This window comes from Salmo salar, chromosome ssa21, assembly GCF_905237065.1.
Source record: "Salmo salar chromosome ssa21, Ssal_v3.1, whole genome shotgun sequence".
NCBI lineage: Eukaryota > Metazoa > Chordata > Actinopteri > Salmoniformes > Salmonidae > Salmo > Salmo salar.
In genome coordinates this window covers 34745949-34890127 of record NC_059462.1, presented here as the reverse complement: position 1 = coordinate 34890127, position 144179 = coordinate 34745949, and the positions used below count along the sequence as shown (strand labels likewise).

Below are 144179 nucleotides of genomic sequence, written 5' to 3'. Positions count from 1 at the left end.
GCTGTTGAACAGTCTGATGGCCTTGAGATAAAAGCTGTTTTTCAGTCTCTCGGTCCCAGCTTTGATGCACCTGTACTGACCTCGCCTTCTGGATGATAGCGTGGTGAACAGGCAGTGGCTCAGGTGGTTGTTGCCCTTGATGATCGTTTTGGCCTTCCTGTGACATCGGGTGGTGTAGGTGTCCTGGTGGGCAGATAGTTTGCCCCTGGTGATGCGTTGTGCAGATCTCACAACCCTCTGGAGAGCCTTACGGTTGTGGGTGAAGCAGTTGCCGTACCAGGCGGTGATACAGCCCGACAGGATGCTCTCGATTGTGCATCTGTAAAAGTTTGTGAGTGTTTTTGGTAACAAGGTTGAAGAGGCGCTGTTGTGCCTTCTTCACCACACTGTCTGTGTGGGTGGACCATTTCAGTTTGTCAGTGATGTGTACGCCGAGGAACTTAAAACTTTCCACCTTCATCACTACTGTCCCGTCGATGTGGATAGGGGGGTGCTCCCTCTGCTATTTCCTGAAGTCCACGATCATCTCCTTTGTTTTGTTGACGTTGAGTGTGAGGTTATTTTCCTGACACCACACTCCGAGGGCCCTCACCTCCTCCCTGTGGGCCGTCAGGTCGTTGTTGGTAATCAATACTACCACTGTAGTGTCGTCTGCAAACTTGATGATTGAGTTGAAGGTGTGCATGGTCACGCAGTCATGGGTGAACAGGGAGTACAGGAGAGGGCTGAGAACGCACCCATGTGGGGCCCCAGTGTTGAGGATCAGCGGGGTGGAGATGTTGTTTCCTACCCTCACCACCTGGGGGCGGCCCGTCAGAAAGTCCAGGACCCAGTTGCACAGGGCGGGGTCGAGACCAAGGGTCTCGAGCTTAATGACGAGTTTGGAGTGTACTATGGTGTTGAATGCTGAGCTGTAATCGATGAACAGCATTCTTACATAGGTATTCCTCTTGTCCAGATGGGTTAGGGCAGTGTGCAGTGTGATTGTGATTGCGTCGTCTGTGGACCTATTGGGTCGGTAAGCAAATTGGAGTGGGTCTAGGGGTCAGGTAGGGTGGAGATGATATGATATGATCTCTCAAAGCACTTCATGATGACGGAAGTGAGTGCTACAGGGCGATAGTCATTTAGCTCAGTTACCTTAGCTTTCTTGGGAACAAGAACAATGGTGGCCCTCTTGAAGCATGTGGGAACAGCAGACTGGGATAGGGATTGATTGAATATGTCCATAAACACACCAGCCAGCTGGTCTTCGCATGCTCCGAGGATACGGCTAGGGATGCCGTCTGGGCCGGCAGCCTTGCGAGGGTTAGCACGTTTAATGTTTTATGTTGGCTGCGGTGAAGGAGAGCCCGCAGGTTTTGGTAGCAGGCCGTGTCAGTGGCACTCAAAGCAAGCAAAGAAGTTGTTTAATTGGTCTGGGAGCAAGACATGGGTGTCTGCAACGGGGCTGGTTTTCTTTTTGTAGCCCGTCATTAACTGTAGACCCTGCCACATACGTCTCGTGTCTGAGCCATTGAATTGCGACTCTACTTTGTCTCTATACTGACGCTTAGCTTGTTTGATTGCCTTGTGGAGGGAATAGCTTCACTGTTTGCATTCGGTTATGTTTCCGGTTGCCTTGCCATGATTAAAAGCAGTGGTTTGTGCTTTCAGTTTTGCGCAAATGCTGCCATCAATCCACGGTTTCTGGTTGGGGAAGGTTTTAATATTCACCGTGGGTACCACATCACCAATGCACTTGCTAATAAACTCGCTCACCGAATCAGCGTATACATCAATGTTATTGTCCGATGCTATCCGAAACATATCCCAGTCCACGTGATCGAAGAAATCTTGAAGGGTGGAATCAGACTGGTCGGTCGGACCAGCTTTGAACAGACCTGATCACGGGCGTTTCCTGTTTTAGTTTCTGTCTATAGGCTGGGAGCAACAAAATGGAGTCGTGGTCAGATTTGCCGAAAGGAGGGCGAGGGAGGGCTTTGTATGCGTCGCGGAAGTTAGAGTCCAAAGTGTCCAGAAAAGTTATCTAGATCTTCAATTAGACATTGCAGGGATCTAGCTTGCGGACTTAATATAAAACTTGTGTCATCTGCATGGACACCTTTGATTTTAAGCCTTGGATATCTAATCCTCTAATGTTGTTATTTGATCAGATTTTAATAGCTAGCATTTCAATGGCCATAACGAATAGATATGGTGACAGCGGACACCCTTGTTTAACACCTATTAACAATTCAAAACTCTCTGAGAAGTAGCCGTTATTTACGATTTTATACCTGGGGTTGCTATACATTACTTTTACCCATTTTATAAGAGAATAAGCTAAATTGAAAAAATCTAGGCATTTATAAATGAAATCCAGTCTTACTTTATCAAAGGCCTTTTAAATATCCCCTATAGATTCCAGGCCTGGCTTCTTAGATGTTTCATGTTGTTCTATTATTTCTATTAGTTGTCAAATATGATCTCCAATGTATCGTCCATGTAAAAAACCTGTCTGATAGACTGGGTCTTTATATTTGCCATCTGGGCCTTGTTTTAATAATAGTGAAATCAAATCAAATCTAATTTTATTAGTCACATGCGCCAAACACAACAGGTGTAGACCTTACAGTGAAATGCTTACTTACGAGCCCCTAACCAACAATGCATTTTCCAAAAAAAACTGATAGGAATAAGAGATAAAAGTAACAAGGAATTAAAGAGCAGACCTTCCTGCTGAGTACCTGACAGACTACCATTTCTATAGGAGTAGTTAAAACAAGCTAACAATGGAGCTTTTAGTATATCAGAATAGGCTTGATATACAGTGGGGCAAAAAAGTATTTAGTCAGCCACCAATTGTGCAAGTTCTCCCACTTAAAAAAATGGGAGAGGCCTGTAATTTTCATCATAGGTACACTTCAACTATGACAGACAAAATGACAAAAAAAATCCAGAAAATCACATTGTAGGATTTTTAATGAATTTATTTGCAAATTATGGTGGAAAATAAGTATTTGGTCACCTACAAACAAGCAAGATTTCTGGCTCTCACAGACCTGTAACTTCTTCTTTAAGAGGCTCCTCTGTCCTCCACTTGTTACCTGTATTAATGGCACCTGTTTGAACTTGTTATCAGTATAAAAGACACCTGTCCACAACCTCAAACAGTCACACTCCAAACTCCACTATGGCCAAGACCAAAGAGCTGTCAAAGGACACCAGAAACAAAATTGTAGACCTGCACCAGGCTGGGAAGACTGAATCTGCAATAGGTAAGCAGCTTGGTTTGAAGAAATCAACTGTGGGAGCAATTATTAGGAAATGGAAGACATACAAGACCACTGATAATCTCCCTTGATCCCTCGATCTGGGAGATCTCGAACGCAAGATCTCACCCCGTGGGATCAAAATGATCACAAGAACGGTGTGCAAAAATCCCAGAACCACATGGGGGGACCTAGTGAATGACCTGCAGAGAGCTGGGACCAAAGTAACAAAGCCTACCATCAGTAACACACTACGCCGCCAGGGACTCAAATCCTGCAGTGCCAGACGTGTCCCCCTGCTTAAGCCAGTACATGTCCAGGCCTGTCTGAGGTTTGCTAGAGAGCATTTGGATGATCCAGAAGAGGATTGGGAGAATGTCATATGGTCAGATGAAACCAAAATATAACTTTTTGGTAAAAACTCAACTCATCGTGTTTGGAGAACAAAGAATGCTGAGTTGCATCCAAAGAACACCATACCTACTGTGAAGCATGGGGGTGGAAACATCATGCTTTGGGGCTGTTTTTCTGCAAAGGGACCAGGACGACTGATCCGTGTAAAGGAAAGAATGAATGGGGCCATGTATCGTGAGATTTTGAGTGAAAACCTCCTTCCATCAGCAAGGGCACTGAAGATGAAACGTGGCTGGGTCTTTCAGCATGACAATGATCCCAAACACACCGCCCAGGCAACGAAGGAGTGGCTTCGTAAGAAGCATTTCAAGGTCCTGGAGTGGCCTAGCCAGTCTCCAGATCTCAACCCCATAGAAAATCTTTGGAGGGAGTTGAAAGTACGTGTTGCCCAGCGACAGCCCCAAAACATCACTGCTCTAGAGGAGATCTGCATGGAGGAATGGGCCAAAATACCAGCAACAGTGTGTGAAAACCTTGTGAAGACTTGCAGAAAACATTTGACCTGTGTCATTGCCAACAAAGGGTGTATAACAAAGTATTGAGATAAACTTTTGTTATTGACCAAATACTTATTTTCCACCATAATTTGCAAATAAATTCATAAAAAATCCTACAATGTGATTTTCTGGATTTTTTTTCTCATTTTGTCTGTCATAGTTGAAGTGTACCTATGATGAAAATTACAGGCCTCTCTCATCTTTTTAAGTGGGGAGAACTTGCACAATTGGTGGCTGACTAAATACTTTTTTGCCCCACTGTACCTCTACCGGTATGCCACAAGCTCTGGGGTTTTTACTGAAAGGATTTAAAAGCCTCAAAAAGTTATTCCTCTGTAATTTGGCCTTCGCACTGTTCTTTCTGTACATTTCTTAATTTTAAAAATGTTTATTATTTGGAAAGAATTCCTTACAGTAATTGTCATTCAGAGGAAAAGAGAACATAAGATTAAAATATTTAGCTTCCTCTTTTAAAATATAATTCGGAGAATCATAGGTGACTCCGTCTTTTGTAACAAGTTCCTGCAATTTGTCAATTTGACTGAATTTGTTAGTGACAGACGTGCTTGTTGCATACATCCATGGTCAATCCTGTGGATTTCACAGAGACATCCTAAGTGAATATGTTATCATTCAAATGTAATTATTTAACACAATACAATATGTATTTCATAAAGCCTTATTTTGAGGACTTACACAAATAAATGATGGGTTGTTTGGATGACCCAACTGCTGGGTTGCAGGCATTGGGTCACTTACAGTGCCTTCGGAAACTATATAAAAGATCCCACAGTTGACAGTGCATGTCAGAGCAAAAACCAAGCCATGACATTGAAGGAATTGTACGTAGAGCTCTGAGACAGGATTGTGTTGAGGCACAGATCTGGGGAAGGGTACCAAAAAATGTCTGCAGCATTGAAGGTCCCCAAGAACACAGTGGCCTCCATCATTCTTAAATGGAAGAAGTTTGGAACCACCAAGACTCTTCCTAGAGCTGGCCGCCCAGCCAAACTGAGCATTCAGGGGAGAAGGGCCTTGGTCAGGGAGGTGACCAAGAACCCGATGGTCACTCTGACAGAGCTCTAGAGTTCCTCTGTGGAGATGGGAGAACCTTCAAGAAGGACAAACATCTCTGCAGCACTCCACCAATCAGGCCTTTATGGTAGAGTGGCCAGACGGAAGCCACTCCTCAGAAAAAGGCACATGACAGCCCTCTTGGAGTGTGCCAAATGGCACCTAAAGACTCTCAGACCACGAGAAACAAGATTCTCTGGTCTGATTAAACCAAGAATGAACTCTTTGGCCTGAATGCCAAGCGCCACGGCTGGAGGAAACCTGGCACCATTCCTACGGTGAAGCACGGTGGTGGCAGCATCATGCTGTGGGGATGTTTTTCAGTGGCAAGGACTGGGAGACTAGTCAGAATTGAGGGAAAGATGAAGTGATCAAATTAGCAAATTACAGAGAGATCCTTGATGATAACCTGCTCCAGAGCACTCAGGTCCTCAGACTTGGGCGAAGGTTTACCTTCCAACAGGACAATGACCCTAAGCACACAGCCAAGACAATGCAGGAGTGGCTGTGGGACAAGTCTCTGAATGTCCTTGAGTGGCCTAGCCAGAGCCCGGACTTGAACCCGATCAAATATCTCTGGAGAGACCTGAAAATAGCTATGCAGCAATGCTCCCCATCCAACCTGACAGAGCTTGAGAGTATCTGCAGAGAAGAATTGGAGAAACTCCCCAAATACAGGTGTGCCAAGATTGTAGCGTCATACCCAAGAAGACTTGAGACTGTAGTCGCTGCTTCAACAAAGTACTGAGTAAAGGGTCTGAATACTTATGTAAATGTGATTGTTCCTGGTTTCTTTGCAAAAATGTCTAAAAATATGTTTTTGCTTTGTCATTATGGGGAACTGTGTGCAGATTGAAGAGGGGGAAAACGATTTAATAAATGTTAGAATAAGGCTGTAACGTAACAAAATGTAGAAAAAGTCAAGGGGTCTGAATACTTTCCGAAGGCACTGTAGTTGGGTTGTTTTTAAAAAGAGCCAGGCAAGTTTGTTGATGCTGGGTTAGATTAGAAGACTGGAGGCTTGGCTTAGTAGGGGCGTAACTTTCAGCCAGTAATTTTTGGCCACCTGTGAGGCTAAACGTCATTCCAGTTAGTCTGTTCTGTTGAATTGTTATCGCATGTTGCGGTCGAACACTGACACGTTTGTAGCTGTATTGAAGTGTACAGCAGTGTATGCTAATCCCAATGTGATAGTAACCGCTTTGTTGCAATGTGTAATGCGCAATCATTTTCAAGGAATGCTATTTCCTTTCACAGGTGGCCAAAAATAACTAGCTAAAAGCCATGCCGCTAATTAACCACTCCTCCTGAAGAAATCTAAGGATTACATTTAAAAACAAGAACCAGCTGCTTGGTCAACCCAGCATGAAAGTGAATGAAAACCCAATTGATGCTTAAATTAAGTCACGTTCGGATAAGGCGAACAACCCAACATGTCGGGTTATTCACGCAACCTGTCACATTATGCTGGCTTGCAAAGTGATATGTAACTCCTATTGAAATCTAACCAGAGAGGAGATATCCAACCTTTTACATTTTCATCACCCAAAAGCTGCATTCAGAATGACTGCCAGAGTTGAGAAGACTGAAATATGACACTACCTAAAGCATCTAAACTAGAACAATGTCACGTCCTGGCCAGTATAAGGTTAATTGTTTTTGTAGTTTGGTCAGGACGTGGCAGAGGGTATTTGTTTTATGTGGTTCGGGGTGGTGTGTTTGTGTAAAGGGTGTTTGATTTAGTATTTCCGGGTTTTTGGTTGATGGTCTGTGTTTGTATTCTATGGTTAGTCTGGTGTGTGTGTTTCTATGTTTGGTTAATTGGGGTTGGGACTCTCAGTTGAAGGCAGGTGTTGTCTATCTGCCTTTGATTGAGAGTCCCATATATTAGGGTGTGTTTGTGTATGTGATTTGTGGGTGATTGTTCTGTGTTTTGCCTTGTGCCTTACCAGACTGTTTTGGTTGATCGTTCGTGTTTTGTTATTTTGTACGTTCATTTTGAAGATAATTAAAAATCAAGATGAGCATTCACGTACCTGCTGCGTTTTGGTCCTCATTCACCGACAACAACTGTGACAGAATCACCCACCACCAAAGGACCAAGCAGCAGAGGAAGGAGCAGACGGAGTTCGAGTTGGACTGGCGGGAGAAGTGGACTTGGGAGGAAGTTCTGGACGGGGCCGGACCCTGGCATCAGGCTGGGGATTATCGACGCCCGCAGTGGGAAATTGAGGCAGCCAAGGCAGAGAGGCGGTGGTACGAGGCCAAGTACGCGCTGAAGGAGAAGCACGAGAGGCACCCCCAAGAAAATTTTGGGGGGGGGCACACGGGTAGTTTGGCTAGGCGTAAGAAGAGCCGGAAGCCAGCTACTCGTGGTTATATGGAGGAGCGTATGGGGTGGAGAGCGCTATGTTTCGCTGAGGAGCGCACTATCTCACCCATACGCACGCACAGTCCGGTGCGCGTTATTCCAGCCCCTCGCAGGTGCCGTGCTAGAGCGGGCATCCAGCCTGGTAGGAGGATGCCTGCGCAGCGCATCTGGTCGCCGGTACGCCTCCGAGGACCAGGCTACCCAACTCCCGCTCTACGCACGGCTACCATCAGGCCCCTGCACAGCCCAGTCTGCCCTGTACGAGCACCCCGCTCGTACAGGGCTACTAGTTCCATCCAGCCAAGGCGGGTTGTGCAGGAGGTAAGATTTAGACCGGCTGTGCGCCTCCATAGCCCTGGGGTTCCAGCTCCTGTCTCTCGTGCGGACCCGGAAGTGCGTCAACCCAGTCCGACTCGTCCTGTTCCCGCTCCCCGCACTAGCCTGGAGGTGCGTGTACATAATCTGGTAAGCCCAGTACCAGCACCACGCACCAGGCTACAAGTGCGTCAACCCAGCCTCGCCAGTCAACAGTCTTCATCAGAGCTGCCCGCCAGTCAACAGTCATCATCAGAGCTGCCCGCCAGTCAACAGTCATCATCAGAGCTGCCCGCCAGTCAACAGTCATCGTCAGAGCTGCCCGCCAGTCAACAGTCATCATCAGAGCTGCCCGCCAGTCAACAGTCATCGTCAGAGCTGCCCGCCAGTCAACAGTCATCGTCAGAGCTGCCCGCCAGTCAACAGTCATCGTCAGAGCTGCCCGCCAGTCAACAGTCATCGTCAGAGCTGCCCGCCAGTCAACAGTCGTCAGAGCTGCCCGCCAGTCAACAGTCGTCAGAGCTGCCCGCCAGTCAACAGTCGTCAGAGCTGCCCGCCAGTCAACAGTCGCCAGAGAGGTCAGACTGCGCTGAACTGCCGGAGTGGTCAGACTGCGCTGAACTGCCGGAGTGGCCAGACTGCGCTGAACTGCCGGAGTGGCCAGACTGCGCTGAACTGCCGGAGTGGCCAGACTGCGCTGAACTGCCGGAGTGGCCAGACTGCGCTGAACTGCCGGAGTGGCCAGACTGCGCTGAACTGCCGGAGTGGCCAGACTGCGCTGAACTGCCGGAGTGGCCAGACTGCGCTGAACTGCCGGAGTGGCCAGACTGCGCTGAACTGCCGGAGTGGCCAGACTGCCCTGAACTGCCGGAGTGGCCAGACTGCCCTGAACTGCCGGAGTGGCCAGACTGCCCTGAACTGCCGGAGTGGCCAGACTGCCCTGAACTGCCGGAGTGGCCAGACTGCCCTGAACTGCCGGAGTGGCCAGACTGCCCAGACTGTCCCGAATTGCCAGACTGCCCAGACTGTCCCGAATTGCCAGACTGCCCAGACTGTCCCGAATTGCCAGACTGCCCAGACTGTCCCGAATTGCCAGACTGCCCAGACTGTCCCGAATTGCCAGACTGCCCAGACTGTCCCGAATTGCCAGACTGCCCAGACTGTCCCGAATTGCCAGACTGCCCCGACTCTCCCGAATTGCCAGACTGGTCCGACTGCCCCCCGGCGATGCCAGACTGGCCCGACTGCCCCTCGGCGATGCCAGAGTGGCCCGACAGCCTGGAACGGCCGGAACCAGAGCCACCTCCAGAAATAGGTGGGTTGGGGAGGGGGGGGTGTCGCACAGTGCCGTCGTTGACGGCAGCCACCCTCCCTTCCCTCCCTTTAGAAAAGGGGAATTTTTTTTTGGTGTTGCTTGGGGTTATTTTTTAAGGTGCTTCTGGGGTAGCACCTTTGGGGGTACTGTCACGTCCTGGCCAGTATAAGGTTAATTGTTTTTGTAGTTTGGTCAGGACGTGGCAGAGGGTATTTGTTTTATGTGGTTCGGGGTGGTGTGTTTGTGTAAAGGGTGTTTGATTTAGTATTTCCGGGTTTTTGGTTGATGGTCTGTGTTTGTATTCTATGGTTAGTCTGGTGTGTGTGTTTCTATGTTTGGTTAATTGGGGTTGGGACTCTCAGTTGAAGGCAGGTGTTGTCTATCTGCCTTTGATTGAGAGTCCCATATATTAGGGTGTGTTTGTGTGTGTGATTTGTGGGTGATTGTTCTGTGTTTTGCCTTGTGCCTTACCAGATTGTTTTGGTTGATCGTTCGTGTTTTGTTATTTTGTACGTTCATTTTGAAGATAATTAAAAATCAAGATGAGCATTCACGTACCTGCTGCGTTTTGGTCCTCATTCACCGACAACAACTGTGACAAACAACCATTTCAGTAATATAACATATTGGAGAAGGTTTAGAAAATGTATGTAATTTATATTTGAGAAGCATAAGATTAATTAATCAATCAATGTACATGCAAAAAAGATAGATATTGAAATAATATATTGAAATAAACAATTCTTAAAATTAACTTGCAATAGTGCATGCCGGGAAATGATAATGATAATGATAATGATGGGCATGGTTTTGGTTAAACACTGGTTATTAGCACTAACACTGGAGGGTTATTTTACACCAATAAGTGCTAATTCAAAACTTATAGAGTTAATTGTTATGTTTAGAGTGTAGTTCCTCTAAATAAGACCTTATGAAATACGTATTGTGTTAGATATTGAAACTTTAACAATAACATATTCCATAGGACGATAACATAACATATCCCATAGAATTGAAAATGGATGAATGCAACAACCATGTCTCTGTCACTAACAAATACAGCCATGGGTGGTAACTCTATGATTTACTCAAAAGGCAAGGCACTTGAAATAAGGCTTTACACCAATCAGTGTGCTCATTTAACACTGTTCCAGTGTCTATACGGGTCCACACATTCAGTGTTAATTTAACACTCTCAGTGTTGATTTAACACTGGAGAACTTGCTATGTAACAATAATATAGTCTTAGAGCAAATACATGTTTTCTGTCTCTAGTGAGTAGGAACGTTGGGGAATTCTAGAGCCCTGAGAGTAGAATAGCGGAGAGAGTGGAGACATTCTATTTCTATAAGTGGAGGATCCATTTCAGAATAGTGATGCAGTATTGAATCACAATACATACAGTATAGAATCGTGAGAATCGCAATACGTATCGGCACCTAAGTATCATGATAATATCGTATATTGAGGCCCCTGGCAATTCCTAGCCCTAGCTGAAAACAGAGGAGGGAGGAGCTATAGGAGGACGGGATCATTGTAATGGCTGGAATGGAATCAATGGAATGATACCAAACACATCAAACACATGGAAACAACACGTTTGACTCCGTTCCATTAATTCATTTCCAGCCATTACGATGAGCCCATCCTCCTATAGCTCCTTCCACCAGCCTCCTTTGGTGGAGAATGTTCAAATCCTTCTATAGAACATCTATTACAAACTATGAAGATTCAGTTAGGCTGTTGTGTTGTAATACTGTTTCCCCAGTGATATAAAACCGATAATGATATCAGGACATATTTCTTGTTAACTTTGAACGATTAGCCTATTCCAGACATGCTGCTGTGATGTCTTATGAAGAGAAGAGCAGAAGACAAAAGATTGAATCTGACAATGGAGTGTCAGTGGAATGTCTGTCTCTCATGTATTTGAACTGATCTGACTTGCATGAAGCTCAGACCAAACAGACTGACACACACACACACACACACACACACACACACACACACACACACACACACACACACACACACACACACACACACACACACACAGACACACACGTGCACACAAGTGCACACACACCATCAGTCACTTTCATGGAGATCAAGGATTCATTTCAATCTTTATGAGTTATTGAGGAAGAGCAATGACTTAATTTGTGTACATACTGAGTGAACCACCAACAATGAACTAAATGTAAACATGCAAATGGAACTCGATAGTTCAATGACACATCAGATGTAGTGCAATTCCTAATCAAATCATCCCCATGCTGTGTGTGAGTGTCCTGCCATTGCAGCCCATTAGCAGGCGATCTGATTCTGATTGGATCATGGCACGTTAACTGCTTTGTTCTCTGGTTGCCATGGTAAAAGATAAGAACCAGATACACGTGTCCAATCACATCCCACCAGGAAACATAATGAATACATGAAATAAATAATGAGTTCTGAAACAGAAACCACAGCCACAGGTTACACTGATGTTAACCATTTCACGTCAGGCTGACAGTTATAGGCCTACCCACTATCAATGTGAAGATGTTGAATCAACGTGGAAAACTGATTGGATTTGAAAAAAGTCATAAATGCAAGCGAATTTTGTCTTTTTTTCACCCAACTTTTTACATAAATCGAATGACATGGTGAATTTCTTTGTTGATTTAAAGTTGAATTCACGCTAGTTGACAACACAACCAAATCAAAATGAGATGTTGAACTGACATCTGTGCCCAGTAGGTAGATGGTATGTGGCTACATCCACCCCTCCCCCTCTCTCTCTCTCTAAATGTTATCTGTGCAGGCGGTTTGACTAGTTGTCTATGACAACATAGATATGTGCTCTGCCACAGAATGCCACATTGTGTGATTTCCACACTGTTGCAATTGTAAAAACGCTAAAATTCTCCATCTGCTTCAGAAGACTGATTAAATTAGACACTTGATGAGGGTCACTGATAACCAGACTGCACTGTGCTCTGATCTTCTTACAACATGTCTGACATTAGGCCTAGCAAATCCAAGTAATGTTTAGTTGAAATTGCCATGCATGCTTTGCTCAGAGCATACCAAATAGGTACAATTTATTGGAAAAACATTTTCATGCTCCTTTATGAATTAAACATTTATTTCACCAGGAAAAGACCATTGAGGTTAGAAACCTATTTTGCGAGGGGGACCTGGATACCTTCTAGGGTGGCAGGTAGCCTAGCGGTTAGAGTGTTGGGCCAGTATATCTGAGCTGACAAGCTGAAAAATCTATGGATGTACCTTTGAGCAAGGCACTTAACTCTAATTAGTTCCATGGGTGCTGTGCTACTTTGACTGGCCCTGTAAAACAACACATTTCACTGCACCTATCTGGTGTATGTGACAACACAACAACTTTTTTTAAGAGGTCAGCTGGAAGTAGGATATATCCTGAATGTAACATGACCTATTAAAACAAAAACAAGGTCTACTTCCCTGAAAATAACTCTGGCTTTTCTGTCAGTCAGTCAGCACAGCACCTAACTCTGTACTGTTCACCTTCTAACGAAGCAGCTAAATATCTGCAGTATGATTCTCTGTATGACCTTTCTAGTACAACCATCTTAATGGGCATGGCACAAACAAGCACATATTATAAGGGAAGGGATTCTCATTGTCCACAGAGGGTTTAGCAAAGGACCTGCTTGTTTTGTTTGTTTGCTTTTAACAGTTCACAATCACATTAAACAACATTTGTCTCATTATTGGGTTTCGGCACGACAGTAAAACACTAGATGTCCAATTAAAACGTCTGATGTCCATTGAAATATACAATGAAATGGAAAGGAAGTTGTAACAGTTGAGACATTACTCTGCGTCCCAAATGGCACAATATTATTTCAACATTAGTGCACTCCTTTTCCACTATATAGGGGACAGAGTGCCATTTGGGACGCAGACTATGGCTTTCTGTTGGAGCTGCTAGCGGTATACAATACTATTTATGGTCCCACTGGAACTGTTACTGGCCAATTTAGTAAAATTGCTTCATTACAGTTTGTGAGTTTGCACTCTGCAACTCCGTAGGTAGCAATGGGTTCCACATCACTTTGTTTGATGCGACAATTCTCCCTCTCCCTCTTTATTTTTAGTAAAAAATGTTCCCATTTATTTCGACAGGGAGAAATGCTGAGACCAAGGTCTCTTTCACAGATGAGCCCTGCATACACATCAATAGACATCAATACACATCAATACACACTATACACATCACTACACACATCAATATACACATCAATATTCACATAAATACACGAAAAGCAAAACACTATCAAAGAAAAAAGCATTCATTTTTCAGTGAAATGGTCCTCAATCATCCTTTTGAATTGCCCTAGAGGCACCAATTCATCACATTTTAGAAAGCCTTGGAGATTATTCCACAAGTAAAGTTCTAAAAAACTAAAAGCAGATTTACCTAACTGGAGATTGAAGGGATCTCCAGATTTAGCCATCCCTGAGACCGGGTCTGGTATCTCGTACGTCTGTGAGTTAACAATGAAGTAAGGTATGCCGGATGCTTATGCAGGAGTGCTTTATAAACAAAGGGAGTGCAATGCATCAATCAACAAGACTTAAGAGAGAGTGTGTGTGTGTGTGTGTGTGTGTGTGTGTGTGTGTGTGTGTGTGTGTGTGTGTGTGTGTGTGTGTGTGTGTGTGTGTGTGTGTGTGTTGGTGCCTGATAAATACTGAAACAATTACCTTGAGTCCATATGCACTGTGCAGTCGGCTGTATTCTGAAATGTTATTGTCAACAGAAGCATTCACGTAATAGCTTCAAAAACAATGGCTTGGAGGCAACAAACATAAAACTGTTATTGCCTCAACTCCAAAACCAAATTTCCTCCACATTTCCCACCTCCATTCAATCACACACACACACACACACACACACACACACACACACACACACACACACACACACACACACACACACACACACACACACACACACACACACACACAGAGATGCCATTGGTTTTATTAACCTGCTCACCCTCATCTGTTAGAAACCTCACAGAGCTATCAACAACCAATCAGAGTAAGGGCCACTCCAGAGGTCTGAGAGTGACTTTGGATGAACCTGTGTTCTTTGGCTTCATTCCAAATGGTACCCTATTCCCTATATAGTGCACTACCTCTGGTCAAAAGTAGTGTACCCTAAAGAGAATATGGTGCCATTTGGGAAGCAGCCTAGGTGATGTTCAGGTGCATCATCATTCTGAAACAATAACAAGGTCAAAGTCATCAGTCCATACAGATAAACTGGCAGTAAATATTGAGGTTGAATGTCACCAATACAACTGCTGTACAGTATTTTTGTAGTGTTTGGACTGGATGTACGCTTAGTAAATGTTTGTCAGGGCAAGCATCAAGTAAAAGCTGCCTGGGGAAAAGATCACTAATGACAGAGTGACTGCCATCAGACAGATTGTTAGTTCATGGTCTCTCTGTCTCGCTTCAACAAACAAAAAAATCCTCCCTGCCCGCTATTGTAATAACATTGTAGTTAATAACACAAGGATATGGCTAATATAGCCTATGTATATAACTAGTGATGGGCACTAGAAAGTCCATATCGATAAAAGCAGAGAGAAGCAGACTGGAAAAGGTCATGTGCTTTTTTGGTTGCTAGCTGATTACACCAATCAACATTTTCTGGTTCGCTGTTTGGCTTAAGGCTAGCTGGCTAACAAATCCATAAACCCCCAATGATAAAATCCACACCCACCAGCAATTATAATGGGAAAGACTATAAGGACACAGCAGACGCTTAAACTGACTAGCAAAAACCTAAAACTGTCCCTTACCTTAACTGTAACATTAACCAAACCTTTAACCCTCACCCTGACCCTAACCCTTACCCTAACCCTTACCCTTACCCTAACTTAATTTGAATCAATTCTGAAATGAAATATCGGTTTGGGCATCAGGAGTGTCCTTATAGCCTTTTCCAATTTTAGATGCTAGCTAGCTACGATAGCTAATGTTAGCATAAATCACTAGCTAGCTAACTAGCTACATCTAAACGGGTATACACGAGATTTGTAAACATACTTAAGTTACAAAACAAATAGCTAGTTAGTTGTAGGTAGTTACCCACACTACCAAACTGCTTGTATCATTTGGAAAACACATATTTGTTTACTAGAAAAATACAATTTGTGGTGTTTTTCATATGGGGGTTTTCACCACAGCTGCCATCTTGGTTTGACAAATATTTGCGCTCCCGCCTCTTTTGAAGATTCTGTCATTTTCATTGAATGCCAGGATGAGTGCCGCTGCTCAGAGCAAAAAGGTAAAGGTAAGGTAACGTCCCGTTGCCACCAATATTGCCCGGCAATATTACCCCCAAAAATTGACAAAAAGCTCATGGCCTTAAAAGGCTGGCAAGGATAAAACCACAGATGAAAGAGAAAAAGTATCTTTGATAAAACAATATGAAACAGATCGCTACAGTACTATTGAATTATCGTGCCCATCACTATTTATAACCACCTACAAAGACATCAACACTGATTTGTTGGACAAGGTGGGAAATTAATATTAGGAGTTAATTTAATATAGCAAAAAATGTCCCAGGTTCATTTACTAGACATTCTAAAATTGTTGCTAAGATAATTATCTGACAAAAATGTATTAATGATGTCTGCACTTATAATGAAGCCAAACCGTGTTAAAAAAGTATGTCTTACTTTGTCCGTTGTCAACGGTGATATATGGCTTGTATTAAATATTATTACATATATCAGAAGGTAATACATCTGCCAGGGATAAAAAATAGTAATCTAATTGAATCGACTCATATATTCTCTGTGTAATCAAGAAACCCATTGGCTCCCTGACATCTCCTTCCTTTTCCACTGAATTAATGTCAGCCCACAAACACCCCACAGCCCTGGAATTAGAACTATTTTTGTGGCATTGAAACAGGCCTAAATGTTCTAAATGTTCTCTGTGTCTACAGGGCGGTCTACAACACCCCCATGTGACCTACTTGTTGTGTGTATGTACTGACATGCATGTGTAACTGATAGATGCACGCACGCACACTACATGTTAATGTTTTTTTAAATGTATTTCAATTGTAAAGTATTTTGTCTGTAATGTCTTTTTCGTTATGTGTCAGACCCCAGTAAAACTAGCTGTCACCATTGGCGTCAGCTAACGCAGATCCTAATAAATCAAATAAATCTCAAAACACCACAAGAAGACTCAGAAAATTTGCCCATAGGAATCCTCCAGCTGCAAAGGTAAAAATAATAATGTTTACTCATTGTACTGCTCTTAAAGCAATCATATGCAATGTTCATGAATAGAATGCTGCATCATTAGGCCTGGTAATCAATAGTATTTATGTGGTTCCTTTTTCCATATCAAAATAGCTATAGCTATTCACAAATACATGTGAAAGCTTGTATGGCAGAAATACTTAAATAATTGACTAATCAGTCAACAAAAACTATCAATGGGAACCATAATCAACTGCTTCTCTTATTCACAGTTAGCAACAGGATCAAACATTAGATTTAATCCTGACTCCTGGCCCATATCAACATTGTTCAAAGGTCTCCGTAATCCTCAGGCACATGGCCCCTATGAATCCATACAAAAAAAAGAGGAAAGGGAAAAGCAATAAGGTAAATGAATTAATGTTTTATCAAGGATCAGCTCTCTGGGTGTGACAAGATAATCCTCTAAGATTAAACAAGCCAAAATGTAAAATAAAGCTTTTGGTTCAATTCAGTCTTGCCTAGTTAAATAAAGGTTAAATAAATAAATAAAAAATCCAGTTTGACAGAGGCGGACTGGGACAAGAATTCGACCCTGGCATTTTATCCACACCAGTCTGTCTGTCTGACGGCCTGTCTGCTTAAAACTTAAACGTTATAAAAGACAAGCTGATTTAGGCAATATTTAGCAAATTAGTGCCATCATATGTGTTCCCCTAAATAAACACCTTAGTTAATGAATTCATTACTATTACAGGGCTCCAGACTTACATTTTCCCCTGGTGTCACTGGTGACACAAATTTTTAAGGCTTACACATCGCACCGAATGTGGATTTAGCGTTTGTCTGCCAATTGTAAAGTTGGTGCGCACTCGGTTCGCAAATGCTATGTACTCTCGGCCAGAAAGAGCTATTGGTGTGTTTGAGTCCTTACAGTTGGTGGCACCAGGCAATTATTTGGTCTGACACAAATCATGAGTAATCATCTTGTAAAGTAATTCATAGTGCTTTATTAAGAAGTATAATACTTAGACTACTGAGGTCTTCAATAAACAAGTTGTTTCATCTAACACGTCCAAGCAAGAATGCATGATTCATGATATTTTGATGTGCAACCTAATCCAGGGATTGTCAAGTATTTTAGGTTGAAAATTAGAATTTACTGTAGTTATATTTTACTGTCAAAAAAGGAATCCAGAATTTCCAGACATTTGTTTTGTTCAAGAGAGATGAATTACATGTTTATGTGCACTAACTAATATTGTAGGCTATTTCATTTGGGGTTCAACACCTGAGGAAGTGGAATCTGAAAACATATTAACTAGATCACTAACTCTAAACATAATACACAGGTTTATTGGCACCCTTTCTGTTTTTTACTATGCAGAATCTTGGATGTCTAACTGACGACAGAGTTGGAGCAGGTCTCATTGCTAATGACCCATTTGACTTTGACGGCGAATTCAGCTCAACTCATCATGAAAACCGGACCGGCCCATCTTCGTAGGGGGGGCAGCCATTGCCCACTGATCAGTCATTATTCATTGGAATTTGATGACATTGCTAAAGTACACAAATAACTAGTACAAAACAACTTTGCCATCGTTATGATGTCGTCAAGTTTAATTTAGAGCATGGTTTCCCAAACTCGGTCCTCGGGACCCCAAGGGGTGCACCTTTAGGTTTTTGCCCCAGCTAATTCAAATAATCAAAGCTTGATGATGAGTTCATTACTTGAATCAGCTGTGTAGTGCTTGGACAAAAAACAAAACGTGCCCCCCTTGGGGTCGGCAGGACTGAGTTTGGGAAACGCTGATTTAGAGAGATGGCAATGTTTTCATGAGCTAGCAAAGTTCGTCAGAAATAGCTAGCAATGCTAACATTAGCTAGCTAAAAATGTTGTGCTCTCCCCTCAATCTTAGCTAGCTAGCTAAAGTTACACTGCATCTAAAGTCAATCTGGAGACATCACAATGGTGACACCAATTGAGACTTCATTGAGTACAATGCTCAGCTGGGCATCAGTCCTAAAACAAACGTTCAAAACAATTGTGACGAAACGTGCAACCAATGAATAGATTAGTATAACAGAGAAATTGAATACACATCTTAACAGGTCCATGGGCCGCCGGCCAGGTCACCTTTTTCATTGTTTTATTTTTATATACAAAAATGTTGTGAGTGTGTGTCAATTTCGACCAGCCCACCCAACTAAAAATGGTCCAACCCATCTGACATTTGCCAGAATTGCCAAATGGCCAATCCACCACTGCAGTCTGAGCACATTGATTCCTAGAGGTCACACTCCCTCAAAGAGATGGCATACTATATTGCACTCCATACACCTGCTCAACACACACACAGTAGAGACACCAGTGTTTCCCCTATATTCCCCTAAAGGAGATGATTGTGGACTACAGGAAAAGGAGGACCGAGCACGCCCCCATTTTCATCGACGGGGCTATAGTGGAGCAGGTTGAGAGCTTCAAGTTCCTTGGCGTCCACATCACCAACAAACTAACATGGTCCAAGCACACCAAGACAGTTGTGAAGAGGGCTCGACAAAACCTATTCCCCCTCAGGAGACTGAAAATATTTGGCATGGGTCCTCAGATCCTCAAAAGGTTTTACAGCTGCACCATCGAGAACATCCTGACGGGTTGCATCACTGCCTGGTATGGCAACTGCTCAGCCTCCAACCGCAAGGCACTACAGAGGGTAGTGCCTACGGCCCAGTACATCACCGGGGCCAAGCTTCCCGCCATTCAGAACCTCTATACCAGGCGGTGTCAGAGGAAGGCCCTAAAAATTGTCAAAGACTCCATCCACCCTAGTCATAGACTGTTCTCTCTGCTATTGCACGGCAAGCGGTACGGAAACGCCAAGTCTAGGTCCAAGAGGCTTCTAAACAGCTACCCCCAAGCCATAAGACTCCTGAACAGCTAATCAAATGGCTACCCAGACTATTTGCATTGCCCACCCCCCGCCCTCTTTTACGCTGCTGCTACTCTTTGTTATTATCTATGCATAGTCACTTTAATCACTCTACCTACATGTAGATGTTACCTCAATTACCTCGACACCGGTGCCCCCACACATTGACTCTGTACCGGCACTCCCTGTATATAGCCCCGTTATTGTTATTTATTGCTGCTCTTCAATTATGTGTTATTCTTATCTCTTAAAATTGGTATTTTCTTATAACTACATTGTTGGTTAAGGGCTTGTAAGCATTGTTGGTTAAGGGCTTGTAAGTAAGCATTTCACTGTAAGGTCTACACCTGTTGTATTCGGCACATGTGACAAATAACATTTGATTCTATTTGAAATCAGCAGACAACTCAGCTCTTGCGTGTTGTGACAATCCTGTACCTTATAGTCATTTTGATAGTCATCCTGTGTCCTGAGGAAAGTTTATTTATTTTATTTTATTTATTCATTTTTCAGCGGTACCCCGCTGCTGCTAAATCGTTGCCGCCACTCCCAAAATGATTTTGTTTTAAAAAAGGTTTCTGCCGAGACACACATTTAAGATCAGAGAAACAAGTTACAATGTGTAGCATTTTTGTTGTTGTTTCAATTAGGTAAATGCAGATGGAAGACGCCATGCTTCAGCCTATTATTTAAACCGCTATGCTGCATCAGTTAGGCTACAGGTTATAATATTTTAAATGGGAAATTATATTTCAACTTAATTATGTGTCAATAAACTTTCATTTTAATTCATTTTGAAATATAATGTCCTATTAAAAAGTCACCAGAAGCAACCTTACGTTTGCCACTGCTGCTGAAAAACAAATCCTAGGGGAAACACCACGCACGCACGCACGCAGGCACACACACACACACACACACACACACACACACACACACACACACACACACACACACACACACACACACACACACACACACACACACACACACACACACACACGGCATGCTATGTTGCACTCAATACACCTGCTCACCCCCTATATTTCTTCATCCTTTGAGCCTCCAGAGAGAAGTGGGAGTTATTTTGTTGCAGGTTTATAGTTACAGGGAGCCATCTAGTGGCCATCCATGTTAGATTCAAATCCTCTTTATAAACCTAACCAGAACCCCAGTGCATTAGCATTTCCCTCCACGTGATTAGCAGTTTGACTGATCTTCTGCTAGGTGGCAACAGAAAGAATACTTAATGTTTGTTTATATTCTTGAGGACTGATTACATTTACATTTTGATAATTTAAGAGAGACGTATTTACAATCAGTGCAAATGGGTCTTTGCAAATACAAAGTGAAAGAAGTGGAAGAGGTGACTTGATTACTGTAAATCATACACTTGTTTTGTTTCAGCTGTGATTGTGTGTGGGGAAGCTAAATTACATAGCGTGCCTTTAAAGGTTTCTGTTGCTCATTGGCCTGACTGCTAACAGGGAATTCTCGTATACTGTGTGGCCTGTGGCTTGACATTGCAAGGGCAGTGAATCTTTCTTAGTATCTAACTGTGTGGTCTAGACTCTAGGTCTCAGAAATACAGGTGGCATACATCAGGCTCAAACTTCTACATTACAAGGTAATGCTGTGGCCTGTGAATGGAAGATGTTACAAGGCAGGACTGCTCATTACCGTGAGAAGTCAAAGACTTAATTATGCACTATTAAATATAGATTACTAGTCTATTAGCTAAATCCTTATAGGAAGTCAAGAGCTATGTATCTCTTTGTATTCAATGAAGGGAACATATGCCTTTCACTATGCAAAAAGCTGTATCACTCATTTTCTAATTTCTCTTCTCACATCTCTCTTCTCTCAGCGGTTGTGAGAAGAAACTATCACATCTATAATATTTCTCCATTCACACAGAGCAGGCTAATACACAGTTCACTGGCACCATTAAGAGCAAATTAACATCTAAAAATAACAATTTTGTTGATTGTAGAGATGATGGGATGTTCCTTCTATTGAGGAACTACCGCTGGAAAAATACAGTGGAGACTGACCCTGGTTTGTATTCATTTTAATTTAACAGCTCTTCACTGTGATTTGGCTGAGTTCATTCCTCTTAATTACGCCTCATGTGGCTGTCTTTAATTGCTAATAAGCTTTGGCAGCACATAGCAACAAACCTGGGTTTAAATAGTATTTGATCTCTTTCATATACTTTGACCGTTTGCTCTAGCCTGCCTAGAGTGCCATGTGAGCGGGGGTTTACAGTTTTGGGAGTGTTCTATTGACCCAGACAAGCTCAATCAAGCCCAGATAAAGTATTTAAATGATTTAAAATAGTATTTGAACCCAGGTCTGGAGAGTGAATTAGAGATTGAACCTGCAGTGCGCTCAATATACTGTCCAAAGAGGAAATGTGTGTGTGTGTGTGTGTGTGTGTGTGTGTGTGTGTGTGTGTGTGTGTGTGTGTGTGTGTGTGTGTGTGTGTGTGTGTGTGTGTGTGTGTGTGTGTGTGTGTGTGTGTGTGTGTGTGTGTGTGTGTGTGTGTGTGCGTGCGTGTTCTCATTCTACTGCCCAGAGAGTAGAGCAGAGGACCCATTATGAATTCCACTGTCTTTGTTCTGCCTACTCAACCCAGTCCAGTGGGCTTAAAATAAAACAGTAAGATTCAGTCATTATCATGGATTTCTAAAGGGTAATGAAGACGAAAACAACAACAATATGCTACACAGCAAATTCTCCAGTATTAAATGAACACTGAATGTGCGGACCTGTATTGTAGTGATGCGCGGGTTGACTCATAACCTGAAGTCCCGGCGGTTATATCTTTATGAAGGTCAGGTGGGTGGTGGGCGGTTGAATAAAGAGAAAACAATTCCTTTAAAAAATCCATCAATGTATCATTCTTATGCAATTTATATCTACAGGGTACATTGAGGTTTTTCTTTCATTGTTTTAGGCTGTCTGGCATTAGGGCATAAGCCTAAGCTTTATGGCCTAACTGTATGCACGCCAAATAGACTATACACGGAAATCACCAAATGATTTTGGGAATGGGCAGAAAAGCTTAACGCCAATCCATGGAGGCAAAAAGGACAATGTCGGAGTTTATTTCAATAAGAGAAAATCTGCAAAAGAAGAGTTGAAAATAAAGAGAAAGGAGGGACAGAAAAGTCATGTTTTGGAAAGATTTTGTGAAGCGGTAGAAAAGGATGATAGCAATGTCGGCTATGTTATGTGTGACGACTGAGGCACTATAGAAATAGTCACAAGACAGGGACTTCAAATAGGCCTATGGCACGTCAAGGGAACTGAAGCCTACTGTCAGATGGGTACAATGGAAAATGTTATCTGGACATTGACTGTAGGTCTCTAACCTCTCACATAGCCTTAATATTAACTCCTGCAGAATTAAGCATTTCTTGCAGTAAAATGCTACACCAAATGTAGGCAAAAATTTTACTGGAACAGGAGGGGAGAAATATGATTTCTTTCTTTCAGCATCTTGACAGAATGCTAATGCTCAGTTACATACCGTCTGTAGAGGTGCTATCTTTATCAGCATCATAAAAGCTGATAGTATTTCAACCACATAAAATATGCATCTAAGCCAAACGGAAATGTTAGCAGAAACATGTTGGGTCATTTTCATAGCTTTCTATTTTCTTACAACCGGTCAAAATTTTGCACAGAAAATCTTTCACCAGTCAGTAAACTTCTTTGCTCCGCAAAAGAAGATGACAGGGCAACATTTAATGAGAGAAGAGAAATTACATGTATCTAATTATAGACAAGTTGACTAAATAGCCTACCAAAATATCGGAAATTATAAGCAGAAACATATCTAAATCAGGAAAAAGAAAATCCTGCACCCCCTGTAAAAAAATCATTCTGCAGTCTTTGACTGTAGCCTATAGCGCATGTTCTATATTTGCAGATTAGGGTTGGGTGTGGGCCTCAGATTTGGACTTTATTACATAGTCAGGCGGTTGATGATAGATTATTAGCAATTGAGGGCGGGTGTGGTTGAGCAAACAGCTGACCCATGCACCACTACGATATAGACACTGAACAGTGTTGAATTAACACACTGCTTAGCGTAAAGTTTTATTTGCATATTTCCCAGATTGCTATAGGCTTCACGAAGTGAGAACCTAAGTGAATATGTTATAATTATTATTTAACACAATAGAATACGTATTTCATAAGGCTTTATTTTGAGGGCTTACACAAAAAAAATATTGGGTTGTTTGGATGACCCAACTGCTGGGTTGCAAGTAGTGATGCTACGTTTGATGCCCGGCACTCCAAGGCATGCGTCGAAATCGCTAAGCAATTTACTTCTAAGCAGTGTACCGATGCCTGTATCACTTTTTCACAAGCATGTGATCAATGATGTCTGAAGCTTGTTTCATCAAAAAAACACCTAATTGGTTTAGTATTGGTTTGGTAATAGACATAAAGGTTGCGCAGATGCTACAGGGTGTGGGACGTCATCTATAATAATTTGGCTGCTCAGGAAGTTATTGTTGGTCACCCGTGAGAGTAAATGTCAGTCCGGTTCATCTCTTCTGTTGAATTGTTATCACGTTACGGTTGAATACTGGCACGTTTGTAGCATTAACGAAGCTTACAGAAGTGTATGAGTTCCTTAAAAACCTATGCAAATCCCAATGTAATATCCCCAATCGGATTGTAGCTAGTGATGGGGAAACGAAGCTTCTTGATGCATTGAGGCTTTCCAGACAATTGTGTCGAAAATAGGTTCTTTACTCGAGGCTTTGAGCAAAACAATGTACACTAGTGGCATCTGCTGGTCAAACTAATTTAGAGCAGCCAAATAATTATATATGATGTCCCGCACGATGTAGTGCGTATGAAGGATATTGTTTTTACCTTCTACCGAAAAAAATACCAAACAAATCAGGTGGTTGTTGCGACAAAACAAAGCTTTGGACGTCATTGATCACTTCACTCTGATAAAGTGATGCACACTGCTTCGAAAGTAAACTTCTTTGCAATTTCTATGCATGCCTCGGAGCTCCAGTATCAAACGTATCAACACTAATAGTAAACACTTTGTTGCAATATGTAAATGATCATGTTAATAGTTTTGTATTAGAATATGTAATGTCCAATAATATTCAAAGAAAATGTAACATTGCAGTATACAAACTTAACCTGACCAACAGGAATTACATTTACTCTCACAGGTGGCCAAAAGTAACTATCTAAAAGCCACGCGCCTCCTGAAAATAACCAAAGACAAAACAATAACAGGATTTTTTAAATGTTTGCAAATGTATGTTTAAAAAAAAACTTTGCTATGAGACTCGAAATTGAGCTCAGGTGCATCCTTTATCCATTGATTATCCTTAAGCTGTTTCTACAACTTGATTGAAGTCCACCTGTGGTAAATTCAATTGATTGGACATGATTTGGAAAGGCACACACCTGTCTATATTAGAGGTCGACCGATTATGATTTTTCGATGCCGATACCGATTATTGGAGCCCAAAAAAGCCGATACCGATTAATCGGCCGATTTTTAATTTTTTTAAATTTGTAATAATGACAATTACAACAATACTGAATAAACACTTATTTTAACTTAATATAATACATCAATTAAATCAATTTAGCCTCAAATAAATAATGAAACATGTTCAATTTGGTTTAAATAATGCAAAAACAAAGTGCTGGAGAAGAAAGTAAAAGTGCAATATGTGCCATGTAAGAAAGCTAACGTTTAAGTTCCTTGCTCAGAACATGAGAACATATGAAAGCTGGTGGTTCCTTTTAACATGAGTCTTCAATATTCCCAGGTAAGATGTTTTAGATTGTAGTTATTATAGGAATTATAGAACTATTTCTCTCTATACGATTTTTATTTCATATACCTTTGACTATTGGATGTTCTTATAGTTCTTTAGTATTGCCAGTGTAACAGTATAGCTTCCGTCCCTCTCCTCGCTCCTACCTGGGTCGAACCAGGAACACATCGACAACAGACACCCTCGAAGCAGCGTTACCTATGTAGAGCAAGGGAAACAACTACTCCAAGTCTCAGAGCGAGTGACGTTTGAAACGCTATTAGCGCGCATCCGGCTAACTAGCTAGCCATTTCACATCGGTTACACCAGCCTCATCTTGGGAGTTGACAGGCTTGAAGTCATAAACAGCGCAATGCATTGCGAAGGGCTGTTTGAATGAATGCTTACGAGCCTGCTGCTGCCTACCATCGCTCAGTCAGACTGCTCTATCAAATCATAGACTTAATTATAACATAATAACACACAGAAATACGAGCCTTAGGTCATTAATATGGTCGAATCCGGAAACTATCATCTCGAAAACAAAACGTTATTCCTGTTACATTGCACAACCTTCAATGTTATGTCATAATTACGTAAAATTCTGGCAAATTAGTTCGCAACGAGCCAGGGGGCCCAAACTGTTGCATATACCCTGACTGCGTGCAATGAACGCAAAATGACACAATTTCACCTGGTTAATATTGCCTGCTAACCTGGATTTCTTTTAGCTAAATATGCAGGTTTAAAAATATATACTTCTGTGTATTGATTTTAAGAAAGGCATTGATGTTTAGGGTTAGGTACAGTCGTGCAACGATTGTGCTTTTTTCGCAAATGCGCTTTTGTTAAATCATCCCCGTTTGGCGAAGTCGGCTGTCTTTGTTAGGAAGAAATAGTCTTCACAGTTCGCAACGAGCCAGGCGGCCCAAACTGCGGCATATACCCTGACTCTGTTTCCAAGAGAAGTGACACATTTTCCATGGTTAAAAGAAATTCATGTTAGCAGGCAATATTAACTAAATATGCAGGTTTAAAAATATATACTTGTGTATTGATTTTAAGAAAGGCATTGATGTTTATGGTTGGAGCAACGTGTACCTAAGCGATTATATGCAACGCTGGACAGGCTAGATAAACTAGTAGTATCATCAACCATGTGTAGTTAACTAGTGATTATGATTGATTGATTGTTTTTTATAAGATAAGTTTAATGTTAGCTAGCAACTTACCTTGGCTTCTTACTGCATTCGCGTAACAGGCAGGCTCCTCGTGGAGTGCAATGTAAAGCAGGTGGTTAGAGCGTTGGACTAGTTAACATAAGGTTGCAAGATTGAATCCCCCTGAGCTGACAAGGTAAAAATCTGTCGTTCTGCCCCTGAACAAGGCAGTTAACCCACCGTTCCTAGGCCGTCATTGAAAATAAGAATGTGTTCTTAACTGACTTTCCTAGTTAAATAAAGGTCTAAAAAAAAAAAAAAAAAAATGGCCAAATCGGCCTCCAAAAATACCGATTTCCGATTGTTATGAAAACTTGAAATCGGCCCTAATTAATCGGCCATTCCGATTAATCGGTCGACCTCTAGTCTATATAAGGTCCTACAGTTGACAGTGCATGTCAGAGCAAAATCCAAGCAATGAGGTTGAAGGATTGTCCGTAGAGCCCTGAGACAGGATTGTGTTGAGGCACAGATCTGGGGAAGGGTACCAAAAACATTTTTGCAGAATTGAAGGTCCCCAAGAATGCAGTGTCCTCCATCATTCTTAAATGGAAGAAGTTTGGAACCACCAAGATTGTTCCTAGAGCTGTCTGCCCGGTCAAACTGAGCAATCAGGGGAGAAGGGCCTTGGTCAGAGAGGTGACAGAGCTCCAGAGTTCCTCTGTGGAGATAGGGAAAACCTTCCAGAAGGACAACGATCTCTGCAGCACTCCATCAATCAGGCCTTTATGGTAGAGTGGCCAGAAGGAAGCCACTCCTTAGTAAAAGGCACATGACAGCCCGCTTGCCAAAAGGCACCTAAAGTACTCTCAGACCATGAGAAACAAGATTCTTTGGTCTCATGAAACCAAGATTGAACTCTTTGGCCTGAATGTCAAGCTTCACGTCTGGAGGAAACCAGGCACCGCTCATCACCTGGCCAATATCATCCCTACGGTTAAGCATGTTGATGGCAGCATCATGCTGTGGGGATGTTTTTCAGTGGCATGGACTGGGAGACTAGTCAGGATTGCGGGAAAGATGAATGGAGCAAAGTACAGAGAGATCATTGATGAAAACCTGCTCCAGAGCGCTCTATACTATAGTGATGCCGAAGGAGATGGCTGCCGTTTTACGATCCCGTAACCAATTGTGCTATTGTGTATGGTTTTTCACGTTATTTGTAACTTCTTTTGTACATAATGTTTCTGCCACCGTGTCTTATGACCGAAAAGAGCTTCTACATATCAGGACAGCGATTACTTACCCCGTACTGGAGGAATACTTTTTCTTTAATGAGTCGGACAGGTAGGATTTGCTTTAGACGCCCGACAATGCCCTCATCCCGTCATTGGCAGGAGAAAGAGATGGAGGTATCGTGGAGGACGGTCTGGGTGCCTTGTAAGGTTCCGTCGCAGAGAGGGTAATTTACCTTTACCATCGGTCCTATTACCCGACGTACAATCAATCAATAATAAAATAGACAAGCTCCGATCACGTATATCCTACCAACGGGACATTAAAAACTGTAATATCTTATATTTCATCGTGTCGTGGCTGAAAGACGACATGAATAACATACAGGTGGCGGGGTTTAAGCTTTTTCGGCAGGATAGAACAGCAGCCTCTGGTAAGACAAGGGGTGGCGGTCTATGTATATTTGTTAACAACAGCTAGAAATCTAAGGAAGTCTCGAGGTTTTGATAGCCTGAGGTAGAGGATCTCATGATAAGCTGTAGAAAACACTATTTACCAAGAGAGTTTTCACCTGCATTTTTCGTAGTCGTCTATATACCACCAAAAACCGATGGTGGCACAAAGACCGCACTCAATGAGCTGTATATGGCCATAAGCAAACAGGAAAACATGCATCCAGAGGTGGCGCTCCTAGTGACCAGGAACATTAATGCAGGGAAACTCCAATCTGTTTTACCTCATTTCTACCAGCATGTTAAATGTGCAACCAGAGGGACAAAAAACTCGAGACCACATTTACTCCACACACAGAGATGCGTACAAAGCTCTCCCTCACTCTCCATTTGGCAAATCTGACCATAATTCTATCCTCCTGATTCCTGCTTACAAGCAAAAACTAAAGCAGGAAGCACCAGTGACTCGGTCAATAAGAAAGTGGTCAGATGAAGCAGATGCTAAGCTACAGGACTGTTTTGCTAGCACAGACTGGAATATGTTCCGGGATTCTTCTGAAACACCACATCAGTCACTGGCTTCATCAATAAGTGCATCGATGACGTCATCCCCACAGTGACCGTACGTACATACCCCAACCAGAAGCCATGGATTACAGGCAACATCCGCACTGCGCTAAAGCGTAGAGCTGCCGCTTTCAAGGAGCGGGTCTCTAACCCGGAAGCTTATAAGAAATCCCGCTATGCCCTCCGACGAACCATCAAATAGTCAAAGCGTCAATACAGGACTAAGATTGAATCGTACTACACCTGCTCCGACGCTCATCAGCTGTGGCAGGGCTTGCAAACTATTACAGAACATAAAGGGAAGCACAGCCGCGAGCTGCCCAGTGACACGAGCCTACCAGACGAGCTAAATTACTTCCATGCTCACTTTGAGGCAAGTAACAGAAGCATGCATAAGAGCATCAGCTGTTCCGGACGATGTGTGATCACGCTATCCGTAGCCGATGTGGGTAAGACCTTTAAACAGGTCAACATTCACAAGGCCGCAGGGCCAGACAGATTACCAGGATGTGTACTCCGAGCATGCGCTGACCAACTGGCAAGTGTCACTGACATTTTCAACCTGTCCCTGACTGAGTCTGTAATACCAACATGTTTCAAGCAGACCACCGTAGTCCCTGTGCCCTAGAACACTAAGGTAACCTGCCTAAATGACTACCGATCCGTAGCACTCAAGTCTGTAGCTATGATGTGCTTTGAAAGTCTGGTCATGGCTCACATCAACACCATTATCCCAGAAACCCTAGACTCACTTCAATTTGCATACCGCCCCAACAGATCCACAGATGATGCACAGATGATGATCTCTATTGCACTCAACACTGCCCTTTCCCACCTGGACAAAAGGAACATGTACAGTTGAAGTCGGAAGTTTACATACAATTAGGTTGGAGTAATTAAAACTAGTTTTTCAACCACTCCACAAATTTCTTGTTAACAAACTATAGTTTTGGCAAGTCGGTTAGGACATCTACTTTGTGCATGACACAAGTAATTAAAAAAAATATGTTTACAGACAGATTATTTCACTTAAAATTCACTGTATCACAATTCCAGTGGGTCAGAAGTTTACATACACTAAGTTAACTGTGCCTTTAAACAGCTTGTAAAATTCCAGAGGATGATGTCATGGCTTTAGAATCTTCTGATAGGCTAATTTACATAATTTGAGTCAATTGGAAGTGTACCTGTGGATGTATTTCAAGGCCTACCTTCAAACTCGATGCCTCTTTGCTTGACATCATGGGAAAATCAAAAGAAATCAGCCAAGACCTCAGAAAAAAATATGTAGACCTCCACAAGTCTGGTTCATCCTTGGGAGTAATTTCCAAATGGCTGAAGGTACCACGTTCATCTGTACAAATAATAGTACGCAAGTATAAACACCATGGGACCACGCAGCCGTCATACCGCTCAGGAAGGAGACGCGTTCTGTCTCCTAGAGATGAACGTACTTTGGTGCAAAAAGTGCAAATCAATCCCAGAACAACAGCAAAGGACCTTGTGAAGATGCTGGAGGAAACAGGTACAAAAGTATCTATATCCACAGTAAAAAGAGTCCTATATCGACATAACCTGAAAGGCCGATCAACAAGGAAGAAGCCACTGCTCCAAAACCGCCATAAAAAAGCCAGACTACAGTTTGCAACTGCACATGGGGACAAAGATTGTACTTTTAGGAGAAATGTCCTCTGGTATGATGAAACAAAATTAGAACTGTTTGGCCATAATGACCATCGTTATGTTTGGAGGAAAAAGGGGGAGGCTTGCAAGCCAAAGAACACGATCCCAACCGTGAGGCACGGGGGTGGCAGCATCATGTTGCGGGGGTGATTTGCTGCAGGAGGGTCTGGTGCACTTCACAAAATAGATGGCATCATGAGGTAAGAAAATTATGTGGATATTTTGAAGAAATATCCCAAAACATCAGTCAGGAAGTTAAAGCTTGGTCGCAAATGGGTCTTCCAAATGGACAATGACCCCAAGCATACTTCCAAAGTTGTGGCAAAATGGCTTAAGGACAACAAGTCAAGGTATTGGAGTGGCCATCACAAAACCCTGACCTCAATCCAATCGAACATTTGTGGGCAGAACTGAAAAAGCGTGTGCAAGCAAGGAAGTCTATAAACCTGACTCAGTTACACCAGCTCTTTCAGGAGGAATGGGCCAAAATTCACCCAACTTATTGTGGTAAGCTTGTGGACGGCTACCCGAAACGTTTGACGCAAGATAAACAATTTAAAGACAATGATACCAAATACCAATTGAGTGTATGTAAACTTCTGACCCACTGGGAATGTGATGAAAGAAATAAAAGCTGAAATAAATCATTCTCTCTACTGTTATTCTGACATTTCACATTCTTAAAATAAAGTGGTGATCCTAACTGACCAAAGACAGAGAATGTTTACTAGGATTAAATGTCAGGAATTGTGAAAAACTGAGTTTAAATGTATTTGGCTAAGGTGTATGTAAACTTCTGACTTCAACTGTATGTGAGAATGCTATTCATTGACTACAGCTCAGCGTTCAATACCATCGTGCCCTCAAAGCTCATCACTAAGCTAAAGACCCTGGGACTAAAAACCTCCCTCTGCAACTGGATCCTGGACTTCCCGATGGGCTGCCCCCAGGTGGTAAGGGTAGGTAACAACACATCCGCCACGCTGATCCTCAACACAGGGGCCCCTCAGGGGTGTGTGCTCAGTCCAGGTCTGAACTCCCTGTTCACTCATGACTGCATGGCCAGGCACGACTCCTAAACCATCATTAAGCTTGCCGATGACACAACAGTGGTAGGCCTGATCACCAACAACGATGAGACAGCCTATAGGGAGGAGGTCAGAGAACTGGCCATGTGGTGACAGGACAACAACCTCTCCCTCAACATGATCAAGACAAAGGAGATGATTGTGGACTACAGGAAAAAGAGGACCGAGCACGCCCCCATTCTCATCGACGGGGCTGCAGTGGAGCAGGTTGAGAGCTTCAAGTTCCTTGGTGTCCACATCACCAACAAACTAACATGGTCCAAACACACTAAGACAGTCATGAAGAGGGTACGACAAAGCCTATTCCCCCTCAGCAGACTGAAAAGATTTGGCATGGGTTCTCAGATCCTCAAAAGGTTCTACAGCTGCACCATCGAGAGCATCCTGACTGGTAGCATCACTGCCTTGTATGGCAACTGCTCGGCCTCCGACCGCAAGGCACTACAGACGGTATTGCGTACGGCCAATTACATCACGGGGTCCAAGCTTCCTGCAATACAGGACCTCTATATCACGAGGTATCAGAGGAAGGCCCTAAAAATTATCAAAGACTCCAGCCACCCTAGTCATAGACTGTTCTCTCTGCTATTGCATGGCAAGCGGTACCGTAGCACCAAGTCTAGGTCCAAATGGCTTCTTAACAGCTTCTTCCTCCAAGCCATAAGATTCCTGAACAGCTAATCAAAGGGCTACCCAGACCCCTCTTTTACGCTGCTGCTACTCTCTGTTTATTATCTATGCATAGTCACTTTAACTCTACCTAGATCTACATATTACCTCAATTACCTCGACTAAATGTGCCCCCGCACATTGACTCTGTACCGGTACCCGCTGTATGTAGCCTCGCTATTGTTATTTTACTGCTGCTGTTTAAATATTTGTTACTTTTATTTTCAGTTTTTTACTTAACACTTTTTTTCTTAAAACTTCTTAAAGCATTGTTGGTTAAGGGCTTGTAAGTAAGTATTTCATTGTAAGGTCTACACCTGATGAATTTGGAGCATGTGACAAATACAATTTGATTTGATTTGATTTTGACCTTAGACTGTGGCAAAGGTTCACCTTCCAACAGGACCACGCCCCTAAGCACACAGCCAAAACAACGCAGGAGTGGCTTCGGGACAAGTCTCTGAATGTCCTTGAGTGGCCCAGCCAGAGCCCGGACTTGAACCCAATCAAACATCTCTTGAGAGATCTGAAAATAGCTGTGCAGCAACGTTCCCCCTCCAGTCTGACAGAGCTTGAGAGGTTCTGCAGAGAAGAATGGAGAAACTCCCCAAATACAGGTGCAACGCTTGTAGCGTCATAGCCAAGAAGACTCGAGGCTGTAATTAAAACAATTTAATCAATTTTAGAATAAGAATGTATCGTAAGAAATTGTGGAGAAAGTGAAGGAATGGTACCAAACACCTTAAACACATGGAAACAACAGTTTGACTCTGTTCCATTGATTACTCCTATAGCTCCCGCCACCAGCCTCCTCTGATGTATATTACAGGCTAATCGTGATTTACAATATCTTTCATAAGTGTGTTTTGATTGTATTCTGAGGGTGATGTAAATGAGTCTCATGTCCAACCCATGCTGTTATCTGACCAGTTTGTTCTTAATAAGGAAGATTTGTAACTTCAATTGATGGTGGTATACTAGGTATAAGGGTGGTGTAATATTATCCCCAAAGAAAAAATATTTCAGTGACCTCAGCTGTAAGGGCTATAACAATGTTCAATTTGGTGGGTATTTGTGTAGGCTACAGAAGAGGCCATACACATTAGAAAAATTACTTCAATATTAGACTCTGATGTGCAAGCTGCATGATGTTGTCAAAGCCTCGGAAGCCATTATGCAGCTTGCAAACTCCAATGTGGGTGTGTTGCAGGGTGCAACAAGGTCCTGTGGGTCTGGGTCCCAATGAGTGTGTATGTGCTTCACTCAATCTACCATGGGCATTGCACAGTAAATGTTGAGATAACCAAAAACTGACATGAAGTGGTCAACATGTTAGCCTAAACCTTTGTAAATACAGTTTTGTTTGACTAGAAGTCACTGGGTTTTTACCCTACAATTTTGAAGATTGTCCATGCAGTTTCAAACACTGGTAATGATAGGTTATATACTGTATCTAAGGAAATCATGAGGTCTATATGGAATAGTGTTTAGGCTACTGCAAACTGTGAGACTCATCTTGCTTACTTCACAGTTTAAAAAGTGCTATCTAATAACCAGCAAGTCGTAGTCTGTCACAGGCAAAATGAGTATTGTAACGGTAAAGACTCGTGCTCTTGCGGCACAGTCGATAGCGCGCTGGACTTCGGGCTAGAAAGTCGAGAGTTCGAGACCTGCTCCCTGCCTGTTTCATTACACTATGTTTAGTTGAAATAGGCCTACTGAATGAGAGAAGTAACTGACTGACATTAATACCTGACTAATTCAAGATTTTAAATATCAACTATTATGTTGTCTTTACAAAATAAAGCAACTTGACACTTTTTTATTCTCTCTATTCAGCCGCACTGACATTCACCCTGACAACAGGGTATATGCTGCGTTGATAAGGGCAACGAAAGTTTAAGCACTTGCCTTCCTCGCTGATGACAGAAACATTCTGCATCTCTGGAGCGACCTTTTGAACCGCATTTTTAATTACGGCGTTCGGTCCAGTTTCGGTCAGGTGGTTCTCGTTCGCTGCTGTCCACACCGGATCATCCCGCTCCGTGACTATGACCGAGACAACTGCCGTCTTCCGTCGCGTGAGCGTCGAAGAGAGCGTGCCCATGTGGAATATAGAAATCCCCGCCGAAGCCTGTCTACATGTGAAAGGTTAAGCTTTCCCGCGAGCGGCTCCTCACAGCGATAGAGAGCCCATGGCCATGGCCACACCTGTTCTATTGGATGCAAAATCCATGCCATGTAGGTAGAGTCTAGTACTGGTCAGTCTGTTTTGTCTTCTCATTTCCCAGCTCGCTGCTATTGATGTTCAGTAGTCTAAATACAGTTAGTTGTCTTGTCTACCACAGCATCCCCTCGATTAGGCGGCAATATTGGAGCCGCTCTCTTGCGATTAAATATGACAAGCAAACGCGCCAACAGCATTTGGCATCATGGTGCCTTATTTACAGATGTGACAGCGTAGGCTAATAAAAATGTATTCATCATCAAATTACACTGCTTTGATGATGTGTGATATTTAGCCCATTAGTCAGGGTGCATCTGTCCAATGGTGTAGCAGAGTTTACATAAGTAGCCCATATACTAAATGTTATATTTCATGATTATAACAGGTTTTTAAGTGGTTATTATGCATGCGGACATAATATTGTAATTGTAATCAGATGTGCTGTGTTAGGGATGTAATTGATATGAAGATCAACAGCCAAAAATAATAGAATATAATAACTTTATAAACTTAATTGAATGGAGATGAACTCTTCAGTAGCAGTATTTTATTCAATATATAGTGTCTTCAGAAAGTATTCACATCCCTCGACCTTTTCCACATTATGTTGTGTTACATCCTGAATTAAAAATGTATTACATTTTGATTTTTTTGTCACTGGCCTAGACACAATACCCCATAATGTCAAAGTGGTATTGTGTTTTTCCAAATTTTCCCAAATGAATAAAACATCTTGAGTCAATAAGTATTCAACCCCTTTGTTATTGCAAGCCTAAATAAGTTCAGGAATACAAATGTGCCAACAAGTCACATATTAAATTGCATGAACTCACTCTGTGTGCAATAATAGAGTATAACCTGATTTTTGAATGACTACCTCATCTCTGTACTCCACACATACAATTATCTGTAAGGTCCCTCAGTCAAGCTGTGAATTTCAAACACAGATTCATCCACAAAGACCAGGGAGGTTGTCCAATGCACCTATTAGTAGATGGGTAAAATTAAAAAAGCATACGTTGAATACTGAGTACCTCTCTCCATATTTTTAAGCATAGTGGTGGCTGCATCATGTTATGGGTATGCTTGTAGTCATTAAGGACTGGGGAGTTTTTCAGGATAGAAAAGAAACGGAATGGAGCTAAGCACAGGCCAAATCCTAGAAGAAAACCTTGTTGAGTCTGCTTTCCACCAGACACTGGAAGATAAATTCACCTTTCAGCAGGACAATAACCTAAAACACATCTACACTGGAGTTGCTTACCAAGAAGACGGTGAATGTTCCTGAATGGCCGAATTACAGTTTTGACTTAAATCTAGTTGTTAATCTATGGCAAGACCTGAAAATAGCTGTCTAGCAATGAGCAACAACCAATTTGACAGAGCTTGAATAATTTTGAAAAGAATAATGGGCAGATGTTACACAATCCAGGTGTAGAAAGCTCTTAGAGACTTACCCAAAAAGACTCACAGTGGTAATCGCTGCCAAAGGTGCTTCTACAAAGTATTGACTCTGGTGTGAATACTTATGTAAATGAGATGTTTCTGTATTTAATTTTCAATAAATGTGGTACATTTTCAAAAATATGTTTTCACTTTGCCATTATGGGGTATTGTGTGTGGATGGGTGAAACAAATCTATTTAATACATTTTGAATACACGCTGTAACCCAACAAAATGTGAAATAAGTCAATGGATATGAAAACTTTGTGACGACACTGTATATTCTGAATACATACACACATTGATCAAAAGGGTGAATTCATGCATTAATCAAAAGATAGGTTCTTGACGAATAATTCACACTACTTGCCAAAACAAATATTATGGAGGAAATGTAAGCAGTACATTATGTATGGAAGCCAAAATAAAGCAAGGCAACAGTAAACATGTCATCCATCATGATTGATGCAGTGCCACCCTTGGCCAATCAGTGTAATTTTGTCAATGACAGACCTCTATGGCATGAAGTTTCATCAAAATTGGGCCAGTGGTGTTTGAGATATCACATGTGACTAATGTACGTACAGTTGATTACTGTAACGTCCCCCTTGGGCCAATCAGTGTAATTTTGTAAAAGGTGGATGGATCTCTATGGCAAGACGCATCATTCACCAAAGTTTAGTCAAAATCGGGCGAGTGCTGTCTGAGATATCACGTGTGATGAACGAACATACAAATGTACTATATGGACAGAGACATATCCACAGTCCCCTTCCCGATTTCATCATGGGGGACAAAAATCCAAGAAACTCAAATAAAATATGTTTACATTCTAGAATAGGGATGGGCAACTGGTGGCCCATGCAGCCCACAGCCCACATTTGTAGTCCCTCAGATCAATTTCCAAAAACGGGCCCCCGACCAACATTTAAAAATATAGACAGTGGAGGAAAAAAGTATTTGATCCCCTGCTGATTTTGTACATTTGCCCACTTACAAAGAAATGATCAGTCTATAATTTTAATAGTAGGTTTATTTGAACAGTGAGAGACAGAATAAAAATTTTTTTTTTTAAACGCATGTCAAAAATGTTATAAATTATTTGCATTTTAATGAGGGAAATAAGTATTTGACCCCTCTGCAAAACATGACTTAGTACTTGGTGGCAAAACCCTTGTTGGCAATCACAGAGGTCAGACGTTTCCTGTAGTTGGCCACCAGGTTTGCACACATCTCAGGAGGGATTTTGTCCCACTCCTCTTTGCAGATCTTCTCCAAGTCATTAAGGTTTCGAGGCTGACGTTTGGCAACTCGAACCTTCAGCTCCCTCCACAAATTTTCTATGGGATTCAGGTCTGGAGACTGGCTAGGCCACTCCAGGACCTTAATGTGCTTCTTCTTGAGCCACTCCTTTGTTGCCTTGGCCGTGTGTTTTGGGTCATTGTCATGCTGGAATACCCATCCACAACCCATTTTCAATGCCCTGGCTGAGGGAAGGAGGTTCTCACCCAAGATTTGACGGTACATGGCCCCGTCCATCGTCCCTTTGATGCGATGAAGTTGTCCTGTCCCCTTAGCAGAAAAACACCCCCAAAGCATAATGTTTCCACCTCCATGTTTGACGGTGGGGATGCATTCCATAGGCAGCATTCCTCCTCCTCCAAACACGGCGAGTTGAGTTGATGTCAAAGAGCTCCATTTTGGTCTCATCTGACCACAACACTTTCACCAGTTGTCCTCTGAGTCATTCAGATGTTCATTGGCAAACTTCAGACGGGCATGTATATGTATTCTTGAGCAGGGGGACCTTGCGGGCGCTGCAGGATTTCAGTCCTTCACGGCGTAGTGTGTTACCAACTGTTTTCTTGGTGAATATGGTCCCAGCTGCCTTGAGATCATTGACAAGATCCTCCCGTGTAGTTCTGGGCTGATTCCAGAACTACACTCATGATCATTGCAACTACACGAGGTGAGATCTTGCATGGAGCCCCAGGCCGAGGGATACTGACAGTTCTTTTGTGTTTCTTCCATTTGCGAATAATCGCACCAAATGTTGTCACCTTCTCACCAAGCTGCTTGGTGATGGTCTTGTAGCCCATTCCAGCCTTGTCTAGGTCTACAATCTTGTCCCTGACATCCTTGGAGAGCTCTTTGGTCTTGGCCATGGTGGAGAGTTTGGAATCTGATTGATTGATTGCTTCTGTGGACAGGTGACCTTTTTACAGGTAACAAGCTGCGGTTAGGAGCACTCCCTTTAAGAGTGTGCTCCTAATCTCAGCTCGTTACCTGTATAAAATACACCTGGGAGCCAGAAATCTTTCTGATTGAGAGGGGGTCAAATACTTATTTCCCTCATTAAAATGCAAATCAATTTATAACATTTCTGACATGCGTTTTTCTGGATATTTTTGTTGTTATTCTGTCTCTCACTGTTCAAATAAACCTACCATTAAAATTATAGACTGATCCTTTCTTTGTCAGTGGGCAAACGTACAAAATCAGCAGGGGATCAAATACTTTTTTCCCCCACTGTATATTTATTTTTTTCTTCATTTTTTTACTTAGTTGGGGTCTCAACTTACTGTTGAGAGTTAGAATAGTAGATTACACAAGGTGCAAATTTGGTTTTGAATCAGCAGTTTTTCTCTTGTTATGTCAGTCACTGACAGTCACTGAATTAGCCATGTCAGCTAACAATTTTTAGATTGGTAAATTAGTCTAGCCAGCTATCTAAACATATGGTTATCATGGCCGAATATCGACCTGGCACGCAGGACACATGCCCAACGTCCTTGACCTACAGGGTTAGTCACTCTCACTCAGATATCATATTAACATGACATAAGTCACGGTAAAATGTGTAGATTTTCAGGAAATTTGCTTTCAAACGGCAACAATTTCTCTCCACCCCATGGTAAAACTACACATTCTTTCGCTCTGCCCCATGACAAAATGAGTAGAATTGCATGAAATGTGTCATAAAATTGCAAAAAGTTCTCTCCACCCCATGGCAAAATGAGTAGAATTGCAGAAAACTTGCTTTAAAACTGCTACATTTTCTCCACACCCCATGGCCAAATGTGTAGAATTGCAGGAAATTAACTTTAAAACAAAACTGTGAACTGTGTAAGTAGATTGATTGCACAAACAGTTTGACTGCATATCTGTATGGATGTGGGTACGCAGACCCGCAAGCCCCCACCCCCATCAAAGTTGCTCATCCCTGTTCTTGAACAAGAGTTCACAACATTTTATTTTGCAGTCAAACATGTTCATATAAAACAAATTAACATTAGTAAACAACTCATTTCATATACCCAGAATCATTATATATCTAAAAGGACTTCTTGAAGGATAGTAATATTTTTTACAATAAAAAACACATTTTAAACTAAAGATAATAAAATCTAAAATAATATGTCTGTTACAAAATCATGGAAGTACATTATAACATTTAAAATCTTGCCTCCAGTAGAATACATCTGTTATTCAACATCCCATAGATTTTTACAATAATACAACTAAGGATGTCCGTAATATTTCTTAAACCATAATTAACGTTAATCAAATTAAAACTCTACATTAAACAATAATATTTTTGTATCAGTTTAGTCAGTTTTCTTTGCCTGTCACCCCACACATTTTTGGTACAAAAAAAGAAAGACTCAAAATGTATTTAAGAATTGTTGTACAGACATGGCATCGTTCATAAAGTTGAGAATTGTATATTTATACCTTTCCTATTCAAATTAGATTATTTTCAATTCCATTGTGGCCTCAAACCACCCTCAGTGGTTTATAGAAATTGATAACGGGAATGTTTAACTATTGGATAACACTGGCCCCACAGTGTAAATTGACAGGGCATTGTAGGACATTTAAAAATGATGGCTAATGAACACCTCAACATGATGGTGGGGTCCCTTGGATTAGGGGATTAGGGGCCATATTAAGATCCATAATGTCACCCAATTCCCTATATAGTGCATTACGTTTGACCAGGGCCCCAGTGTATATTTATACCTTTCCTATTCAGGTATAAGGTAGGGAATACTATATAGGGAATAGAGTGCTATTTCGGACACAGCCAAGGATCTTTATCAGAATGATCTCTTTATGAGAAACAGTGGCTGATGATGAAATGCATTACTCTGGCGCTGCAGGTGTTGCTGTTGTTGCTCATTCATAGTCCCCACCATTGGCTTGTATGCCCCATTTAGGTTTGAAACCTTTCAACTGTTCGACAAAGCCTGGGTTTGGGCATGTGGTTGGTCGGGCTGATTTTACCAAGGCAAATGCGTCATCAAAAGGCTTCCCTTCCCTGGACATCAGGTATCCAATGACAACCGAGGCGGACCTCAAGACTCCGGAATTGCAGTGAACCAACACAACTCCTTTCTGAGGGGGAAGAAGAGGGAAACAAGCCTTATGCCAGTAGAATGAAGGCATACCCAAAAGCACTTCAGCCCAGTTTGAACAAAAAAGGGAATTAATAGCTCAACAGAGGGACTTGATATTCTAAAAAACTTTTTGAAGTGTTCTGGGATTTTTATTTTATTTTTTATAAAGCCTTATGTCAGTTTAGTGATATCTAGTCCAAAAGCATGAGACATGAGGTGCTCGGCTGCTTTAAATATTAATCCCATCCCTTCAATTCACACAGCCCCAGTAACACAAGATCAATTACATCATCCTGTACTTCATGGTAGTCTAATAAAATCATCTTATGCTAATCACACACAATGGCACAATTACAAGCTGTAAGGTGATAGAATTATTCTCCCAGTCAGCTAAGCATCATTGATGGTTTGATTAGCCAAATTGATTAGCCAAACAGGTTACATAGGGAAATAAAATAGTCAGTAGCCACCAACCTCCATTCAACGGAGAGTGGAAAGTTATTTCCAATAGGCCAAGTTATTGTAATCATAAACCTTTGGTGAATTTACAGCATGTGGTAGTGTCAGGTTGTTGGGTAACCAGCACAGCATTTTGCTAAAAGGTTGTATAGCAAACATAGGGCCACTATAAATATATGATATTTTTACAACAGGATAAATGATGCATGATGAAAACTCTGCCGTGTATTATTTAGTACACACTGGGGATACCTAAAGGTAGTGAGGGAGGCTTTGCATTGGCTCACTGCTGTCCAGTATCAGATATAGGCCAGGTAATACACTTGAACAGTCAAGGAAATTACTAAAGTAAAGTTAAACAAAGTAGCTTAACGTAAAGTAAAGTAATTTGGCCTATGTGCTGTACACAGTAGAGTGCTTATTAATAATAAAAGTTAGCAAGTGGAAAGAACTTGTGTCACCATTCATGATGCTTAGGAATGTTTACTGTCAGGTAAGATGAATGCAGTGAAATATAGGGTATTAAAGCATAAAAAGAAAATATGAAAGAAAAAATAAATAATTAACTGGATATTACTGCCCCCAATTAGCCTACATTAGCCTACAAGGTCGTGAGAACATTATCAACTTACCTCTGTATTTGCTTGGTCTATGAATTTTGAGCACTCTTGGAAATAGGATATTATGTCAGTATCAGACACATCCAGAATGCTCAGTGTTTTATAAATGAACAGGTCTGGAAAGGTGTTTTCAACATCATAGGCTATATTCAATATGTGGGACACCTGAAATGGATGAAGAACATTTCTGAAACGCCAAAACAAAACAGAAGTAGACAGAAAATGATATAAAACATGTCTCTATTACATAAAACAATACCTTATATTTTTTCAGAGTGCCAAAGTCATGTGCAGCATCTTGTGAGCCTACAACAATAATTAACAACCATCAAATTGTGAACCTGTGAGGCATTTTGTGATGGAAATATAACTGCGCCTATAGAGATTTGGCAGATATGTTTATAATGACTTACTACAGTAATGATACTGTAAAAGTTGAAACTGTCTGTAGGGAAAAATACATGTGTTTACATGCAATAATCCAGTGGACTCAGAGTCTCAGTGGCAACAAACTTAAAACCCCCATATAATTTATTGATACCTCTGTGTGTCTGTGTAGGCACCTGTCAATTGTATTATGACAGCTAAGTGTCCCCTGTCAATAACACACATCTCATCCACTCACCTAATATTAAATAAGGTTTAATAACTCCAACTTGTAAGTCCCAGCTGTTGTCCTGTACATAGCCACATGCTGTCTCAGGCTGAGTTTTATCCTCTACAACATGAATAGTTTACCCTTTCCATGTCTCAATAATCCTCCTGCCACTCAATGTTGTCACACAGGTGCATTGTTTTCTCAAATTGGTTTTGAAAAATGTCTTTATTTCCTGGGCAAGAGACTGCATCACGTTTGTCTTCTCAAAACAAAGAATAATTGGTATGCTACTCCCTTAGATGTACTGTGAACAGTGCCTAGCTACTGGTTCAAATGGACTCCTGCATGTTTTCTGGACAGGTTTTGTCAAACCCAATTTGAAAATTGAGAACTCCTATCAGTCAATCAGCCCAAATCAGTCAATCAACCCATATGGGTCCCTGGGCTTTTTTTCTGGGCGTCACAGATGTCACTATCACATGATGCCATTCTAAAGCCTGTGAATGTGTGTGTGTGTGTGTGTGTGTGTCCAGTAGGCTGGTGCAGTGGTATATTATTTCGAAGTCTATTTTACATGCTGTTATCATCATTTTCCAACACAACCGAGATACCATTGAATCGAGGATTGACCTAAAGGGCTTGCCCATATGAAGTTTTACACATGAACAGTATTTATGTTTAAGTTACGTATTCTACAACAGGTGGGTCAAAACAAGCATTGTGATTGGTTGAGATGAGTTCTAAGCCAGTTTTAAAAACCAGTTTAGCAAGAGTATGTTCTTGGTACCATGGCAAATGACAAGTATTTAATATTTAAGAAAAGAATATAATAAAATGTCACTGGTCCTCTGTAGCTCAGTTGGTAGAGCATTGCAACGCCAGGATAGTGGATTCGATTCCTGGGACCTCCCATTATTAAACATGTATGCACGCATGACTCGCCCAAACAAACTGAATAATACAAATCTATAATTTAGAACTATTTTGTCGTGGGTGTAGTGTGGGTGCAGCCTACATATAAAATAGTATGTTCCTTCCCTAGCTTGTCACGTGACGTGCCTTTGGATTGCAGGAAACAGCCTCGTTTTCGTCAGATAGGACAACACCTAGTAAAAACCTAGTCTGCGACGGGAGAGAGGAGTGGGGCTTGGCGAAACCGCTCAACCCACAGAATGGGCGATTTATAACATTTTAACACTCGAGTGTCACTATTTTCACGACAAACAAATTCTACAACGATAATTTTACAAGATTCAGTAGCTATGTCGGCAACATTGTCGCGCGGCTCGCTCCAACCGGGCCAGCAAAAGCTGGCCGAGAAATTTACCATTCTGAACGACCGGGGCATCGGGATGCTCACTCGTGTCTATAATATCAAGAAGGTAAGGTACTCAGTGTAATTCTTATGTTCATAGTAAATTGTAACTACATTCAAGAGAAATTAAAGATCAAACCCCAAAATGATCTGTGATGTCTGGCAGACGCCTTCATTTGAAATCCAAAGGATGACGGCTAGGGCTGCAGAATTCCAGTCAAGGCCCTCTTGAAATGTGTTGCAGTATAAGTTAGCTATGTGGCTAGCCAAGATCTGTCATCAATAGCATCAAAATGCCAAATCACTGTTTTCTGAGATTGATCTATTTCAATCTTCGTATAACAATAATTAAAAACTCATAGGATATTGAAAGATGTTGCTCACTGAAATAGCCTACATGCCTAGCTGCATTTTGTTTTGTGATTGCTGGCTAGCTAACGTTAGTTAACGTTAAATAGTTTCTTGTTCACCACATTGCTAATATAATATTCAATCAAATTAAGAATGGAATGCTGTTCTAGATTCTTGAGCTATTGTTGGTGAGATTGAAATCGGAGATCAATCAATTTCATGTGAACACATAATGTGTCAGATTAGTAGATACTAGAGTAATAATATTAACACTATCTGACACACATTAGGCATATATTGTCTGACAGCAGTCAGTTGTTGATGTAGACCATTCTATTCAACCATCACATCACCCAGTAGACCTAAACACTCACCCAGCACAAATCAACACATCATGACTGTAGGATACTAACCATTGGCACAGTATCTACAGACGTTGTACATGTATGGGATATGGTTGTTATTGTAGAGTTGTTATTTAATGCCCGTTGCATAGCAGCACATAGGTCCTGTTTTTAAAATCACACAATAAAACACATTTTCACAGGATAGAAGGGAGAAGTACCTAGAAGAAGGCACCGTTTTAGAGATTATAATGATTTGTTTATTACACTTGTAAAAGTGGTGACATTATGATACAGATTCCACACTAGAACCAGTTTCCCAGACACAAATTAAGCCTAGACCTGGACTAAAGAAACATATTAAATAAAAGTGCTTTTTAGTCCAGCACTAGACTTCATCTGTGTCTGGGAAACTGGCCCATGATGTTTAATTTACTTATTTTAAACCCCTACGGAGAAAAACATTCTTAGTAGTATTACTAGTTTAATACTATTCACTATTCATTATTACTTATTCATAGTGGGGACTGGGGAGGTGTCATAAAATGCAGATTCCATACAAGACTTTCAGTCAGTGTAACAGAAAAGAGCATTCTTAGTGTATCTGTCCATGTTAATGGCCTTGATACAGTCAGTCCTTTAATGAGAAGAGAGTACTGTGACTGTTTCAAATCGCAACCTATTCCTATGCTCTGGTCAAAAGAGGTGCACTGTGTAGGGAATAGGGTGCCATTTGGGACACAGACTGGGTATCGGAGATGCTTGGACGACTTTGGGAAAATGGCAGCAGATAGAAGATAGCTGGAGGCAGTCCAGCGTGTAGCTGAAAGGAGGCTGGTGGAGAATAATGCCTCTGCCTTGCCTGCCTGTCTGTCTGCCAGCCAATCAACCCTTGTGCTGACGGTCTACTCGGGCTATAAGGCTTAGCCCTTAATAGGCACCACAGAATCATCTGTGTCTCTCTCTCTCTCTCTGTCTCTAAACTCTCAATTGAAGTTAGATGGTGATACAGATACATTAGCATAAGAACATTATGCAGCCCAAGTAAGATACAGGATTCAGAAGGGAAAAAAACTTTCCTCAGAACACAGGACGACTATCAAAAAGGAACAAATAATTAAAGAGCAGCAGTTTTGCAGACAATCTATCAGTAATATTAGGCCTTTTACTCATACAGTTCCATTTATAAACCTCCATTTTCATGCTTCCAATAACATTTCTTGTTATTATATAGGCCTAACATTTGTGGTGGCGTTCAATGCTTGTGCATTGAACTAGCAGATCTGTTGCTTGGCAACTGGTAGGCATTGATAGCACTTATGAAGAATTTCAGATGGCTTTTTTGTTTCAGCTGTGATTGTAGCGTGCTGTGATTGTAGGGTGCGGCACAGGCCTACCTCAGTAAATCAAACAGCTGTAGGCTTCTGCACAGGCCTAAGGCACACAGGCCTACCACAGACCTATATCATTGGCCTAATGCACACTCCTACTACTACCACAGGTCTACCCCAGTAAAGCACATTACTGTAGCCTACTGCACAAGTCTACTAGGACTACCTCAGTAAATCAAACTGCTTAGACTAGCAGCTTTATCAAACACAATTAATTGGAGCGTTCATCCAAAATAGAGATATATTTTGTTGATACCCACTCAGCGAGTAACATGTGAATCTGAAGATTCAGTGGCAAACAATATGGGATTATGTACCAAGAACAGCTTATAGCTTAGCATTAGAATTGTTTACAGCAAAACAGTGGGACCCCTGATATGACAGCTGGCTGCAAGTGGGACACCACTGTCTGGGCCAGCAGTATTTCTCATTATATTGATGTAACTTACACCAGGGGTTCTCAAAGTGGGGTCTGCAGAGTTACTGCAGGGGGTCTGTGGCCAGATCTCAATATTTTTTTTAAATATTTTATTTTTTTATTTGACTTTGCATTTTTTTAATGAATATTACTAACAATAACATATTAAACACATTTTTGCCAATGGATCCGGGAATAAGTTTAGAGGGAGTAGTAAAATATTCTTAAATTACAATTCATGTTCTTAACCCTGGGCAACATGGGACTGGGAGGCTCAGCTGGATATTGGTATCCACAGTACTCCACCAATTATACATTCTTCAACTCAATACTTCTTGTATTCCCACCCAATTATTATAAAACATTTTTTACGTAAATGCGCTGTAATTTAAGATGTAAAACTGCACCGTTTTCTCCGTTCCTTATGGTAAAATGTGTAGAATTGCAGGATATTAGCTTTGAAGCTGCAACAACAACACAATCTCTCTGACCCATGACAAAATGTGTAGAATTTTAGGAAATCAGCTTAAAATTATTTTTGTTTTTTTTCTCCGATGCCAAGAGGTGGGCCTATAAAATGTTCCTTCCCAGGGCCTGAGAGTTGTACTGCCGAAATCTTAGTAAAACTCTTTGTATGCTATTTTTATCTAACTCCAGTTGTGTTCTGATTATGAAGTGGTCCCTGATAAATTTGCTATCACATAAGTGTAAGTGGTCCCTGGCCCCAAAGAGTTTGAGAACCCCTGACTTACACAACCGCCTAGCTTTTCATGATAAAATATTTCTGATGATATTTCTGTCATCTCACAATAATGTTTATGTAGTGTATCAGTGTCACAGTGCAATATTTGTTTGAAAAGTGTAAGACTTGTCATAAGCATGTATGACCCCCTTATATTGCGTTGTGGCAATTTATGTGTTCAGAAAAATAGACTACTGGCTGAAAAATGTAGCCTTTCAAATGTAGGTTTTGAAATTGATAAAAAGAACCATGTTTGTGGAGAGGGGAGAGCTTCTTATGATGTCATAAATGAAGGTGTATCGCATAGTGGAAACTCCTGCTGCTCTCAGGGGCAAGCCTGCTGGTTTTCATTAGCAGAAGTCACTTTTTGCAGCAGGTTAGGATAATTACCTGTGGCAGGCTAGGAGAAGTAAGTTAAGAAAAGAGTTAGGGTTAGCTCAAATTGTCCTCGAGTCGAACATACAGTTGCGGCCAAATATATTGGCACCCTTGCACTTTTCTTAAATGTCCTATTTAAATTGAAAATAACTTTTGTTCTTCACACCTTATTGGATTTTCAACATTGCAGAACCAATTTTATTTTTGTAAACTTAAGTTTACAATTTTAATTTAAAATTGGTCAAGATACCTGCCAACAAATGCTTCTAGTAGCCATCAATGAGCTAGCTGCACCTTTCTACTGACGATTTGGCCCACTCTTCAGCAGCAAACTGCCTCCCACCAACTGCTGTTTTCAGATCTCCTCATAGGTTTTGGATGGGATTTAGATTCAGACCACTCCAGAACAGTCCAGCATCTGTTCTTGAAATGTTCCAGGGTGCTTTTTATGTGTGTTTTGGGTTGTTGTCCTGCTGGAAGACTCACAACATTCAACAGAGATTCTGGTCACTGGGTTGAACATTGGATAGCAGTACAACAGAAAAAACAAATCATCCATATGTCAATAACCAGATTAAGACTTTATCAGTACACTGATGTAGTGAGTGCAATAGGAATTCAGTCAGCTCCTTGGTATTGTTTCAGTCCAAGTCCTGATAGACAGAGAGTCCTGATAGACAGAGAGTCCTGATAGACAGAGAGTCCTGATAGACAGAGAGTCCTGATAGACAGAGAGTCCTGATAGACAGAGAGTCCTGATAGACAGAGAGTCCTGATAGAGGGTGGGAAGAGGTCTCCTATAGATGCAGTAAAGAGGTCAATGGAACGCAGACTGAAGAGAATAGAAGAAATCTGATCTAACAAAGTGGATATTTGTCTAATCCGTCATGATTGATGCATTGTAACAGGCCCACAATGTGGTTACTAAAGTCAGATTTGGATATATTTGGCTGTTTTCGCTGCATAACATGTAGAAGTTGTTTCTTTTCAGGTACAGAAGAAGTGACTGATAAATGATAACTCCCTTTTGTATTAGCTGGTACCATAGCTGGCATGCAGAAATCGGTGGTGCTAGTCAAAGTTGTTTTTAACTGCAATGCAGTTGACTGGTGACGATGACATGAACATATGTTGGGGTTGACATCCATACAAGCATTTATATTCAGATTTTTACCTCAACATAGTGTGAAATACACATATAAAGAATAGCCTAAATGCAGGCTAATTTTACTGGGTGGGCAATGAGAAGACTTGGGATATTTCCCCCACGCATTTCCATGGAATTTCCGTTGTTTGGGTCAAGTTCCATTGATGTCTTTACCGCATCTATGAGGTCAGAGGGAGGGTCTCCTATGAGGACATAGCCTTTACCTCAATCTGTTATTCACTCTCCTATGACCATGTTATCACTGGGGAAGTGCTGTTATCACTGGGGAAGTGCTGTTATCACTGGGGAAGTGCTGTTATCACTGGGGAAGTGCTGTTATCACTGGGGAAGTACTGTTATCACTGGGGAAGTGCTGTTATCACTGGGGAAGTACTGTTATCACTGGGGAAGTACTGTTATCACTGGGGAAGTACTGTTATCACTGGGGAAGTGCTGTTATCACTGGGGAAGTGCTGTTATCACTGGGGAAGTGCTGTTATCACTGGGGAAGTGCTGTTATCACTGGGGAAGTGCTGTTATCACTGGGGAAGTGCTGTTATCACTGGGGAAGTGCTGTTATCACTGGGGAAGTGCTGTTATCACTGGGGAAGTGCTGTTATCACTGGGGAAGTGCTGTTATCACTGGGGAAGTGCTGTTATCACTGGGGAAGTGCTGTTATCACTGGGGAAGTGCTGTTATCACTGGGGAAGTACTGTTATCACTGGGGAAGTGCTGTTATCACTGGGGAAGTGCTGTTATCACTGGGGAAGTGCTGTTATCACTGGGGAAGTGCTGTTATCACTGGGGAAGTGCTGTTATCACTGGGGAAGTGCTGTTATCACTGGGGAAGTGCTGTTATCACTGGGGAAGTGCTGTTATCACTGGGGAAGTACTGTTATCACTGGGGAAGTGCTGTTATCATTGGGGAAGTACTGTTATCACTGGGGAAGTGCTGTTATCACTGGGGAAGTGCTGTTATCACTGGGGAAGTGCTGTTATCACTGGGGAAGTGCTGTTATCACTGGGGAAGTGCTGTTATCATTGGGGAAGTGCTGTTATCACTGGGGAAGTGCTGTTATCACTGGGGAGGAGCAGTTGACACTGGGGAAGGGGGAAGCACTGTTAGCATGGGGGAAGCACTGTTAGCATGGGGGAAGCATTGTTAGCATGGGGGAAGCTCTGTTAGAGAAGAAGTGCTTATGGTAGTCAGTGCTGCTCACTAAATTAGACCAAGTTATTTTAACTTAACTGGTCTCAGACCAAGGTTGTGTTGGATGAAGCAGAGAAACATATTTTCTTTTACTCCTTTTGATTTTGCACATTTTTAAACAAAATATTTACAACAAAGCTAATTACTGTATGTCATTGTACTGTTAAGACACGTTCTGTTATTTTTTTTATGTTGTGAATTTATCTTGGAAATGAACAATGAAGTGCCTAACTGCCTATATGAGCTGAGTGAAATGATCAATATGTTGCCTTAATACTTTACGGGTTCTGTGCATGAAATGTTTCAGGCCATATTCTTTTTTGGTTCATTGATATATGCACTGGTTTAGCATTTTCCTTGGTTTTACTTGCATGTTTCTGTTCCTACTTGTACTAATCAAACAATACGTCATGTCCTCTCTTAAACTTAAAGCCTTAATACTCTACGGTGTTGCTACTCTAGGAGGAGTGTCCCCAGCATGGTGTGAGATACTGATTGAACAATGCTTTGACAGGCGACACATTAATTATTGTGCACAGTGTAAAGCCAAACTATCCCTCAACAAATATCCCGGAAGTAAAACCCGAAGCCTTTTTAATGTAGCGATGCATGGTTCTATGTTTTAAATCTGACTTTACCTGTGTTTACCTGTGTGGTTTTCTCTCTTTCTGTCACAATGCTTCCCTCAGCAAGGACAAGTTTGGAAGGTTTGCTCAGCTCTTCCCTAAATCACTCACCCTCGTTCTACCCCTCCCTGCTATCCTTACCAGCATCATGTCCAAGAATTACTTGTATACTACTCAGTACTCACAACGTTCACAATTCAACAAACAGGCCCATCCCAAAGTGCAATTGAATCGCTGGAATAATTTTATTAGTTTAAAATAGATATAATATTTGCCCGTTTATTTCTTACAAGATAACTATCTCTAGCTTGTTATTAAAAAAGGTGAGCACCTATAGTCCAACAACTAGATCATAATACATTAAAGCTTTAACCATGGTCATCTTTTGGTTTGTGAGCATCAAATTCACAGTTCCCGGACATTTGCACCACAAAAACAAAAAGTTTGTATTTTTTTTAGGGATTGAAGATCAGGCAATGGGAAACGATAGGGCCTGGTTGAATTCACTGACACTTCATTATGCAATTCAACACTACCCTGCTCTCCTCTGCAAAATGGAAGTGTTCCCTGCATGGATCCATCACATCGTATCACTAATCTTCAATCCAGTTTTGATGATATGAGGATTTGAACATACTCTTTCTCTATATGTTTGTCGCTCTGCTGTTTTAGTTTCATTGTATTGTGAACCTCAACACTCTTATGTGTTATAGACTGACTGAATACTAAAACATAACTATTCCTGTTTTGTCAGGTAGCTGTGCATGCCCAGTGTCGTATACCATACACCACCCTACCTCAAACATACATCTGCTAACTTTCTGTTGCTTCTAACATCTATATTGTAACACACAGTTCAACTATCTTCTCTCCCAGTAGGAGTATGCCCATCACTGCTTTCTCACTAACTGCTCTCCATCCTCCCATACAGCACTCTGTCAGTGGAAATGTATTCATACTCTATCTCTCTCTCCGTGTCTGTCTCTTGCTCTCTCGCTCTCTCTCATACACTCACTCACTCAAAACGTGACCAAAATACTACCTCATCCTATCAGTTTTCTGCCAATGTTTTGTTGTTAGTATTATTGTTGATGCCTCTTTAGCGTTGGTCTGTGTTTTTGGCCCTCTTCATTATAGGCATGTGGTGACCCCAAAGCCAAACCATCCTATCTAATAGACAAGAACCTGGAGTCTGCCGTCAAGTTCATTGTCAGAAAATTCCCAGCAGTTGAAACACGCAACAACAATGTAAGTCTTGTCTATTGGATGTATTTTCCAGATCTATTCCATGTTATTTCAGCTCATTTGAATTCTGCTTGGTATTTATATGCAGTCCTTTACCTATTGCATTACAAGGTCTGTGCAATAATGTGCATTTATTAATTGCATTAATTGTTGTAATTAGTCATATTTTAATAATAGTATTTTACTCTTTTGAGATAAAATAGGAATTGTAAATGTAAATGAAATTCCATCTGAGATCCATCATCCTACCTCTTCACTATAGATCTATCAATCACATGTACATTTCCATAAATGTTATGTTCTGTATGGCAATTCTATCTTTTTATAGCTAGCCTTTTTCAGTACAACTAATTCATTCTCACCATGTTTGTCTTTTCAAGTGTTTTTCCACCCAATCCTTATCTTTTTATTTATTTTATTTCACCTTTATTTAACCAGGTAGGCTAGTTGAGAACAAGTTCTCATTTGCAACTGCGACCTGGCCAAGATAAAGCATAGCAATTCGACACCTACAACAACACAGAGTTACACATGGAATAAACAAAACATACAGTTAATAATAAAGTAGAACAAAAGATAACAAAAAGTCTATATACAGTGAGTGCAAATGAGGTAAGTTAAGGCAATAAATAGGCCATGGTGGCGAAGTAATTACAATATAGCAATTAAACACTGGAATGGTAGATGTGCAGAAGATGAATGTGCAAGTAGAGATACTGGGGTGCAAAGGAGCAAGATAAATAAATAAATAAATACAGTATGGGGATGAGGTAGGTAGATAGATGGGCTGTTTACAGATGGGCATTGTGCAGTGATCTGTGAGCTGCTCTGACAGCTGGTGCTTAAAGCTAGTGAGGGAGATATGATTCTCCAGCTTCAGAGATTTTTGCAGTTCGTTCCAGTCATTGGCAGCAGAGAACTGGAAGGAAAGATGACCAAAGGAGGAATTGGCTTTGGGGGTGACCAGTGAGATATACCTGCTGGAGCGCATGCTACAAGTGGGTGCTGCTATGGTGACCAGTGAGCTGAGATAAGGCGGGGCTTTACCTAGCAGAGACTTGTAGATAACCTGTAGCCAGTGGGTTTGGCGACGAGTATGAAGCGAGGGCCAACCAACGAGAGCGTATAGGTCGCAATGGTGGGTACTGTATGGGGCTTTGGTGACAAAACGGATGGCACTGTGATAGACTGCATCCAGTTTGTTGAGTAGAGTGTTGGAGGCTATTTTATAGATGACATCACCGAAGTCGAGGATCGGTAGGATGGTCAGTTTTACGAGGGTATGTTTGGCAGCATGAGTGAAGGATGCTTTGTTGCGATATAGGAAGCCGATTCTAGATTTAATTTTGGATTGGAGATGCTTAATGTGAGTCTGGAAGGAGAGTTTACAGTCTAACCAGTCACCCAGGTATTTGTAGTTGTCCACGTCTTCCAAGTCAGAGCCGTCCAGAGTAGTGATGCTGGACGGGCGAGCAGGTGCGGGCAGTGATCGATTGAATAGCATGCATTTAGTTTTACTTGCGTTTAAGAGCAGTTGGAGGCCACGGAAGGAGAGTTGTATGGCATTGAAGCTCGTCTGGAGGTTAGTTAACAGTGTCCAAAGAGGGGCCAGAAGTATACAGAATGGTGTCGTCTGCGTAGAGGTGGATCAGAGAATCACCAGCAGCAAGAGCAACATGATTGATGTATAAAGAGAAGAGAGTCGGCCCGAGAATTGAACCCTGTGGCACCCCCATAGAGACTACCAGAGGTCCGGACAACAGGCCCTCCGATTTGACACACTGAACTCTATCAGAGAAGTAGTTGGTAAACCAGGCGAGGCAATCATTTGAGAAACCAAGGCTGTCGAGTCTGCCAATAAGAATGTGGTGATTGACAGAGTCGAAAGCCTTGGCCAGGTCGCTGAATACGGCTTCACAGTAATGTCTCTTATCGATGGCGGTTATGATGTCGTTTAGGACCTTGTGCGTGGCTGAGGTGCACCCATGACCAGCTCTGAAACCAGATTGCATAGCGGAGAAGGTACGGTGGGATTCGAAATGGTCGGTAATATGTTTGTTAACTTGGCTTTCGAAAACCTTAGAAAGACAGGGTAGGATAGATATAGGTCTGTAGTAGTTTGGGTCTAGAGTGTCACCCCCTTTGAAGAGGGGGATGACCGCGGCAGCTTTCCAATCTTTGGGAATCTCAGACGATACGAAAGAGAGGTTGAACAGGCTAGTAATAGGTGTTGCAACAATTTCGGCAGATAATTTTTGAAAGTGAGGGTCCAGATTGTCTAGCCCGGCTGATTTGTATGGGTCCAGATTTTGCAGCTCTTTCAGAACATCAGCTATCTGGATTTGGGTGAAGGAGAAATGGTGGGGGCATTGGAAGGCACAGCTGGGGGCAGAGGGAGGTCTATAGCAAGCGGCAACAGTGAGAGACTTGTTTCTGGAAAGGTGAATTTTTAGAAATGGAAGCTCAAATTGTTTGGGTACAGACTTGGATAGTAATACAGAACTCTGCAGGCTATCTTTGCAGTAGATTGCAACACTGCCCCCTTTGGCAGTTCTATCTTGGCGGGAAATGTTATAATTAGCAATGGAGATTTCAGGGTTTTTGTTGGTTTTCCTAAACCAAAATTCAGACATGGCTAAGACATCTGGGTTGGCAGAGTGTGCTCTGTGAATAAAACAAACTTAGGGAGTAGGCTTCTAATGTTAACATGCATGAAACCAAGGCTTTTACGGTTACAGAAGTCAACAAATGAGAGCACCTGGGGAGTGGTGAGTGGAGCTAGGCACTGCAGGACCTGGATTAACCTCCACATCACAAGAGGAACAGAGGAGAAGTAGGATACGGGTACGGCTAAAGGCTATACGAACTGGCCGTCTAGCACGTTCGGAACAGAGAGTAAAAGGAGCAGGTTTCTGGGCACGATAGCATAGATTCAAGGCATAGTGTACAGACAAGGGTAAGGTAGGATGTGAGTACATTGGAGGTAAACCTAGGCATTGAGTAGTGATGAGAGAGATATAGTCTCTAGAGATGTTTAAACCAGGTGATGTCATCGCATATGTAGGAGGTGGAACAACATGGTTGGTTAAGGCATATTGAGCAGGGCTAGAGGCTCTACAGTGAAATAAGACCGTAATCACTAACCAGGACAGTAATGGACGAGGCATATTGATATTGGAGAGAGGCATGCATAGCCAAGTGAACATATGGGTTCAGTGAGTGGTTGGGTGACTGGGGACACGGCGATTCAGCCAGTTAGCAGGCCGATGTTAACAAGCTAACAGTTATTAGGCCGATGTTAACAAGCTAACAGTTATTAGGCCGGGGGCTAAACAAGCTAGCAGTTAGCAGACCGGGGCTGGCAAGCTAGCAGTTGGCAGACCGGGGCTAGCAGTTAGCAGACCCGGGCAGGCAAGCTAGCAGTTAGCAGACCGGGGCAAGCAAGCTAGCAGTTAACAGACCGTGGCTAGCAAGTTAACCTTTGGGGGACGTCGCGATGGGGGTAAGTCTGTTTTTGCCTCTTCGTGCGGTGACGTCGATAGACCAGTCGTGGAATTGGTAGGGTTCCAAGTAGCTCTAGGTAGCTAGTAGGCCGCGGTTAGCAGAATGGGCCTTCAGCGGACGTCGCGCCTGAGGGGCCTGTTGGAATCCTCGGGCAGATTATGTCGGTATTCCAATCGTAGAGGATCGGCGGGGTTCCGTGCCCCGTACCGGCAGTAGAAGGGGTCCGGATATTGTAGCCCAGGAGTGGGCTTCGGTGGTAGCACAGGAGCCCTGGCCGGGCTAGCTTCAGGCTAATTGGTGCTTGCTCCAGGATGGAAACGTTAGCCAGGAGTAGTCACCCGGGATTGCGGTTAGCTAGTTGCGAAGATCCAGATGAAAATGTTCAGAGTTTGCGGTAGGAATCTGGGAATATGGGGGAAGAAAATTCAAATAATAATACGTCCGTTATGCTCTGGTTTGAGTCACGTTGTTCGAACTGGCGAGAGCTTTCCGAGCTAAAGGTTAGCTGATGACCGCTAGCAATGGTTTGCTGACTGATAGCTGGTAGGTAGTTAGCTGGCTAGCTTCAGTTGAGGGATTCCAGATCCGAAGTAAATATTGGGTGAGGCGGGTTGCAGGAGAGTATTTAGAAGTTGAGGTTTAGGAAAATATTTTAAAAAGATATGCGAAGAAAAATATGTATAAAGATATATACAAGGGACACGACAGGATAAAGACGTCTGACTGCTTCTATCACCATTGGCCGGCTTTCTATTTAATTTGAAATGTTTAACTGCTTCTATGGTGTAGCTGTCATGTGGTTTGCTATGTTGTACTTTTTGCTGCAGTGGTTCATGTTTTACTTGGTCTGTGTTTTTGTTTTGCATGCTTAACTTGGCTTTTTTCTGGAATATTCTTTTGGTAAGTTGAAGCTCCTCAGAGTTCCTTTTTTTCTATGTTTTGCATGTCTTATTATTCTCTATGTAGCAGATTTTCATTTAATTTGTTGCTAATTATTCATATTTGTATTATCTTTAACACTCAAATTTTTCAATACTGTTAGGTAACTGTTAATAGTTAGAATAAGTAACATTTATGGGCAAGAGACCAAGTGTTTGTCCCAAATAGCACCCTATTCTCATTATAGTGTACTACTTTTAACAATAGCCCTATGAACCTTGGTCAAAAGAAGCACACTACATAGGGAATAGGATGTCATTGGGACGCACCCCAAAGATAACAATCCAGAAAATATGACTTCATTTTTGGCTTGTGAGAGGCTATCATTGGTTAAATAAAGCCCCCATTGTGACAGTGCTAAAAATGCAGTCATGTTATCGAAGGCGACATGAGTATTTTGGAAAGGTGTTTTTGGTTAGAGCTCTACAGTTTAGCATTGTCAAAATGTCACCCTGACCCATTGTGTGATGTCCTTGGTAGTATTTCTCAGGATATCTAGTTATTCTAACAAATTGAGACCACTCACTGTACTACCAAACATGTACTACCAAACACAGATGTCAAAGTCACTATAAAGTATACAATGTTTGAACTCTTCTACCAGATTCCGTCAGCCTATTTGACTGTGCTCATTGTTCCATAGCATCCATACATTGAACCTTTGTGTCTCCTATGTTTAACTTTAGAGCACCTTGTTTTTGTTACAATCATGTCTTTTTTTTCTACAGCAACAGCTTGCACAACTACAAAAAGAGAAGTCTGAAATCCTTAAGAATCTAGCATTGTATTACTTCACATTTGTAGATGTGATGGAGTTTAAGGTATGTGCAACTTAAGCATCATTCATTGTAGTGAAAATAGAGAACAGGTTTTAAGATCCATTGTCAAATAAGCAGTAGCAGGAGCATAATATGACTGTCTTGATACCAATGTACAGTACTTTATATACATGTGTAATGATAATCCATCACAAATCAAAGTTACACTTATTATCAAGGTACTATACTGTGAAATGTATATAAATACTATTTTCTTTCTCTGCTTCCAGGACCATGTCTGTGAGCTGCTGAACACTATCGATGCTTGCCAAGTATTCTTTGATATTGTAAGACACATTTATTTATACAATACATGTAATTACAGGATGCTTTTGGTTATTCCTCCAAGACTATATCTCAAAGATGTTATGTTTTTACTTGGAGGAGATAAGTACGCTGACCCTAAGGGGCGAAGTAGGTCGGTCTTGATGTTGTTCCTGATTTTGTTCCCATATCTTTCTACAGACTGTAAACTTTGACCTGACCAAAAACTACCTTGACTTAGTAGTGACCTACACTAACCTAATGATGCTACTGTCTCGGATTGAAGAGAGGAAAGCTATCATTGGCCTCTACAACTATGCCCATGAAATGACACATGGATCAAGGTAAAACAATATTAATATTCAAATAAGTTAAGCTTAAAGCTTTTATACGTACAGTTCCAGTGGCATTATATTAAAATCGCATAGTATTATAGGGAAAATGTAATGCAGGACTAAAACACTCATTGTATTGTTGATTCGGACTTAGAAATCCCTTAGAAATAGAAATATCAACAACATTGTTGTATGTTTGTTCCCCATCCAGTGATCGAGAGTACCCTAGGCTGGGACAGATGATCGTTGACTACGAGAACCCGCTGAAAAAGATGATGGAGGAGTTTGTTCCACATGGGAAGGTGAATAGTGTCACCTATATGTCAACATGTTATGTTCTTGTCCTGAGCACTGACAGTGATAACACATCTTTTGGTTACACTGTATTATAACTTTTATGCTTAAGCCATGTTTATAAATGCTTATATTGTTTTTAAATGTTTACTAATAATAAAATACATACGTGTTAATAGTTGATTAATGCTTATTCATGAAAGTTAATATAAACTGTCTTAAATCAATCTCTCCCTCCCCTGTAGTCGTTGTCAGACGCCCTGCTCTCCCTCCAGATGGTTTACCCCAGGAGAAACCTGTCTGCTGACCAGTGGAGGAACGCCCAGCTACTCAGTCTCATCAGTGCTCCTAGCACCATGCTCAACCCAGCCCAGTCAGACACAGTGAGTTACCGTGCTCAACCCAGCCCAGTCAGACACAGTGAGTTACCGTGCTCAACCCAACACCCAGTCAGACACAGTGAGTTACCGTGCTCAACCCAGCCCAGCCCAGTCAGACACAGTGAGTTACCGTGCTCAACCCAGCCCAGTCAGACACAGTGAGTTACCGTGCTCAACCCAGCCCAGTCAGACACAGTGAGTTACCGTGCTCAACAACCCAGCCCAGTCAGACACAGTGAGTTACCGTGCTCAACCCAGCCCAGTCAGACACAGTGAGTTACCGTGCTCAACCCAGCCCAGTCAGACACAGTGAGTTACCGTGCTCAACCCAGCCCAGTCAGACACAGTGAGTTACCGTGCTCAACCCAGCCCAGTCAGACACAGTGAGTTACCGTGCTCAACCCAGCCCAGTCAGACACAGTGAGTTACCGTGCTCAACCCAGCCCAGTCAGACACAGACACAGACATTACAGTGCAGTAATGGGATCTCTCCAGGAGTTGAACCCATGACTACGGTGTTGCTAGTGCCGTACTTGAGCCACGCAGTCCCATCAATACACTGCCTCCCTATAGAAAGTCTACAGCCCCTTGGATTACTTCAAATGTTATTGTGTTACATAGAGGGATTAAAATTGTCATTTTTTTTGTCAACGATATACACAAAATACTGTAATGTCAAAGTGGAAGAAAAATGCAATTTTGTATTTTTTTGGCTTAATGAAAAATAAAGCACTAATATCTTCATTAGATAAGTATTCATCCCATTGAGTCAATACATGTGAGAATCACCTTTGGCAGCGATTACAGCTATGAGTCTTCTTGGGAAAGTCTCATAAGAGCTTTGCACACTAGTATTGTGCAATATTTGCCTAGTATTATTTTCAAAATTCTTCAAGGTCTGTCAAGGTATTGGGGATCATGGCTATACTATAATTTTCAAGTCTTGCCATAGATTTTCAAGCAGATTTAAGTCAAAACGGAAATTCTCGCCTCAGGAGGTGAATTCCTCTCCCAGTGTCTGGTGTAAAGCCGGCTGAAGCAGGGTTTCCTCTAGGATTTTTTGGGGCAGTATTACTTTAGTGCCTTGTTGCATACAAGATGCATGATTTGGAATATTTTTATTCTGTATATTTGTATTCTTCTTTTCACTGTCATTTAGGTCATTATTGTGGAATCACTACAATGCAGTTAAAGCATTCTCAGTTCTCTCCCATCACAGCCATTGAACTCTGTAGCTGTTTTAAAATCACCAATGGCCTCATGATAACATCCCTGAGCAGTTTCATTCCTGTCCTGCAGCTCAGTTCAGAAGGATGACTATATTTTATGTGTCTGGGTGGTTTAATACATAATCCACATAATTATTAACTTGACCATTCTTATATTCAATGTCTGATTTGTTATTGTTACCCATCTACCAATCACTTCCCTTTTTTGAGGCTTTTGAAACTCCCTGGTCTTTGTAGTTGAATCTGTGCTTTAAATTCAATACTTAACTGAGGGACCTTAAAGATGTACGGTCCAGAGGAAGGGGTAGTCGTTCAGAAATCATGTGAACCCATATTATTTCACACATTGTGAGTACAAATAACTTATTCATGTGATTTGTTAAGTCACATTTACTTCTGAACTAATGTAGACTTGTCAGAACAAAGGGGGTGAGTACTTGTGTAACAGCTATAGTACCAGTCAAAAGTTTGGACACACCTACTCATTCAAGGGCTTTTCTTTATTTTACTATTTTCTACATTGTAGAATAATAGTGAAGACATCAAAACTATGAAATAACACATATGGAATCATCTAGTAACCAAAAAAGTGTTAAACAAATCAAAATATATTTTAGATTTGAGATTCTTCAAAGTAGCCACCCTTTGCCTTGATGACAGCTTTGCACACTCTTGGCATTCTCTCAACCAGCTTCATGAAGTAGTCACCTGTAATGCATTTCAACTAGCAGGTGTGCCTTGTTAAAAGTTCATGTGTGGAATTTCTTTCCTTCTTAATGTGTTTGAGCCAATCACTTGTGTTGTGACAAGGCAGGGGTGGTATATAGAAGACAGCCCTATTTGGTAAAAGACCATGTCCATATTATGGCAAGAACAGCTCAAATAAGCAAAGGGAAACAACAGTCCATCATTACTTTAAGACATGAAGGTCAGTCAATATGGAACATTTTAAGAACTTTGAAAGTTTCTTCAAGTTCAGTGGCAAAAACCATCAAGCGCTATGTTGAAACTGGCTCTCATGAGGACCCGCCACAGGAAAGGAAGACCAAGAGTTACCTCTGCTGCAGAGGATAAGTTCATTAGAGTTACCAGCCTCAGAAATTGCAGCCCAAATAAATGCTTCACAGAGTTCAAGTAACAGACACATCTCAACATCAACTGTTCAGAGGAGACTGCGTGAATCAGGCCTTCATGGTCGAATTCCTGCAAATAAACCACAGCTAAAGAACACCAACAAGAAGAGACTTGCTTGGGCCAAGAAACACGAGCAGTGGATATCTGATGAGTCCAAATGTTGAGGTTTTTGGTTCCAACCGCCATGTCTTTGTGAGATGCAGAGTAGGTGAACAGATGATCTCTGCATGTGTGGTTCCCACCATGAACCATGGAGGAGGAGGGTGTGGGGGTGCTTTGCTGGTGACACTGTCTGTGAATTATTTAGAATTCAAGGCACACGTAACCAGCATGGCTACCACAGCAATCTGCAGCGATATGCCATCCCATCTGGTTTGCGCTTAGTGGGACTATCATTTTTTTTTTTTTGTCAGCAGGACAATGACCCAACACACCTCCAGGCTGTGTAAGGGCTATTTGACCAAGAAGGAGAGTGATGAAGTGCTGCATCAGATGACCTGGCCTCCACAATCACCCGACCTTAACCCAATTGAGATGGTTTGGGATGAGTTGGACCGCAGAGTGAAGGAAAAGCTGCCAACAAGTGCTCAACATATGTGGGAACTCCTTCAAGACTGTTGGAAAAGCATTCCTCATGAAGCTGGTTGAGAGAATGCCAAGAGTGTGCAAAGCTGTCATCAAGGCAAGGGGTGGCTACTTTTTGAAGAATCTCAAATATAAAATATATTTAGATTTAGTTTCACACCATTTTTGGGGGTTATTACATGATTCCATATGTGTTATTTAGTAGTTTTAACATCTTCACTATTTTTCTACAATGTAGAAAATAGTAAAAATAAGGGGGAAAAAAACTTGAATGAGTAGGTGTGTTCAAACATTTGACTGGTTGTGTATTTTAGTAATTTCATTTGTTGAATTTTCTTTTCACTTTGAAATTATGGAATATTTTGTGTGGAGCAAAAATGAAAATTCAATCTATTTAAATCCCACTTTGTAATGCAACAAAATATGAAAACAGTTCAATGGTGTAGACTTTCTATAGGCACTGTGGATCTCCAATCACACCATTTCCTGCTCACAGCCACATGCATTAACCTATGATTCTGTTTGTTCTAGATGCCCTGTGAATACTTGTCCCTGGATGCCATGGAGAAGTGGATAGTATGTAAGTGTTTATAGAGTACAGTCTGACTTAATTGATTTGATAGGTTTATACCATTGGAGGGAATGGGGATCATTTAAAAAAAAAAAATTCATGGTTCAGGTACAGGTGTATTTAACATCAATGTACATATCTAAAAGCATAACACTTTAAAACACAGGTAAAAATATAAATCAGTCTAAATATTCTTATTCCCCACAAATACCGTATTTGTTTGAATGTTTCACAATCTTATTTCTGTGCATCTAACTCTCACTCTGTCCTTGTGTTTCTGTGTCAGTTGGCTTCATCCTGTGTCATGGGGTCCTGAACAGCGACCAGGCAGCTCTGAGCCTGTGGAAGCTGGCTCTTCAGAGCAGCACCTGCCTCTGTCTCTTCAGAGACGAGGTGTTCCACATCCACAAGGCTGCTGAGGACCTCTTCATCAACATCCGCGGGTGAGGGATCACACATTAACACTGACCTTATGGGCTGTTTTCCTGGACTCAGATTAAGCGTAGTCCTGGACTGAAAGGCATGCTCAATGAGGGACAGTTTAAGAAATGCCCAGGCATTTATATACCTAGGCAAGTGTGTATGAGTAAATTAACTATTCTTCCTTTTCATTTCACAGCTACAATAAGCGTGTGAATGACATCAAAGAGTGCAAAGAACAAGCTCTGTCACATGCGTAAGTGCCTCTCAAATGTATCTAATTGACTGTTTAGGATACAATTCAACACAGAGATTTGAAATGGTATTTGCCACACTATCCTCTCAGAATGTGGTTGTTTGTTTTGTTACAGAGGCTTGATGCACAGAGAAAGACGCAAGTTCTTGAGATCTGCCCTGAAGGAGCTGGCCACAGTCCTATCTGACCAGCCAGGATTACTGGGCCCTAAGGTACTGCACCACTGCTCTTTCATCACGGCTCCATTTAGACAGTTATGAAATCAGAAGGGGATACAGGCAGGTGGGAGAAACAGTGGATTGAACCCCAGTCTCAGTTAGGGAGATTTGTATATGTGGCTTCTGCCGGGAGTGTTGCCACTCAACCACAGCTCAGCACCTGCTCTCTGGTTGGACTAACACTATAGGCATTCTAGTTGTGTTAACATAATACTAGTTGGACTAACACTATAGGCATTCTAGTTGTGTTAACATAATGTTAGTTGGACTAACACTATAGGCATTCTAGTTGTGTTAACATAATGCTAGTTGGACTAACACTATAGGCATTCTAGTTGTGTTAACATAATGCTAGTTGGACTAACACTATAGGCATTCTAGTTGTGTTAACATAATGTTAGTTGGACTAACACTATAGGCATTCTAGTTGTGTTAACATAATGTTAGTTGGACTAACACTATAGGCATTCTAGTTGTGTTAACATAATGTTAGTTGGACTAACACTATAGGCATTCTAGTTGTTTTAACATAATGCTAGTTGGACTAACACTATAGGCATTCTAGTTGTTTTAACATAATGTTAGTTGGACTAACACTATAGGCATTCTAGTTGTTTTAACATAATGTTAGTTGGACTAACACTATAGGCATTCTAGTTGTTTTAACATAATACTAGTTGGACTAACACTATAGGCATTCTAGTTGTTTTAACATAATGTTAGTTGGACTAACACTATAGGCATTCTAGTTGTGTTAACATAATGTTAGTTGGACTAACACTAGGCATTCTAGTTGTTTTAACATAATGCTAGTTGGACTAACACTATAGGCATTCTAGTTGTGTTAACATAATGCTAGTTGGACTAACACTATAGGCATTCTAGTTGTTTTAACATAATACTAGTTGGACTAACACTATAGGCATTCTAGTTGTGTTAACATAATACTAGTTGGACTAACACTATAGGCATTCTAGTTGTGTTAACATAATGTTAGTTGGACTAACACTATAGGCATTCTAGTTGTGTTAACATAATGCTAGTTGGACTAACACTATAGGCATTCTAGTTGTTTTAACATAATGTTAGTTGGATTAACACTATAGGCATTCTAGTTGTGTTAACATAATGTTAGTTGGACTAACACTATAGGCATTCTAGTTGTTTTAACATAATGTTAGTTGGACTAACACTATAGGCATTCTAGTTGTGTTAACATAATACTAGTTGGACTAACACTATAGGCATTCTAGTTGTTTTAACATAATGTTAGTTGGATTAACACTATAGGCATTCTAGTTGTGTTAACATAATGTTAGTTGGACTAACACTATAGGCATTCTAGTTGTTTTAACATAATGTTAGTTGGACTAACACTATAGGCATTCTAGTTGTGTTAACATAATACTAGTTGGACTAACACTATAGGCATTCTAGTTGTGTTAACATAATACTAGTTGGACTAACACTATAGGCATTCTAGTTGTGTTAACATAATACTAGTTGGACTAACACTATAGGCATTCTAGTTGTTTTAACATAATACTAGTTGGACTAACACTATAGGCATTCTAGTTGTTTTAACATAATGTTAGTTGGACTAACACTATAGGCATTCTAGTTGTGTTAACATAATGCTAGTTGGACTAACACTATAGGCATTCTAGTTGTTTTAACATAATGCTAGTTGGACTAACACTATAGGCATTCTAGTTGTGTTAACATAATACTAGTTGGACTAACACTATAGGCATTCTAGTTGTGTTAACATAATGTTAGTTGGACTAACACTATAGGCATTCTAGTTGTTTTAACATAATGTTAGTTGGACTAACACTATAGGCATTCTAGTTGTGTTAACATAATGCTAGTTGGACTAACACTATAGGCATTCTAGTTGTTTTAACATAATACTAGTTGGACTAACACTATAGGCATTCTAGTTGTGTTAACATAATGCTAGTTGGACTAACACTATAGGCATTCTAGTTGTGTTAACATAATGCTAGTTGGACTAACACTATAGGCATTCTAGTTGTTTTAACATAATGCTAGTTGGACTAACACTATAGGCATTCTAGTTGTTTTAACATAATGTTAGTTGGACTAACACTATAGGCATTCTAGTTGTTTTAACATAATGTTAGTTGGACTAACACTATAGGCATTCTAGTTGTTTTAACATAATGTTAGTTGGACTAACACTATAGGCATTCTAGTTGTTTTAACATAATGTTAGTTGGACTAACACTATAGGCATTCTAGTTGTGTTAACATAATGTTAGTTGGACTAACACTATAGGCATTCTAGTTGTGTTAACATAATGCTAGTTGGACTAACACTATAGGCATTCTAGTTGTTTTAACATAATGTTAGTTGGACTAACACTATAGGCATTCTAGTTGTGTTAACATAATGTTAGTTGGACTAACACTATAGGCATTCTAGTTGTTTTAACATAATGTTAGTTGGACTAACACTATAGGCATTCTAGTTGTGAAAACATAATGTTAGTTGGACTAACACTATAGGCATTCTAGTTGTGAAAACATAATGTTAGTTGGACTAACACTATAGGCATTCTAGTTGTTTTAACATAATGCTAGTTGGACTAACACTATAGGCATTCTAGTTGTTTTAACATAATGTTAGTTGGACTAACACTATAGGCATTCTAGTTGTTTTAACATAATGCTAGTTGGACTAACACTATAGGCATTCTAGTTGTGTTAACATAATGCTAGTTGGACTAACACTATAGGCATTCTAGTTGTTTTAACATAATGTTAGTTGGACTAACACTATAGGCATTCTAGTTGTTTTAACATAATGCTAGTTGGACTAACACTATAGGCATTCTAGTTGTGTTAACATAATGCTAGTTGGACTAACACTATAGGCATTCTAGTTGTTTTAACATAATGCTAGTTGGACTAACACTATAGGCATTCTAGTTGTGTTAACATAATGCTAGTTGGACTAACACTATAGGCATTCTAGTTGTTTTAACATAATACTAGTTGGACTAACACTATAGGCATTCTAGTTGTGTTAACATAATGTTAGTTGGACTAACACTATAGGCATTCTAGTTGTGTTAACATAATGTTAGTTGGACTAACACTATAGGCATTCTAGTTGTGTTAACATAATGTTAGTTGGACTAACACTATAGGCATTCTAGTTGTGTTAACATAATGTTAGTTGGACTAACACTATAGGCATTCTAGTTGTTTTAACATAATGTTAGTTGGACTAACACTATAGGCATTCTAGTTGTGTTAACATAATGTTAGTTGGACTAACACTATAGGCATTCTAGTTGTTTTAACATAATGCTAGTTGGACTAACACTATAGGCATTCTAGTTGTGTTAACATAATACTAGTTGGACTAACACTATAGGCATTCTAGTTGTGTTAACATAATGCTAGTTGGACTAACACTATAGGCATTCTAGTTGTTTTAACATAATGTTAGTTGGACTAACACTATAGGCATTCTAGTTGTTTTAACATAATGCTAGTTGGACTAACACTATAGGCATTCTAGTTGTTTTAACATAATGCTAGTTGGACTAACACTATAGGCATTCTAGTTGTGTTAACATAATGCTAGTTGGACTAACACTATAGGCATTCTAGTTGTTTTAACATAATGCTAGTTGGACTAACACTATAGGCATTCTAGTTGTTTTAACATAATGCTAGTTGGACTAACACTATAGGCATTCTAGTTGTGTTAACATAATGTTAGTTGGACTAACACTATAGGCATTCTAGTTGTGTTAACATAATGCTAGTTGGACTAACACTATAGGCATTCTAGTTGTGTTAACATAATGCTAGTTGGACTAACACTATAGGCATTCTAGTTGTTTTAACATAATGCTAGTTGGACTAACACTATAGGCATTCTAGTTGTTTTAACATAATGCTAGTTGGACTAACACTATAGGCATTCTAGTTGTGTTAACATAATGCTAGTTGGACTAACACTATAGGCATTCTAGTTGTGTTAACATAATGTTAGTTGGACTAACACTATAGGCATTCTAGTTGTGTTAACATAATGCTAGTTGGACTAACACTATAGGCATTCTAGTTGTTTTAACATAATGTTAGTTGGACTAACACTATAGGCATTCTAGTTGTGTTAACATAATGCTAGTTGGACTAACACTATAGGCATTCTAGTTGTGTTAACATAATGTTAGTTGGACTAACACTATAGGCATTCTAGTTGTTTTAACATAATGCTAGTTGGACTAACACTATAGGCATTCTAGTTGTGTTAACATAATGCTAGTTGGACTAACACTATAGGCATTCTAGTTGTGTTAACATAATACTAGTTGGACTAACACTATAGGCATTCTAGTTGTGTTAACATAATACTAGTTGGACTAACACTATAGGCATTCTAGTTGTGTTAACATAATGCTAGTTGGACTAACACTATAGGCATTCTAGTTGTGTTAACATAATGCTAGTTGGACTAACACTATAGGCATTCTAGTTGTTTTAACATAATGCTAGTTGGACTAACACTATAGGCATTCTAGTTGTTTTAACATAATGCTAGTTGGACTAACACTATAGGCATTCTAGTTGTGTTAACATAATGTTAGTTGGACTAACACTATAGGCATTCTAGTTGTTTTAACATAATGTTAGTTGGACTAACACTATAGGCATTCTAGTTGTGTTAACATAATGCTAGTTGGACTAACACTATAGGCATTCTAGTTGTTTTAACATAATACTAGTTGGACTAACACTATAGGCATTCTAGTTGTGTTAACATAATGCTAGTTGGACTAACACTATAGGCATTCTAGTTGTGTTAACATAATGCTAGTTGGACTAACACTATAGGCATTCTAGTTGTTTTAACATAATGCTAGTTGGACTAACACTATAGGCATTCTAGTTGTGTTAACATAATGTTAGTTGGACTAACACTATAGGCATTCTAGTTGTTTTAACTATAATGTTAGTTGGACTAACACTATAGGCATTCTAGTTGTTTTAACATAATGTTAGTTGGACTAACACTATAGGCATTCTAGTTGTGTTAACATAATGTTAGTTGGACTAACACTATAGGCATTCTAGTTGTTTTAACATAATGTTAGTTGGACTAACACTATAGGCATTCTAGTTGTTTTAACATAATGTTAGTTGGACTAACACTATAGGCATTCTAGTTGTGTTAACATAATGTTAGTTGGACTAACACTATAGGCATTCTAGTTGTGTTAACATAATGCTAGTTGGACTAACACTATAGGCATTCTAGTTGTGTTAACATAATGCTAGTTGGACTAACACTATAGGCATTCTAGTTGTTTTAACATAATGTTAGTTGGACTAACACTATAGGCATTCTAGTTGTGTTAACATAATGTTAGTTGGACTAACACTATAGGCATTCTAGTTGTGTTAACATAATGTTAGTTGGACTAACACTATAGGCATTCTAGTTGTGAAAACATAATGTTAGTTGGACTAACACTATAGGCATTCTAGTTGTGAAAACATAATGTTAGTTGGACTAACACTATAGGCATTCTAGTTGTTTTAACATAATGCTAGTTGGACTAACACTATAGGCATTCTAGTTGTTTTAACATAATACTAGTTGGACTAACACTATAGGCATTCTAGTTGTGTTAACATAATGCTAGTTGGACTAACACTATAGGCATTCTAGTTGTTTTAACATAATGTTAGTTGGACTAACACTATAGGCATTCTAGTTGTTTTAACATAATACTAGTTGGACTAACACTATAGGCATTCTAGTTGTGTTAACATAATGCTAGTTGGACTAACACTATAGGCATTCTAGTTGTTTTAACATAATGCTAGTTGGACTAACACTATAGGCATTCTAGTTGTGTTAACATAATGCTAGTTGGACTAACACTATAGGCATTCTAGTTGTTTTAACATAATACTAGTTGGACTAACACTATAGGCATTCTAGTTGTGTTAACATAATGTTAGTTGGACTAACACTATAGGCATTCTAGTTGTGTTAACATAATGTTAGTTGGACTAACACTATAGGCATTCTAGTTGTGTTAACATAATGTTAGTTGGACTAACACTATAGGCATTCTAGTTGTGTTAACATAATGTTAGTTGGACTAACACTATAGGCATTCTAGTTGTTTTAACATAATGTTAGTTGGACTAACACTATAGGCATTCTAGTTGTGTTAACATAATGTTAGTTGGACTAACACTATAGGCATTCTAGTTGTTTTAACATAATACTAGTTGGACTAACACTATAGGCATTCTAGTTGTGTTAACATAATGCTAGTTGGACTAACACTATAGGCATTCTAGTTGTTTTAACATAATACTAGTTGGACTAACACTATAGGCATTCTAGTTGTGTTAACATAATGTTAGTTGGACTAACACTATAGGCATTCTAGTTGTTTTAACATAATGTTAGTTGGACTAACACTATAGGCATTCTAGTTGTTTTAACATAATACTAGTTGGACTAACACTATAGGCATTCTAGTTGTGTTAACATAATGCTAGTTGGACTAACACTATAGGCATTCTAGTTGTTTTAACATAATGCTAGTTGGACTAACACTATAGGCATTCTAGTTGTTTTAACATAATGCTTGTTGGACTAACACTATAGGCATTCTAGTTGTGTTAACATAATGTTAGTTGGACTAACACTATAGGCATTCTAGTTGTTTTAACATAATACTAGTTGGACTAACACTATAGGCATTCTAGTTGTGTTAACATAATGTTAGTTGGACTAACACTATAGGCATTCTAGTTGTGTTAACATAATGCTAGTTGGACTAACACTATAGGCATTCTAGTTGTTTTAACATAATGCTAGTTGGACTAACACTATAGGCATTCTAGTTGTTTTAACATAATGTTAGTTGGACTAACACTATAGGCATTCTAGTTGTGTTAACATAATGCTAGTTGGACTAACACTATAGGCATTCTAGTTGTTTTAACATAATGTTAGTTGGACTAACACTATAGGCATTCTAGTTGTTTTAACATAATACTAGTTGGACTAACACTATAGGCATTCTAGTTGTTTTAACATAATGCTAGTTGGACTAACACTATAGGCATTCTAGTTGTTTTAACATAATGCTAGTTGGACTAACACTATAGGCATTCTAGTTGTTTTAACATAATGTTAGTTGGACTAACACTATAGGCATTCTAGTTGTGAAAACATAATGTTAGTTGGACTAACACTATAGGCATTCTAGTTGTGTTAACATAATGCTAGTTGGACTAACACTATAGGCATTCTAGTTGTTTTAACATAATGCTAGTTGGACTAACACTATAGGCATTCTAGTTGTTTTAACATAATACTAGTTGGACTAACACTATAGGCATTCTAGTTGTTTTAACATAATACTAGTTGGACTAACACTATAGGCATTCTAGTTGTTTTAACATAATACTAGTTGGACTAACACTATAGGCATTCTAGTTGTGTTAACATAATGTTAGTTGGACTAACACTATAGGCATTCTAGTTGTTTTAACATAATGTTAGTTGGACTAACACTATAGGCATTCTAGTTGTGTTAACATAATGTTAGTTGGACTAACACTATAGGCATTCTAGTTGTTTTAACATAATACTAGTTGGACTAACACTAGGCATTCTAGTTGTGTTAACATAATGTTAGTTGGACTAACACTATAGGCATTCTAGTTGTGTTAACATAATGCTAGTTGGACTAACACTATAGGCATTCTAGTTGTGTTAACATAATGTTAGTTGGACTAACACTATAGGCATTCTAGTTGTGTTAACATAATGCTAGTTGGACTAACACTATAGGCATTCTAGTTGTTTTAACATAATGTTAGTTGGACTAACACTATAGGCATTCTAGTTGTTTTAACATAATGTTAGTTGGACTAACACTATAGGCATTCTAGTTGTGTTAACATAATGTTAGTTGGACTAACACTATAGGCATTCTAGTTGTTTTAACATAATACTAGTTGGACTAACACTAGGCATTCTAGTTGTGTTAACATAATGTTAGTTGGACTAACACTATAGGCATTCTAGTTGTGTTAACATAATGCTAGTTGGACTAACACTATAGGCATTCTAGTTGTGTTAACATAATGTTAGTTGGACTAACACTATAGGCATTCTAGTTGTGTTAACATAATGCTAGTTGGACTAACACTATAGGCATTCTAGTTGTTTTAACATAATGTTAGTTGGACTAACACTATAGGCATTCTAGTTGTTTTAACATAATACTAGTTGGACTAACACTATAGGCATTCTAGTTGTGTTAACATAATACTAGTTGGACTAACACTATAGGCATTCTAGTTGTTTTAACATAATGTTAGTTGGACTAACACTATAGGCATTCTAGTTGTGTTAACATAATGTTAGTTGGACTAACACTATAGGCATTCTAGTTGTGTTAACATAATGTTAGTTGGACTAACACTATAGGCATTCTAGTTGTGTTAACATAATGTTAGTTGGACTAACACTATAGGCATTCTAGTTGTGTTAACATAATGTTAGTTGGACTAACACTATAGGCATTCTAGTTGTTTTAACATAATGCTAGTTGGACTAACACTATAGGCATTCTAGTTGTGTTAACATAATGCTAGTTGGACTAACACTATAGGCATTCTAGGTGTTTTAACATAATGTTAGTTGGACTAACACTATAGGCATTCTAGTTGTGTTAACATAATGTTAGTTGGACTAACACTATAGGCATTCTAGTTGTGTTAACATAATGTTAGTTGGACTAACACTATAGGCATTCTAGTTGTGTTAACATAATGCTAGTTGGACTAACACTATAGGCATTCTAGTTGTTTTAACATAATACTAGTTGGACTAACACTATAGGCATTCTAGTTGTGTTAACATAATGTTAGTTGGACTAACACTATAGGCATTCTAGTTGTGTTAACATAATGTTAGTTGGACTAACACTATAGGCATTCTAGTTGTGTTAACATAATGTTAGTTGGACTAACACTATAGGCATTCTAGTTGTTTTAACATAATGCTAGTTGGACTAACACTATAGGCATTCTAGTTGTGTTAACATAATACTAGTTGGACTAACACTATAGGCATTCTAGTTGTGTTAACATAATGCTAGTTGGACTAACACTATAGGCATTCTAGTTGTTTTAACATAATGTTAGTTGGACTAACACTATAGGCATTCTAGTTGTGTTAACATAATGTTAGTTGGACTAACACTAGGCATTCTAGTTGTGTTAACATAATGGTAGTTAGACTAACACTATAGGCATTCTAGTTGTTTTAACATAATGCTAGTTGGACTAACACTATAGGCATTCTAGTTGTTTTAACATAATGCTAGTTGGACTAACACTATAGGCATTCTAGTTGTGTTAACATAATGCTAGTTGGACTAACACTATAGGCATTCTAGTTGTTTTAACATAATGCTAGTTGGACTAACACTATAGGCATTCTAGTTGTGTTAACATAATGCTAGTTGGACTAACACTATAGGCATTCTAGTTGTTTTAACATAATGCTAGTTGGACTAACACTATAGGCATTCTAGTTGTGTTAACATAATGTTAGTTGGACTAACACTATAGGCATTCTAGTTGTGTTAACATAATACTAGTTGGACTAACACTATAGGCATTCTAGTTGTTTTAACATAATGCTAGTTGGACTAACACTATAGGCATTCTAGTTGTTTTAACATAATGCTAGTTGGACTAACACTATAGGCATTCTAGTTGTGTTAACATAATGTTAGTTGGACTAACACTATAGGCATTCTAGTTGTTTTAACATAATGCTAGTTGGACTAACACTATAGGCATTCTAGTTGTGTTAACATAATACTAGTTGGACTAACACTATAGGCATTCTAGTTGTGTTAACATAATGTTAGTTGGACTAACACTATAGGCATTCTAGTTGTTTTAACATAATGCTAGTTGGACTAACACTATAGGCATTCTAGTTGTGTTAACATAATGCTAGTTGGACTAACACTATAGGCATTCTAGTTGTGTTAACATAATGCTAGTTGGACTAACACTATAGGCATTCTAGTTGTGAAAACATAATGTTAGTTGGACTAACACTATAGGCATTCTAGTTGTTTTAACATAATGCTAGTTGGACTAACACTATAGGCATTCTAGTTGTTTTAACATAATGTTAGTTGGACTAACACTATAGGCATTCTAGTTGTTTTAACATAATACTAGTTGGACTAACACTATAGGCATTCTAGTTGTGTTAACATAATGCTAGTTGGACTAACACTATAGGCATTCTAGTTGTTTTAACATAATGTTAGTTGGACTAACACTATAGGCATTCTAGTTGTTTTAACATAATACTAGTTGGACTAACACTATAGGCATTCTAGTTGTGTTAACATAATGCTAGTTGGACTAACACTATAGGCATTCTAGTTGTTTTAACATAATGCTAGTTGGACTAACACTATAGGCATTCTAGTTGTGTTAACATAATGCTAGTTGGACTAACACTATAGGCATTCTAGTTGTTTTAACATAATACTAGTTGGACTAACACTATAGGCATTCTAGTTGTGTTAACATAATGTTAGTTGGACTAACACTATAGGCATTCTAGTTGTGTTAACATAATGTTAGTTGGACTAACACTATAGGCATTCTAGTTGTGTTAACATAATGTTAGTTGGACTAACACTATAGGCATTCTAGTTGTGTTAACATAATGTTAGTTGGACTAACACTATAGGCATTCTAGTTGTTTTAACATAATGTTAGTTGGACTAACACTATAGGCATTCTAGTTGTGTTAACATAATGTTAGTTGGACTAACACTATAGGCATTCTAGTTGTTTTAACATAATACTAGTTGGACTAACACTATAGGCATTCTAGTTGTGTTAACATAATACTAGTTGGACTAACACTATAGGCATTCTAGTTGTTTTAACATAATACTAGTTGGACTAACACTATAGGCATTCTAGTTGTGTTAACATAATGTTAGTTGGACTAACACTATAGGCATTCTAGTTGTTTTAACATAATGTTAGTTGGACTAACACTATAGGCATTCTAGTTGTTTTAACATAATACTAGTTGGACTAACACTATAGGCATTCTAGTTGTGTTAACATAATGTTAGTTGGACTAACACTATAGGCATTCTAGTTGTTTTAACATAATGCTAGTTGGACTAACACTATAGGCATTCTAGTTGTTTTAACATAATGCTAGTTGGACTAACACTATAGGCATTCTAGTTGTTTTAACATAATGCTTGTTGGACTAACACTATAGGCATTCTAGTTGTGTTAACATAATGTTAGTTGGACTAACACTATAGGCATTCTAGTTGTTTTAACATAATACTAGTTGGACTAACACTATAGGCATTCTAGTTGTGTTAACATAATGTTAGTTGGACTAACACTATAGGCATTCTAGTTGTGTTAACATAATGCTAGTTGGACTAACACTATAGGCATTCTAGTTGTTTTAACATAATGCTAGTTGGACTAACACTATAGGCATTCTAGTTGTTTTAACATAATACTAGTTGGACTAACACTATAGGCATTCTAGTTGTGTTAACATAATGTTAGTTGGACTAACACTATAGGCATTCTAGTTGTGTTAACATAATGCTAGTTGGACTAACACTATAGGCATTCTAGTTGTTTTAACATAATGCTAGTTGGACTAACACTATAGGCATTCTAGTTGTTTTAACATAATGTTAGTTGGACTAACACTATAGGCATTCTAGTTGTGTTAACATAATGCTAGTTGGACTAACACTATAGGCATTCTAGTTGTTTTAACATAATGTTAGTTGGACTAACACTATAGGCATTCTAGTTGTTTTAACATAATACTAGTTGGACTAACACTATAGGCATTCTAGTTGTTTTAACATAATGCTAGTTGGACTAACACTATAGGCATTCTAGTTGTTTTAACATAATGCTAGTTGGACTAACACTATAGGCATTCTAGTTGTTTTAACATAATGTTAGTTGGACTAACACTATAGGCATTCTAGTTGTGAAAACATAATGTTAGTTGGACTAACACTATAGGCATTCTAGTTGTGTTAACATAATGCTAGTTGGACTAACACTATAGGCATTCTAGTTGTTTTAACATAATGCTAGTTGGACTAACACTATAGGCATTCTAGTTGTTTTAACATAATACTAGTTGGACTAACACTATAGGCATTCTAGTTGTTTTAACATAATACTAGTTGGACTAACACTATAGGCATTCTAGTTGTGTTAACATAATGCTAGTTGGACTAACACTATAGGCATTCTAGTTGTGTTAACATAATGTTAGTTGGACTAACACTATAGGCATTCTAGTTGTGTTAACATAATGTTAGTTGGACTAACACTATAGGCATTCTAGTTGTGTTAACATAATGCTAGTTGGACTAACACTATAGGCATTCTAGTTGTGTTAACATAATGCTAGTTGGACTAACACTATAGGCATTCTAGTTGTGTTAACATAATGCTAGTTGGACTAACACTATAGGCATTCTAGTTGTGTTAACATAATGTTAGTTGGACTAACACTATAGGCATTCTAGTTGTGTTAACATAATGCTAGTTGGACTAACACTATAGGCATTCTAGTTGTTTTAACATAATGTTAGTTGGACTAACACTATAGGCATTCTAGTTGTTTTAACATAATGTTAGTTGGACTAACACTATAGGCATTCTAGTTGTGTTAACATAATGTTAGTTGGACTAACACTATAGGCATTCTAGTTGTTTTAACATAATACTAGTTGGACTAACACTAGGCATTCTAGTTGTGTTAACATAATGTTAGTTGGACTAACACTATAGGCATTCTAGTTGTGTTAACATAATGCTAGTTGGACTAACACTATAGGCATTCTAGTTGTGTTAACATAATGTTAGTTGGACTAACACTATAGGCATTCTAGTTGTGTTAACATAATGCTAGTTGGACTAACACTATAGGCATTCTAGTTGTTTTAACATAATGTTAGTTGGACTAACACTATAGGCATTCTAGTTGTTTTAACATAATACTAGTTGGACTAACACTATAGGCATTCTAGTTGTGTTAACATAATACTAGTTGGACTAACACTATAGGCATTCTAGTTGTTTTAACATAATGTTAGTTGGACTAACACTATAGGCATTCTAGTTGTGTTAACATAATGTTAGTTGGACTAACACTATAGGCATTCTAGTTGTGTTAACATAATGTTAGTTGGACTAACACTATAGGCATTCTAGTTGTGTTAACATAATGTTAGTTGGACTAACACTATAGGCATTCTAGTTGTGTTAACATAATGTTAGTTGGACTAACACTATAGGCATTCTAGTTGTTTTAACATAATGCTAGTTGGACTAACACTATAGGCATTCTAGTTGTGTTAACATAATGCTAGTTGGACTAACACTATAGGCATTCTAGTTGTTTTAACATAATGTTAGTTGGACTAACACTATAGGCATTCTAGTTGTGTTAACATAATGTTAGTTGGACTAACACTATAGGCATTCTAGTTGTGTTAACATAATGTTAGTTGGACTAACACTATAGGCATTCTAGTTGTGTTAACATAATGCTAGTTGGACTAACACTATAGGCATTCTAGTTGTTTTAACATAATACTAGTTGGACTAACACTATAGGCATTCTAGTTGTGTTAACATAATGTTAGTTGGACTAACACTATAGGCATTCTAGTTGTGTTAACATAATGTTAGTTGGACTAACACTATAGGCATTCTAGTTGTGTTAACATAATGTTAGTTGGACTAACACTATAGGCATTCTAGTTGTTTTAACATAATGCTAGTTGGACTAACACTATAGGCATTCTAGTTGTGTTAACATAATACTAGTTGGACTAACACTATAGGCATTCTAGTTGTGTTAACATAATGCTAGTTGGACTAACACTATAGGCATTCTAGTTGTTTTAACATAATGTTAGTTGGACTAACACTATAGGCATTCTAGTTGTGTTAACATAATGTTAGTTGGACTAACACTAGGCATTCTAGTTGTGTTAACATAATGTTAGTTGGACTAACACTATAGGCATTCTAGTTGTGTTAACATAATGCTAGTTGGACTAACACTATAGGCATTCTAGTTGTGTTAACATAATGTTAGTTGGACTAACACTATAGGCATTCTAGTTGTGTTAACATAATGCTAGTTGGACTAACACTATAGGCATTCTAGTTGTTTTAACATAATGTTAGTTGGACTAACACTATAGGCATTCTAGTTGTTTTAACATAATACTAGTTGGACTAACACTATAGGCATTCTAGTTGTGTTAACATAATACTAGTTGGACTAACACTATAGGCATTCTAGTTGTTTTAACATAATGTTAGTTGGACTAACACTATAGGCATTCTAGTTGTGTTAACATAATGTTAGTTGGACTAACACTATAGGCATTCTAGTTGTGTTAACATAATGTTAGTTGGACTAACACTATAGGCATTCTAGTTGTGTTAACATAATGTTAGTTGGACTAACACTATAGGCATTCTAGTTGTGTTAACATAATGTTAGTTGGACTAACACTATAGGCATTCTAGTTGTTTTAACATAATGCTAGTTGGACTAACACTATAGGCATTCTAGTTGTGTTAACATAATGCTAGTTGGACTAACACTATAGGCATTCTAGTTGTTTTAACATAATGTTAGTTGGACTAACACTATAGGCATTCTAGTTGTGTTAACATAATGCTAGTTGGACTAACACTATAGGCATTCTAGTTGTGTTAACATAATGCTAGTTGGACTAACACTATAGGCATTCTAGTTGTGTTAACATAATGCTAGTTGGACTAACACTATAGGCATTCTAGTTGTTTTAACATAATGCTAGTTGGACTAACACTATAGGCATTCTAGTTGTGTTAACATAATGTTAGTTGGACTAACACTATAGGCATTCTAGTTGTGTTAACATAATGCTAGTTGGACTAACACTATAGGCATTCTAGTTGTGTTAACATAATGTTAGTTGGACTAACACTATAGGCATTCTAGTTGTTTTAACATAATGCTAGTTGGACTAACACTATAGGCATTCTAGTTGTGTTAACATAATGCTAGTTGGACTAACACTATAGGCATTCTAGTTGTGTTAACATAATACTAGTTGGACTAACACTATAGGCATTCTAGTTGTTTTAACATAATGTTAGTTGGACTAACACTATAGGCATTCTAGTTGTGTTAACATAATGTTAGTTGGACTAACACTATAGGCATTCTAGTTGTGTTAACATAATGCTAGTTGGACTAACACTATAGGCATTCTAGTTGTTTTAACATAATGCTAGTTGGACTAACACTATAGGCATTCTAGTTGTTTTAACATAATGCTAGTTGGACTAACACTATAGGCATTCTAGTTGTGTTAACATAATGCTAGTTGGACTAACACTATAGGCATTCTAGTTGTTTTAACATAATGCTAGTTGGACTAACACTATAGGCATTCTAGTTGTGTTAACATAATGCTAGTTGGACTAACACTATAGGCATTCTAGTTGTGTTAACATAATGTTAGTTGGACTAACACTATAGGCATTCTAGTTGTGTTAACATAATACTAGTTGGACTAACACTATAGGCATTCTAGTTGTTTTAACATAATGCTAGTTGGACTAACACTATAGGCATTCTAGTTGTTTTAACATAATGCTAGTTGGACTAACACTATAGGCATTCTAGTTGTGTTAACATAATGTTAGTTGGACTAACACTATAGGCATTCTAGTTGTTTTAACATAATGCTAGTTGGACTAACACTATAGGCATTCTAGTTGTGTTAACATAATACTAGTTGGACTAACACTATAGGCATTCTAGTTGTGTTAACATAATGTTAGTTGGACTAACACTATAGGCATTCTAGTTGTTTTAACATAATGCTAGTTGGACTAACACTATAGGCATTCTAGTTGTGTTAACATAATGCTAGTTGGACTAACACTATAGGCATTCTAGTTGTGTTAACATAATGCTAGTTGGACTAACACTATAGGCATTCTAGTTGTGTTAACATAATGTTAGTTGGACTAACACTATAGGCATTCTAGTTGTGTTAACATAATGCTAGTTGGACTAACACTATAGGCATTCTAGTTGTTTTAACATAATGCTAGTTGGACTAACACTATAGGCATTCTAGTTGTTTTAACATAATGCTAGTTGGACTAACACTATAGGCATTCTAGTTGTGTTAACATAATGCTAGTTGGACTAACACTATAGGCATTCTAGTTGTTTTAACATAATGTTAGTTGGACTAACACTATAGGCATTCTAGTTGTTTTAACATAATGCTAGTTGGACTAACACTATAGGCATTCTAGTTGTGTTAACATAATACTAGTTGGACTAACACTATAGGCATTCTAGTTGTTTTAACATAATGCTAGTTGGACTAACACTATAGGCATTCTAGTTGTTTTAACATAATGTTAGTTGGACTAACACTATAGGCATTCTAGTTGTTTTAACATAATGCTAGTTGGACTAACACTATAGGCATTCTAGTTGTTTTAACATAATACTAGTTGGACTAACACTATAGGCATTCTAGTTGTTTTAACATAATGCTAGTTGGACTAACACTATAGGCATTCTAGTTGTGTTAACATAATGCTAGTTGGACTAACACTATAGGCATTCTAGTTGTGTTAACATAATGCTAGTTGGACTAACACTATAGGCATTCTAGTTGTGTTAACATAATGCTAGTTGGACTAACACTATAGGCATTCTAGTTGTGTTAACATAATGCTAGTTGGACTAACACTATAGGCATTCTAGTTGTGTTAACATAATACTAGTTGGACTAACACTATAGGCATTCTAGTTGTGTTAACATAATGCTAGTTGGACTAACACTATAGGCATTCTAGTTGTTTTAACATAATGCTAGTTGGACTAACACTATAGGCATTCTAGTTGTGTTAACATAATGTTAGTTGGACTAACACTATAGGCATTCTAGTTGTTTTAACATAATGCTAGTTGGACTAACACTATAGGCATTCTAGTTGTGTTAACATAATGCTAGTTGGACTAACACTATAGGCATTCTAGTTGTTTTAACATAATACTAGTTGGACTAACACTATAGGCATTCTAGTTGTTTTAACATAATGTTAGTTGGACTAACACTATAGGCATTCTAGTTGTTTTAACATAATGCTAGTTGGACTAACACTATAGGCATTCTAGTTGTGTTAACATAATGTTAGTTGGACTAACACTATAGGCATTCTAGTTGTGAAAACATAATGTTAGTTGGACTAACACTATAGGCATTCTAGTTGTGTTAACATAATGTTAGTTGGACTAACACTATAGGCATTCTAGTTGTTTTAACATAATGCTAGTTGGACTAACACTATAGGCATTCTAGTTGTGTTAACATAATGCTAGTTGGACTAACACTATAGGCATTCTAGTTGTTTTAACATAATGCTAGTTGGACTAACACTATAGGCATTCTAGTTGTGTTAACATAATGCTAGTTGGACTAACACTATAGGCATTCTAGTTGTTTTAACATAATGCTAGTTGGACTAACACTATAGGCATTCTAGTTGTTTTAACATAATGCTAGTTGGACTAACACTATAGGCATTCTAGTTGTTTTAACATAATGTTAGTTGGACTAACACTATAGGCATTCTAGTTGTGTTAACATAATGCTAGTTGGACTAACACTATAGGCATTCTAGTTGTGTTAACATAATGCTAGTTGGACTAACACTATAGGCATTCTAGTTGTGTTAACATAATGCTAGTTGGACTAACACTATAGGCATTCTAGTTGTTTTAACATAATGCTAGTTGGACTAACACTATAGGCATTCTAGTTGTTTTAACATAATGCTAGTTGGACTAACACTATAGGCATTCTAGTTGTGTTAACATAATGTTAGTTGGACTAACACTATAGGCATTCTAGTTGTTTTAACATAATGCTAGTTGGACTAACACTATAGGCATTCTAGTTGTGTTAACATAATGCTAGTTGGACTAACACTATAGGCATTCTAGTTGTTTTAACATAATACTAGTTGGACTAACACTATAGGCATTCTAGTTGTGTTAACATAATGTTAGTTGGACTAACACTATAGGCATTCTAGTTGTTTTAACATAATGCTAGTTGGACTAACACTATAGGCATTCTAGTTGTGTTAACATAATGTTAGTTGGACTAACACTATAGGCATTCTAGTTGTGTTAACATAATACTAGTTGGACTAACACTATAGGCATTCTAGTTGTTTTAACATAATGCTAGTTGGACTAACACTATAGGCATTCTAGTTGTTTTAACATAATGCTAGTTGGACTAACACTATAGGCATTCTAGTTGTGTTAACATAATACTAGTTGGACTAACACTATAGGCATTCTAGTTGTTTTAACATAATGCTAGTTGGACTAACACTATAGGCATTCTAGTTGTGTTAACATAATGTTAGTTGGACTAACACTAGGCATTCTAGTTGTGTTAACATAATACTAGTTGGACTAACACTATAGGCATTCTAGTTGTGTTAACATAATGCTAGTTGGACTAACACTAGGCATTCTAGTTGTGTTAACATAATACTAGTTGGACTAACACTATAGGCATTCTAGTTGTTTTAACATAATGCTAGTTGGACTAACACTATAGGCATTCTAGTTGTGTTAACATAATGCTAGTTGGACTAACACTATAGGCATTCTAGTTGTGTTAACATAATACTAGTTGGACTAACACTATAGGCATTCTAGTTGTTTTAACATAATGCTAGTTGGACTAACACTATAGGCATTCTAGTTGTTTTAACATAATGCTAGTTGGACTAACACTATAGGCATTCTAGTTGTGTTAACATAATGCTAGTTGGACTAACACTATAGGCATTCTAGTTGTTTTAACATAATGCTAGTTGGACTACAGAGGAGGCTGCTGAGGGGAGGACGGCTCACAATAATGTCTGGAACTGAGTAAATGGAATGGCATCAAACACATGGAAACCACGTGTTAGATGTATTTGATATCATTCCGCTCCAGCCAATACCATGAGCCCGTCCTCCCCAATTAAGGTGCCACCACCTCCTGTGTTGGACTAACACTATACACTCGTTGTGTTAACATGATAATGCTAGTTGGACTAACACTATAGGCACTCTAGTTGTGTTAACATGATATTGCTAGTTGGACTAACACTATAGGCACTCTAGTTGTGTTAACATGATAATGCTAGTTGGACTAACACTATAGGCACTCTAGTTGTGTTAACATGATAATGCTAGTTGGACTAACACTATAGGCACTCTAGTTGTGTTAACATGATAATGCTAGTTGGACTAACACTATAGGCACTCTAGTTGTGTTAACATGATAATGCTAGTTGGACTAACACTATAGGCACTCTAGTTGTGTTAACATGATAATGCTAGTTGGACTGACACTCGTATAGGCACTAGTTGTGTTAACATGATATTGCTAGTTGGACTAAAACTATAGGCATTCTAGTTGTGTTAACATGATAATGCTAGTTGGACTGACACTATAGGCACTCTAGTTGTGTTAACATGATAATGCTAGTTGGACTAACACTATAGGCACTCTAGTTGTGTTAACATGATAATGCTAGTTGGACTGACACTATAGGCACTCTAGTTGTGTTAACATGATAATGCTAGTTGGACTAACACTATGGTATAGGCACTCTAGTTGTGTTAACATGATAATGCTAGTTTGACTGACACTATAGGCATTCTAGTTGTGTTAACATGATAATGCTAGTTGGACAAACACTATAGGCACTCTAGTTGTGTTAACATGATAATGGTAGTTGGACTAACACTATAGGCACTCTAGTTGTGTTAACATGATAATGCTAGTTGGACAAACACTATAGGCACTCTAGTTGTGTTAACATGGTAATGCTAGTTGGACTAACACTATAGGCACTCTAGTTGTGTTAACATGGTAATGGTAGTTGGACTAACACTATAGGCACTCTAGTTGTGTTAACATGATAATGCTAGTTGGACTAACACTATAGGCACTCTAGTTGTGTTAACATGATAATGCTAGTTGGACTAACACTATAGGCACTCTAGTTGTGTTAACATGATAATGCTAGTTGGACTAACTTTAAAGGGGTCAGAGGATTAGGAATCAAATCCGGAATGACCTGTTTAGATCCAGTAGTCCTTACGCTCTCTAAGTGGGCTGTCATGTCTAATTGATGGGTGATATTAACTATAAAACCTGACTCCTGTTCTCTGCCTAGGCCCTGTTTGTATTCATGGCTCTGTCGTTCGCTCGGGATGAGATCATTTGGCTGCTACGACATGCAGACAACATCCAGAAGAAGAGCACAGATGACTTTATTGACAAGTAAGACATCCTACTGACTCAACTTGTAACTATGGGGTTTCCCCTCATGAAATGTAGTGGCCCTGTGTTTACTTCTTGGAAAAGTCTGTGTGAAAATGCATCTTCGTGACACGTTTTTCTCTTGATTGACTGCCATCAGGAGGCTCAAAGTGCTATGTCTCAAAGATGTATGAATAAAATGACCCTTTAAGGAAAGCCATGGTGTGTAGGAGTATTGAGCATACTAATGAAGTTTAGGTCTTCTATTCTCTTCTGCTAAATAAAAATACAACGCAACATGCAACAATTTCAACGATTTTACTGAGTTACAGTTCATATAAGGAAATCAGTCAATTGAAATAAATTCATTAGGCGCTAATCTATGGATTTCACATGACTGGGCAGGGGCGCAGCCATGGGTGGGGCCTGGCAGGGCATAGGCTCCCACCCACTGGGGAGCCAGGCCCAGCCAATGAGAATGAGTTTTTATCCACAAAAGGGCTTTATTACAGACAGAAATACTCCTCAGTTTTATCAGCTGTCCGGCTGGCTGGCTGGCTGGTCTCAGAAGATCCCTCAGGTGAAGAAGCCGGGTGTGGAGGTCCTGGGCTGGCGTGGTTACACGTGGTCTGCGGTTGTGAGGCCGGTTGGAAGTACTGCCAAATTCTCTAAAACAACATTTGAGAAATTAACATTAAATTCTCTGGCAACAGCTCTGGTGGACATTCGTGCAGTCAACATGCCAATTGCACGCTCCCTCAACTTGAGACATCTGTGGCATTGTGTTCTATGACAAAACTGCACATTTTAGAGTGGCCTTTTATAGTCCCCAGCACAAGGTGCACCTGTGTAATGATCATGCTGTTTAATCAGCTTCTTTATATTCCACACCTGTCAGGTGGATGGATTATTTTGGCAAAGGAGAAATGCTCACAAACAGGGATGTAAAGACATTTGTGCACAAAATTTGAGAGAAATAAGATTTGTGCGTATGGAAAGTTTCTGGGATCTTTTATTTGAGCTAATCAAACATGGGATCAACACCTTACATGTTGGGTTTATATTTTTGTATAGATAATTCTTGCTATTCTATGTCCTCAGGCACATTGCAGAGCTGATCTTCTACATGGAGGAGCTGAGGGCCCATGTGAGGAAGTATGGTCCTGTCATGCAGAGGTACTATGTCCAGTACCTGTCTGGCTTCGATGCCGTGGTGCTCAACGAGCTAGTACAGGTAAGACTGCTCTCTGAAGCTCACATGGGCTCCCGCCAAAATGGCACTGTGTTCCCTATACTGTGCATACGTTATGTATTCAGACGCCTTGACTTTTTACACATTGTGGTACGTTACAGGCTTATTCTATTATGTATTAAATCGTTTTTTTCGTCATCAATCTACACACAATAACACATAATGACAAGGCAAAAATAGTTTTTTATTTTAATTTAAATGTCACATTTACATAAGTATTCAGACCCTTTACTCAGTACTTTGTTGAAGCACCGTTGGCAGCGATTACAGCCTCAAGTCTTTTTGTGTATGACGCTACAAGCTTGGCACAGCTGTATTTGGGGGGTTTCTCCCATCTGCAGATCCTCTCAAGTTCTGTCAGGGTGGATGGGGAGCGTCGCTGCACAGCTTTTTGCAGGTCTCTCCAAAGATGCTTGATCAGGTTCAAGTCCGGGCTCTGGCTGGGCCACTCAAGGACATTGAGACTTGTCCCGAAGCCACTCATGCGCTGTCTTGGCTGTGTGCTTAGAGTCATTGTCCTGTTGGAAGGTGAACCGTCACCCCCAGTCTGAGGTCCTGAGCGCTCTGGAGCGCTCATCAAGGATCTCTCTGTAATTTGCTCCGTTCATCTTTCCCTCGATCCTGACTAGGTTCCCTGTCGCTGAAAAACATCTCCATAGCATGATGCTGCTACCCTCATGCTTCACCGTAAGGATGATGCCAGGTTTGATGCCAGGCATTCAGGCTAGATAATCTTGTTTCTCATGGTCTGAGAGTCCTTTAGGTGCCTTTTGGCAAACTCAAAATGGGCTGTCATGTGCCTTTTACTGAGGAGTGGCTTCCATCTGGCCACTCTACCAATCAGGCCTGATTGGTGGAGTGCTGCATAGATGGTTGTCTTTCTGGAAGGTTCTCCCATCTCCACAGAGGAACTCTGGAGCTCTGTCAGAGTGACCATCGGGTTCTTGGTCACCTCCCTGGCCAAGGCCCTTCTCCCCTGATTGCTCAGTTTGGCCAGGCGGCCAGCTCTAGGAAGAGTCTTGGTGGTTCCAAATGTCTTACATTAAAGAATGATGGAGGCCACTGTTTTCTTGGGGACCTTCAATGCTGCAGAAATTTTTGTTACCCTTCCTCAGATCTGTGCTTCGACACAATCCTGTCTCGGAGCTCTACGGACAATTCCTTCGACCTCATGGTTTGGTTTTTGCTCTGACACGCACTGTCAACTGTGGGACCTTTATATAGACTGATGTGTGCCTTTCTAAATCATGTCCAATCATTTGAATTTACCACAGGTGGACTCCAAGTTGTAGAAATATCTCAAGTATGGTCAATGGAAACAGGACGCACCTGAGCTCAATTTCAAATCTCATAGCAAAGGGTCTGAATAATTTAAGTTTTTTATTTTTAATACATTTGCAAAAATGTCTATTAACCTGTGTTCACTTTGTCATTATGGGGTATTGTGTGTAGATTGATGATTTTTATTTAATCCATTTTAAAATAAGTCTGTAACGTATCAAAATGTGAAGGGTCTGAATTCTTCCTGAATGCACTGTACTACATATGACCATGGTCCATAGGCCCCAGGTCAAAAGTAGTTTACTATGAAGGGATTAGGGTGCCATTTCAGAGGAACTCATTGTCAATGTTCTCCCTTTAGTTTCATAATATCTTAGTATTTATGATCTAGGGTATGACTGATGGTCCAGTGTACTGTACTATGTTATATGCAGGTTTCTGTTTTGAAGGAAAACAACAGAGCTGACCACTAGATGGAGACCAAGTCTTTTCTTGATTTTATTTTTTGCTTGGCCATGTCTCGCTCTCTGATATGCAGTGTGAATTCCTACTTTAAACAGTGTCTAACTGAGGCCCTGTCCTCTCCTCATTTTCCTCTCCTCTAGAATCTGTCCGTCTGTCCTGAGGATGAGTCCATCATCATGTCCTCCTTCGTCAACACCATGACCTCCCTCGGCGTCAAACAAGGTATTCAACCTAACACGGCCTGCCACTCATATTACAGAAATATCATCAACAATAAACAGTTTCTCATTGAGACTGTTGTTGATAACACAGTTCAATCCATCCTGTTGCTGTACAGTAAATATTCCAGGTTAGGAAATGTCTACTTGATCATGCTTAGTTGTTTTTTTATCTAGCCATGTTAGTCCTGAGCACTAAAAGCCATTGTCTGTTGTTTTGGTAATGGCTGAGTGAAGGACAGATGAAGGAGGGAGGGCAGATGGCGAGTAGAGTAGGAGCCCGAGCTGCTCTCCACCTCTCCCCTACTCTGCCCTCCCTCCTTTCTGTGTCATGGTGATCCCATATCTGAGTGAATTGTCTCTGTCGGTGTTACAGTGGAAGACGGGGACGTGTTTGATTTCAGGGGCATGAGGCTGGACTGGTTCAGATTGCAGGTAAGAAGCCATCAGGAAAATGAGACCAGCTTTGCGGCTGGAGCTGGGAGGCAGACGTGGGTTCAAATAGTATTTGAAATCCTTTCACAGTACTTTCTCTGCTCTATTGAGCTTGCTTGGTGCAATGGAACAACTATAATAGTCTCAAAAGTGTCAAAACCAGCCCATCTGGCACTCCAGGCAGGCTAGAGCAAAGGCCTAAAGTATTTTTTAAAGATTTTGAATATTATTTGAACCCAGGTCTGGCTGAGAGGCCACTGTGCTCTGTGTGTGTCGTAATTAGCACTCACAATTAGCCAGTAATGAGAGAGCAGGGTTTAGCATGCTACACTACTCAAGTTACCCTATTCCTGTCTTACTGTTTCCTATCTGTAGGCCAGTGTGGGGGAGGGGAACCAATATATAACTGATATAGGACAGTTTAGTCTTTTAGATCGTAATGAATAAGAGGGAGGACCTGTTCCTAGATCCACACTCCTACTCTAAGACACTTTGTGAATACAGGCCCAGAGCAATGTTCTGTGTACCTGTGTGAGAAGCCCGACTGCACATTCATTCATTTAACAGACTAGTAATAGAGAATATGGCCTGAGATACTGTGAGGAGGACAAATGTCTATACATCATAAAGACATCTGTTTTCTTTTTTTATTCATATGCATGATGTACATGTTATTTGAAGTGATGAAAAATAAATGTCCATGTTCTCAGGGAAAATAACTTATGGATATTGGAAGATAGATTCTGGGCCCCATTCCCTGACCATTTCTTAAAAATGAATTTGGAATGAATGACAATAAATATTCTTCTTTGAAGCAGTGTTTGTTTAAGAATCGTTGCACGTCTTTTATCCTGTCCAAAATAAATCGCAACTCACCCCAGAAAAGAGAGATGGCATATTATTTTCAAGTGTGGTTGAGTTGAGCTCTCTCACTCTCTCGCTTTCTTTCTCTCTCTCAATCACGCTTGACTTCTCAGTACTCTGCTGAGATCAACACAACCATCCCTGCTGCCAGGGACCCACATCACTCTCCCTGACCCGTTGGTCGGCTCGCCGTTTCGCTGCCTTCCGATTCGCCCAGCCCTCAACTCAGATGGATTTTTCAGGGTGCGTCCCAAATGGCACCCTATTCGCATTACTTTTGACCAGGGCCTTACGAGTTAGGTCTTTAGGCCCTGGTCAAAAGTAGTGCACTACATAGGGAATTGGGTGCCATTTGTGACGTACCGTACCACTCAACTCCCTCTGAGATGTTTGATCTTAGCTCAGGGCCTCGGCAAGAAATTCTTCAGCTCGGAAAGGTTTCTCAGTTTAGTCAGCAGGCAAGGGGAAAAGAGAAAAGCTTCCATGCGTGGAATGGGAACTGTTTTCCCAACACAGCTGAACAACTATTTTCTCAAGTCTCATGGTTTTTCTACTGACTGCGCTACACCCTTCACAGCCAGCCTCTTAACACTATGATAGCAAAAACAGAACTGCTCAGATTACAGAAGCAGGATGTTGGTTTATTCACTGTGTTTTTGCGTTCAGTGTTTGCCAGGGTCAAAGCAAATTCAGAAAGTATTTTAAACATTATGTTCAAGAACAGCTGACAAATGTATGAACAGCTATACTGTATACACAGTATATGCCTATATCTACATATTCAGGTGCCACTGTGATCCCTAAAAATAGATGGTTGTAAATAAGAATGTGTCAGCGAATAATCCTAATTTATCAAGATGGTCCTGAAAGCTTCATGTTTGGATCAGAACTTTTACCTGTCTGTTCCACAAGCATCAAGAACACTGCTTCTAAAGGTTCTACCACATGTGCTCTCTTCTCCTCCGAGCTGCATGTCAACCACAACCCACAAGCCATGTGAGCGGTTACAGCACTATGGCAGACACAGACCTTGTCATAAGCCATATGAATGTTCTTTCTAGCTATCAAGTACTTTTCTTTATTTTCTTTAAATCTCTCATAGTTTTATTTTGGAAACTCTTGTTGTTTGTCTGATCCGTTAAGTGAACATGTTGGATGAGAAACACAAGCTGCCATTACCACAGTAACGTCATGTTAGTGATTGTAATCTAAACTGAGTCTTGCATCGTGTCATGATCTAACTCCAACTAGCAGATGTTGGTTGAGCCACAGTTGGACTGGATTGAGGGAAGAGAAACCCTAACCCTCTCTCTTTCTCTCTTTCTCTGTTTTTCTCTTGTCATGTCTCTTTTCTCCACAGTGCTGTTTTCTAATTTGGTTCTGACAATGGCACCATGAACATCATGCAACAGCACTTTAACGTTTCGAAATAGGCCTTTCTTTAAGCTTTCCCCTTGCCTAATTGTTCTATATATTGTCCTTGCTCAGATGTTTGACCCATGGTTGTGTGAGTTTAGCACCTGCTAAATGTCTTTGTGGCTGTGGTACCAGGTTGGCATCGAATGCTCTTTAAGTTGGCAGGCATTTAGAGATGTTGAAACACAGTGGAACATGTTCCAGTCAACACTTTCGCTGCATTTTCTCACACTTGTGTAGCTCACGATCACTTCTTTCCCAAAAGTATGTGCTTTTATTTTTGGACTCTCAGATTGATTCTCTAAGGCCTAGTTGTACCCTGGTAACGCAGATGTTTCACTGCTCTTGTTGTGTTGCCCAAATTACACCCTATTCCCTACATATTGCGCCATAGGGCTCTGGTCAAAAGTAGTGCACTATGTGAGTAGGGTGCCATTTGGGACGCAGTTTCAGAACTGTAGCCATTTTCCTTCTGACGATCTCGACGATCAAAGAAAGCATTGTCTTGAACTCTGCAAAGACACCAGAGAGAATCTGTTTTGCCTACAGTCTTGGTTTGATACCATATGCTTTGGGAGGAAATTGTGTTATTTGGCTATTGTCAGTATCAGTGGTATCAAGTTAACACGGACGTCTTCCCAGAAATCTTTCCTTAGATGTTAATGATATGGTAACTCATCCAACCACACTTTTCCTTCCAGACTCCCACTGACTTCCAAATTCAAATCGAATCAGCTTTTTCTTTAATTCCTAGGAAAGAGGGAGTTTTTGGGAAAGTGGCAGAGGAACGCTACTAATAGGAAAATTATTCTTTAAAAGACTTCAAACTGCATGATTCCAAACATCTGTTGATTTGACAAATTTCAAAAGGCACTCGCACATCTGAGCAATCTTGTTACAGGTGCATGGCAACAGTTGAAACAGGATGAATGAAAAAAGGAAACTGCACACTGTTCTTGATAGTATCACTGATATTTAATAAGCTTACGTATCGGCCTAACGGCCTTCGTCAGAGCTTTTGTGAATTTTCAGAAAACAGCACCTCTATGTAGACCTAGCCCCACCCACATCCGTTCCACGTATGGAAAGGGGTTGGAGGCAAAGGAAAAATAAATAAGTGCTACCAAACATAACAATATGCATTTCACAAATATTACAAAAGTGTATAGACAAGACGTACCGAACACGTCCATAAAATCACAACGAGGACATAGCAAGTTTTCATTAATCATTGGGTACATCATACGAAAAAACAAAGTAATCTTAAATAGGAACATATTTTAAATTCACAACATAACATACATAGGGATTTCATCATTAAGTCCTTTAGGAAATAATGTCTGGAGGGTGAAAATCCAAAAACATTCTCTTTTGCTCAGAGTATTATTAATATCACCTCCCCTGTCTGATATCTTGACTTTCTCTATACCACAAAATCTAAAGGTAGAAATGTCATGCTTTAGGTCATTAAAATGTACTGCGACTGGATAATCCCTGTCGTTTCTCCTGATTGAACTTTTATGTTCACTAATTCTCTGTTTGAGAGAGCGGGAGGTTTTACCGACATAGCAGAGCCCACATGGACATTTAATAATGTAAATAACATGGGTGGTGGTGCATGTGATGATATCGTTAATTTGAAACCGTTTTCCTGTGTGTGGGTGGCAGAAATATTCACACTTCATCATATTGTTGCACTGTGCGCATCCTCTACATTTATAGCTAACATTTGGTAGCGGGCGTAAAAGAGCCTGGCTGATTTTCTTTCGTGGCTGGCAGTTGGCATGAACCAATTTATCGCGCAAATTGCGACCTCTCCTATACACAATGAGTGGTGGATTCTTGAATTCAGCCGGCAAAGCTGGGTCCGATGATAAAATATGCCAATGTTTCTTAACCACACCTCCCACTTTTCGCGAATTCAAAGTATATGTGGTTGTGAACATAACGGAGTGTTCTTTTGCTTTAGCTGGTCTTTTTTGTAACAATTCATCTCGTGTTTTTTCCAATGCCAAATGAAGAGCTTCATCCACACATTGTGGCGAATAGCCTCTTCTTAGAAACCTAGTGCGCATCTCCGCTGCTTTTTCTAGATAATCATCATTGGAATAGCATATACGGCGCAGTCTGAAAAACTGGCTTCTAGGAAGTCCTCTTTTTAATGGCTCAGGGTGGAAGCTGTCCCCCTGTAATAGAGTATTTCTGTCTGTTTCTTTTCGATACAGAGTTGTAAACAGGGTTCCATTTGATTTCTCAATCCACATATCGAGGTAATGAACGCGTTGAGTGTCACTTTCAATAGTAAATTTGAGATTGGGATCCATGTCATTGAGTAGTGCCATAAAATCTGACAGCTCTTGTTCAGTTCCTTCCCATATGCAAGAAATGTCGTCAATATATCGATACCACTTCAGGATTTTATTCAAAAATGGATTTTCGTTTTTGTTAATGACTAAACGTTCTTCAAATAGACCCACATAAAGGTTAGCATAGCTAATGTTGTGTTGTGAATTTAAAATATGTTCCTATTTAAGATTACTTTGTTTTTTCGTATGATGTACCCAATGATTAATGAAAACTTGCTATGTCCTCGTTGTGATTTTATGGATGTGTTCGGTACGTCTTGTCTATACACTTTTGTAATATTTGTGAAATGCATATTGTTATGTTTGATAGCACTTACTTATTTTTCCTTTGCCTCCAACCCCTTTCCATACGTGGAACGGATGTGGGTGGGGCTAGGTCTACATAGAGGTGCTGTTTTCTGAAAATTCACAAAAGCTCTGACGAAGGCCGTTAGGCCGATAAGTAAGCTTGTTAAATATCAGTGATACTATCAAGAACAGTGTGCAGTTTCCTTTTTTCATTCATATATTTGACAAATAAAATAGATATAAATCCGCTTCAGCAGTAGACATTACATACAGTACCAGTCAAAAGTTTAGACACACCTACTCATTAAAGGGGTTTTTCTTTATTTTTACTATTTTCTACATTGTAGAATAATAGTGAAGACATCAAAACTATGAAATAACACATTTGGAATCATTTAGTAACCAAAAAGGTGTTAAACAAATAGAAATGTTTCAAAGTAGCCACCCTTTGCCTTAATGACAGCTTTGCACACTCTTGGCATTCTCTCAATCATCTTCATGAGGTAGTCACCTGGAATGCATTTCAATTAACAGGTGTCTTGTTAATTTGTGTAATTTCTTTCCTTCTTAATGCGTTTGAGCCAATCAGTTGTGTTGTGACAAGGTAGGGGTGGTATACAGAAGATAGCCCTATTTGGTAAAATACCAAGTCCATATTATGGCAAAAACAGCTCATATAAGCAAAGAGAAACAGAATACAGAACATTTCAAGAACTTTGAAAGTTTCTTCAAGTGCAGTCGCAAAAACTATCAAGCGCTATGATCAAACTGTCTCTCATGAGGACCGTCACAGGAAAGGAAGACCCAGAGTTACCTCTGCTGCAGAGGATAAGTTCATTAGAGTTAACTGCACCTCAGATTGCAACCCAAATAAATGCTTCAGAGAGTTCAAGTAACAGACACATTTAAACATCAACTGTTCAGAGGAGACTGCGTGAATCAGGCCTTCATGGTCGAATTGCTGCAAAGAAACCACTACTAAAGGACACCAATAAGAAGAAGAGACTTGCTTGGGCCAAGAAACACAAGCTGGTGGAAATCTGTCCTTTGGTCTGATGAGTCCAAATTTGAGATTTTTGGTTACAACCGTCATGTCCTTGTGAGAAGCAGAGTAGATGAATGGATGATCTCCGCATGTGTGGTTCCCACCGTGAAGCATGGAGGGGGAGGTGTGGGGGTGCTTTGCTGGTGACACTGATTTATTTAGAATTCAAGGCACACTTAACAAGCATGGCTACCACAACATTCTGCAGTGATACGCCATCCCATCTGGTTTGCGCTTAGTGGGACTATCATTTGTTTTTCAACAGGACAATGACCCATAACAAAGCTCCAGGCTGTGTGAAGGCTATTTGACCAAGAAGGAGAGTGATGGAGTGCTGCATCAGATGCCCTGGTCTCCATAATTACCCCACCTCAACCCAATTGAGATGGTTTACCTGACCTCAACCCAATTGAGATGATTTGGGATGAGTTGGACTGCAGAGTGAAGGAAAAGCAGCCAAAAAGTGCTCAGCATGTGTGGGAACTCCTTCAAGGCTGTTGGAAATGCATTCCTCATGAAGATGGATGAGAGAAAGCCAAGAGTGTGCAAAGCTCTCATGAAAAGTGTGGCTACTTTGAAGAATCTCAAATCTAAAATATATTTTGATTTTGTTTAACTCTTTTGGTTACTACATGATTCCATATGTTATTTCATAGTTTTAATGTCTTCACTATTTAGAAAATAGTAAAAATAAGAAAAACCCTTGAATGAGTAGGTACTGTACATGAGTACAAACTTGTGAACTGTTAAGTTGTGTTTTCCTCTGGTCAGACATACCAATAATGCCTTGTTTATCTCTTGGTTAGGCCTATACTAGTGTTTCCAAGGCTTCTCTGGGCATCGCAGACCACCGTGAGCTAGGCAAGATGATGAATACCATTATATTCCACACCAAGATGGTGGATTCCCTGGTGGAGATGCTGGTGGAGACGTCTGACCTCTCCATATTCTGGTAAGTAAACCTTGTCTGCGCCAGAACAGCCCAAAAGAGCATATCTCCTGTTTCCGTAGCGTGAGGCAGCTTGATGTAGAAGTACACCCCCTGGACAAGACGCTAGTTTGCAGCAGGGCCTATTCTGGAAGGGGTCTACATTGACATTTACCTCCATGTTCAGTTACACCGCCGTTTAAAACAGTAAAAGGTATTCGGTTATGTGGACTCCATCTCCTGGTAGGCGTCTACATTTGGGATTCAGATTCCTATTTAGAAAAACTTACATGTCCCATTTTTTTCTTTTACCAGGAAAAGCCCATTGAGACCCAGAGTCTCTTTTTCAATGGAGGCAGCAACAATCAATACATTACGAAATTAAAACATACAGCATTACAATACAATTCACCAGCATGATCCAGCCTAAAATAAGTGTTTACATTCCTGTAACAGTCTCCCATCAAAAATGTGAATGAATTCAGTGGCACTAACATATCTAGATGCAGCATGGATTGTAGATTATTCCATGCCTCTGGTGCACAAGACGAGAAGGCAGTCTTGCCTAATACTGTAAATGTCCTGGGGACTTTAAGTAGCAACCACCTAGCAGACTGGGTATGTAACTGCTGGTGGTGAGGGAGACCAGACTACAGAGGTAAAGAGGGAGTTTATTCAAAAGGGCTTTGTAGACAAACACATACAAATGTATCTTTCTGTGCATATAAAGTGAGGTCCAACCCACCATTTTGGTACAAGTGGCAATGGGTGAGTGACTTGGCATTTGTAATAGAGCACAAGGATGCATGATAAACAGAGTCCAGTTTCTGTAAGACGGAGGAGGCTGCATGCATATACAACAAGTCACGTTAATAAATTAAAGAGAGAAAAGTGGCCTGAACAAGCTTCTTTCTATCCATAAGCAGGAAGCAAGGCTTATTATTAAAATAAAAACCCAATTTCAGTTTCTTCACAAGATTATCCATATGAACTTCAAAGAACAACGTGTCATCCAAATATATACCTAGGTATTTGTAGGTTGGCACTTTTTTTCAATGAATAAGCCACCAGATGTGACAATGCTAACCTTCTTTGGCTAAGTGCGAGCTCATGAATTTAGTTTTTTGCACATTCACGACCAGTTTGAGACCATAAAGGGAGGCCTGCAGTGACTGAAAGCAGTCTGGAGCTCTTCAACAGCCTGAACCAGAGAAGGAGCACATGAATATATGACCATGATCAGCATATAGATACAACTTTGCTGGTTGCATCCCAGTTCCCAAATCATAAATAAAAATTGAGAACAATACAGGAGCAAAAATGGCACCTTGGGGCACACCTCTATTAATCTCAAGAAAGCTAGCCTTGTGATTGTCAGTATTTACACATTGTGTTCTGTCAGAAAGATAGTTCCTAAACCAATTTACTGCTCCTTCACTGAGACCAATGTTACTGAGTCTAGCTAGCAACAATTCATGGTCAACTAAATCAAATGCCTTTGATAAATCAACAAACAGAGCAGCACAATGATGTTTTTTTATCAGGTGCATTTGTCAGTTGCCATAGCTGCAGTTGTGGTGCTGTGCCCTGATCTAAAGCCAGACTGAACCTCGCTCAGTATGTTCTGTTCAATTAAGACGTTTTTTAACTGAGTTCACTAGGGATTCAGACTAGACTTTGGCAAGGATAGGGAGTTTAGAGATAGGACAATAGTTATTAGCAACTGAGGGATCTCCACCCTTTAGCAGTGGGAGGACATAAGCTGATTTCCAAATGCTGGGTATGGAATTGGTCAAGATACTCAAGTTGAAAATGTGAGCCACAGGTTCAGTGATAATACCAGCTGCAATCTTAAAGAGGTAGGGATCCAGGTTGTCTGGACCTGCAGACTTTTTGTGTCTATTGCCTGTAGTGCTTTATAGACCTCGGCATAAGAAACAGGCTCAAAGTTAATGGTTCACATGAGGGCCTATATCATACTTTACTGTAACAGAACTTACATTAGAGACCTGGGCCCCACCATTATCAAAAACCATTATCAAAAACTGAACCAGCAGATATGAAGTGCTTGTTAAAAACCCCAAACAATATTGTCTTTATCTTCTTTAGAATCCATCATTAAATGGTCAGGAAGGCCAGAGGATACATTAGAACCTGACACTGATGTGATTAGCTTCCAAAACTTGGTAGGGTTGTTAAGGTTCTCTGTGACTGTATTTAGATAGAAATCTGATTTGGACTTCCTGATCAATCCTGTAATTTTTTTCTGAAGGAGGCCCAGTCAACAGGAGCATTGAGTAAAATGGTGCTGGAGCAGAAACCGATTGTTTGTTTTTCTGCGTTGTTTGAAACTAATTTTTTTTACTATTTTTGCACATAATGCTGCCTCTACTGTCTCTTATGACTGAAAATAACTTCTAGACATCAGGACTGCGATTACTCACCACGGACTAGCAGAATCCTTTTTCTCCTTTCACGACTCTGACGAGCCCGAGGCGGAGGATATATGGCTCCCTCGGGAACAGGCCCCGGCCCCAGTGACCTGCGTGAAGAGGAGGCGGAGAAAGAGAGGCCGGGCTGCCTTCTGAGGAGTAGGAGGCGATCAAATTTTTAAGATTTTTTATTTTTTTTAACCTTTATTTAACTAGGCAAGTCAGTTAAGAACAAATTCTTATTTTCAATGACGGCCTAGGAACAGTGGGTTAACTGCCTTGTTCAGGGGCAGAACAACAGATTTGTACCTTGTCAGCTCGGGGATTCGAACTTGTAACCTTTCGGTTACTAGCCCAACGCTCTAACCACTGCCACCCCAAATAAACCCCCACTTCCTTCAATTCTGCTCACAAACATGCAATCTTTGGACAATAAAATGGATGAGTTATTGGGAAGATTAAACTACCAACGGGACATTAAAAACTGTTACATCTTATGCTTCACGGACTTGTGGCTGAAAGACGACAATATCAACATACAGCTGGCTGGTTATACGATGTACCGGCAGAATAGAACAGCAGCGTCTGGTAAGACCAGGGGCGGTGGTCTATGTATTTTTGTAAACAACAGTAGGTGCACGATATCTAAGGAAGTCTCGAGCTATTGCTCGCCTGAGGTAGAGTTTCTCACGATAAGCTGCAGACCACATTTCCTACCGAGAGAGTTTTCATCTATATTCTTTGTAGGTGTTTGCATACCACCACAGTCGGAGGCTGGCACTAAGATAGCATTGAATGAGCTATATTCTGCCATAAGCAAACAAGAAAACGCTCACCCAGAGGCGGTGCTCCTAGTAGCCGGGGACTTTAATGCAGAGAAACTTAAATGAGTTTTACCTCATTTCTATCAACATGTTAAATGTGCAACCAGAGGGAAAATAATTCTGGACCACCTATACTCCACACACACAGATGCATACAAAGCTCTCGCTCGCCCTCCATTTGGCAAATCTGACCATAATTCTATCCTCCTGATTCCTGACTACAAGCAAAAATTTAAGCAGGAAGCACCAGTAACTAGATCTATAAAATAAGTGGTCAGATGAAGCAGATGCTAAGCTACAGGACTGTTTTGCTAGCACAGACTGGAATATTTTCCAGGATTCCTCCAATGGCGTTGAGGAGTACACATCTGTCATTGGCTTCATCAATAAGTGCATCAACGACGACGTCCCCACAGTGACCATACGTACATACCCCAACCAGAAACAACGGATTACAGGGAGCATCTGCACTGAGCTAAAGGCTAGAGCTGCCGCTTTCAAGGAGTGGGACTCTAACCCGGAAGCTTATAAGAAATCCCACTATGCCCTCCGATGAACCATCAAACAGGCAAAGGGTCAATACAGGACTAAGATGGAGTTGTACTACACCGGCTCTGATGCTCGTCGGATGTGACAGGGCCTGCAAACTATTACAGAACATAAAGGGAAGCACAGTCGCGAGCTGCCCAGTGACACGAGCCTACCAGACAAGCTAAATTACTTCTATGCTCACTTTAAGGGAAGTAACACTGAAGCATGCATGAGGGCACCAGCTGTACTGGAAGACTGTGATCACACTCTCCGTAGCCAATGTGAGTAAGACCTTTAGACAGGTCAACATTCGCAGGGCCAGACGGATTACCAGGACGTGTACTGCGAGCATGCACAGACCTATTAGCAAGTGTCTTCACTGACATTTTCAACCTCTCCCTGTCGGAGTCTGCAATACCAACATGTTTTAAGTAGACCACCATAGTGCCTCTGCCCAAGAACACTAAGGTAACCTGCCTAAATGAATACCGACCCGTGGCACTCACATCTGTAGCCATGAAGTGCTTTGAAAGGCTGGTCATGGCTCACATCAACACCATCATCCCAGAAACCCTAGACCCACTCCAATTTGCATACCGCCCTAACAGATCCACAGATGATGCAATCTCTATTGCACTCCACACTGCCCTTTCCCACCTGGACAAAAGGAACACCTACGTGAGAATGCTATTCATTGACTACAGCTCAGCATTCAACACCATAGTGCCCTCAAGCTCATCACTAAGCTAAGGACCCTGGGACTAAACATCTCCCTCAGCAACTGGATCCTGGACTTCCTGACGGGCCGCCCCCAGGTGGTAAGGGTAGGTAACAACACGTCTGCCAACACTGATCCTCAATACAGGGTCCCCTCAGGGGTGCGTGCTCAGCCCCCTCCTGTGCTCCCTGTTAACTCATGACTGCGCGGCCAGGCACGACTCCAACACCATCATTAAATTTGCCGATGACCCAACAGTGGTAGGCCTGATCACCATCAACAACGAGACAGCCTGTAGGGAGGTCAGAAACCTGGCAGTGTGGTGCCAGGACAACAACCTCTCCCTCAACGTGATCAAGACAAAGGAAATGATTGTGGACTACAGGAAAAAGAGGACCGAGCACGCCCCCGTTCTCATCGACGGGGCTGCAGTGGAGCAGGTTGAGAGCTTCAAGTTCCTTGGTGTCCACATCACCAACAAACTAACATGGTCCAAGCACAACTTGACAGTCCTGAAGCGGGCATGACAAAACCTATTCCCCCTCAGGAGACTGAAAAGATTTGGCATGGATCCTCAGAACCTCAAAAGGTTCTACAGCTGCGCCATCGAGAGCATCCTGATTGGTTGCATCACTGCCTGGTATGGCAATTGCTCGGCCTCTGACCGCAAGGGACTACAGAGGGTAGTGCGTACGGCCCAGTACATCACTGGGTCCAAGCTTCCTGCCATCCAGAACCTCTATACCAGGCGGTGTCAGAGGAAGGCCCTAAAAATTGTCAGACTCCAGCCACCCTAGTCATAGACTGTTCTCTCTGCTACCACACGGCAAGCGATACCTGAGCACCAGGTCTAGGTCCAAAAGACTTCTAAACAGCTTCTACCCCCAAGCCATAAGACTCCTGAACATCTACATTTACATTTACGTCATTTAGCAGACGCTCTTATCCAGAGCGACTTACAAATTGGTGCATTCACCTTATGATATCTAGTCAAATGGCTACCCAGACTATTCACATTGCCCCCTCCCCTCTCCACCACTGCCACTCTCTCTTGTCATCTATGCATAATTAAAGTGACTAACTCTACCTACATGTACATACTCCCTCAAATAACTGGTGCCCCCGCACATTGACTCTGTACCGGCACCCCCCTGTATATATTATTATTTTTTTATTGCTCCTCTTTAATTACTTGTTACTTTTCTCATTGTTATCCGTATTTTTTGAAACTGCACTGTCGGTTAGGGGCTCGTATGTAAGCATTTTACTGTAAGGTAAAATGCCTGTTGTATTACCTGTTGTATTACCTGTTGTATTCGGCGCATGTGACTAATAAAATTTGATTTGATTTGTATGTCTATCTTGAGCCCAAGAGACATTTCTATTTCAAATGAATTCTGCCAAGTTATCAGAAAACCAGGGATGGTCCCTTCCACTGATTCTACATTTCTTCACAGGGGCATGCTGATTACAAATGGACAAAAATGTCATATAAAAATATTCCCAGGCGGTGTCAACATTGGGAATCAGATCATGTAAACGCTTGTTTATCAAACTGTCTAAAATGTCTTAAAAATAGAACGGGGTTTGGCTTTGGTCATTTTTGTATTTCTAACACAAGCTATTGCACAGTGATCACTGACATCATTACAGAATATCCCAGTCCATGTGTATTTGTGAGGGGTATTCGTTAGAAGAATGTCCAATAGCGTTGGTTTGTTAGGTGCTCTGGGATTTGATCTTGTAGGTGCATTCATTAATTGTGCGAGATTCAGAGTCACACAGTTCTTTAAAAGAGTCCGATACAGATGTAAGCATGCCCCGCTTCATATCTCCTAAAATAATGAATTCAGATTTATTTAGAGCCATTGCTGGGCAATTTAATTGAAAAGTAAAATACTAATAAAAACACATGAAATGTACATATAAAAGTAAAAACAGAAGACGCGACATCAATAGAAATAGATTGGATCAAAGTTGCAGTGTGCAAGTGGGAGGTTTACCTCTGGAGGCTACATTTACATCTACCTCCATATTCAGTTAAAGTCGTTTACAAGGAAAACATAGTAAAAGCTAATAGGCTATATAGCCATCACTCATCCTCTAAAACCCCATGGTAACTGTCTGTTAGAGGTTTTGTTATGTTATTTTTCTTTATGTTCGGTGGAGACAGCACAGGAGAGGAGAGGGTTGGACAGATTTAAATATGATTGTACCAGATGGATGTTTGAAGTTTGCAGCTCATGCTCGTTCTATTCCTCCTCTCTTCTCTCTCTCTCGTCCTCTTTCTCCCTCTCTCTTCCTCTTTCCCTCTCTCTCTTCTCCTCTTTCCCTCTCTCTCTCGCTCCCTCTCCTCCTCTTTCCCTCTCTCTCTCTTCTCCTCTTTCCCTCTCTCCCTCTCTCTCTCGCTCCCTCTCCTCCTCTTTCCCTCTCTCTCTCTGTCCTTCTCCCTTCTGATAGCTTTTACAGTCGTGCATTTGAGAAGATGTTCCAGCAGTGTTTGGAGCTGCCATCCCAGTCTCGTCACTCCATCTCCTTCCCTCTGCTCTGTACCCACTTCATGAGCTGCACCCATGAGCTCTGTCCTGAGGAGGTGAGTGTCCCATTGAGATACGATGTTACCACTGTCACAAAACATCACAGTAAGCATCACTAAGGTCTGGCCGGTCACTCTGCGATAGTCATTTATTAAAGAAATGTATTTTCAACACAACATATTCAATTGATCAGGTCGCCCTTGCAAAATATGTTTTTAAGTTAAATAAATGAATACATAAAATACATGTAATGGCCCCTGACATGTAAAGATGAATGTTTTTGTATGTTTTTTTAGATGTCTTTCCAAGAATTGGAATCTTAAGTAAAATATATTGGTGCAGTAGCAGCCTATTCCATTTGGACTCATCTCTCTCATTAGTTTTGTAGCTCTTAGGGGGGACTGCTAGTCTCAGAGAAACAGGCCATTTCACAGGATGTCTCACACAGGCTGGGAAAGTCTCCTTCAGCTCTGTCTCAGTGCTGCTAGGGCCCACGGCTGCATCCCAAATGGCACGCTATTCCCTATTAGTGCAATACTTTTGGCCACAACTTTTGCCTGGTCAAAGGTAGCGCACTAATAGAGAATAGTGTGCCATTTGGGACCCAGCCTCTGTCTCCTTCCGCAGCAGCAGGATGGAGTCATACAGAGAATCAGGAAAGTAACTGCAAATTTTCTGGGGTTGTGGAATGTTGTGTAACGAAGCGTCCAGCGCTGTGGTCCATGTACCCGGATGTGTACTGAGAAGTAGAGGGCTGAAAAGCATGATTTATTAAATCTGTAGTTGAACCATACACTGGTGCAGCTACTAGCTACTCCCAGGGGGATGTGAAAGCCCTCCGCTCACACAGCCTCCACAACAGATTTCTGTTTCCCTCTCTGCTGAAATACGCCAGGCACATTCATGTTTGTTCCTGCCAAACATGGAGCCCAATATCCATTTAGTTTGGTAAATAAGGCATATTTTCGCTCCTAATTGGTTGACAAACAGTACCAAAAGAAGTGGCACAATGGGCGTTCTCATGTGGCCGAGCAGAGTGGTCAAAGGAGGGCCTTTTGCTTAGGAGCTGTCTGAGTGCACTTAGGGAAATAAAATAGATTTATAGAGCCATAGGCTTGGATTTCACAAAACTCCCTCTCTCAGCGTGTTTTCAAAATGTTCCTCTTCCTATGTCCACTCCTCATAGCTTTGGGCAGCTGCAAACTTTATTTATGTTGGAAAAGCATTAAATGTTTCCAAGAATATTTCCATCTTGCACGGAACTTTTTACAGTGGTTTGTATTAACAGTAAAAGGTCTGTGTCCCAAATGGCACCCTGTTCTATTTTTGACCAGGGCTTATCAGAGATGTGAGTCTGACTCGAGTCACAACTTTGATGACTTGAGACTCTGCTTGATATAAAATAACTTGACATGACTTGGACTTCGAGCCTCAAGACTCGGGACTCGACTTTGACTTGAGAATGATTACTTAAAATGATCTGGGCAGGTTTTGTAACGTCTTGTCACTCATTTTGTGGCACAGAGTCTCCGTGGATTGCTCTACATGCAGCCAGAGACAGTATCGCAATTGCAAAAAAACTGATTGGCTAGTGAAACGCACACTCTTCCCTCTGATTGAACCAGCAAACTGTCAATCAACACAGGTCGGCTGAGCTAGCACAGTGAGAAGGTTTTGGGGGCTTGTGAGTGTGGAACTGAATGGGAAAAATATATATTTCTCATACATATTTTTAATAGGCCACATACATACTGTTTATATTTATACCTTTGCTTATTCGATCTGGTCACCTAACGTTAGCCTACGGCATTGGACCAAATTCTTGTTTCAAAAACTTCTAATCTGTGCTTCAGAACCAAAAAGTTGTGTGTCTTAACGGTTGACCAGTCACCAGCATTGGCGCGCAAAGGCAGACGCACATATTCAGATTAGTGACCAGAAAGAGCTTGTTTGATGTTCTCCAGTTTTGCCTGGCAAAAAGAGAGTAGCATACCTACATTAATATTATCCATATAAAGTACCGTTTAGCAATCTGCTACGGACATATCTTTGCCACAACAAGCTGGTGATTTCATTGATCATTTTCAAATTTCAGATAGGCCTAGTTTGGGTGGTTTATAATTGTATACCTCAGTTTTGGTACTGGCTATATGTCTAAAGATAGCTGTAACATCACACTACCTTCAGTACTTACCTGATGAAGATGTTACATTCTGGAGAATTAATGACAATATTTGTGAGTAAGAAAAAGGCTACAGACAGATCATGCTTTCCATCTGATCCAGCAACCTCTGCTGCACACAGACCTATGATCCTGCAACCTCTGCTGCACACAGACCTATGATCCTGCAACCTCTGCTGCACACAGTTAGACCTATGATCCTGCAACCTCTGCTGCATACAGTTAGACCTATGATCCTGCAACCTCTGCTGCATACAGTTAGACCTATGATCCTGCAACCTCTGCTGCATACAGTTAGACCTATGATCCTGCAACCTCTGCTGCATACAGTTAGAGCTATGATCCTGCAACCTCTGCTGCATACAGTTAGACCTATGATCCTGCTTGCTCTGACCTCCAGAGAAGTGAGTGTCATAATATCCCTAGTTGATATTGACTGCTAACATGAATGACTTTCAGCTCCAAATGTAAAACGCAGTTTATTTCTGTATCTTGTGTTTTGAAAATGCATCACCGTTTCTGGCTGTAATGACAGGCTACATTTGCGGAGTGAACAGATTGCTGATTTTCTGTACAGCTATAGGATCGTTTGCAGCACAAACGTCAAATTGTAGGGAGAGATGATTGACATAAATGAATATCAAATAGTCTCATATGCCTATTTAAATAAAGGTCAAATAAAAAATAAAATAAAATATGCGGCTCTGAAAATCAAGTGATTTGGTGATCAAGAATTTGAACCGTTTACTTTGCAAGCTCACCAGCAATGGGGCATCAAGCAAGAATTACTAACATAGGCCTACTGGTGTTTTGCTATGTCAAAATGTACTTGTGAGTCTTGTTTGGAATTGGTTGTTAATGTATTATTACATAATCAGTGTGTTGTAGACAAAATAAAGGGCTGTCTGGTAGCCTCCATAAATAGACACATTTTTAGTTGAACAAGTCGTTGCCTGTATACATTTTTTTACTTGACTTGACTTTAAAAAACATGTGACTTGACTCAACTTGACTTGCTCTTAGAATGCACGACTTGGACTTGACTCCAGACTCGACTGGATCTACTGGGGACTCGACTTGAGACTTGGACCTTGTGACTCAAATAATAGTGACTTGGTCCCCACCTCTGGGGCTCATACATCTCAAATGGCACCCTATTCCCTACTTTGTTCCCTGGTCAAAAGTAGTGCACTACATAAGGAATAGGATGCCATTTGGGACGCAACCAAGGTCACAGAACTTCAGCGAAAGGTCAGTCTCAGGCATCTAATTCGATTTTTTTGTCTTCTTCTTTTGGCAGCTAAACGTCATTTTACATCCGATTTATTTATTTAAAAAAATCCTCAGCATTTTAACCTTTTTAGGCCATAATCATTTCAACAGAAATTAAAATGCAACAATTGTTAGAAAGAAAGCTATTCCATGTGAACTCTTCTCAGAAAATGTTGAGTGACTAGATAATAATTGAAGTATGTTGTGTAAGGAGCACACACACAGTATTAATATAGAGTCTGACGTCTGCCGGTTAGCAGTGGCCTGAGGGAGAAATGAGACCTGTCACTCACAGCTTTAAATTTCAACCTTTGTTCATGTCTTCCATGCCTGGGGGAACAAATAACTCCCCCACCCTCTATGACTTTCAAAAAGACCAAACTGAATGGTTTAAAGAGCAAACTGCCATGGGATTCATTTAAGATACTCTTTGAAGAGGTAGGGTTTCAGATGTTTTTGGAAGATGGGCAGGGAATCGGGCGGGTTCTAGCTTCAGGGGGAAGATGGTTCCACCATTGGCAGGGTTTTTTCTGCATTAAAAAAAGTATTGGGCGGACTGCCTAAGCGCTTTTTCTGCCGTCCATGTCCAAACAGTAAATGTAGTCTCGTTCAACCCTCCCACTTTTCCCGCTGCATTTCATATACAGGTTCTGTAGCCAAAGTAGACAATTCCCGCTCTTTTATTCAGAGAAAATAGCCCTTAGGTTACCGTTCAAAAGACATGACCCATAATACCGCCACTACTTTTTTTTTCTATCATGCATTGGTGGGCTGCATTTTACATCCATAAATCATATTGCGGGCTGTTTTAAATCCTAGCTACTTGTGGACCGGACTATTAACTATTTGTTTAGCCTACAATTTGTTCAGTCAAGTTACCTTATTAGCTAGCTATAGCTAACAACCTGGGGCGCGTTCAGCAGGACGCAACGTTTAGAATGTTCAGATAGAAATATGCTATGTAGAACAAACCTGCCTCTGACATGTTGAGTAAGGAATAACGTTGGCTCTATTCATGGTATTTCTATCTTCAACATTCGAGAACATTTTTCAACTGAACGTGGCCCTGGTAACATTACCAGTAGTCTATATGCAAACATTTGGTGGCACATAAAAGGGAGAGCAAACAATAGATTGACTAAATTCCTCTTGCCACTACACTATATCTGACTGGGTAAATATCTTTATTTTGAGTTAATGTGGACCCAGAGACTCAGACTCGAGCACTGGGACTCAAGACTTTTAGTTTAGTGACTCAACTATATCATTGGTTGAGACAGTCATTAGCTCCCATTATACTTTTAGGCATCAATGTGGCTGCGGCGTCTGTGAAATGATGATAACAATGTCAATGAGGGGATGAGTGAGGGAGGTGTAACCCATACTACTTCGCCAATACTTTACTGCACCATCTGGTGATTGTGCCTCTCTCTCTCTCTCCTCTGTCTCTCTGTCTGTGCTTGAGTGTGTCTGTTTGTTTTGTATGTAATGTCAATGTAGGCTGAAATAGTCATTTACATGGCCAGATAATTGTTATATATTCTAATACCAGTGCCATGAAAAAGTATTTGCCCGCTTACTGATTTTCTCTATTTTTGATACCGAATGTTATCAGATCTTCAACCAACGGTGAAGCATGGTGGTGGTAGTGTGATGGTTTGGGGATGCTTTGCTGCCTCAGGACCTGGACAACTTGCCTTAATAGAAGGAACCATGAATTCTGCTCTGTATCAGAAGCAGTTCTGAGTTAAAGCAAGAGTGGGCCAACATTTCTCCACAGCGACGTGAGAGACTGATCAACAACTACAGGAAGCATTTGGTATCAGTCAAATGTGGCACAACCAGTTATTGAGTGTAAGAGGGCAATTACTTTTTCACACAGGGGAATTGGGTGTTGCACAACTTTTTTAAATAAATAAAATAACTATATATTTTTTTGTTATTTCTAAACTCTTTATCTAATATTAGGTTTTGGTTGATCTGTTAATGTTCAATATCAAAAATAGAGAAAATCAGAAAGGAGGCAAATACTTTTTCACAGCACTGTATATGTCTGTCATATTTCTGCTGTTGGGAAGAGAATGATGTTATGCAGAACAATACGTTGGTAGTAAAAGGCTATGTACGGTGTGTTTGTGCTGTTGGGAAGAGAATGATGTTATGCAGAACAATACGTTGGTAGTAAAAGGCTGTGTGTTTGTGCACATGGAAGTCAGTGATTTAGTTTACTATAGTTTGAGACAATACAAATGTGATGTGACTAAAATAAAAGGGCATTTAGTTTACTAAAATTCGCTGCTGCTTTTGTCATTTTGACAATAACTAGACTCAGTCACATTTTCGTCATTTGAATAATGATTAAGACTTAATTATATTTTTGTCAAAATGACTAAGACTCGACTAAATCCAAAATGAACACTGGACTGAGCTGACCTGTAGGGGTGGGATGGCCAAGAGACCAGAGGTGGCAGAACAGAGTGCTCAGGTTGGGGTGTAGGGTTTCAGTTCAGCATAGCCTGAAGATAGGGAGGGTCAGTTCCCCTTGCTGCTCCGCAGGCAAGCACCATGGAGCCTCGACTGGAAGCCAGTGGCGTGTGTGGAGGAGCGGGGTGACATTGGAGAACTTGGGAAAGTTGAACACCAAGTGGGCTGCGGCATTCTGGATAAGTTGCAGGGGTTTGGTGGCACAAGCAGGGAGCCCAGCCAACAGAGAGTTGCAGTAGTCTAGACTGGAGATGACCAGAGCCTGGATTAGGATCTTTGCTGCTTCCTGTGTGAGGAAGGGTCGTACTCTATTATAATAATCAACTGAGTATACAAAACATTAGGAACATCTGCTCTTTCCATGACATTGACTGACCAGGTGAATCTAGGTGAAAACTATGATCCCTTATTGATGTCACTTGTTAAATCCACTTCAATAAGTGTAGATGAAGGGGAGGAGACCAGTTAAAGGATTTTTAAGCCTTGAGACAATTGAGTCATGGATTGTGTATGTGTGCCATTTGAGGGTGAATGGGCAAGACAAAATATTTAAGTGCCTTTTTGAATGGGGTATGGTAATTGGGGCCAGGTGCACCGGTTTGTGTCAAGAACTGCAATGCTGCTGGGTTTTTCACGCTCAACATGATTCACCACCCAAAGGACATCCAGCCAACTTGACACAACTGTGGGAAGCTTTGGAGTCAACATGGGCCAGCATGCCTGTGGAATGCTTTCGACACCTAATAGAATCCACGTCCCGACGATTTGAGGCTGTCCTGAAGGAAAAAGTGGGTGCCGCTCAATATTAGGAAGGTGTTCTTAATGTTTTGTACACTCAGTGTAATATATGCCATTTAGCAGAGACTTTTATCCAAAGCGACTTAGTCATGCATGCATTTTCTATGTATGGGTGGTCCCGGGAATCGAACCCACTATCTTGGCATTGCAAGCGCCATGCTCTACCAACTGAGCAACAGGGGACCTCTACGGATGTTGTCGACTAGAGCATGAACCTGCAGGAGCGAGTCACTTCTTTGATGTTTGCAGAGAATGACAGGGTGTTGTCCATGGTCATGCCAAGGTTCTTTGCACTCTGGGAGGGGGACACAGTTGCCCACTGTGATGGAGAGGTCTTAGAGCGGGCAGGTCTTATCTGGGAGGAAGAGCAGCTCCGTCTTGGGCTGACATCCAAGCTGAGATGTATCTCTGCGTGCCTGGCAGACATGTTGCCACCTGGGAGTGTCATCCACATAGCAATGATGGGAGCGATCATGTGAGGATTTGATGGAGCCGGGTGACTTTGTGTGTTGACAAAAGAGGACGGGGCCTAGAACTGAACCACGGGACACCAGTATTGAGAGCATATGATGCAGACTCCTCTCCATGTCACCTGGTCTGAGCAACCTGCCTGGTAGGACGCAATGCAAAAGTGTGCAGAGCCTGAAACGCCCAGCCTTAAGAGGGTGGAGAGGACGACCTGATGGTTGACAGTGTTGAAGGCAGTGGATATATATCTAGGAGGATGAGGAGAGAGGGTTAGCTGTGGCAGAGCGGAGAGCGTCCGTGACACAGAGGAGAGAGGTCTCGGTTGAGTGAGCCGTCTTGAAGCCTGACTGGTTAGGGTCAAGAAGATCGTTCTGAGAGAGATAACGAGAGAGTTGGTCATAGAAAGTGTGGTGGAAATTCAACACCAGGGACACCTGGTCCAGCTTAAATGAATCACTCTTTTATCAGCAAGCTTACAACAGGTTACAACGAACTCTGCACACCGTACAGGTCTATCAGAAGCTCCCTTGGGGCAGTCCCAGCAGTTGTCTTATATACAGCTATACTGTACACAGACAAGTTATATTTGCATGATTTAGCATAATTAATGAATCATTACCGGTGGTTCGCACATGTGGCTGACCCATACCTCACGGGGATTTCTCTCTCCAAGTTGAGACCTTGAAACTGAGATACCTCGGTTGTTCCCATAGCAACATTTTGAGTGTACTGCCAAGTTGCTTATCAGTGATAGTGAGGATTCCTCCATACACAATCAGTCAGTCACCTGCATGAACCTATCTAATTGGTTATTAGAAAAGTAGCATTGATTTGGGGAAAGGGAAAGGGGGATACCTAGTCAGTTGTACAACTGAATGCATTCAAATGAAATATGTCTTCCACATTTAACCCAACCACTCTGAATCAGAGAGGTGCGGGGTGGGCTGCCATAATCGACATCCACGTCTTCAGCGCCCGGGGAACAGTGGGTTAACTGCCTTGCTCAGGGACAGAACTGCAGATTTTTACCTTGTCAGCTCGGGGATTCGATCCAGCAACCTTTTGGTTACTGGCCCAATGCTCTAAGCACTGATTTGATACACAAACATAACATTTCACTCACAAAAGCACGCTCAGGGTTTTGGAAAGAGAGGAAAGAAGGGGTACTGGTCTGTAGTTTTTGACATCAGAGGGGTCAAGAGTTGGTTTCTTGAGGAGGGGAGCAACATTGGCCATCTTGATGAGGAATGGGAGAAGGTCTCCAGAGATGTTCTGGAGAAGGGGATGGGGTCGAGCGAGCAGGTTGTCAGGTGGCTGGACATTACTAGTTGCAGGATTTAATCTGGAGAGAGAGGGGAGAAGGAGGTCACGGCGGCGGGTAGTTCTGTGAGAGTTGGACCAGTGGACTCCGTAGGCTGAGTGAATGATGAGTGGATATTGTCGATCTTCTTTTCAAAGTGGTTGGCAAAGTAATCCGTGAGGAAGGAGGAGGGGGGAGGATTAAGGGGGGAAGAGAAGGTGGAAAACAGTTTCCTGGGGTTAAAGGCAGAAGCTTGAAATTTAGAGTGATAGAAAGCAGCTTTAGCACGGACACAGAGGAAGAGAAGGTAGAGAGGAGGGAGTGGAAGCATGATAGGTCCTCCGGAAGTTTAGTTTTCCCCCGTTTCCGCTCAGCTGCCCGCAGCCCTATTCTGTGAGCTATTCTGTTTGACCAGAGTTGTTTGTGGAGACTGTGTGACCAGTTTTAGAGCATGGCAGTGTGTGCTGTTCAGTCAGTGTGTACTGTTAAGGGTTGGATACCTATGAATGACAGGTTCACTCAGACCTCTCTACCTACCTAGAACTTTTTGCTATTCACAAACAGCTAGTCTGGTCCTAGATCTGTTTGGCATTGACAAATACTGAAGGAGTTAGATCTGGGACCAGGCTAACAAACAGCCGTTCACCTAACCATCCAATCTCCTATAGTGCAAACTGCTTTACCCTGGATAACATTTTCTTCCCCTTTTCCCTCCTTCCTACAGAGGCATCACATAGGCGACCGTAGCTTGTCCCTGTGCAACATGTTTCTGGATGAGATGGCTAAACAGGCCCGCAACCTTATCACAGACATCTGCACCGAGCAATGCACGCTCAGCGACCAGGTGAGGTTCTGTTGTTATTGTGATCAATCAAAGTCCACACTAAGCGACCAGAGGGCTATATTACGATACAAGCTTGATCTACTCAGGATTTTCTAAAGCTAGCCAGCTTCAGTTAGCTTCACTTTCCAGATCAGGCTTCAGCCACACTACAATGGTGGATATTGCTCGTCCGTCTGCCGCTAACTCGAGCAGGCTTGTAACTGCTCGTGCATGTCGCACGTGGCTAGTCGAAGGCTGAACTCTTAATTGATACAATGCTGAAACATCAATCTATGGACGAGTCAGTGCCACATTTTAATTTGTGCCAAAATCAAAATGAAAGACGAGTCGTCTTACAAATTCAGCAGGCTATGGTGTGAAATAGGCTTGTTGAAGTGCCGTCTTTATTTTATTACGTATCGTTGAGGCCGTCTTTATTTTATTACGTATCGTTGAGGCCGTCTTTATTTTATTACGTATCGTTGAGGCCGTCTTTATTTTATTACGTATCGTTGAGGCCGTCTTTATTTTATTACGTATCGTTGAGGCCGTCTTTATTTTATTACGTATCGTTGAGGCCGTCTTTATTTTATTACGTATCGTTGAGGCCGTCTTTATTTTATTACGTATCGTTGAGGCCGTCTTTATTTTATTACGTATCGTTGAGGCAGTCTTTATTTTATTACGTATCGTTGAGGCCGTCTTTATTTTATTACGTATCGTTGAGGCCGTCTTTATTTTATTACGTATCGTTGAGGCCGTCTTTATTTTATTACGTATCGTTGAGGCCGTCTTTATTTTATTACGTATCGTTGAGGCCGTCTTTATTTTATTACGTATCGTTGAGGCCGTCTTTATTTTATTACGTATCGTTGAGGCCGTCTTTATTTTATTACGTATCGTTGAGGCCATCTTTATTTTATTACGTATCGTTGAGGCCGTCTTTGTCTTTGCTTATTAATGTACAAGCACCTTTTTTCCCACTCCTGTCGATAAAATAATTTCATTAGGCCATACACACAGTCATACAAAAGTTTTACTCTGCTTGAAGTTTCAAATGCATTCTGTCATTATGAAATGTCTAATGTATTTTAACATGACATTTTTTTTTACTGTTTGGTAGGAGTGGTCTGGGTCTGCTCTCGTGTCATTCCTAGCCATCTCATTTATTAAAGTTACTGAGAAGGGCCGGTCTCCCAGACACAGGTTAAGCCTCGTCATTTAGGCCTAATCTGAGTCTGGAAAACAGGCCGTAAGGTACATTGAGTTCATGCCTTGTTATCTGTGTGTTGGAACTATTGTATGTTAGTATGTTGGACCTATTTACTAGCCATTTAAATTTGTCAACTGATGACTCAATGTAGCTCTTAAGTCAGATACTTTTCATAATTCTATTTCTGTCATGTACAGATAAATAGGCTTGTGCAGTATCCAGATGTTCATATTGCTATACCATCCTTCTCGCATCCTGGGATTTACTGTATTACCGGATAACACACAAGGGTGTGCTAAAAACGCAAGAAAAGCCCATTGGGCCGCTATTACCAGAATGCTAACAGAATTAGCACGAACTAATAGCAAAATCATATAGAAGCTGTTAGCTAAATGCTAACGTGCGAAACCAAACATAAGCTAATTGCAAAGACCGGCAAATCCAGCTCATAAAGTTATAAAAGCATAGCCTGTTGTTACTGAATGTCATTTTCAGTGAGTGTGGACATTTTACAAGTGAAAGTGGACTGGAGAAATTGTGCAAATGGAGAAAGTTGTGATGCATGCTTTACTGAAAGAAGAGCGGAGTGTGTACACGGAGCAGATGGGAGAAGAACGGAGGAGGGGGGAAAACGCTATAGGAAGCACAGGGAAAAAATGCCAGCTGTACAGAACTCATCCAGATCTCTTTGACTTCTGGCAGAAAGCCATTAAGATATCTGATGGCAAACATTTAGTAGTGAATTGTATCCAAGTGTAAGTTCATCAGCTCATGTGCTCCGCACAGCAGAGACTCTGATAGATATAGAACACTATGGGTTCAACAAGCTCCTGCTGTCTCCTGTTGTGCTATTTACTGGCTCAACTGTTCTGGGGAACTATGGTAAGCTTCATCATTTAAAATAATGTGACAGGTAAAATGAAGTCTGCAATCTGCTTTATCTCCTAACGTATTGCACAAATTGACTGCGGGTAATTACTTAAGTAGCTACAAATATTCACATTTATTGAAAAACTTCAAAGAAATAATTTCTATACCGTATATACCGGTATATGGTATGCTGCGCAAGCCTAGTAAATGGAACACGATATAACCTACATTGTGCACGTTCCAACTAAGTGCCTTGGAAACATCATTTGTCACTTCATTCCTTATTGGTCTGTGGGTGTTAAAGGGGTTTTCCTGTCCCTGCTGTGCTCCTGTTGCAGCTGCTGCCAAAACATTGTGCCAAAACCATCAGTCAGGCGGTGAACAAGAAGTCAAAGAAGCAGACTGGGAAGAAAGGAGAACCTGAGAGAGAGAAGCCTGGAGTAGAGAGCATGAGGAAGAACAGGCTGCTGGTCACCAAGTAAGTAGTGTACACTCTGTAGGGTCCCTAAGTGAGGTTAGGGACTCTTTCCCAATGTGTCTATGCTCGATTCGTCCTCTCTGCTCTTTCTCAAAACAAGTTGGAGGGGAACATCCACTGGAAGGTAACTTTGGATATTCTCCTCCAATTTCGAGGAATCGAGGAAAGATGAAATGGAGACATTTTACATTTTTGTCATTTAGCAGACACTTTTTTCCAGCGTGACTTACAGGAGCAATTACAGTTAAGTGACTTGCTCAAGGGCACATGGACAGATTTTTCACCAAGTCTGCTCGGGTATTTGAACCAGCGACCTTTTGTTACTGGCCCAACGCTCTTAACCACTAGGCTACCTGTCCTCCTCTCCATGACCACCTATCCACTTTCAGATATTTTCAACAGCGCACTATTATTGGATGGTTTTGTAAGTCATGGTCTGTGTGTGTCCCAAATGGCACCCTATTCTCTACAAAGTGCACTACTTTTGACCAGAGCCCCGTGGACACTGGTCAAAAGTAATGCACTACATAGGGAATAGGATGCCATTTGGGATGCAGACATGGTTTTGCAACCTCATCGTCCACTCTGTGTTAAAAATACCACTTGCCCTCACTTGCCCTCCCTGCTCTGGGTATTCCACTTGAATTTGGTCCTAACTCTACTACTCTACTCTTAATTCTCAGCTTCCAGTAAGCGGCATAGAAACAGACCATGACCAGGACTAGCATAATATAGATTCAGGTCTGGGCTAAAAAAGTGATGTGTAAAAACAACATTAGCTGTGGTGCTGGAGGAACTTAATCCATTTGCTCTGTCACAGATTTCCCCTTTAATCTGAACAAAATGAGGTTTTAATGTCTGCCTAACTGTCTGTGTTCCTAGCCTGGATAAGCTCCACACAGCGCTATCCGAGCTGTGTTTCTCCATCAACTACGTACCCAACATGGTGATATGGGAACACACCTTCACTCCCAGGGAGTACCTCACCTCACACCTGGAGATCCGCTTCACCAAGTGAGTGCACACAAATGCTTGCACACACACATTCATGCTCACACACGCTTATGTATGATCGCGCATGTGCACGAACACACACACACACACACACACACACACACACACAAACTTAGAGAATCCACTCTCCTGTTAAAACACCAATCCTCACAGGAGGCTATGAGTGAATTCCTACAGGTAGTCTGACTGCTTCCCACTGTGTTGTAACGTTAGCTGGTCAGTTATGAAACCTGTCTCTCCTCCCCAAACACCAATCCATTGACTATCTCATGCAAAAGGAAGGAGGCTTAGTTTATTGTTATAAATCAAGGAACATTGTCATCCATTTGTTCATTTTAATTAAAATCCCTAGACAGAGTTTAACAAAAAACCTCTCCGGGGTTTCTGATTTTATCTGTGATTTATTGGTCCAACAGACAAACGTTTTTTGGGGTCAGAGTGATTTTTGACATGCATCCAGAATGGGGCCTGACTGGTCCAATTAAATAAACATTGTGCTGGAGAGTAACATGTATTTTCCACTGTGGGAGTTGGGGTTGTGACGTTGGTGCTTTGGCTGGCGTGTGTGTGTGTGTGTGTGTGTGTGTGTGTGTGTGTGTGTGTGTGTGTGTGTGTGTGTGTGTGTGTGTGTGTGTGACACGTGGGTGCGTTGGCTGGCCCCTCCACAGTGCCGTGAACCCCTCCACTGTCCAGGCTTCCCAGAGAGGAGAGAGCTCACACACATACCCCATTACCGCCACTTACCACTCCGCCCTGCTCCTCCAGATCAGCGCAGGATAAAAGTTTTACTGCTCTTAGGTTCCCAGTTCCCAGCACACTTCAGACAGAAGGGAAAAGTGGCTAGTTATTTACAAAATGTTCCTAATGCTCGGTCAGGGTGTGAAAAAGTGTTTTACCACTTATTGTGCCATAGTTTTTTAACCCTGCCATGTTGGATCAGATCTGCCCACTCCACACCAAGTTATCTATGTAGAAATACGGAAAGGTTAGGCATTAGGGAAAACAATACAGCTATTGTTGAACGTTGTTGAAGAGTCGCCCAAACTCCCTGGAGTCCATGTAACTAACAGTAACAGGGATCATTTGCTGTTGTAAATAGGACTTTATAAGTACATTTGATTGATTGATCCCTATTATTCCAATCTTAACTGTTGGATCTGCCAGTCAAATATCAAATTCCTGGACATGATGAATTCCCTCTGCATCTGTCAGTGAAATATAAAGAATTGTTCATCATGCCTTTGCTTGATTGATTGACTGATTGATCCTGTTTTGTTCCTTCTCTAGGTCTATCGTGGGGATGACCATGTATAACCAGGCGACCCAGGAGATAGCCAAACCATCTGAGCTGCTGACCAGTGTCAGGGCTTACATGACTGTGCTCCAGAGCATAGAGAACTATGTTCAGATAGATATCACCAGGGTGTTCAACAACGTGCTGCTGCAGCAGACACAACATCTGGACAGTCACGGAGAACCAACCATCACCAGCCTCTACACCAACTGGTGAGCCCTTAAGCCCTTAACCTTAACCCCCTAACTCCTTAACCCCCTAACTCCTTAACCCCCTAACTCCTTAACCCCCTTAACTCCTTAACCCCCCTTAACTCCTTAACCCCCTTAACTCCTTAACCCCCTTAACTCCTTAACCCCCCTTAACTCTTTAACCCCCCTTAACCCAAACCCACCATCACCAGCCTCTACACCAACTGGTTCAAGCAATACATTCACAAAACAATATAAATGTCCTCTTTCTGCCTGTCTGTGAATAACAGATTTGATTCCTTGATTCAAACAAACGCAAATAAATGTCCTGTGCGCTGCGATTGAGTTTGAATGGGGATTTCTGCTTGAGCCAACATCCTCGGTGAACCATCAATCAATCAATCAAATGTATTTATGAAGCCTTTCTTACATCAGCTGATGTCACAAAGTGCTGTACAGAAACCCAACCTAAAACCCCAAACAGAAAGCAATGCAGGTGTAGAAGCACAGTGGCAAGGAAAAACTCCCTAGAAAGGCAGGAACCTAGGAAGAAACCTAGAGAGGAACCAGGCTATGAGGGGTGGCCAGTCCTCTTCTGGCTGTGCCGGGTGGAGATTATAACAGAACATGGCCAAGATGTTCATAGATGACCAGCACGGTCAAATAATAATAATCACAGTGGTTGTAGAGGGTGCAACAGGTCAGCACCTCAAGAGTAAATGTCAGTTGGCTTTTCATAGCCGATCATTCAGAGTATCTCTACCGCTCCTGCTGTCTCTAGAGAGTTGAAAACAGCATGTCTGGGACAGGTAGCACGTCCGGTGAACAGGTCAGGGTTCCATAGCCGCAGGCGGAACAGCTGAAACTGGAGCAGAAGCACGACCAGGTGGACTGGGGACAGCAAGGAGTCATCAGGCCAGGTAGTCCTGAGGCATGAACCTAGGGCTCAGGTCCTCCAAGAGAGAGAAAGAAAGAGAGAATTAGAGAGAGCATACTTAAATTCACACAGAACACTGGATAAGAAAGGAGAAATATTTCAAGAATATAACAGACTGACCCTAGCCCCCCGACACAAAAACTATTGCAGCATAAAAACTGGTGGCTGAGACAGGAGGGGTCGGGAGACACTGTGGCCCCGTCCGACGATACCCCCGGACAGTGCCAAACAGGCAGGATATAACCCCACCCACTTTGCCAAAGCACAGCCCCCACACCACTAGAGGGATACCTCCAACCACCAACTTACCATCCTGAGACAATGCTGAGTATAGCCCACGAAGATCTCCCACACGGCATAACCCAAGGGGGGGCCAACCCAGACAGGAAGATCACGTCAGTGACTCAACTCACTCCAGTGACGCACCCCTCCTAGGGATAGCATGGAAGAGCACCAGTAAGCCAGTGACTCAGCCCCGTAATAGGGTTTGAGGCAGAGAATCCCAGTGGGGAGAGGGGAACCGGCCAGGCATAGACAGCAAGGGCGATTCGTTGCTCCAGTGCCTTTCCGTTCACCTTCACACTCCTGGGCCAGACAACACTCAATCATAGGACCTACTGAAGAGATGACTCTTCAATAAAGACTTAAAGGTCGAGACCGAGTCTGCGTCTCTCACATGGGTAGGCAGACCATTCCATAAAAATGGAGCTCTATAGGAGAAAGCCTTGCCTCCAGTTGTTTGCTTAGAAATTCTAGGGACAATAAGGAGGCCTGCGTCTTGTGACCGTAGCGTACGTGTAGGTATGTACGGCAGGACCAAATCGGAAAGATATGTAGGAGCAAGCCCATGTAATTCTTTGTAGGTTAGCAGTAAAACCTTGAAATCAGCTCTTGCCTTAATAACAGGAAGACAGTGTAGAGAGGCTAGCACTGGAGTAATATGATCACATTTTTTGGTTCTAGTCAAGATTCTAGCAGCCGTGTTTAGCACTAACTGAAGTTTATTTATTGCTTTATCTGGGTAGCCTGGAAGTAGAGCATTGCAGAAGTCTAACCTAGAAGTGACAAAAGCATGGATTAATTTATCTGCATCATTTTTGGACAGAAAGTTTCTAATTTTTGCAATGTTACGTAGATGGAAAAAAGCTGTCCTTGAAACAGACTTGATATGTTCGTCAAAAGAGAGATCAGGGTCCAGAGTAACGCCGAGGTCCTTCACAGTTTTATTTAGAGACGACTGTACACCCGTCACGATGAATTGTCAGATTCAACAGAAGATCTCTTTGTTTCTTGGGACCTAGAACTAGCATCTCTGTTTTGTCCGAGTTTAAAAGTAGAACATTTGCCGCCATCCACTTCCTTATGTCTGAAACACAGGCTTCCAGGGAGAGGAATTTGGGGGTTTCACCATGTTTCATCGAAATGTTCAGATGTGTGTCGTCCGCATAGCAGTGAAAGTTAACATTATGTTTCCGAATGACATCCCCTATAGGTAAAATATATAGTGAAAACAATAGTGGTTCTAAAACGGAGCCTTGAGGAACACCGAAATTTACAGTTGATTTGTCAGAGAACAAACCATCCACAGAGACAAACTGATATCTTTCCGACAGATAAGATCTAAACCAGGCCAGAACTTGTCCGTGTAGACCAATTTGGGTTTCCAATCTCTCCAAAAGAATGTTGAGATTGATGGTATCAAAAGCAGCACTAAGATCTAGGAGCACGAGGACAGATGCAGAGCCTCGGTCTGACGCCATTAAAAGGTAATTTTCCACCTTCACAAGTGCAGTTTCAGTGCTATGATGGGGTCTAAAACCAGACTGAAGCGTTTCGTATACATTGTTTGTCTTCAGGAAGGCAGTGAACGTGATCTCTGTGAACATCTGAGAAATTGATTGGTTTGAATCCAAGCCTTGATCATGCCTTCCATTCAATGACGCAGACACCATACATTCTCTTTGTACTACAGGTATCTGGAGACCTTACTGCGCCAAGTAAGTAACGGACACATTGCTTACTTCCCAGCCATGAAGGCTTTTGTCAACCTGCCTACGGAGAACGAGCTAACCTTCAATGCAGAGGAATACTCTGATATCTCAGGTAAGCTTCATTAGTTATATTGTCCTTTTAGACACCATTAGACATTCATGTTACTGAGAGTGAGTCTGATGATTTACTTTCTAGCATATTTAAACATTGCTTTTTATAGCCATAGCAGTGTTGGATGACACAAGGAATCACTGACAAAACATTACCATCTTATGTCGGAAGGGTTGGGATAAAACAAAAACGCATGTATGTTCGACATTTGTGGACGATAAAGCACCTTAAGTATACAGACGATGTATACAGAAGAAGACATCTTGTGTTGGTTTAAAGCAGGATGCCAAATTTCCGTTGGACATTTATTGGACAATAAAGTCATCTTATTCCTATCTTCTTCTCAGAGATGCGGTCCCTGTCAGAGCTGCTGGGGCCCTATGGGATGAAGTTCCTCAGTGAGAGTCTCATGTGGCATATCTCCTCCCAGGTGGCCGAGCTCAAGGTGAGGGGTCATGGAGGTCAGGGGTTACAGGTCGCAGCCCAGAGGTAATCCAGGGTTAACTCAGGGCAGGCTGGGTCATGTTCATTAGGGCACTCCACCATAGCAAAAAAATATATCTTTTTTTTATTGGTCCAAATAGTCCCATCCCAGTTTATGACCACTTTGTTCCGTTTGGTGCCTAATGAACACGACCCTGGTTTCTCGCTTCTCTAATTCCTAGTGTGCGTCCAAAAGGAGACCCTATGCCCTATATCACGGGTGTCGAACTCATTTTGCCTCAGGGGCTGCATTCGGTCTTCAATGAAGTCCGGAGGGCTGCACTGAATGTTTTAAATATTTCATTGCCAGTGTGCTGGACAGTCAGTAAATTGTATGAATGTAGGTCCACTATCATTTCTACACAGTTTCGATTTGGTTTTACTAATTTTAAAGTATATATATTATTATTTATTAAATGTTTTACTCAAACCACCCACGGGCTGGATTGGACCTGTATGTTTGACACCCCTGCTCTATATAGTGTACTACTTTTGACCTAGGCCCTATGGCGGTCTCCTATGGGATCTAGTCAAAAGAAGTGCACTATATAGGGAATAGGGTGCCATTAGATACTGCCTTGTATGAGCCAATAGAGGTTAGAGGCTCTTTCCAGAAGCAGTTTTTTTCCCCCTGGAAACAGAACCAGACCCACAGCGGAGCAATTTTGTTGTTTCTTCATTATTCGTTAATGAGGTGTTTCCCAGAGAAGAGCAGAGGCAGTGTGGGTTACTGCTAACCTCTTACTGCTGGCTGACTGATGATGGATCAGGTTCCCAACCCTCACTGAATGTTGGGTAACTAATAAGAATTCTATTTAAAAAAAAGAAGACCACGGAATTCTGTAGGGTCAGCAAAATCTTTATGATTAGATCATACACTGAACAAAAATATAAACTCAATATGCAACCAGTTCAACGATTTTACTGAGTTACAGTTCATATAAGTATATCAGTCAATTGAAATAAATCCATTAATCTATGGATTTCACATGACTGGGAATACAAATATGGTGGTTGGTCACAGATGTGTTAAAAAAAAGGTAGGGGCATGGATCAGAAAACCAGTCAGTATCTGGAGTGACTACCATTTTCTGGATATTGGCGGGAACTGAAACACGCTATCGTACACAGCAACCCAGAGCATCCCAAACATGCTCAATTGGTGACATGTCTGGTGAGTATGCAGGCAATGGAAGAACGGGGACATTTTCAGCTTCCAGGAATTGTCTACAGATCCTTGCGACATGGGGCCGTGCGTTATAATGCAGAAACATGAGGTGATGGCGGCGGATGAATAGCACTACAATGGGCCTCAGGATCACGTCACGGTATCCCTTGTGCATTCAAATTGCCATTGTTAAAATACAATTGTGTTTGTTGTCCGTAGCTTATGTCTGCCCATAAAATAACCTCCCCGCATCCAGCAAACCACTTGCCGCCACGACACCATACACGCTGTCTTCCATCTGCCCGGTAAAGTTGAAACCAGGTTTCTTCCGTGAAGATCACACTTCTCCAGCGTGCCACTGGCCATCGAAGGTGAGCATTTTCCTACTGAAGTCGTTTACAACGCCGAACTGCAGTCAGGTCAAGACCCTGGTGAGGACAACGAGCACGCAGATGAGCTTCCATGAGATGGTTTCTGACAGTTTGTGCAGAGATTCTTTGGTTGTGCAAACCCACAGTTTCATCAGCTGTCTGGGTGGCAGGTGAAGAAGCCGGATGTCGAGGTCCTGGGCTGGCATGGTTACACGTGGTCTGTGCTTGTGACGCTGCTTAAATGTACTGCCAAATTCTCTAAAATGACATTGGAGGCGGCTTATGGTAGAAAAATGAACATTACATTCTCTGGAAACAGCTCTGGTGGACATTCCTGCAGTCAGCATGCCAATTGCACACTCCCTCAAAACTAGACACATCTGTGGCATTGTGTTTTGTGACAAAACTGCACATTTTAGTGGCCTTTTGTCCCCAGCACAAGGTGCACCTGTGTAATGATCATGCTGTTTAATTAGCTTATTGATATGCAACACCTGTCAGGCGGATGGATTATCTTTGCAAAGGAGAAATGCTCACTAACAGGGATGTAAACAAATTTGTGCACCACATCTTTTTATAAATATTTTTTTTGTGCGTATGGAACATTTTTGAGATCTTTTATTTCAGATCATTAAACATGGGACCAACACTTTACATGTTGTGTTTATATTTTTGTTTGGTATATTAGACTGGGACAAAATGGGTTCATGGTAAGTGTTAGGAAAGCAGCGAGCCAGCCTATTGATAAACCTACATCAGAACCAAAATCACTTCTAATAGACGTACTGTACATACGTAGAGCTCTGCATTCCGTGGCGTATTATTTGGTTAGTGTTGCACTTTAGAGCTGCAAAATCTCTTTGATTAGATTTAGTCTAACTGGGATGAAAAGGTACTATGGTGAGGGACAAAATCAGTCCTTATAGATACACTGCCGTCCAAAAGTTTGGGGTCACTTAGAAATGTCCTTGTTTTTGAAAGAAAAGCACATTTTTTGTCCATTAAAATAACATGAAATTGATCAGAAATACAGTGTAGACATTGTTAATGTTGTAAATGACTGACTATTGTAGCTGGAAACTTGTTTTATGGAATATTTACATAGGCGTACAGAGGCCCATTATCATCAACCATCACTCCTGTGTTCCAATGGCATGTTGTGTTAGCTAATCCAATCGTTTTAAAAGGCTAATTGATCATTAGAAAACCCTTTTGCAATTATGTTAGCACAGCTGAAAACTGTTGTGCTGATTTTAAAGAATCAATAAAACTGGCCTTCTTTAGACTAGTTGAGTATCTGGAGCATCAGTATTTGTGGGTTCGATTACAGGCTCAAAATGGCCAGAAACAAAGAACTTTCTTCTGAAACTCATCAGTCTATTCTTGTTCTGAGAAAGGAAGGCTATTCCATGCAAGAAATTGTCAAAAAACTGAAGATCTCGTACAGCGCTGTGTACTACTCCCTTCACAGAAAATTATAAACTTGGATTAGTTAACACAACGTGCCATTGGAACACAGGAGTGATGGTTGCTGATAATGGGCCTCTGTACGCCTATGTAGATATTCCATAAAAAATCTGCCGTTTCCAGCTATAATAGTCATTTACAACATTAACAATGTCTACACTGTATTTCTGATCAATTTAATGTTATTGTAATGGACAACAAATTTGCTTTTCTTTCAAAAACAAGGACATTTCTAAGTGACCACAAACTTTTGAATGGTAGTGTGCATTACATGACACTAATGTCTTTATTAGTGAAACTGTTTTAGAAGAGTTCTTGTTGGAATGTCATTTACCTAAAGAATGATAATCAATGTTAAATTATTTTATCGTAGCAGACTGACAATATTATGCATGTTTTTTCAAACCGGTCTTTGGATTGTTATATAATTGGTGGTTTGTTTAGTCCCTAGAGCACAAATTGGTGTGTCAATGTAGCTCTGGTACATATTTCTGATTCTCTAACATGCAAACGTTTCCCTCCACATCTGAAAGCAATTTGTGAAAATAAAATTGTTTTGGTATCTGATTCACAATCAGATGTAGGAATTAAGCATTGGTTTTATTCAGTCTCTGTAAACACCGATTCGTGGTCATCAAATTACTTTTTTGGCGAATAGTCTCAAAGCAAACTGAAGGAGTGGATGACATGTGAGGCATTGCGAGCGGCACACATGACTGTCTCAACATTTCAAAACAATCCTTTGGCTCGTTGCGCCAAGACACCCATCACAGAAAATTCTACGCCTCTAATTGTTTTTGATTGTCCCAAATGGCACTCAATTCCCTGCATAGGGCTCTGTAGTGCTCTATATTTTTCTTTCTTTCTTTTTATTTCACTTTTATTTAACCAGGTAGGCTAATTGAGAACAAGTTCTCATTTGCAACTGCGACCTGGCAAAGATAAAGCATAGCAATTCGACACATACAACAACACAGTGTTACACATGGAATAAACAAAACACGCAGTCAATAATACAGTAGAACAAAATAAAACAAAAAGTCTATATACAGTGAGTGCAAATGAGGTAAGTTAAGGCAATAAATAGGCCATGGTGGCGAAGTAATTACAATATAGCAATTAAACACTGCAATGGTAGATGTGCAGAAGATGAATGTGCAAGTAGAGATACTGGGGTGCAAAGGAGCAAGATAAATAAATAAATACAGTATGGGGATGAGGTAGGTAGATAGATGGGTTGTTTACAGATGGGCTATGTACAGGTGCAGTGATCTGTGAGCTGCTCTGACAGCTGGTGCTTAAAGCCGGTGAAGGAGATATGAGTCTCCAGCTTCAGAGATTTTATAAAGAATAGGGTGCCATTTGGGGGGGACACATTGTAAGATCACAGCATAGTTCAACATCTGGTGATGGTAAGAGCCTTTTCCTGTTGTTCAAACGAAGGGGAAAGTCTTTGGAATTAGGATCCCTAGTTGATTCCCCAAATAATCCCTTCACAACTCAGGTCTCTCTAAAACACTCTATAAGAAGTTTACATACACTCAATTAGTATTTGGTAGCATTGCCTTTAAATTGTTTAACTTGGGTCAAATGTTTTGTGTAGCCTTCCACAAGCTTCCCACAATAAGTTAGGTGAATTTTGGGTCATTCCTCCTGACAGAGCTGGTGTAACTGAGTCAAGTTTATAGGCCTCATTGCTCGCACGCACTTTTTCAGTTCTGCCCACAAATTTTCTATGGGATTGAGGTCAGGGCTTTGTGATGGCCACTCCAATACCTTGACTTTGTTGTCCTTAAGCCATTTTGCCACAACTTTGGAAGTGTTCTTGGGGTCATTGTCTATTTGGAAGACCCATTTGCGACCAAGCTTTAACTTCCTGACTGATGTCTTGAGATGTTGCTTCAATATATCCACATAATTTTCCTGCCTCATGATGCCATCTATTTTGTGACGTGCACCAGTCCCTCTTGTAGCAAAGCACCCCCACAACATGACGCTGCCACCCCGTGCTTCACGGGTTGGGATGGTGTTCTTCATCTTGCAAGCGTCCCCCTTTTTCCTCCAAACATAACGATGGTCATTATGGCCAAACAGTTCTATTTTTGTTTCATCAGACCAGAGGACATTTCTCCAAAAACTACAATCTTTGTCCCCATGTGCAGTTGCAAACCGTAGTCTGGCTTTTTTATGGCGGTTTTGGAGCAGTGGCTTCTTCCTTGCTGAGAGGCCTTACAGGTTATGTCGATATAGGACTCGTTTTACTGTGGATATAGATACTTTTGTACCCGTTTCCTCCAGCATCTTCACAAGGTTGTTTTACTGTGCTGTTCTGGGATTGATTTGCACTTTTTGCACCAAAGTACGTTCATCTCTAGGAGAAAGAACGTGTCTCCTTCCTGAGCGGTATGAAGGCTGCATGGTCCCATGGTGTTTATACTTGCGTACTATTGTTTGTACAGATGAACGTGGTACCTTCACGCGTTTGGAAATTGGAGGTTTACATACACTCAGGTAGCATTTGGTAGCCTTTAAATTCTTTAACTTGGGTCAAACGTTTCGGCTAGCCTTCCACAAGCTTCCCACAATAAGTCGGGTGAATTTTGGCCCATTCCTCCTGACAGAGCTGGTGTAACTGAGTCAGGTTTGTAGGCCTCCGTGTTCACTGAACAGCTTTTTTCAGTTCTCTCCAAAGATGCTCGATTGGGTTTAAGTCTGGGCTCTGGCTGGGCTACTCAAGGACATTCAGAGACTTGTCCCGAAGCCACTCCTGCATTGTCTTGGCTGTGTGCTTAGGGTCGTTGTCCTGCTGAATGGTGAACCTTCGTCCCAGTCTGAGGTCCTGAGCACTCTGGAGCAGGTTTTCATCAAGGATATCTCTATTCTTTGCTCCGTTCATCTTTCCCTCGATCCTGACTAGTCTCCCAGTCCCTGCCGCTGAAAAACATCCCCACAGCATGATGCTGCCATCAGCATGTTTCACCGTAGGGATGGTGCCAAGTTTCCTCCTGACGTGATGCTTGGTATTCAGGCCAAAGGGCTCAATCTTGGTTTCATCAGACCAGAGAATCTTGTTTCTCATGTTCTGAGAGTCCTTTAGGTGCCTTTTGGCAAACTCCAAGCGGGCTGTCATGTGCTTTTTACTGAGGAGTGGCTTCCGTCTGGCCACTCTACCATAAAGGCCTGATTGGTGGAGTGCTGCAGAGATGGTTGTCCTTCTGGAAGGTTCTCTCATCTCCACAGAAGAACTCTGGAGCTCTGTTAGAGTGACCATCGGGTTCTTGGTCACCTCCCTGACCAAGGCTCTTCTCCCCTGATTGCTCACTTTGGTGTAGTGGCCACTGTGTTTTTGGGGACCTTCAAGGCTGCAGATTTTTTTTGGTACCCTTCCCCAGATCTGTGTCTCGACACAGTCCTTTCTCGGATCTATTCGTACAATTCCTTCGACCTCATGGCTTGGTTTTTGCTCTGACATGTACTGTCAACTGTGGGACCTTATATAGACAGGTGTGTGCCTTTGCAAATCATGTCCAATCAATTGATTTTACCACAGGTGGACCCCAATCAAGTAGAAACATCTCAAGGATGATCAATTGAAACAGGATGCTCCTGAGCTCAATTTCGAGTCTCATAGCAAAGGGTCTGAATTTACTTAGGTAAATAAGGTCTTTCTGTATTTTTTTTAATTTTTATACATATGCAAAAAACCTGTTTTCGCTTTGTCATTATGGGGTATTGTGTGTAGATTGATGAGGAAAAAAGTTAATTTAATCAATTTTAGAATAAGGCTGTAACAAAGTGTGGAAAAAGTGAATGTCTGAATACTTTCCAAATGCACTGTATATCTCCCTATTTCTCTTCCTTCCCCTTTCCCTCTCATTCCTACTCCTCTAACTGTCTCCCTCAACTCATTCTTCTCCTCTTCTCCTCTTAAGAAACTGGTGGTGGACAACGTTGAGGTTTTGACCCAGATGAGGACCAGCTTTGACAAGCCTGGAGAAATGGCTGCTCTGTTCAAGAAGCTCTCATGTGGGTACTCTGTCTGTATTTCTACTGGCCTGGTCAGTCTTGGTGGCTCAATGCTGCCAAGGGCCAAATAAGCAACAGATTCATGATTCATTCTCCCATAAATAAAACTGTTATGCGTACCTACCTTTGGTTGTGGTTGCTGAAGGGCAAAAGTAAAATAACTAGAGACATGTCGGTTGTCTGTGAGGCTCACATGTTTTTTGTCTTGGTGTTACAGCAGTCGACAGTGTTCTGAAACGGATGACCATCATCGGCGTTATCCTCTCATTCCGATCACTGGCTCAGGAGGCACTCCGAGATGTAAGTCGGCTCTTTAAACCCCCTAAAAGTCTAAGCCTTTGGGGGGTTCTACTAAGCTAACATGGAATTGTTTTAAGATGGTCATACCGCGGATCATTTAGCTATTTGATTTTGAATTGTAGGACCCCTGTATCAATATAAAAAAGATATATGGTAATAATACTGCTATAGCTCATTGAAACACGTTCAGGAATGGCAAAACAGAGAGTAAAAAAAGATATTATAACGAATAAGGTTTTAAAGTGTCTGTCCTATATCTAGGAGCTATACAAAAGCTCCGAAATTTTAGATGTCTAATTTTTTATAGATGTTAAGAAATATTTAACCCCTTTTTTGGTAGGGGTACCAAACTACTTCCATTCATTTGTTTTTACCGGTACAAGGTTACCTTCAGATGAGTCCTGTGACACTTGTGGGGGTCGTAGAGCAAAACGGGGAACACCATCTTGTTTGTGAGAATCTCCTTTCCATGTGGAGTCATATTAGTTTGTAGCCCAAACAGTTCAGAAGCTACAGACAGTAGTTGGCACATTGGCGGTACCGACTTCAGACGTGTCCCTTGGGCAGTGGTATAAAGTACTTAAGTAAAACTACTTAAGTACTACTTAAGTAGTTTTTGGGGGTATCTGTACTTTACTATTTATATTTCTGACAACTTTTACTACACTACATTCATAAAGAAAATAATGTACTTTTTGCTCCTTACATTTTACCTGACACCCAAAAGTATTCGTTACATTTTTTTATGCTTAGCAGGACAGGAAAATTGTCTAATTCATGCACTTATCAAGAGAAAGTCCTTGGTCATCCCTACTGCCTCTGATCTGGCAGACTCACTAAACAGAAATGCTTCATTTGTAAATTATGTCTGAGTGTTGAACTGTGACCCTGGCTATCTGTAAATTTAAAAACAAGAACATTTGCTTTGGTTTGCTTAATTTAAGACATTTTAAATTATTTGTACTTTTACTTTTGATAGTTAACTACATTTAAAATTGGGTACTTTTGAAAATTGGGTACTTTTTCCACCACTGCCCTTGGGGCTTGTGGAGGTCTTAGATCAAAACGGAAAACACATTGTGTTCGTTTGAGGCCGACATCGGTGGATGCAGTGGATTAAATCGCAGCCCTATGATATCTCTAGCTTAAACAGACAGATTTGTATGGAGATTATTTTATGATGTTAATTATATTGATGCACGGGTGCATCAATCAACTCTAGGGGGTTAACTTTCCCCCACTTGATTGGCATCATATATTGACACAATAGAGTACACAATTAGTTGTTGTCTTAAGCTGGTGTCTCATATTTCACCCTGTGCTGAAGTTAGTTAAATCAAATATTTCTGGCTTAGTATTGAGGTAACACATTATCTTGTTCTTGTCAACAGGTGTTGTCGTGCCACATCCCATTCCTGGTGAGCTCAGTGGAGGACTTCAAGGATCACATTCCCAGAGAGACCGACATGAAGGTGAGAGACACAGTAGGACCTTTTAAATGATGCTTCATGAGGTCAAGGTTGTGGGTTCAGTTCCCACAAGGATCACATACACTGTACTGTAAATTGCTTTGGATTAAAGCATCTGCTAAGTGGCATATATTAGTAATATGATATATAAATGGCTGTTGTGTTTGAAGCAGACTGACTCTCTGATGTCCTGTATGTTGATCATCAGGTGGCCATGAATGTGTATGAGCTGTCCTCTGCAGCAGGCCTGCCCTGTGAGATAGACCCTGCCTTGGTGGTGGCCCTCTCCTCCCAGAAGTCAGGTAAGATAGGACGCGCCATACACTGCTGCATCACACAGCTGATACATGGAAGTCCATTTCTCTGTACGCACCATTGTTGAGGGTGTCTCTATGATTGTGTATTCAATGACATTATTGTTGAATAATGACTAACTCTAACAAGAACGCATGTGAACTAGTTTGCTGCACATCTTGGATTTAGTCAATTGGCCATTTCCAATTTCCATTTTGAATGAATGAATATGTTTAGTTGTTGAGCTGAAATGATGATGGCTATCATATGCCTCATAGCCTGAGTTACATGTCCAAACACTGTGTATAGGGATGACTGACTCGCTGCTGAAATCTCAGAGTTTGAAAATAAATCTGTTAATAATGGCAAAGAGCGAGAGCGTTGGACAAGCATTAGAACTACGTTCCCTGCTGTAGTCATGTATCAAACCAATGTTTTCATAAATTAAAAATAAATACGTCCTGTCAATATTTCATAATCGCAACAGATCTGCCAGGCTTTGTTTAGGTAATGTTTTAACCCCCCCAGCACCCCTGAGAGACGTGTTACTTAACAGCACATGTTGATGCTTATACACACTGGTATTAGTTTCATGTCATGCAGCCATATCCACAAAGTGCTGTCCATTCCATGTGTGCGTTCCTTCCATTTTTCCACATTTTGTTACGTTACAGCCTTATTCTAAAATGTATTAAATAAAAAAATGTCCTCATCAATCTACACACAATACCCCATAATGACAGGTTTTTAGAAATGTTTGCAAAATTATATATCTACAACTTGATTGGAGTCCACCTGTGATAAATTCAATTGATTGGACATGATTTGGAAAGGCACACACCTGTCTATATAAGGTCCCACAGTTGACAGTGCATGTCAGAGCAAAAACCAAGACATTAGGTTGAAGGAATTGTCCGTAAAGCTCCGAGACAGGATTGTGTCAAGGCACAGATCTGGGGAAGGGTACCAAAAAATGTCTGCAGCATTGAAAGGTCCCCAAGGATACAGTGGCCTCCATCAATCTCAAATGGAAGACGTTTGGGACCACCACGACTCTTCCTAGAGCTAGCCGACCGGCCAAACTGAGCAATCGGTGGAGAAGGGCCTTGGTCAGGGACGTTACCAATAACCCGATGGTCACTCTGACAGAGCTCCAGAGTTCCTCTGTGGAGATGGGAGAACCTTCCAGAAGGACAACCATCGCTGCCGCATTCCACCAATCAGGCCTTTATGGTAGAGTGGCCAGACGGAAGCCACTCCTCAGTAAAAGGCACATGACAGCCCGCTTTGAGTTTGCCAAAAGGCACCTAAAGGACTCTCAGACCATGAGAAACAAGATTCTCTGGTCTGATGAAACCAAGATTGAGCTCTTTGTCCTGAATGCCAAGTGTCACGTCTGGAGAAAACCTGGCACCATCCCTACGGTGAAGCATGGTGGTGGCAGCATCATGCTGTGGGGATGTTTTTCAGTGGCAGGGACTGGGAGACTAGTCAGGATCGAGGGAAAGATGAACGGAGCAAAGTACAGAGAGATCCTTGATGAAAACCTGCACCGGAGCGCTCAGGCCTTCAGACTGGGGCAAAGTTTCACCTTCCAACAGGACAATGACCCTAAGCACACAGCCAAGACAACGCAGGAGTGGCTTCGGGACAAGTCTCTGAATGTCCTTGAGTGGCCCACCCAGCCTGGAATCGAACCCGATCAAACATCTCTGAAGTGACCTGAAAATAGCTGTGCAGCAACGCTCCCCATCCAACCTGACAGAGCTTGAGAAGATCTGCAGAGAAGAATGGGAGAAACTCTCCAAATACAGGTGTGCCAAGCTTGTAGCGTCATACCCAAGAAGACGTGAGGCTTTAATAGCTGCCAAAGGTGCTTCAACAAAGTACAAAGTAAACGGTCAGAATACTTATGTAAATGTGATATTTCAGTTTAGTTTAGTTTTTTATTACAAAAATATCTAAACCTGTTTTTACTTTGTCATTATGGGGTATTGTTTGTAGATTGAGGGGAAAATAACTATTTAATCGATTTTAGAATTAGGCTGTAACTTAACAAAATGTGGAAAAAGTCAAGGGGTCTTAATACTTTCCGAATGCACTCTATGTCCCAAATGTTACCCTATTCCCAGAGATTCCTCTGTTTGCATCCCAAATGGCACCCTATCCCCTGTATAGGTGTCTGGTCAAAAGTAGTGCACTATATAGGGAATAGGGTGCCATTTGGGACGAAGCCACTGACTCTCCTCAAGTTCCCAGCCTCTCTCTGTTGCTCTAAGGAAAATACTCAATAACATTGCTTTAACTCTGTCAGAGCCATTAAGAGCCCTCCAGGCCTTTTGGCCAGCGAAGACATTTCTATTATGCCCCTGCTGTTCTTATACAAACCTCTGTTTAATATCAAAATAGTTATCAACCCTCAACTTCATCTCCTAGGATGCAAATAGCACTCTTTTCACTATGTAGTGCACTACTTTTGACCAGGGCCCATAGGGAGACCCATAAGGGTCTGGTCAAAAGTAGTGCAATATAGAGAATAGGGTGCCATTTGGGAGGCACTCCTACCCCATGTTGGGTCCACATAGTTGAATCATCTCCCAGTGTTGTCCTGTTAATATAAATTACAGTAAATTACGGAGCCTTATTGCAGTTTGTCTTGGCTAGAGGGTCTTCGTGTTCAGATAATATCCAAATTGGATCCCCCCGATTTCCCCCAAACTGCTATATTCTGAATATTTTTTTCTCTCTATGTCATGATGCCAAGATAAAGGCGTGCTGTTAAGCTGTCATGGTGATGCTTTAACAGACATTTCCTTTCTTTGGTAACAGAGAACATCAGTCCTGAGGAGGAGTACAAGATAGCGTGCCTGCTGATGGTCTTTGTGGCGGTCTCTATGCCCACCTTGGCAAGCAACGTCATGTCCCAGTATAGCCCTGCTATTGAAGGTACCTGTTTTTAGATACACGAAGTAAATGTTCTATGTACATTTTTGTCTATTTGTTGTTATACTTATTGATATGGTTCCTTCATAATAGTCCTTGTTAAGTGCTGTGACATACAGTAATAAGATGTCTTAAGGACCTTTTATGTTCATTTGTTGTTACATGTATATGGATTGATGTGGTTTAGTCTCAAGTTAACATTGTAGAAAGATATAGTAGATAGTTTTACCCGCAGTGTTTAAAGACATATTTGAGACACTAATATCTACTTGTCTGTCATCCTTTCACAGGTCACTGCAACAACATCCACTGTCTGGCTAAAGCTATAAACCAGATCGCTGCAGCTTTATTCACCATCCACAAGGGCAGCATCGAGGACCGCCTCAAAGAGTTCCTCGCAGTACGTTTTGTAGTGATAGTCCATTTGGTTTATACCACACATTTCTCTCCACCCTTTCTTATTATTTATTATAAGCAGCTCTCTTCTTTCATCTGTTTTCTATTTCATCTCTCTGGTGGGTTTTCCAAAATGCTAGCGAGTGTATGCTAAATGGCACACTTCCCTATACAGTGCACTTCTTTTGGGACCTGGAATAGGGTGCTATTTGGGACAGAGCCAAGGCCGTGTAAGAATGTATTACACACAGCGTGGGAGGAGGCAGGATATTTATTTTATTTCATTTTTTATTTTCATGACCGGGATTGATAAACATTAATGTTCCATAAACCTTCTGTGATTCGAAATAATTTTTTATTTTAATATCTGAAATGAATTTTCCTGGATGCCGGGGCTTTTTCTGCGTCGCTGAGGAGGAGGGTACAGCATACCATTTTTTACATTTTACATTTTAGTCATTTAGCAGACGCTCTTATCCAGAGCGACTTACAGTAGTGAATGCATACATTTCATACATTTTTTTTTTTTTCTGTGCTGGCCCCCCGTGGGAATCGAACCCACAACCCTGGTGTTGCAAACACCATGCTCTACCAACTGAGCTACAGGGAAGGCTGTACCACCAACCTTGTTTTCCCCTCTGTGTTTCCATTGGAATTATTCCTCATAAAATGTTGTCTCTTACTTTGTATTGCGCTCCAATATTGTATTACTACAACAGTGTTAAAATACTTAATGCTGTTTCCAGTCTGATACCATGTGAGATGCAGCCCAAGCCCCATCCTCTTTGAAACCCTGCAGTGTTTAGTTAAAATCCAAGAGGCAAGGTTACAGTGGTAGACTTTAAATGTCTGGTAACATTGTGCTTTAAATGTCTAGTAACATTGTGAAACTGATAGAAGAGACAAAAGTGCTTCTATACATTTGGGACCGGTTTCCCCAGACAGATAAATCTTACAGGACAAAAAGTTTGAGTTTGCTGTTTAGTTCAGAAATAGGATTAATCTGTGTCTGGGAAACCGGCTCTCGGTGTGAGAGTTGTTCTTAAAGTTTTCTCCGGTGCAGCTTGGTGACTTGTAGAAACATTGTGAAAAGACACCATTCTTTCAGTGTTAAAGTTTACATTTGACATTTGAGTCATTTAGAAGACAATCTTATCCAGAGTGACTTACAGGAGCAATTAGGGTTAACCTGTTGAGGACAGACGTTCCGCTAGCGGAACCCCTAGCCAACAGCCAATGGCATCGCACGGCGGGAAATACAAAACCAACTAAAATACCACAATTCAATTTTCTCAAACAATCAACTATGTTACACCATTTTAAAGATAAGATTTTCGTTAATCTAACCACATTGTCCGATTTCAAAAAGGCTTTACAGCGAAAGCAAAACATTAGATTATGTTAGGAGAGTACATAGACACAAATAATCACACAGCCATTTTCCAAGCAAGCATATATGTCACATAAACCCAAACCACAGCTAAATGCAGCAATAACCTTTGATCTTCATCAGATGACACTCCTAGGACATTATGTTATACAATACATGCATGTTTTGTTCAATCAAGTTCATATTTATATCAAAAAACAGCTTTTTACATTAGCATGTAATGTTCAGAACTAGCATACCCATCGAAAACTTCCGGTGAATTTACTACATTACTCATGATAAACGTTGACAAAATACATAACAATTATTTTAAGAATTATCGATACAGAACTCCTTTATGCAATCGCTATGTCCGATTTTAAAATAGCTTTTCGGCGAAAGCACATTTTGCAATTTTCTGAGTACATAGCTCGGCCATCACGGCTAGCTATTTTGACATCCGCCAACTTCGGGGTCACCTAAACTCAGAATTACTATTAGAAAAATTGGATTACCTTTGCTGTTCTTTGTCAGAATGCACTCCCAGGACTTCTACTTCAACAACAAATGTTGTTTTGGTTCCAAATAATCCATAGTTATATCCAAATACCTCCGTTTTGTTCGTGCATTCAGGTCACTATCCGAAGGGTAACGCGCGAGCGCATTTCGTGACAAAAAAATTCAAAATATTCCATTACCGTACTTAGAAGCATGTCAAACGCTGTTTAAAATCAATTTTTATGCTATTTTTCTCGTAAAATAACGATAATATTCCAACCGGGCAACGTTGTATTCATTCAAAGGCTGAAAGAAAAAAATTGAGAAGTCTCGTGAATGCGCATCTCCAGTCTCACTGTCCCCAGGCTGACCACTTACAAACTCTGCTACTGTACTTTGCCCAGAGACAGCAGACACCCCATTCCACTTTCTGGCAGCTTTAGAGAGCCAATGGAAGCCTTAGAAAGTGTCACGTTACAGCAGAGATGCTGTAATGTCGATAGAGATGCAACAGAAGAACAACAAATTGTCAGACAGGGCACTCCTGTATGGAATCTTCTCAGGTTTTGGCCTGCCATATGAATTATGTTATACTCACAGACACCATTCAAACAGTTTTAGAAACTTTAGAGTGTTTTCTATCCAAATCTACTAATTATATGCATATTGTGGCAAACCTCTTCAAAGTTAGGAGCGTTTGTCACAAATTAAGTGGGAAACTGTCACCAAAGTCAGCCCAGAATGAAAGTTCATTTCGAACACGACAGTACCTGTGTGTTCGTTTCGCTGTCCTGGTCCACCCAGGCCGCAGGTAAGGTCAAGGATAGCAGGGTTCGGTACACAAATCTGGTTCTCGGTAGGTCCAGGTCTAAACGCCAACAGGTAAGTCCAAAACAGTCCAGCTCGTACACGGTAAATCCAGCCAATGTAGATTCTCTTTCTCTATGGTTCATAGAAACCTTCCAGCCCTCTCACTCCCTCTTCTTGGTTTTTCATGACCTTTTATCTGTGGGTCGGCTCCACCTTCTGAGGGTTCCCCTTGCTTCTGGGAATTGTAGTTTTGGCAGTCGGCCATTTTGTGATCTGTAGTTCTGATCGGGGTGGCCATTTTAGTGATCGGGCAGAGCCCGTTTATTAGTTCTGCCCTCACATATCTGCCATTTATCACTCGACCCCCTTCTTTGCCACAATATTCTAGTTTCTGGGCAGGAGTAGTAACCAGATTAAATTGGGTACGTTTTTTATCCGGCCGTGAAAATACTGCCCCCTATCCCAAAGAAGTTAAGTGCCTTGCTCAAGGGAACATCGACATTTTGGTTACTGGCACAACACTCTTAACCGCTAGGCTATCTGCCACCCCATTTTGAAGTTGTTCTTAAAGCTTCTAGTTCTTTACCATTCTTCCACACAGTCAGTTGAAACTGATTTAAACTGTTCTCTCTCCCGTGCAGCTTGCCTCCTCCAGTTTGCTGAAGATCGGCCAGGAGACTGACAAAACCACAACAAGGAACAGAGAATCTGTCTACTTGCTCCTGGATATGGTGAGTCACATACTGTATGGATGAGTCCCAAATGGCATCCTATTCCCTATATAGTGCACTACTATATAGGGCCCTATAGGCCATGGTCAAAAGTAGTGCAGTATATAGGGAATAGGGTGCCATTTGGGATGCAGATTAGTGTTCTATTTTTACCCTTTATTTACCTGGAAGTCCCATTTAGGTCAGAAGAAATGTTTCCCAAGGGAGACCTGGGAAATTAATTTAGGAGAGAGTCCTATACTAAAAATGTATGATACTATATCAAAACGAATGACTAAGAGATGCAGTTTCATAAAGTTAGGCTTACTAAATAAGGATTACAATAGTCCAAGTAGATTGGAGTTTTTTTTTACTTTGAACTTGACATGAATTATGACTAAGCTAGCCATCATCTAACACATTGTCACATCATCTAATTATCATCTAGCCATCATCTAACTAACACATGTAATATAGCAGTTGGTTCCAAGGTCAACATTCTCACTAGCATTGGCCAGCCCAAAGTAGAAAGAAAAGGAAGAGAATCGCATAACCTCTTTGTACTGGAAAATGAACAGAGCACTATTTTCTTTCTGACTGTATTGAAAATTACATATGCAGTCATGCATACACATGTATGGTCTTTTGATCAGAGAGGCTTACTCATTGGTCTGTGGAATTTGCTTTCCTTTGAAGAATAATCTACAGGAGGGAGGTTGTTGAATAGAAAGACAACTATAATGGAAAGAAGGAAGAATCAGCCACAGTCTTTATCCTGCAGTGGACCTGGCATAAGATAGAACACACAGACGCACGCACACACACACACACACACACACCCTTCTGCCTTATCCATGGGGCTACTCTGCCCCGATAACATAGAGAACAAGGCAAGATCACAAAAGTGTGATTAAACTTAATCTGCATCCCAAATGGCACCCTATTCCCTATATAGTCCACTACTTTTGACCAGAGCCGTATGTGGGCCCTGGTCAAAAGTTGTGCACTTATATAGGGAATAGGGTGACATTTGGGATGCAACCTATGTGTAACTTTGTTCTCACAGTGTTTATTTTGGGTTGTATCCTTATCCATCCATGTGTTTTCTCTACCAGATTGTGCAGGAGTCCCCATTCCTGACCATGGACCTTCTGGAGTCCTGCTTCCCATATGTGCTGCTCCGTAACGCATACCACGCCGTCTACAAGCAGAGTGTGCCTTCCTCCACCTGAGAGCCCTGAGAGGAGGTGAAAAGAGGCTAGAGAGGAGAGGGAGAGGAGGAGGAGAGGAGGAGGAGAGACTAGAGAGGAGGAGAGACTAGAGAGGAGGAGAGACTAGAGAGGAGGAGAGACTAGAGAGGAGGAGAGACTAGAGAGGAGGAGAGACTAGAGAGGAGGAGGAGGAGAGACTAGAGAGGAGGAGGAGAGGCTAGAGAGGAGGAGGAGGAGAGGCTAGCTAGAGAGGAGAGCTAGAGAGGAGGAGGAGAGGCTAGCGAGAGAGGAGGAGGAGAGGCTAGCGAGAGAGGAGGAGGAGAGGCTAGCGAGAGAGGAGGAGGAGGAGAGGCTAGCGAGAGAGGAGGAGGAGAGGCTAGCGAGGGAGGGGAGGGAGAGAGGCAGGGAGGGAGAGAGGCAGGGAGGCTAGCGAGAGAGAGAGAGAGAGAGGCAGGGAGCCTAGCGGGAGAGAGGCAGGGAGCCTAGCGGGAGAGAGGCAGGGAGCCTAGCGGGAGAGAGGCAGGGAGCCTAGCGGGAGAGAGGCAGGGAGCCTAGCGGGAGAGAGGCAGGGAGCCTAGCGGGAGAGAGGCAGGGAGGCTAGCGAGAGAAAGGGAGAGAGAGGCAGGGAGGCTAGCGAGAGAAAGGGAGAGAGAGGCAGGGAGGCTAGCGAGAGAGAGAGGGAGGCTAGCGAGAGAGAGAGAGGGAGAGAGAGGCAGGGAGGCGAGAGAGGGAGAGAGAGGCAGGGAGGCGAGAGAGGGAGAGAGGCAGGGAGGCGAGAGAGGCAGGGAGGCTAGCGAGGGAGAGGGGCAGGGAGGCTAGCGAGAGAGAGGGGCAGGGAGGCTAGCAGAGAGAGAGAGGCAGGGAGGCAAGAGAGGGAGAGAGGCAGGGAGGCTAGCGAGGGAGAGGGGCAGGGAGGCTAGCGAGGGAGAGGGGCAGGGAGGCTAGCGAGGGAGAGGCAGGGAGGCTAGCGAGAGAGAGAGAGGCAGGCGGGGAGGCTCCCTGCCTAGCGAGAGAAAGAGGTTTTGTCTGGAGCCTTAACTTGCAGAGAGTGAAGAAGACAACACCAGGGGCTGTATGTATCAAGCTTCTCAGAGTAGGAGTGCTAATTTGAGATCAGTTTTGCCTTTTAGATCACAATTAATAAGATTTAATATTTTATTTGGATCCCACTGCTAATCTCTTCCTGGAGTCCAAACAGGAAACAAAACAACAAATAGAATACATAAAATACATAATATACATAATACACTACTTAATACAATGCATAATACACTACATAATACACTACATAATACACTACAGAATACACTGCAGAATACAATACAGAATACAATACTTAATACAATACGTACTACAATACTTAATACACTACAGAATACACTACAGAATACACTACATAATACAATACTTAATACAATGCAGAATACACTACATAATACAATGCAGAATATAATGCAAAATGTATAAAAATGTCTGTCTCTTTACAGTCCCCGTCGTGCCGTAAGGTGTTCTTTTATCCATTTTTTAAATCTGGTATTATTGCTAGTTTGAGTTACCCGGGGTGGTAGAGAGTTCCATGTAGTCATGGCTCTATTTAATACTGTGTGTTTCCCAGCCTCTGTTCTGGACCTGGGGACTGTGAAGAGACCTCTGGCTGCATGTCTTGTGTTGTACCAATGAGTGTCCGAACTATGTGCCAACTGCTTGACCAAACAGTTTGATACCTTTAACCAATCAACACCTGGCAAAAAAACACTTTGAGCCAAGAGAGATTGACATGCATACCACTGACATCTGCCCTCTGTGTACATTTTCAGTGCAATATGTGCTGCTCTGTTCTGGATCAACTGCAATTGTCCTATGTCCTGCTTTGCCGCACATGACTACACAACTGGGCAGTTGTCCAGGCGCGACAAAACTAGGGCCTGTAGGACCTGTCTGGTTGATTTCGATGTCAAGAAAGCAGAGCAACTTCTTATCATGAACAGAACTCTTCCCATTTTAGCAACCATTTAGTCTATATGTTTTGACCATGACAGCTTGCTAGCTAGGGTTACACCCAGCAGTTACGTGGACAGGGGACCTGATCCTAGATCAGAACTCCTACTCTGAGAGGCTTGATACATGCAGGCAGCCCCAGAGCCCTATACTGAGAATAGAAATATATGGCTCTGGACAACTTGAGAGTCTGATATGATGATGTGACCATTGTGGGTGTGCTGTGTTTCATCTTCAGTCTTAAAGAAAACAAAAATGATATTATTGGTTTTGTGGGATCAAGGTTTTTTCTTTTCACCCAGTTTTATGAATGAATAATTTGTTTACTTAAATGAATCTGATGTAAGCTTTGTTGACAATGATCAGTGGTACACTACTACTTCATTTCATTTTTGAATACTGTCTTAGTCTTTCAGTTTCTAAATATTGAATGGGTTAAATGTAACACTAAAATTGCTATTAAGGGTAAAGTGCAGCATTGCAATGTGCAAAACCAATTGCAGATTTTTGGGGAAATGATGATCCACAGTTATTCCATTCACCATCATCATCTGTTGATTATTACAGTATGTGTATCTGTGAATTTGTGTTAATTACATTCTTGTGTTCTTTTGAGATATTTGCCAAATTGTTGAGAAACCATAGCATTTTATATTATTTGGAGCTAAGCTAAAATGTTGGTATTAAACTTAAATATTATGAAAAGTGGTAACAGATGGTTGATATTTGTATAAAGCATAGAATAATTTTTTAACTAAATGCCTCATTGGCATAACCACTCCATTGTACCTGTCTGTACGGTATATAATAAACATTCTTTCATATTTATTGAATGTTAATAAATAGCTCTCCTTTTACCACTTTTATATGTTTTCAATGTTTCAATGAACAGTGTATCCTCCATAACGTGACAAATAAATCTTAGTCTATATCCACTTACTGGCCTAATGTGGGATTATTCTTGTTTTCAGCACACAAAATGCTATACATAGACAGACATACAGTACTACGATTAGCCTAATCATTTTAACTTGAGTTTGCATTTGAGACATTCGTTTAGATAAATGTCCACAAAAGTTCAAGCTGTCACACTTGGCAGCTAATTGTCAAGCTCCCATCTGATCTGATTGTGTTATTGAGTTGGCTTGTCAGTGTATTCTGAAACAAAGGTTGTCTAGAACTAGAAGGTCTAGAAGGTCTTTCCTAGAACAGTTCTAGTCACTTGTTTCGTGCTTCTTCCTTCTTTTTGCTGTCAAAATATTAGTGGGGAAGTGTTCCTTTGCCCTGAGGGTCCCGGCCAGCAGCCCTCACATTGACGTTCCCCTGGTCATAATGTTAAACACCCCCTCAGTCACGTGATCACACACACACGATTAGTAGTTTCTGTGTTCAAGTTTGACTGGAGGAAGAAATGTGAACATTCTAATTATGGCTGAGAGGTAATCAGACGACCCTTTGATCTACAAATCTTAAATCCTAAATCTGCTCTCTTTTCCACTGGTACAGTATTTGTGAGAAACTACATGAAAAAGGCTCTTTATGAAGCTTTCATAACAGTAATTTGCTCCACATTATTTGGCCTAATTTTACATGGATCCAGAAAACTCTGAAATGGTAATTAATGAAATAGTGAACTCTGAAATGGTAATTAATGAAATGGTGAACTCTGAAATGGTAATTAATGAAATGGTGAACTCTGAAATGGTAATTAATGAAATAGTGAACTCTGAAATGGTAATTAATTAAATACTAAGCACTGAAATGGTAATTAATGAAATAGTGAACTCTGAAATGGTAATTAAATAGTGAACACTGAAATGGTGAATACTGTATCTTAATTATAATTAACTATTTGACCCTATATGACCTCTTGGTCACATAAACGATCCCTTTAAAATCCTCCATGCTGTTCATTGTATATTATTTAAACACTGTTTGCATAAAGGATGCTATTTAACACATTCTTAATCTTGTCAACAGCCAATGAGCCTATTAACATTCATCAAAGACAATTGTGTTGTGTTTACACTAATAATTAGGCTTGATTAAAGTTTCTTGTGTACTTAGCACTGTCCTCATGTCTTTAGATTTGTGACTTTATAATGGTGACTTTATAAGGGTTTCATGACTTTACTTTTAATCCAAATAGAAATGAATAGGCCTAGCTACTGAAATGAGTTAGGCTATATAGCCTATTCCATAACGACCAAGCATTTCAAAGAAGGCTGTGGGACAAGCTATCCAGCCCTGCTTGGTATTGGCTTGAAGCAGGAGAGGAGGAGTGTCCTGGGTCAGACTGAGGCATGATGATGATGCGGAGGGGTAAAAAAGCTGGTCCGGCACTGTGCGGTCACTGTGATTCCAGCGAGCAATCACTGCAGCGCAAACTGGTCTGGGGAGGAAGGGATAGAGAGAGCGGAGCCACCACCCCAGCCCACTTCCACCCGCAATATGATCACACACGCGCGGATGGAATAAGGAACAAAAGAACAGTGGGAAAACTAAAGGAATCTCCACGTTATCTCCCGCTAGGGATTCGAATAGGCTTTGTTGTTTTGGTTTTACGCACGAAAGATGACTTTCGTTCCTCGTTCCTTCTACGTGACGTTAAGTTTGGACACGTCCAGGTAGACAGACAACTTTCGACAGCGACTTTAGGGCTATAGATTTTAGGATTGCATTGAAGTTTATCCATGCCGACTTCATAACCAGGCATTGCATTTAGATTTCTTTTTTTTCCTTTTTTAATTTTGTTATCCTAAACCACCTGTCTGAATTTTACTGAGGATGATCATGTTTTCACACGAGTTCTTCGTCTCCTTCCTCGCGATTACCTGTCTGTTTGGGATACCCAGAGCGTCCGCAGCGGCATGCGAGCCCATCCGGATCCCACTGTGCAAGTCCATGCCCTGGAACATGACGAAAATGCCCAACCACCTCCACCACAGCACCCAGGCGAACGCAGTCCTGGCCATTGAGCAGTTTGAAGGGCTTCTTGGCACTCAGTGCAGTCCAGATTTATTGTTCTTCCTGTGCGCCATGTACGCTCCAATATGCACTATTGACTTCCAACACGACCCTATCAAGCCCTGCAAGTCGGTGTGTGAACGGGCGAAGTGCGGCTGTGAACCGGTGATGAAGCGCTATAATCACACCTGGCCAGAGAGCTTGGCCTGCGAGGATCTGCCAGTCTATGACCGGGGAGTCTGTATCTCGCCAGAGGCCATTGTCAAAGCAGAAGGACCAGGTAGGATAAGGGTGATTATGATGATTCCATGGTGTATTTCTGAAATAGATATTGTGAATAAATATACCTCACATAATATAAAAAGAGAGAGATCAAAGGGGAAATATGATGTAGATGTACAATTCTCTACATCAGCCACTTGTAAGTACATATTATTCCTCTCTTCCTCAGACAACCCCTATTATCAAGACCCCTCAAAATGCTCACCTGGTAAGATGCATGTGACCCTTGAATATGTTCCCAATATAAAGTGAATTAAACCACAGTTGTCTATTTTATTAGAGGCTACTTGTGAAGTTGATAGATTGTACTGTTCTTCAGTGAAAATGTTCTCATCATAGTTATTTTTATTCAGAATCAACTCCTGACTTTCCAAGTGATTCTCACAATGTCAACTGTAAAGGAGCCAACAATGGTAAATAATATTCACATTTTCTTTGCTTTATCTAAACATTTTATACTTTTGAATGGAGCTGTTTTTGTCCTAACATACTGAAAATGTAACCTAATGTGCTTAGAAATGTATGTCTACAATATTTCTGGCTATTGAATTTAGTGCTGAAGAATCTTTTCTGTACAGTATTATGTTAGAATATGATATAGATTTTGATGTCATGTGTTTTTCATTACATTCATTTCAAGAATGTAATATTGCTGTTCAAAAACCAGATGTTCTACAATTAATCACATCCTTTTATTGTTTCAGATCGATGCAAGTGCAAGTCGGTAAGACTGGGTCTGAAGACCTACCTAAAGAGTAATTACAACTATGGTGGGTTATTTTCTGTATGATTTTTTTGCCAATTATTTTTGCAGTTCCGGAGTGAGAGAAGATTCCAGAATGAGAGAGATATAGTTAGCTGATTATTACAATGCATGATATTACCATTGTCCAAAAACTCTGGATGTTATTCCAGACACAGATTAAACCTAGTCCTGGAGTAAAAAGCACTCTGAATGGAATCTCCATCAAAAGCGCTTTTTAGTCCTGGACTAGGCTTCATTCATGTCCAGGAAAACGGCACTGAATGTTCAGTCAAACAAATTGGCTTTCAAATGTAAAGGATCCTAAAATAATCAAATGAACTAAAATCATGTTTAATCTTTTCCTCCCAGTGATTCGTGCGAGGGTGAAGGAGATTAGAAGCAGAAATCATGATCTGAGTGCCATCGTGGAGGTCAAAGACATCCTGAAGTCTTCCTTAGTGAACATCCCTCGTGATACAGTCACACTGTACTACAACTCTGGCTGTCCCTGTCCTCCTCTCACTGCCAACGACGAGTACATCATTATGGGTTACGAGAACGAGGAGAGATCCAGGTACGTCTTTAGCCAGTCGTATTACTGTATCTCTATTAGCAACAATCATTCATGGAATAATTTATATATTATTGTGTACATCAGCGGAGCTGTCAATTCCAAATTTCATAATTGAAAGCACTGGAGGAGAATAGGAATTGGAATGGAACTTTCAGTTTACTTACTGAATTGAAATGGAATTGACTCCAACCCTGTTGTACATTTTTAAGGAAGGCAGTAGGACCTACTGTAGCCTACTTCCAGCTTTATGTAATTCATACCACATTGTAACTCATATGCCACCTACCTGTCTGTAGGCTTCTGCTCATCGAAGGCTCCATTGCACAGAAGTGGAAGGACCGTATGGGGAGGAAGGTGAGGCGTTGGGACCAGAGCCGGGGGAACCCAGGGAGAAGCAATATGCGGAGGAGCCGCCACTGATCGACCAAGACGCGTCCCTGTGCAGTGATGATCGGGTTGCAAACTTCCACCAACTTTCCCAAAATTCCAAGTTTTCTGGAATCAGGAGGGAATAAGCAAGAAATCTGTAATCCTCCAACTGGGAATTCTGGGAATTTGGGGAAAGTTACCAGAATGTTGCAACCCTAAATGATGACATATGGGACAACATGTGGAGATAGAAAGAAAAGTGTTTGCAGACAGAAAACTGAAATTGCACTATTGCACGTTTTATTTTTCAAAACTGTTGTAGCTGAATGTAGATTCTTTTTTAGTTGTTGCTTTTTTTGTATTATATTTGTTTATAATTCTTTTTTTTTGTTGGTGTGTTTTCATAATTCTTTTTGCACAAACAAAATGTTCATTTAACAGTGCTGAGTGTGTGTACAGTTGGACGAGACTTGCGAGGGACTTTACTGGAAGAGTGACAGGGACTGCATCCTACATGGCACCCTATTAACTAGATAGGGAACTTTGGACTTGGCACAGGCTCTGGTCAAAGTAGTAAACTATATAGGAAGTAGGGTGTCATTTAGGATGCACAAAGGTCTTAGCACAGCATTATGTTAGAAGCACTCTAAAGAAAAATGATGGATATTTATCTAGCAGCTAGAGACTGCACATGGGATGAAGTGGATGTCTTTAAGATACCAAAGTGCTTTTATGATGGGGTGCTCTGTTATGCTTTATTTCTTTTAAAGGAAACACAATCAAGTTGTAATCTGGCTATTTTCCACTACAAGAGGATTTAACACATTTCAAAGGAGAAAAATAAACAAAGGATGAGGAAGGTGGGAGGGAGGTGGGACATATTGTTTTGTCAGTATGCGAAGAAAAGTCAGAATGATCCAAGAAGACAGAGTATATCATGTCATTGATGACAACACAAAACACGACAACATTGAGCTATTGAAATAATGATTGCATAACATGTAATATGTCTCCCGACTCAGCTCTCTCTCTCTATTTCTCTCTCTCTTTTTCTTTCTTTCTTTCTTTGGAACAAAAAGTTTGAATTGCTTTCTGATGTCTCATGCTTTGGAGCTCTGATGATTTGCTAAGTGTCTTTCTTCCAGTCGTTTTTGGTGCTTTGGGTTTTTCTAAACTGAACTGTAGTTTTATACTTCTCATATACATCACTCTGGTTTGTCTTCGTACACAACATACATACATATATCAATCTATGAAATGCTAACCACCGCTCAATTGTGATTGTAAATCTGATTTGAGTGCTTTATTAAACATTGTCTGGCTGGTGTCATGTCCAACGCATAGTCCATGACTGTCTTGAACATAATGTGATCAGAACATGTTTTTATTCCAAAACAATATTTTCCTCAGCAAACACGTAGTGTACAGTATTACCCGGACCTGTATAGCCTAACCTACTTGAAGAACTCAACCTGTCCACAATTGAAACTAAATTGACCCGACTAAACTACAACATGGGTAGCCATGACTGACTAGCCTACGCACTTCAACATATTGAGAGAAGCTTGTTGAGACGTCTGGACTGTACTGTAAATGAACAGGAGTAAACGGAATGAAGAGGGAAGCTGTATGTATGAGTGGCTACCAGGTTGAGGAAAGTCAGAGAGAGAATTTGGACTGAGGCCAAATCAGCGTACTGCTCGCCTGCTCCCTCCCGGCCTATGAAAGCATTCATGCTCTTAGTCAGAGGGAGTCTGTTTATCATCCAACAGTACACAGTCTCCAAACCAATTGACAGGGAAAGAGTGTCGGCCTCTAATGTGAAATAATGCTTGTTTTGACATACGGTGGTTTGCTCGCTGTGAACAGACAAAGCTTGGCCTTGTGCAGTGACAGACAGAAGCAGTAAAACAGATTCTCCTTACACTAAGAGGTCTACCAGTGTTACATGAACCATACAAAGTTTATTAGTTTGTCAAGCAACCTAATTCACCACTCAAATGAAGAATAGAGTGCATAGTAAAAAATGCACAATAGAACAAGAATACAATCCATAATTTAACTATTTTACTGTTGCTTACTTGTCATATAAAACTAAATCTAAAAGTGGATAGTTTATTATTTGTCACCCAGGTCAGCGATAATACTGAGGTCTTGAATGCTTCCTGGCCTACACTACTGTACGTCATCAAAGATTCTAAATCTCCCTATGTGAAGTCCGTAGACTAAGAA

General features: G+C 40.8%; 2 protein-coding genes and 1 pseudogene across 9 annotated transcripts; 2 read left to right on the top strand and 1 right to left on the bottom strand.

Moving 5' to 3' along the window:
- Positions 1 to 39511: 39511 nt before the first annotated feature.
- On the bottom strand, positions 39512 to 42101 carry LOC106582263 (dual specificity protein phosphatase 19-like; annotated as a pseudogene).
- Positions 42102 to 42925: 824 nt separating this feature from the next.
- LOC106582262 (nck-associated protein 1) lies at positions 42926 to 137949 on the top strand. 7 transcript variants are annotated; one of them, XM_014165153.2, is made up of 33 exons: positions 42927 to 43233; positions 49838 to 49855; positions 50912 to 51022; positions 56191 to 56283; positions 56511 to 56567; positions 56746 to 56888; positions 57091 to 57181; positions 57419 to 57556; positions 61033 to 61081; positions 61359 to 61515; positions 61692 to 61748; positions 61864 to 61960; positions 82385 to 82491; positions 83572 to 83704; positions 85609 to 85689; positions 86053 to 86121; positions 92907 to 93052; positions 99994 to 100126; positions 109299 to 109418; positions 111819 to 111958; positions 112841 to 112972; positions 114260 to 114478; positions 117367 to 117497; positions 117845 to 117942; positions 124919 to 125012; positions 125230 to 125312; positions 126704 to 126784; positions 126990 to 127083; positions 129905 to 130021; positions 130309 to 130418; positions 133733 to 133822; positions 134917 to 135048; positions 136830 to 137949. In XM_014165153.2, exons 1-32 carry the CDS (start codon positions 43114 to 43116, stop codon positions 135031 to 135033), a joined length of 3426 nt encoding a protein of 1141 aa, XP_014020628.1. In that variant the 5' UTR covers positions 42927 to 43113; the 3' UTR covers positions 135034 to 135048; positions 136830 to 137949. The 7 variants fall into 7 exon arrangements, with proteins under 7 accessions (XP_014020632.1, XP_014020635.1, XP_045560676.1 ...); XM_014165154.2 differs by lacking the exon at positions 136830 to 137949 and having other exon boundaries at positions 42928 to 43233; positions 56197 to 56283; positions 134917 to 135205; XM_014165155.2 differs by lacking the exon at positions 136830 to 137949 and having other exon boundaries at positions 42928 to 43233; positions 85609 to 85690; positions 86063 to 86121; positions 134917 to 135205.
- Positions 137950 to 139333: 1384 nt separating this feature from the next.
- Positions 139334 to 143284, top strand: LOC106582261 (secreted frizzled-related protein 3). 2 transcript variants are annotated; one of them, XM_045704719.1, is made up of 7 exons: positions 139334 to 139517; positions 139555 to 140257; positions 140429 to 140467; positions 140613 to 140672; positions 140964 to 141029; positions 141374 to 141578; positions 141875 to 143284. In XM_045704719.1, exons 2-7 carry the CDS (start codon positions 139798 to 139800, stop codon positions 141996 to 141998), a joined length of 954 nt encoding a protein of 317 aa, XP_045560675.1. In that variant the 5' UTR covers positions 139334 to 139517; positions 139555 to 139797; the 3' UTR covers positions 141999 to 143284. The 2 variants fall into 2 exon arrangements, with proteins under 2 accessions (XP_045560675.1, XP_014020627.1); XM_014165152.2 differs by having other exon boundaries at positions 139351 to 140257.
- The last annotated feature ends 895 nt before the right edge of the window (positions 143285 to 144179 follow it).

Excerpts from the sequence above, each read along its gene's own strand:
- LOC106582261 (XM_045704719.1), top strand. The coding sequence starts at position 139,798 with ATGATCATGTTTTCACACGAGTTCTTCGTCTCCTTCCTCGCGATTACC. Across the intron at positions 141,030-141,373 it reads AAAGAGTAATTACAACTATG|TGATTCGTGCGAGGGTGAAG; the intron begins GTGGGTTATTTT and ends TTTTCCTCCCAG. Across the intron at positions 141,579-141,874 it reads GAGAACGAGGAGAGATCCAG|GCTTCTGCTCATCGAAGGCT; the intron begins GTACGTCTTTAG and ends ACCTGTCTGTAG.
- LOC106582262 (XM_014165153.2), top strand. The coding sequence starts at position 43,114 with ATGTCGGCAACATTGTCGCGCGGCTCGCTCCAACCGGGCCAGCAAAAG. Across the intron at positions 109,419-111,818 it reads AATGCACGCTCAGCGACCAG|CTGCTGCCAAAACATTGTGC; the intron begins GTGAGGTTCTGT and ends CTCCTGTTGCAG. Across the intron at positions 126,785-126,989 it reads CCAGAGAGACCGACATGAAG|GTGGCCATGAATGTGTATGA; the intron begins GTGAGAGACACA and ends GTTGATCATCAG.